This window comes from Botrytis porri (genome assembly GCF_014898465.1).
Source record: "Botrytis porri strain MUCL 3234 chromosome Unknown BPOR_012, whole genome shotgun sequence".
Classification (NCBI taxonomy): Eukaryota; Fungi; Ascomycota; class Leotiomycetes; order Helotiales; family Sclerotiniaceae; genus Botrytis; species Botrytis porri.
In genome coordinates, this window is record NW_024066086.1 from 1,400,817 (window position 1) to 1,501,954 (window position 101,138).

At 40.3% G+C, this 101,138-nt stretch overlaps 28 protein-coding genes across 28 annotated transcripts; 16 read left to right on the plus strand and 12 right to left on the minus strand.

Moving 5' to 3' along the window:
- The first annotated feature begins 708 nt into the window (after positions 1-708).
- Positions 709-2,209, plus strand: EAF01_008932 (uncharacterized protein). The gene is made up of 3 exons (XM_038917188.1): positions 709-1,494; positions 1,557-1,787; positions 1,835-2,209. The coding sequence occupies exons 1-3, from the start codon at positions 742-744 to the stop codon at positions 2,102-2,104; spliced, it is 1,254 nt and encodes a 417-aa protein (XP_038767582.1). The 5' UTR covers positions 709-741; the 3' UTR covers positions 2,105-2,209.
- A 1,494-nt stretch (positions 2,210-3,703) lies between these two features.
- EAF01_008933 (uncharacterized protein) lies at positions 3,704-4,867 on the minus strand (the record flags this gene model as incomplete). Its single annotated transcript, XM_038917189.1, has 1 exon — positions 3,704-4,867. The coding sequence occupies one exon, from the start codon at positions 4,865-4,867 to the stop codon at positions 3,704-3,706; it is 1,164 nt and encodes a 387-aa protein (XP_038767583.1).
- Positions 4,868-6,126: 1,259 nt separating this feature from the next.
- EAF01_008934 (uncharacterized protein) lies at positions 6,127-7,677 on the plus strand (the record flags this gene model as incomplete). The annotated part of the gene is made up of 4 exons (XM_038917190.1): positions 6,127-6,238; positions 6,429-6,507; positions 6,564-7,193; positions 7,248-7,677. The coding sequence occupies 4 exons, from the start codon at positions 6,127-6,129 to the stop codon at positions 7,675-7,677; spliced, it is 1,251 nt and encodes a 416-aa protein (XP_038767584.1).
- A 706-nt stretch (positions 7,678-8,383) lies between these two features.
- On the plus strand, positions 8,384-9,346 carry EAF01_008935 (uncharacterized protein; the record flags this gene model as incomplete). Its single annotated transcript, XM_038917191.1, has 3 exons — positions 8,384-8,578; positions 8,661-8,980; positions 9,094-9,346. 3 exons carry the CDS (start codon positions 8,384-8,386, stop codon positions 9,344-9,346), a joined length of 768 nt encoding a protein of 255 aa, XP_038767585.1.
- Positions 9,347-10,476: 1,130 nt separating this feature from the next.
- Positions 10,477-11,259, plus strand: EAF01_008936 (uncharacterized protein; the record flags this gene model as incomplete). The annotated part of the gene is made up of 4 exons (XM_038917192.1): positions 10,477-10,580; positions 10,746-10,847; positions 10,905-11,016; positions 11,077-11,259. 4 exons carry the CDS (start codon positions 10,477-10,479, stop codon positions 11,257-11,259), a joined length of 501 nt encoding a protein of 166 aa, XP_038767586.1.
- A 745-nt stretch (positions 11,260-12,004) lies between these two features.
- EAF01_008937 (uncharacterized protein) lies at positions 12,005-12,735 on the plus strand (the record flags this gene model as incomplete). Its single annotated transcript, XM_038917193.1, has 4 exons — positions 12,005-12,065; positions 12,303-12,408; positions 12,466-12,568; positions 12,637-12,735. The coding sequence occupies 4 exons, from the start codon at positions 12,005-12,007 to the stop codon at positions 12,733-12,735; spliced, it is 369 nt and encodes a 122-aa protein (XP_038767587.1).
- A 4,849-nt stretch (positions 12,736-17,584) lies between these two features.
- Positions 17,585-19,111, minus strand: EAF01_008938 (uncharacterized protein; the record flags this gene model as incomplete). The annotated part of the gene is made up of 4 exons (XM_038917194.1): positions 17,585-17,958; positions 18,008-18,552; positions 18,612-18,766; positions 18,872-19,111. 4 exons carry the CDS (start codon positions 19,109-19,111, stop codon positions 17,585-17,587), a joined length of 1,314 nt encoding a protein of 437 aa, XP_038767588.1.
- A 4,663-nt stretch (positions 19,112-23,774) lies between these two features.
- On the plus strand, positions 23,775-24,665 carry EAF01_008939 (uncharacterized protein; the record flags this gene model as incomplete). The annotated part of the gene is made up of 1 exon (XM_038917195.1): positions 23,775-24,665. One exon carries the CDS (start codon positions 23,775-23,777, stop codon positions 24,663-24,665), a length of 891 nt encoding a protein of 296 aa, XP_038767589.1.
- A 2,197-nt stretch (positions 24,666-26,862) lies between these two features.
- On the minus strand, positions 26,863-28,506 carry EAF01_008940 (uncharacterized protein; the record flags this gene model as incomplete). The annotated part of the gene is made up of 1 exon (XM_038917196.1): positions 26,863-28,506. The coding sequence occupies one exon, from the start codon at positions 28,504-28,506 to the stop codon at positions 26,863-26,865; it is 1,644 nt and encodes a 547-aa protein (XP_038767590.1).
- Positions 28,507-29,617: 1,111 nt separating this feature from the next.
- On the minus strand, positions 29,618-31,035 carry EAF01_008941 (uncharacterized protein; the record flags this gene model as incomplete). Its single annotated transcript, XM_038917197.1, has 2 exons — positions 29,618-30,193; positions 30,244-31,035. 2 exons carry the CDS (start codon positions 31,033-31,035, stop codon positions 29,618-29,620), a joined length of 1,368 nt encoding a protein of 455 aa, XP_038767591.1.
- A 1,803-nt stretch (positions 31,036-32,838) lies between these two features.
- EAF01_008942 (uncharacterized protein) lies at positions 32,839-35,275 on the minus strand (the record flags this gene model as incomplete). Its single annotated transcript, XM_038917198.1, has 2 exons — positions 32,839-32,998; positions 33,054-35,275. The coding sequence occupies 2 exons, from the start codon at positions 35,273-35,275 to the stop codon at positions 32,839-32,841; spliced, it is 2,382 nt and encodes a 793-aa protein (XP_038767592.1).
- A 986-nt stretch (positions 35,276-36,261) lies between these two features.
- EAF01_008943 (uncharacterized protein) lies at positions 36,262-37,466 on the plus strand (the record flags this gene model as incomplete). Its single annotated transcript, XM_038917199.1, has 2 exons — positions 36,262-36,577; positions 36,700-37,466. The coding sequence occupies 2 exons, from the start codon at positions 36,262-36,264 to the stop codon at positions 37,464-37,466; spliced, it is 1,083 nt and encodes a 360-aa protein (XP_038767593.1).
- Positions 37,467-38,202: 736 nt separating this feature from the next.
- On the plus strand, positions 38,203-39,716 carry EAF01_008944 (uncharacterized protein). Its single transcript, XM_038917200.1, has 3 exons — positions 38,203-38,455; positions 38,569-39,035; positions 39,095-39,716. The coding sequence occupies exons 1-3, from the start codon at positions 38,381-38,383 to the stop codon at positions 39,423-39,425; spliced, it is 873 nt and encodes a 290-aa protein (XP_038767594.1). The 5' UTR covers positions 38,203-38,380; the 3' UTR covers positions 39,426-39,716.
- A 2,558-nt stretch (positions 39,717-42,274) lies between these two features.
- EAF01_008945 (uncharacterized protein) lies at positions 42,275-44,362 on the minus strand (the record flags this gene model as incomplete). Its single annotated transcript, XM_038917201.1, has 5 exons — positions 42,275-42,499; positions 42,553-43,023; positions 43,073-43,964; positions 44,017-44,098; positions 44,236-44,362. 5 exons carry the CDS (start codon positions 44,360-44,362, stop codon positions 42,275-42,277), a joined length of 1,797 nt encoding a protein of 598 aa, XP_038767595.1.
- Positions 44,363-49,440: 5,078 nt separating this feature from the next.
- Positions 49,441-51,954, plus strand: EAF01_008946 (uncharacterized protein). Its single transcript, XM_038917202.1, has 2 exons — positions 49,441-50,223; positions 50,298-51,954. Exons 1-2 carry the CDS (start codon positions 49,964-49,966, stop codon positions 51,079-51,081), a joined length of 1,044 nt encoding a protein of 347 aa, XP_038767596.1. The 5' UTR covers positions 49,441-49,963; the 3' UTR covers positions 51,082-51,954.
- Positions 51,955-56,843: 4,889 nt separating this feature from the next.
- On the minus strand, positions 56,844-57,152 carry EAF01_008947 (uncharacterized protein; the record flags this gene model as incomplete). The annotated part of the gene is made up of 1 exon (XM_038917203.1): positions 56,844-57,152. One exon carries the CDS (start codon positions 57,150-57,152, stop codon positions 56,844-56,846), a length of 309 nt encoding a protein of 102 aa, XP_038767597.1.
- Positions 57,153-57,546: 394 nt separating this feature from the next.
- Positions 57,547-59,307, plus strand: EAF01_008948 (uncharacterized protein). Its single transcript, XM_038917204.1, has 2 exons — positions 57,547-58,708; positions 58,793-59,307. The coding sequence occupies exons 1-2, from the start codon at positions 57,786-57,788 to the stop codon at positions 59,163-59,165; spliced, it is 1,296 nt and encodes a 431-aa protein (XP_038767598.1). The 5' UTR covers positions 57,547-57,785; the 3' UTR covers positions 59,166-59,307.
- A 164-nt stretch (positions 59,308-59,471) lies between these two features.
- EAF01_008949 (uncharacterized protein) lies at positions 59,472-62,209 on the minus strand. Its single transcript, XM_038917205.1, has 7 exons — positions 61,875-62,209; positions 61,513-61,725; positions 61,393-61,461; positions 60,993-61,336; positions 60,784-60,889; positions 60,506-60,731; positions 59,472-60,451 (listed from the first exon to the last, which is right to left on the minus strand). The coding sequence occupies exons 1-7, from the start codon at positions 62,032-62,034 to the stop codon at positions 59,986-59,988; spliced, it is 1,584 nt and encodes a 527-aa protein (XP_038767599.1). The 5' UTR covers positions 62,035-62,209; the 3' UTR covers positions 59,472-59,985.
- Positions 62,210-62,521: 312 nt separating this feature from the next.
- Positions 62,522-63,037, plus strand: EAF01_008950 (uncharacterized protein; the record flags this gene model as incomplete). The annotated part of the gene is made up of 3 exons (XM_038917206.1): positions 62,522-62,714; positions 62,767-62,823; positions 62,886-63,037. 3 exons carry the CDS (start codon positions 62,522-62,524, stop codon positions 63,035-63,037), a joined length of 402 nt encoding a protein of 133 aa, XP_038767600.1.
- Positions 63,038-63,504: 467 nt separating this feature from the next.
- EAF01_008951 (uncharacterized protein) lies at positions 63,505-66,515 on the plus strand (the record flags this gene model as incomplete). The annotated part of the gene is made up of 9 exons (XM_038917207.1): positions 63,505-63,704; positions 63,751-63,795; positions 63,847-64,138; positions 64,203-64,330; positions 64,384-64,763; positions 64,812-65,035; positions 65,082-65,356; positions 65,407-65,873; positions 65,932-66,515. The coding sequence occupies 9 exons, from the start codon at positions 63,505-63,507 to the stop codon at positions 66,513-66,515; spliced, it is 2,595 nt and encodes an 864-aa protein (XP_038767601.1).
- Positions 66,516-66,825: 310 nt separating this feature from the next.
- On the minus strand, positions 66,826-67,637 carry EAF01_008952 (uncharacterized protein; the record flags this gene model as incomplete). The annotated part of the gene is made up of 2 exons (XM_038917208.1): positions 66,826-67,261; positions 67,345-67,637. 2 exons carry the CDS (start codon positions 67,635-67,637, stop codon positions 66,826-66,828), a joined length of 729 nt encoding a protein of 242 aa, XP_038767602.1.
- Positions 67,638-68,038: 401 nt separating this feature from the next.
- EAF01_008953 (uncharacterized protein) lies at positions 68,039-70,423 on the plus strand (the record flags this gene model as incomplete). Its single annotated transcript, XM_038917209.1, has 1 exon — positions 68,039-70,423. One exon carries the CDS (start codon positions 68,039-68,041, stop codon positions 70,421-70,423), a length of 2,385 nt encoding a protein of 794 aa, XP_038767603.1.
- Positions 70,424-73,192: 2,769 nt separating this feature from the next.
- Positions 73,193-74,791, plus strand: EAF01_008954 (uncharacterized protein; the record flags this gene model as incomplete). Its single annotated transcript, XM_038917210.1, has 1 exon — positions 73,193-74,791. One exon carries the CDS (start codon positions 73,193-73,195, stop codon positions 74,789-74,791), a length of 1,599 nt encoding a protein of 532 aa, XP_038767604.1.
- A 3,820-nt stretch (positions 74,792-78,611) lies between these two features.
- EAF01_008955 (uncharacterized protein) lies at positions 78,612-82,754 on the plus strand (the record flags this gene model as incomplete). The annotated part of the gene is made up of 3 exons (XM_038917211.1): positions 78,612-80,973; positions 81,028-82,192; positions 82,298-82,754. 3 exons carry the CDS (start codon positions 78,612-78,614, stop codon positions 82,752-82,754), a joined length of 3,984 nt encoding a protein of 1,327 aa, XP_038767605.1.
- A 1,189-nt stretch (positions 82,755-83,943) lies between these two features.
- On the minus strand, positions 83,944-85,446 carry EAF01_008956 (uncharacterized protein; the record flags this gene model as incomplete). The annotated part of the gene is made up of 7 exons (XM_038917212.1): positions 83,944-83,947; positions 84,105-84,244; positions 84,302-84,446; positions 84,496-85,046; positions 85,136-85,246; positions 85,343-85,374; positions 85,431-85,446. 7 exons carry the CDS (start codon positions 85,444-85,446, stop codon positions 83,944-83,946), a joined length of 999 nt encoding a protein of 332 aa, XP_038767606.1.
- Positions 85,447-86,891: 1,445 nt separating this feature from the next.
- On the minus strand, positions 86,892-87,782 carry EAF01_008957 (uncharacterized protein; the record flags this gene model as incomplete). Its single annotated transcript, XM_038917213.1, has 5 exons — positions 86,892-87,066; positions 87,145-87,260; positions 87,347-87,370; positions 87,448-87,542; positions 87,740-87,782. The coding sequence occupies 5 exons, from the start codon at positions 87,780-87,782 to the stop codon at positions 86,892-86,894; spliced, it is 453 nt and encodes a 150-aa protein (XP_038767607.1).
- Positions 87,783-88,400: 618 nt separating this feature from the next.
- Positions 88,401-88,860, plus strand: EAF01_008958 (uncharacterized protein; the record flags this gene model as incomplete). The annotated part of the gene is made up of 2 exons (XM_038917214.1): positions 88,401-88,452; positions 88,514-88,860. The coding sequence occupies 2 exons, from the start codon at positions 88,401-88,403 to the stop codon at positions 88,858-88,860; spliced, it is 399 nt and encodes a 132-aa protein (XP_038767608.1).
- Positions 88,861-91,222: 2,362 nt separating this feature from the next.
- Positions 91,223-91,987, minus strand: EAF01_008959 (uncharacterized protein; the record flags this gene model as incomplete). The annotated part of the gene is made up of 3 exons (XM_038917215.1): positions 91,223-91,363; positions 91,436-91,525; positions 91,604-91,987. 3 exons carry the CDS (start codon positions 91,985-91,987, stop codon positions 91,223-91,225), a joined length of 615 nt encoding a protein of 204 aa, XP_038767609.1.
- Between the last annotated feature and the right edge of the window lie 9,151 nt (positions 91,988-101,138).

The window sequence follows — 101,138 nt, forward strand, 5'->3', positions numbered from 1 at the left end:
GCTCGAGATTGTTGACCAAGGCTCCCTCGGAAGGGTGATACAACTCGGTAGCAGTGGAGATGACCTTTGTACCAAAATCCACAAACTGAACCATAGTCGCCGCGAGACTAAGGGCTGAGAGTGGATCAAGCATCTTGCCAGGGGAATTACAGTTCTATTGGAATAGAGTGATTGAGAATGGCAAGACACCATTGATGCTCGATTAGTATTGTTTTATCATGCAATAGTGTGGCGACACAGCGAGCCGACCACTGCCTCAACAATGATCTCAATGAATGTAAGTTGCCGCAGTCGTCAGACCTTGGCAATTTATTTGCCTCGCCATCGAGATCATTTTGGGAACTGTCATCCAAGTGAAGTCAGTGTGGAATATTGAATTTTACACATTGATCAAGGCAAAATCCAAACACGAGGGCGTTGTAATGAAAGAAGTCAAATTGCACAGTTGCACGGCATCTGATTAAACGGCAGGCTATGCCATATACAGAAAGATAGTCATATAACACCATACATCAATGAACAAGAGAACTTCTACGTTCTAAGGTGTCTTGTTATGTGTCCGAGAACTGGCAATGGTTGTGATTGAAGAGCCTCGGAACAACGGAGGCTCGTGCACATGAACAGTAGCCTTGCAGCAAGGCTGAATATCCCACATTCCACGTGGACGGGAGGATTATCGGCATACAAAGATAATCTGCTGAACAAGAGCTCCATGAATTTCAACATTTTCCAATATGAATTATGTCTACAACGCGCTTGACCTTTCTATATCCCACACTGTTTCGAGGAATTCGAGCTAGCGAACCCATTGCTCCTAGAGTACGAATACAATCCAGACGCGCAAACCGAACACACCGACCAAGACAATTTGGCACAACCCAGAACAGGAGGGATGTCTTTGTGCAGAGACATGGAAAAGCTGTAGAGCCTTTTTTGAAGGAGGGAGAGAACGAAAGCAATGTAAAGGTTTTTGTGCCGGAGAAGAAAGTCGAGGTCGAGGAAGAGGAAGAAGAGGGTCCCAATCTTGCAAAAGTGGGAAAAGAGTCAGAGAAAGCAAACAAACCCAAAGAGTATCAAGAGAAAGCAGAAAAGGGTCCTTCTTCTGCAGCGCCACTATCAGAAGAGACGCAGGCTGCCTCGATAATAGCTGGTGACACTGGAGCTACATCGAGATCTAAAATCACTCAAGGTCCGGATCCATTAACGCCCCGTCAACAAGCTGCTGCAAATACCGGTAAAATGGCGCCGCTGGAAACGGTATTACATATGCCACCACCCGAGTCTGCAGAAGCTCAAAACTCATCAAAACCACCGCATCTTCAAACTCCACCTTATGTTCATCATTTTGATACATATGCTTTGGTGCAGCAGGTTCAGGAAGGGGGTTTTACAAAGGAGCAGAGTATCACTTCTATGAAGGCAGTGAGGGAATTGCTAGCCATCAACTTGGATGTTGCCAAAGATGGCCTGGTTAGCAAGAGCGACGTAGAAAATGTTAGTAATATTACTTCTGCTAGACTCTACTCTTGCACAATTGCTAACAATCAGTTCCACAGGAAATCTACCTCTTCCGTGCAGCTTGTTCCGAGTTGAAATCCGAAATACAGAACAACCGCAAAGCGAGCGAGGAGAAAATGCGCAGGGAGCGGACATTACTCCAACACGAAGTTGATATCCTCAATCAAAAGCTCACTCAAGAGTTGCTCACACTCAGAGATGATTTAAAAGGAATGTTCGACGATCGCAAAATGACTGTGCGACAAGAACAGCGAACAATGGAAACTGGAGTGTGTAATTCTTCATTTTCTCCTTGAAATTTCTGACAGCAACATAGATCCAAGAACTAAATTACAAAATAACCGTCATGCTCAATAGTGACGCCAAATCTGAGATAGAAGGTCTCCGATGGGTACTGACTCGAAGATCAGTCATGGGAATATTGTTCATGGCATTTATGGTGTTGACAAGCTTGAGATATGCAAGTTATAAAGCACATGAGCATGAGGAGAGAAGGAAAAAGGAAGCAGACATGCATGCGAAACATGAAGAACACATTCAGGATTTACCTTCGCAAGGAGCGGCCGAGATTTTGGCTGCCAATTAGCGAGCTTTTGTTGAATTGAGCGGAATACAAGATACCTCATACGTTGCTAGGCTTTTTTTTAGAATTGATGTATACAATACAATACCACATGCAAATATACCATTTTTTCGTTTTACTACATGGCCACAATCATAACAATACAGCACTGGACAATCTCCAGATAGTCACTGTGAAAAACAGAGATGAAAAAGTAATATGTTCAAGTCCAGTCATCTCATCACAGAATGAGGAGTGTACTTACAAATCGAGGGACTCCCTCGCATTTTGTATTCCAGTGAGCCTGATCGGGTGCGACTTGAGATGGATCGTAGTCAATATTGACGAAGTTGGAGATTCACCAGTGGTGTCGAGCTGCAAAGCTCGACATTGCCAACAGGACGCAGCCTGCTGGAAGTAGACATGTTTGTTGTAGATTGTACACGGAACACTACGATGTTTCGTGGTTGGAAAGTTGGAAATTGGTGTACTATTGTACAACCGTCGTTTACTTACTCTGCTGAAATCTATGGCTATTGCCGCGCGGTCGTTGATGGAAATATTCGAATCACCATTCGTGTATGTGTGTAAGATCGGCTCGTGTTGGTGTTGGATCGGGGTAGTAGCTGTTGCTCCTGCCCAAGGTGTAGATTGTTGCTAACTGTCGCCGAATATGGGTAACCTATCGTTGGATGGGATGTGTGAGGTGGATCTTGCTTTGGATTTGTTAGTTGGAATTTCGAAGTCGATTGTTGAGAAGTGGTGATGAGACGACTGGACTATGAGGACATGTTTTTGGATGGGAGGGAGAGACTTTCTAGAGATATAAAGGTAAGATGGTAAGTGGGGAGAGTAAAAGTGAAAGGGATTTGAAGATAAAGAGGAAGCGATGTTGTATCCTTTGGTTGAGTTTCATTCTTCACATCCTCTCCACACAAGCTTTAGCTTCCACTTCGGTTAAAGGTTGTATTGCCCCACTTCTCCTTGCATCTTGTCTTAGTAAAGCTGTTTTCTTGAAGACAAATCAAGTACGAATATTCTTACTGCGTTGCTTGAGTTGGAATATATGCTATGGCTAATATGCCTGATTCCCACTTATTGTTGAATGCTATTTGTTGTATTCCATCATAAGTACATTATAAATGATACCCCTTGCTCAATACTCCCCTTTCTCTTTTGAGTTCCTTCCTATCATCAAATTAAACCACCTTCGTCGACTGCCCAGCACCAAGATCATTGATATGTAAGATCTTACAGTGTTTCATGGACCATCAAAATGGTATGCTTCACCTCAAATATTCGCTGATTGTGGTATCTCTCCATGCATTACTCTTATCCACCTGTTGCTCATACGTATCGACCTCCTCATGGCATAGGATTTAGCCACGAATTTTGTATGGCGGGATCTAGCTCAACGATCAGGTCAGCATCGAACTACAATCAGTGCTCCTTAGCTAGACTTGAAGTTCTGTCAGGAGAATGAAATGGTAATGGGATCACGCACGTGAGAAAGGTCGTATGATTGAGGTACTTCCCGATCTGAGAAGTTTCCAACAAGATTACTACCGCAATCGCAAAGATCAAATTTATCGCCACTCTGGGCCTCTGGTAGGATATATACTCTCATCTTCTAGTTCGACTTGAATCACGAAAATGTTGCTCAAGTGTGTCAAAGGCTGAGCTTGATGTTCTCCAAGACCCAGAGCTCGACTCTTCCCGTCTCAGATGTTTTAGTGTATCGTCTTCAAAGTAAGTCGGTTTCGGGACCGGATGAGAGACGATTCTAGTGGCAGGGATTGGAACATATGACCAGCGTGGTATCTGAGGTTTGCACGGTTCTGTTCTGATTTCTCGAAAAGATTTTTTTGATTGCTGATACACTGGTCTCGATTCTAAAGGGCGATATGTGAAATCTGGGTGGTGTGTCTGTGGATTTTGACGGGATTCTAGAGTCTCGACATTCCGGTAATGATTAGTGTTCTTAATGCTTTGGTAAGGAGAAGGACCCCTAGAGTAACGGTCTCTTGAGTGATCTTTGCCATCGTAAGAATGAGTCATTGGTTGCTGGTTATGGTCTGTTTTGTTTTTTAAGATACCCTTTAAAGGTGTCGGCATTTGGATCCGTTCATTGTGGTACTTCTTGGACCCTGGTGACGTTCGATTGATAGTTGAAAAGCTATGGTGAGGCTCGTTCTGATATTCCGGTGATCTCGATGCAACTCTGGGTCTGTTGTAAAAATGGTACTCGTTGATGACATTTCGTTCCACCGCTTCCTGCCGCGTTTCACGTCTGGAGTTTCGATCATCATGGTAGCTAAACCCGCGATGTCCTTCAGAAGCTTGATATGTTTCTGACCCCTGGTTCCGACTTCGGGGTCTTCCTCCAATGAATAGCTCTCCTAGTTTTAATGCCGTGGCATCTGAATCCGCTTTCATGTCAAGGCTATACGAACGGCGCCGGGTAACTATACGGGCAACCGGAGTACTGGTGACATTTCCAGGAAATCGTTTGATAAGCTCACGCTCCAACCATTCTGTCTCTGAAGCATCTGCGATATCGTAATCATCCAAGATGTTTTTGATTGCGGGGACTGAATCACACCATTTCGCTGCAGTTCCATCCAATAGAACATGTATTGCCCATAAATAGACTTTGATTGGAATAGTACCACAGTTGCTAGAAGCGATTTCAAGCTTAATCCTCTCGAGCCATCTTGAAGCTGATTGGCCTTCGCCATGAAACTTTCCTGCCTGTTGAAATTTGGGCAAACGATATGAGAAACTCATAGCTGAAGGAAATGTGCTGAAGTGTGAAGAGATTGCAAAACTATATCATTAGAATACTTGGGTTTTAACCAGGAGAAAGAAAAGTTATTGGGTAGATTTTGAGCATATGAGGTCGATGCATAAAGACTTCAGATGTTGTTTGATTTGACTGTGACACAAAAAATCATATCGTCAGCGATTGTGTCTGTGATCTTGAGCCTCATGAAAAGCGTCGCCGAGTAGAGAAAACTCTTCTCTTTGATTCGGGTCACGATAAACGTGTCAGAAATTTAAACAAACTCTTAGCGCTTCCGGAAAAGATAAAGTCTGGCTTATTTTCGGATACTCAATCGGTTAATCCGAGCTGCTAAAAAGTATAAAAGATAGAAACGTCGCAATTGACGTTTTTCCTCCGTGTTATTGCTTTCCTTGGTCCCTATAAGAGGAAAAAAGTGCGTCTACATTAGTACCTTTAAGCGCTCAACTTCGAGAAATAACTAACGAATGGTAATTTTCAGTGCCAAATACCATCATATTGATAAGTAAAGGAATCTTAGTATGTAGCCATCCGAATAGGTGCAGTGCCTTCATCCCAATCACGCCACTAAGCGATGAACTGGGGTTGAAAACCTTAAATGATAGGTAATCGATTTCAATTGCTTCAAGAAGAATGAGATTTTGGAGTAGGCAATTTATGAGACAGATTTCATTGGTCCTTGAGCATAAGCGAGTGTGACCCAAGGAAGCGCTCACGATGCAAGCCTGGACGTGGAGCTGACTGCATGGAGCATGAACCGACACATGAAGAAACAAACGTCGGTGAAACGGTCACTTGATGCGAAACCCCGTTTTCAAAGGCGACTCCCAATTCTCCCAGGTACTATGCAAAAGCTAATGATATATAAGGATATAAGAGCAAGAACAAAAAGCGTAGGTCTAAATGTTTAAGTAATCACGTGATTACACAGAAGCGGCAGCTAAGACACTAGGCTCGATGGAGTACTTTGTATTCCAAACAAGCAAACGCAGGATGCGGCTGACGTGCATTCTCGTATTGGAAGTTTGGATCTCAAGATTCAAACCTCCAAATATCTTGTTCCATATGTTTGTCGGTAGTCGAGATTGATTTGAAAAAAACATCGCCTGACGCTAGCCCGTTACAATACAAGTAGACTTGTATGCCAATTGAATGCGGACTTTGACTTTGTCTTGCCTTGGAGATCACGAAAAGGCGAAGATTTTGGAATCAAATGTGGCGGATTAGACACTCGAGCTCCAGAATGGCTGATGAATCCCAAGATGCATCCTTCACGTCTTTTTGGCACCGATCTGTTGATAAAATCTCATCTCAGAAGGTCAAATTTATGCCAAATATCACGAGACTTAAGACTTGTGAGTTGATTTAACATTATTTTCGTTCTATAAGTTTACTTCTCCCTCTTGCCTATGTTCACCTCAAACCTTGAAGCGGCTCGTTTCACTTGGGAAATTGCGCGCTCAATGAAACTACACACTCAGCATGAGCTTTTTAAAAAAAACTACCTCATCACTATTATTTCTACGAAACTAACTGAGATGACAGCCAAGGACGAGAATAGCGAAATAAAATCCGGCACATCTCAAAAACAACATAGACGAGCTCAAGTCCGACGAGCTCAAATGTTAATTTGCCCCTAGTAGAATTTATTCTCGCTTCTATTGCTAATTCCTTTCCTAGAGAACATCGACAGCGAAAACAGAACTACGTCAAGCATCTTGAGGAAGATGCGATACGTCTTCGCGGGATGATTGCCACAACAAAAGACGAAAGTTCGGCCCTGGTGAAAGAAAACAAAGCAATAGAATCGACTTTATTAGCTTCAGGTATTAAGAATCTTTCGAGTCTGAAATCACAAGACCCAGGTTCACCTGCAAACAAGCCGATCAATATGCCTCTCCAACAAGGATATGATTCACTTCGTGGCCTTACCACCCCTGATTCAACGCAAGGGACAAAACCTACCATTAGAACAGTCGACTACGAGTCAGAAAATAGTAGACTTTCATGCTATATCAGTGATGTGCTCACTCAGGACAGTGATCCACTCACCAACTACTTCTCCGACAATCATGATGTACCATATCCGAGTACTTCATCTAGTTCTCATATCAATATTCGATTCGACGAGTTTCTAAATGCATCTTGCCTTCATCTTAGCGCGTCATCCGACAGTTCTGCTAAAAAACATGGGGCAATTGATCTTTCCAAACCCCTACCACCACTTCCTGGTCAAGTGTCGATACCTGCAAATGTAGTATGGAAACCATCACCTGACATGTCGCTTATAGCGATCAATTTCATTCTTGCGTTAGTTATTCTCTCTATTTCATGAAACAGTCATGTATTAATATTACCATATAGTCTCGAACACCCATGTCGTACCCACTTTCACCATTTTCCAGAGACACCTCTCCCTTTCGATCCCGCCGGGGATCCATCCGGTCACGAGCTCATGGCCTCAACACATATCTTCGCTCAGGCACCACCTAAAGCATTTAGTGGATCTACTTCCGATATATCCTGGTCTTCTTCTTCTGTTTCTCTAGCTCAACTATATGCCATGTCGCAGTCTCTGCCTGTTTCAGACTTTGAGATTACTCCTGTTCAGGCATGGTTTATGATAGCCGAGAAATATCATAATGATATTGAGAAAGTAGTTGGACCGAGAAATATGAATAGTTTGAAGAGAGGACTGGGTGGTTTATCACGATGTTACCAGTTTGGGGCTGTAATGGATGTTGGCAGCTTCTGGGAGGTAGTGGATGACGTTATGAGACAAAATGGGAGTTGATGATCTGGGTAGGGTGTTAAGTCAGTGGCGGTATTGTATTGCATTGGGAAAATGGCGAAATGCTTCTTCCAAAAAATTACTTTCCGATCTATTATGGGATATGCAGTAAATAGTTATTCACGAGAAGAAAATAGCTTGGGATGAAAGTTGAAACAACGGATATTCAGTGGATGGTACCGGTCTAATTGCAAAGGGCTCGAAGACGTCGAATTAGTGACCTACGATTATTGCATTGTGTTTTGGCCATTTTCTCAATTTCTCAAAATCTCGTCAGACCAAGGCAATTGCAACCATTCTGGCCAAAAAAGATACATCACTTCAAATTCGGCATTTTCATTTGATATCCCAATTTCAGAACTGAAACCATGCTATTCGCATTCAGGAGCGACTATTTTCCTCACCGAGCGCACTAATCCCGAGCAAAAACCAGCTGCAAGCAAATTCCCCAAAGTCACGATGCACAATATTCCTCATTCTTTATTCCGAAAACATCGCCACTCGCCTGTTCCTAGCGAACCACCCTAAGCCACCCCTTTCATTCTTTATCCCCATGTCTCACTTGCACCCATCGAGCCACATTCTTCTATTCTTCAAAAAGGGCTTCCATTCCCGAACTTCCCCCTCCACTTGTCTTATCAGGAAAGGTATCAGCATCTTCATTCCCAACCCACCTTCCACGTTTTCCATCGCGAAATTCATTTTCATAATGGATAATAATCACGGTACTCATCGGCCTGGTACCGAATACCAGGATATACGAACGGGTCATGTATTGAAACCTAGTAAATTTCTCAGCGCATTGAGAATCTTGCAACTTCTTCCCGCGCTTGCGATATTAGGGTTGGCGGGTTTCGTGGTGACGTTTATTGGGTATTCGGGGGCGATTTTAGATCTTTTCGTCGTATGTTCTTCCTTCGTCTGCCTATCCTCGACAGTTTTTTCCCTTTGGTAGTAAATGATAACATGTTATTCTGACAGGCCAGCGCAACAATCTTAAAATCTTCTACATCCTCCTCTCTACTCATCGTTTCACAAGCATCTACAACTACTGGGCCATCGCCTGTCTCGATATTTTCCTCGTCGTTTTCTGGCTCGCGGCTTGGATTACTTCCGCCGTACAGGTGCGTCGTTATCGTGGCCGATTCAACTACTATGGATGCGGGTATTACTTTTGTAGACGCGATCTATTGGAATTGGAAGAGCGAGATGATTTGAGTGATGGATTGGCAAAGAGAGCTAGCACTAGCTATTCTACCTTTAGAGGGGTGTATATTGCGGCTGCGGTGTTAGCTGCTGTTGAATTGTGAGCTTATCTCTTCTTATATTTCCCTCTTTCGTCTTTTCCCCGTGAGCAACTTTACCAGTAGGGACTGATGAGAGAGCGGAATTGAAAGACAATCGCTAATCTAAACCCAGCGTCCTCTTCATCATAACCTTCGCCGTTACCATGGGTAAAATCCTTTCTCATCACGACGATGGCCATCACAGTGCGGCCTCCCACAACCAAAAAACCACAGCAATGGAAATGCAAACTCCGGGTCAAACAGGCCATGTAGGACAAACAGGTCCTATGCAAACGGGTGCTGCGGGTCCAAATCCTGCGAACCCTGTTGCTCATCAGGGTGTGAATGAACCGGGGTATTCTGGAAACGCTGCTCAGAGGGTTTGAGTCGATAAGAGAGGATAAAGGCGAAGGTAAATGAGGGGATGGAATATATGAGTTGACTGAACAACAATGTGGTAAAAAGTGATATTCGTCGGGTTTTTTCTTTCGTTTGCTAGAAATTATTGTTCCGGGTCGCGCAATCCAAATCCAAGCATTGTCGTTTTCTTAACCGATTGTAACACATATATGCGTTCGAGGCAGTGAAATGACGATCGATTTAATATTCAGTTCGATGTGAGTTTTGAGGTTGGATGAAATCCGGCCCTCATGGCCCAAGTAGACGAAGAAGGTTACCTGTCGGGATACAGTACCTTTCTCTTCCGTGTATCGAGGATCTTACGACTATCGTTTCTTGTTCTTCATTCGGCTCGAGATAGTGAAGTGTATGTAGAAACGGGTTCTCGGTGGATAATGTAGAACGAAGCGATTCAGGAGAGGAAACTCAGTGTTTTGCAATGTACCTCTGCCGGTCATCTTCTTCAGTGCTATAAAGATCGATCAGAAAGGGGAACCAATGTAACATTGCGACGGAGAAAACGATTTCCGAAGATCCATTTGTTGATGTGATCTTATTTTCTGGACGACCCAGGTAAGGAATGATCGTGTATTTTCTGGTAAATATAAAAAGGCAAATGGGTTACCTACATAATTTTTGAGCGAAAAGTCTGATCAGTGACTGCAAATAGACGATTGTGACTGGTAGATATAATACCATGACTATCATTCTGATGAGTTATTCTGTGGATGTACAGAGTCCACCCAATGACGCATCTCGACGAACCAAAACACAATTTTGTAGTCGAGAAATGTCCCACTCACCCCTCACGTGTTGGGAAAATCATTGTTCGTACTGTCTGAATCTGACAGAATAAAGATCCTCGAGCGTTATAAAATCCATATGAAACTTTCGAGGATATTTTATCGTGAATGTGAACGATATCGGCTGAGCATAGGACATTACCAGCTGCTTCTCGAGGAAGTCCCGCTGATGATATCTTGCACTGTTCAAATTTGATCAAAATAGCGTTACTTTCAACAAGCATTGCCCAATCCAGCCTGTCAAGTATGATTGCTTCAAGCTGTAATCATGAGTGTGATAGTACTTTGAAAGAATATGCAAATTATCGCAGTCGATGATTGAAAGTTTGGGATCTCGAGTCATCGACCGTAAGCCGTCGAGTCACGATGAGGTCCAAAAGATCGTCATTCTCCAGCGATTTCCTAATCTCGTGATTCTGTATGTGTCAAAACTCTTGAGACTCTGACTATCATTCTTCTGGAATGACTGAAACTGGAATTCATGACCGAAAAAATATGTAATGACTCGAACATGCAATGGCTGCATAACTCTTAAGTATCCTCTGTTTTTGAAGACAATTGCTACAATAACACTTCCTTTCAGCAACTCGAAAGTACAACACTGGAAACAACTTCTACCTTCGAACTTTGCATTCACGAAACCTCGGAGTAATTTCACAACGAGCAAGAGCTTCCTAGCATCAAGGTGTGTGATATCAAGTATGCCTCCGAACAGTTTCTGCGATACTAACCAGACTGCAAGACAGAACAAATCTTCGGAAACCCAAGACTTCACGATGAGTTCCAACAGTGAACAACCTTCTCTAAAAACAGCCATGACAACTTCATCCCAAACTACCATCACTCGACAACCTGTGAGTAGTTTCCAAAATCTATATCATGTCGTTGACATGCTAACGTGCGTCGTTATCCAGACTCCCCCACAGCAAATGGATACCCAATCCAATACTGAAGACAGCACATCTCCATGCGTGGAGGCTTGTGTAGGCACAGGTTACGTCGTTTTATGCTCCCCTTTTCAAGGTTGTGGTAGTCTTGGTGGCGCCAGTAGTTGTGGTCAAAGTTGCGGTAATTGTGATTGCAACGGCGATTGCTAATCGTCGACGATGGAAATGAGTTTGGGCACAAGTATTTGATACTTAGACAAACTCTTAGATACACTGTACCAATAGCAATATAACTCATCGTTGTTTTCAAAATACAGCTTATCTTCTGCTGAGTGTTGTAGAAAAGTTCTTTGATAAATGTGATAGAGTTCGAAACAAAAATCGTCAAATCTCAGCGCCCCTCTCAATGGCATTCCAAGCCTTGTCCGAGCTATCGCAAGGTGGCATGGGGAGGAGTCTCAAACTCAATCTCTTCCGAATTTATTCCACATTCGGGATCCCGAATGGTTCCAATCCCTCTCTAGGAAACCTGGACTGATAAGTCTCGAGATGACTACTCGACACTCACAACTAGGATTTGCGCTATTTAATAAAGGATTGGACCGTTACACTGTGTAGCACTACTCCACAATTAAGACGGCAGAATATACGAACAGGATCAACGCAACGTTAAGGAGTAACGATTGAGCGAAAAGCTGTAGATCCACAACTTGTTGCTAGTAAGCTGTGGCGTAGTAATCAATGTACGAAGCTTATGAAAAGCACAAAGAGTCTAGATCTGACACTCAGATAAATGAAAAACTGCGCAAGCTACTCGGTATCGCCAGCCTCATTTGCAGGGGATAAAAGTTTGGTGAAACAAGCAGGACGAAATGATTGCTGACTCGTAGGTTGTGAGACTTACATGTGCGTGATGAACTGTACTTTTGTACACCAGAAGCGCGCGGAGCATACCATGCAGGTACCAAAGAAGGAGGAGGTACATGATAGTACGATACCACATAATTATGAGGCGAGTAAGATTTGATTTGCTTGCAGATATACGTGGCTGTGTTGGGTATTTGCTATTCACCGTTTGTTCATCAGGTTATGGTTGGTCGACACCCGGTTTCTTCAACCCTGTCCTGGTCTGCCAACAAAAGATCTTGAAGAGGTCTCCACTATGCACCTAAACCCTACAACGTCATAGAAGCCAATGATAGCTGCACGGCCCTTGATAGCACATGTTTGCTGCATCTGAGGGAATTCAAAAGGCTCGAAAATCCCCCATCTATCTCCTCCTCATTTAGACTTCAAACTTCAGACTCACACACTTTCCATCAAACAAATTTTCAACCCTACCCAAAACCTCTCCAAATTGTCCGTATATCTATACCCAAATCTATCAGACCTCTTTATTGACTATCAGATACTTAGACATTCTCTCAAAATGCCTTTCGAACAACCAGTCGTTGAGCAACAAATCCAATCCGAAGCTCCTATGAGCTCCGAGAACATTGGTATCGAGATGCAACAACCAGTATGATACCCTTCTCACAACACATACGTACTACTGTAATCTGCAACATATTAATCTCTTTCCTGCAGAAACCAGTTCCTACCATGGGTACCGAGACCAACCTCCGTGGTGGTGAGTCCGCTGGCTGTGAATGCTGTGGGTGCGGATGTGGTGAACAATGCTGTTAGAGAACGGAGCTCGGAGTGCTGGAAACGAAATGATGATGATAAGTTAGCGATGGATAAGGATTCGACTCTGAAATACAGAGATTTGAAATTTGGGTTTATGATTTTGACGATACAATACAACACATAGTGATGAGAATAATATACTTCTCCAATCAACACACCTAACTAACGTTTTTTTTATGTTGTTTGCTTCATTCATATTGCTTCATCTTAGATTTTGATCTTTCTCTTTAGTGACACCGCCGCCAAGTTGGATTTCTCCACGTTTCTGTATCTTGGCTGCTTGCATCCTCATTCATCAAGCTTTCTCAAGGGTGGCTGCAGTGATACGACATGGTAAGTAAAATTAGCTTCATAATTGGCTCGGATAAATATGGGTTTTATATCGGGTAATGTGGGTAAGCACTAGACACATATTTAGTAACTAATTTGCGGGAATCCGAGGAAATCGTTCGATGGGTGAGAGAAGAGATAATTTATGAAAAGAAGCACAGGATCACAGGATCACAGGATCTTATTATTAGTTAAACAGGTCGTCCTTAATGAATGAATGAATGAATGCGATTCTCTTGAAACGATGACTTTTCAATCAATCGTTGCTCGATATTCAGCAGTCAAACATTTACTTCGTTTGTCGATTCACCAGACATCCATCTACATCACCGATATGCCACTAAGGTTACGGTCCCTCCCGCTAAAAGACGTCAAGTCAAGCTTTTGACAAGCCTCTAACTCTCATCGCCAATTTTCTTGGCAGGAAACGAAATGAAACTATTGATACTGTTTTTGTAAGTCATCACTTGCTGTCACAGTCAGACTGTCAGATATATGCAGCGCAGTCACAAATCACATCGCACTTTCTCTTCTACGCTCAAACAGATTTCCACAGAGTCGAGTAACCATAGGTAGGTGCTTAATTAACTTATAAGTAAGTATGCTTTCACGATGTGAGATGAATTGTTCAGAAATTCTGTTAGACTTTCACAAAAGTATCTCTTTTTTTCGCTCTCTGCAGTGTTTTACATTTCGTATTGGATCGCGAAGTCTAGTATCTTGTTCTGTACTTTTCAAACGCCACCATGCACTCACTCTCATACCTCGGCCCAATCGTCCTCCTCACGAGTGTCACCACCATCGTATCCGCTCTTCCAGAAAAAGAAATCCTCGTGCCCACTCTTCCTCGCCAATCCTCCGAAGAAGATCATCTCACCTCCGTCTGTTCTCTAAACATCACCTCAGGCACCATCTCCTCCCTGCATCGAAGTAATAACCATCCAATCCGCCTACACCCCCAACGGTACCACGCCTCTTGATTAACTCGCTCACGCACAATGATTGTGTAATGGTGGGTTCTTTAGCAGTTGACTTGGATGTCCCAATTGCGATTATGCACATGGTTGACGACGATCCCCAGCGGTCGTCAGCGCATTTAATACTGTTATTACCAGTGCGTCCAATCAACTCTGTACCGGTACACCTACCGCGAGCTTTGCCGCAATCTTCAATAGTTTGGGAGGAGGAGGAGATGTAGCAGAGGCAACGGCAACTCAATTGACGGATTTGTATCCGAGTGAGACGGCGGTGAGTCTTTATTATACTGCGAGTGGGAATCAGGGAGTAGGCGCTATTACGGGAAGTGCAACCGGAGCTACGAAGACGGGTGGTACGTCGGCGAGTGTGGCAGCTACGGGATCATCATCGGCTTCTGGGGTTTAGACTACCGCTACGAAGACTAGTGCGGGATGTGTTGGTACGACGGCAAGTGGAACTGGAACTGCGACTGGAAGTACATCTGGATCGACTCGAGGTGCTGCACCAACCGGGGTCATGGGAGGTTTCTTGGGAATGGCTGTTGGTGGGGTTGTGATGGCTACTTTGTGATTGAGGAATTGATGAGAACGGGCAAAAAAGATCAACGTCCTGTATGACTGTATGACTATTCGAATACTTAATCAATAATTAATCAATAATGCCAATGCCTTCAAGATAACGTGCAGCTCCGAGATCTTGAAAGTTATATTGTTCCCGTCGACCCCCTTCTTGTATTCCTAACCCGAGCAAAACGGCCAAATATTCAAATCTCTATTTTTGATCAGAAATTTTGGAAAGTCAAAACCATCATTGGGTTGAACGACATGGGAATTACATCCCCAATCGAAATACCAAATTCGAGACCCATTATCCAAGCCGCATACAAATGCCTGGAAGATCGTGTTCAAGATGAATATAAACAGCAGCAATTTATTGTGTGAGATCAACCTTCAAATCAAGACTTCGAAGTATTGTCAAAGAATACTTTATCGGTGTAAATTCTTCACTCACAAAGACGTAGATTTCTCTCTTCTCCAATCCATCAGTATAATGAGTTTCCCTAATTTGGTGTGCATCATATCTACTCTGCATCAATCGAGTCGAGGGAAGAATCGCATTATGCACAATATCATGCTCTCTCTCTCTATTCTTGCAATACGGATAGATGCCAAGAAACATGAGTAGGTATCAAAATTCCATATACTCTTCATCCGCTAGATACATTCCTGTATAATCGTACAAACCCCCGTTTCATCATATCCCCAGGTGCCATTTATCAATACTACAGAAACACCCCCATCAAAACAACTTATACACCCCAACCTAATAAATGTCTTTCTGGTCTCTGAAAGACCCTCTAGTATTTTACGTAAGGGTTCCCCTGTATGTAACTCTCCACGAGCCCGCATTGGATTTAGTGTTCTTGCTTAAGCTATAATAATTCACCCCAATTTTGGCTGTAGGAAATCAATCAAAAGATAGGCATTGCTGGAAAATCCTCAGATATTATGTAAGAGGGGTTGATAGATTGGAAAGATATTCGATCTTGAGATTGTACACACCCCCTTACAAAATCCCAAAAATGATAGTTTTTGAAAGAGAAGTTTACAATACAAGGTGATAGATACCCTTCCAGTATGAGAGAAAACAATTACATGATCAGTCCCACACATTCTCTTAAAGCTCACCATCCACCTTCCATTTTCCCTACAAGTTTCCGACAAGTATAAATACCAACACCACGGAAATCACTCCTCAATCTCGAGATCACACCGGCTCAGAAAAGAACCGCACATCTTTGATTCACGTGCCGTTTTCTTCTCTTGCTCCTGTTCTCCTATTTTTCAAATATCTCAATCTAAGAGACTAGACGAGTGCATTCAATAGATCTAATCCGTCGAATCAATCTATAAAACAACTGAACTAGTAAGATTTAATTGTCATGTTGTCTCTACCTAGATATCTATCTATCGCACTGAATGTTCGATCGAAACTGATGTAGTTGAATCTGAAGTAAATGATTGAGTCCCAGCGAAATATCATGCAGACTTCGAAGTTCGTAGAATGTGTGTCCACTAAATACTCCTATTTCCCGAAAGAAAAAAGGGGTATTTTGGAAGTTCGGAAGATGAGTACTAGTAAGAACAGCAACAAATCAACAACAAAATAACAAGAATAAGAAGAACAAGAAGAACAAGAAGAACAAGAAGAAGAAGAAGAAGAAGAAGAAGAAAAACAAGAACACTCACCCTCACATCCAACCAACCCTATGATCTCTCCATCAAAACCACAAAATCACTCAAACATCCCACTTATTGTCTTTCCCTAAGATTTCCACAAGTTCCCCTTCTCTTCTCTTCTCTTCTCTTCTCTTTCTTCCCCAATCTCAATACTCTAGGGTATATAATCTTCTCTCCTCGTTTTCACTCCTTCATATCCTCATACACCATAACTCCCCAACCTCTATCCTCAATACAACCATTCAACTCTATCACGCATCCCATCTCTCAAGTATCGAATCTTCTAGTCTTCCACCAGCAATCTCTTATACCACTAGGTAATGCAGAGGCAGACATCTAATCGCATAATCACACCATATCCAACCACACCACACCCATCACCCTCCCTCATAAACCCTCTCCAATAAATCCCCTTCCAGAAATCAAAACTCCAATTTATCTCCATACTCCATCCCCATCCCCATCAAACCCCCCTCCTCTCACAGCGCCGCACAAAAATATAACATGAATTACGGATAGAGTATATCACTACACATCTCCCAATATCTTTCCCCTCCATAACTCTCTTTATATTGTATCCATGCCCAATAGTGAGTGATCCTTGCTCGCTTTCCCGAGCCTGACGTAAAAGTCTATCAGCATTTCGATTTCCCTTCCTCCTTGAAAAATTCACCGCTCCTTATTCTTTCCCATCTAACCATCCATCCCCTCACTCCCCTCACTCCCCTTATAATTGCACCCATTACCCCCCTCAATAATCACACATTAATCCCTCCCGCCTCCGAATCTCCTAATCTCTCACAAAATTTACAACTAGTACTCTCATCAATCTCATTCTCCTGCTCTCCATGATATCAAACTATCAATGGCGATACCCAGATACACAATACTTAATCCGAAGAATTTATTTTCTGTGTGACTTAAAATGGCGCGAAACATTCCATTCGATATCTCCATGTTTTAGAGCAGGGCGGAAAGATGAATTCATCAATTGTACCCAATGGCTAATGTGATTGAAGAAAGATTCACCAAATCACTCCACTACATTGTAAAACTACCTCTATAATGCAAAGAGCGGACCTCAAACCTTCAATAGTCCAAAACTCCAAGGTCAAGCACAATCACATTTCACAAATCAAATCTCATCATACGACAATAGAACCAAATAATTTAACAGATAATTTATTTCATTTCATTTAGTGTCATATCACATAGTAGCAGCTTAACCGTCAAAGCCGCATACTTAAAAACCTATTTCCTTTCCCATCCCATATCAATTATACAATCATCTTCCCTACTTATGCCTTGTTGGCACCAGAAGAACCACTGTTCTTCGCTCTCTCACCATAAGCCTTGGTAGCATAATCACCACCAATAACGATCAAATCCTCTGGTCTGTAATCATGCTTACCAGACAAGTAGCTCTCGAGAATAGCCTTGGTACCATCGGCATATCTCTTTTGAGCATCCAAAGAGGTACCAGACATGTGAGGAACCATGGCGTTTCCACCACCGAATGGGTTCTTTGCGTAGCGGAGTGGGTGGTCCTTTGGTGCTGGTTGAGGGAACCAGACATCTCCTCCGTAACCGCGGAGGTGACCGGACTTGAGGGCATCGGCAACATCTTCCTTGACAACGATGGCACCACGGGCGGTGTTTACCAACCAGGATCCTATTTAAGGTTAGCTTGATATGAGTAAACGAAATTAGGAGAAACATACCCTTCTTCATCTTGGAGATCAACTCCTTGTTGAAAAGACCACGGGTCTTCTCGTGGAGAGGGCAGTTAATGGTGACAACATCACATTGAGCCAACATCTCCTCCAAATTGGTAACACGTCTGCAACCAATCTCTTGCTCAACCTCTGGCTTAAGAGGTTGGTAATCAAAGTACAACAATTCCTTGCAGTCGAATGGCTTCAATCTTCTCAAGACACGCTCACCAATTCTTCCAACAGCAACGGTACCGACGACCTTACCCTCAAGATCGAACTCGTTCTTGGCGGCAGCGGCAACATCCCATTCTCCGGCTTGGATTTGCTCGTGTGCTGGGACAAAGTTACGGACGAGAACCAAGATGGTCATAACGACGTGCTCAGCGACGGAGACGACGTTGGATCCGGTAACTTCAGCAACGGTGATACCACCGTTTGTCTTGTTGGCAGCATTGAGATCGACGTGGTCAGATCCAATACCGGCAGTGATGGCAATCTTGAGGTTCTTGGCCTTGGCGAGACGTTCGGCAGTGAGGTAACCTGGGTGGAAACTGAGAAGGAAAGCTTGTTAGAATCCGCGAATTGATATTTAGGAAGATGAGTGGCATACGGAGTGGTAATGATGATCTCTGCGTCTACCAAGTGTTTATCGAACTCAGAGTTCTCTCCCTCCTTGTCAGAGGTGGTAACAAGCTCATGTCCTTGATCCTCGAGCCATTTGCGGATACCGAGCTCGTTCTCAGTTGTGCCGAGGAGCTCTGGGACCTAATTTTAATCATGTCAATCAATTGATCCAAAGACGAGTACCCAATTGGAGTAGTTGGACGACTACCCCCAATTGAGTAGGGGGGTAAAGTAAATAAAACATACCTCTTCGGCGTGCTTCTTTCCGTCGTACAATACAAGAAGTACCTTGACCTTTTCACGATGATTACCCGTTAGCATTCTGATATTTCCAAATTTATGATTAAGCTTCTGTGAGCCAAAAGTAGTCGATCGCGTCGTCCATGTAGGTGTAGTTCTCGCAACAGCAGAAGCTGTGAAGATTGACCGAGCACAAGGAGACGGTCTTGTTGCCAAACGAGAGAGGGAACGAGTGAAAAATACCATTTTGGATTATTGTTCTATTATTTGTAGTTGGAAAAAGTATTGATGGATTGTAGAATAAAGAACAAAGAGTATATTTCTGTTGTATGGAAGTTGTGTTAGATGTATGTATATTTGGGAAAGTGCGGGGTTCGGGATGTATTAACTAACCTATGTTGGCAAACACTGTTAGTAACATGTACGTCGACCAATTGAGAATTATAGATGGGATTTGAGGCTTAAAGGATCAGAATAGACTTTGGAAGATCCCAATGGCATTGATCCGATGATCATATGAAGCTATCCATACTTCCCGTCTGATGTCGTTGATGTTGTTGTTGGGAGGAGTAGCAGCTTACCTTTGTTTTGAATGTCTGATATATAAAAAAGATGAAGATGTAGAGGAAGTATACAACCAAGAAGTCGGGAGCAGCTCTTCAATATATATAATGTTTGATACCCTCGATGCCTTCGATACCCCTCAATAAATTCGGGATATCACGACCACACTCCATAGTAAGCAGTCTTGGTATTTCCACCATTTCCCCTCTTTTTCCAACAACATTGGGTCAAACTATCCACAAATGAAAAGTGGTCGACTCGTAGGACTTCATCATATTCTCCACTTACAGCACATAAAATAACCAACGAGGTAACTGGTAAGAAGCTCATGAGACTCGGAGAAGGCAAAAGAATCATTCATCAATCGTCTTGCCGTGTTGGGCTGGTATTGTGTGGTCAAAGGGCCATTGCCAATCTGGTCCACGTTTCCGAATGGCCATGGGATGATGGCATGATGGCATAATGGTTGGATGGGTGAATCGGTATTCGGATTCTTGGGACTAGCTGGTCTAGGTGATTTCTCGTAGATTCGTAGAATATTTCAGAGGGTACGAGTAGCTCGGTAGCTTTACGGGGAGCTCTGGTTCCGCACGTCGTTTCCGGTACATGTATGGTCCACTTTACTCAAGCTAAGCTCAGGAACAGAAAGACCTTCCCATAGAAGTGGATGAGAGATGCATTACATTGCTTGCCACTACCTAGAACGTTGGGTATGTGATGATGATCATGAAGCACACGATGATCATGTTAAAGTATGGAAAGTATGGAATCTGGATATACTATGAAGCACATGGTGATCACGACAAAGTATGCAATCTACTTCGTATGGTAGGTAGTATTATGAAGCCCACGACGATCATGTAAAAAGTATGTACGATGTACGTATGCCCTATGTGGCTCAATATACTGACTGATGGATGTTTCACTAGGTAATGGTAATCTATCCCATTCTTAACCTTACCTCTTAACTCTACCCAGCTGTCTTCTCTTCCAATCCATTGTGACACAGATACAACTCCCTGTCTTCTTGCCTCTAGATCTGCTCGTAGACCCTACCTGAGCCTACATATCATGCCCACTCACTTTATATGCATATCGAGACACTGGCATAGTTGTCCCTCTATCCGCCTACCTGTCTGTCCGTTCGTCTGTCTGTTCGTCTGTCTGTCCATCTGTCTGTCCATCTGTCTGTCCTTCTGTCTGTCTGTCTGTTCGTCTGTCTGTTCGTCTGTCTGTCCATCTGTCTGTCCATCTGTCTATCCATTTGTCTATCTGTTCGTCTGTCCGTCTGTCTATCCGTCCGTTTATCTGTCTGTATATAAATGGTCATTCCCATCAATTTTCCTTCCTGCGGGCCTGCGGGGTAAAGCGTTATTGTGTTACATCACATCCCAACCAATTACCCGCCGGACATCTCTCGGCGTGGACCCCACCAGCCATTCGGTATCTTATCCAGGCCACTCGCTTGTACCATTGTACTCTCCGAACTTCCCCTTCATTCTACATACGTAACAAAAATTCGGTATCTATACATCACCACGATAACCAATATCGAAAAATCTCCGTCAAAATATGGACGTCTCTCCAAATCTAGTCTAACCGTGCCACGAGCGTGCTTCAATTCCGCGTTCAATAAATGCACCTCAGGAGTTGCGCGGGGTATAGGCCCTGAACAGATGTGCATCCGTGCCTAGTCCTGGTTCGGTGTGTGCAGTGTGCAGACTAGTAAACGTTGACTGGGTGTGGTGGCATTGCATTTGGGGTCCAATGTACTTCTTGGCAATGTTCGAGACCGATGATTTGCACGGGACCAAGAATGGGGCGGCTTCAATGGCAGGTATCCGCGGTAATTAGGGCCTTTATTCTTTCAAAACGCTCAATGGTCGAGATACGGTCTCTGTTTCTATACACCGACTTATTTCATTCATATTGTGAATGAAAATGCTTCCACAACTGCTACCAAACGTTCCGTGTGAGAGCGATCCGAGTACAGTAGCAGAGAACAGATAAACCTCCGCATTGAAAAACTCGCAACCTTCGCACCAGTTTAGGTGGCTCTCGAGATTGTTCGAGCGGCGACGGAGGTTGAAAGCCAGCCTTCAGAGAATCCTCCAATGTATCACATTGACAGAGCATTGGTCTCGCATGGGGTGTTAACTAAGAGCACGAGAAGAATGAATTGGAAAGGCTGCGTTTAAGCCCAAGAGCAGTTCCAACCCCCTCCTCTTTCCGAGCTGGCAGACTCTTCTTTGTCCACTTGTGATTCTTCCGCTCCTCTTTATTTGAACAATCCTCTGATGTAAAATTCGAACTTTCCCTGTCTTTGAGCTGGAAACGCGATTAGGATGTTTAGAGATTTTTCTTCATGACTTCGATTGAAAAATACCCGTTCAATCAATTATGACACAAAATGGGAGCGGTACAAAGGCCTCCTCCTCTTCTAGTCGAGGACGGAAGAGGAATTGTGTGGGTGTAGGGTGCGTAGTTCGCAACGCGATTATGATATTCGTGCTTCAGCTTGCACATTTGATCACTAGAATATCTTGCTTTATAACTAAGCAATCTTAACCCTTTTCATTCAGATCCATCTTATTTTATCTTATCAATTCACCAGTTTCGTATAATATCCCCTTTCCAGATCGCATGCAAATCTTTCATACTTGAATACCAACGACGTCTTTCCGTTATTTCAAGCTCCTCTACACTCCTAATATTCCCCGTTCAGTACCAACATACCAAACTCAATCATATCCAAACTATCTACATTCATAAGCACAGATCAGGACTGATGCAAATTCCCTTGATCACAGACCAGTAACAATCATTTTCGCTTACTCCGAAGAGGAATTCACTTATCATATTTTCATCAAGTCAGCACCGGCCAGCAATGTGATTATCTGGAAGGCTTTCCAGTCATTTTTTGTTCTAGTCTGAAGGAAATATATGAAGATATTGTAGACATTAACGAAGATTTGGAGCTAAGGCGCACAATATTCAAGCCCGGAATGAGTATTAAATGTTATATTGGAAGATGTTATTTTAAAGGATATTATTTTAAAAGATGTTATTTTAAAAGATATTATTCCAAAAGATGTTATTTTAGAAGATGTCATTCTGAATAGTATTTATTCACGAAATTTCAATCTGCCACGAAAGTGACTCTATGCGCGTTTTGCTGTCATTCTCCTGTTTTTTTTGTTTCGAAATGTCCTATCACAGTCACCGTCCCATGCTAAATTCTGAGCAGTTGATCCAACGATGAATGGTGTAGATTATCTTGAGGATACCTAGTAACATTCAGCATTGTTTGTTTTGAAATTGATATGACGATTCTCGATTGCTCTCTCATCTCTTCTCTTACATATGATATTGACTTGAGCTATATATAGAGAAGTTATTAATAGGATTGAATGAATGCGCGGAGTCAGATTCTTCGGGCTGGGGACTCATATTTATCTATTCTGTGAATCATGTAACTATTCACAAACATCCTTTCTTCAATCACAAATATTATTGACTTGAATATAGACAGCCTTGGAATACATTCATATCTGAATGTATTTTTAGAATGAAAACGACTCATTACTCGGTGGTCCTAATCTGAATACCTATTTCCGAGTGTATCATACCCTTGTGTAGACATTTTCGAGTCACAATACCCTCGCCTGAGACGCATTTTTGTGTACTTTTGACTCCAGTACCCTGTTCTTGTCACTATGATACCCCTCAAATGCATCTTTCGAGTCAGAATGCCCTCTATCGGGACTCATTCTCTGAGCTTTAACTCGAGCACCATATCACATTCACTTTAATGCCCCAATTTTAATGTTTTCGAGTCAGAATGCCCTCCTTCTACGGTCGCTTTGAATGTCACTAAGGGAATCGAGTAGGGAGGACTTGAATACAAAAGGGGACGATGTAGCCACTTAGGTTGCTGTTTTCTAACAACAAAACATTCTCACAATACATTGATATAACAAAATATATGCAATATCAAGAGAATTCTTTTATTTTCAACTCTAAGAACATTCACCTGATACTCAAAGCCTGGCATTCTTGGTTCTTAAGGTGATTCGATTGCACACTGCCCCTCTCTTCGTTAAACAACTCTTGCGAGGATTCTTTGGGTTTTCTCGTTACAGATACACTCCAAGTCATTTGACGACCGCTTCGTTACATCATATCTCCCTCAGCCAGAGCCACTAATATCTGGACGAATTCGACTCCTTTCAACACTCATAGCTACCTAGTCAGGCCTCAGCGTTGTGACCAGCGGAGTGGGCATTATTTCTTCCTCTTCAAGTACTCGAAAATTGATTGGTATCCACATTCGTGCCACTAAGTTATGTCTGACTCGAACCAAGAGATGCGAGACTCTTATGGACGGGTGAAAAATAATCCTTTCAGTGGAAATACATTAGATACTTTTGTCGGAGGAGCCACACCGCAGAGAAAGACTTCTTGGGAATTAAATACAGCTGAAAGCTCGAATGCGGCAATCGGAAGAGGCCGAATGGCACCCCATCTTTCAAACATCATAGGACCCATTTCAGCTGATGTACATGATCCTCAGAGCAATTTCAAACCCCCCAAAGTACCATTGGAAAATTGGCGACCAGGAGGACTGACACGACTTAATCCTCCCGTACGAGACAACGAGCCACGCGGTCCACGGTATTCATTTGGAGGGTACACAACAGATTTTATATGGAGGACCTTTATGAAGAAACACTGGTATGAAGATTTTCTTAGTATTGACGCAATTGATCTATACCTCTTCGTAAGATTGTGCTGTCACCTTGGTCTTACGGTAGAAAATCCTCCGAGTCCAGATTGTATCGCCAGTATTGTCGCCATCTTGGCAGTCCCATGTTTAGAGAGATCACTAACAATGTTTCCGCCTCGTGGACTGTCATATTTGAGTCCTTTCACTGCTACTTTGGTCCGCGACGTATTTGAATACCTCGGATGTACACGAAATCCCTATCGGCAATGGCCAGTCGATAGAACCATCGAATGGATCGATACGATACAGGGCGATGGTCAACAACAGAACGATCAACTGACGTATCTTCGGAATCCTTTACGGTTCGCTATAGAACGATATTATGATTCATTTCCACAGAGCCCACCCGGACTCGTAGCCCGAGCTAATATCCAATGGTACCCCGACATGCATACTTTTATGTATATCCCAGTGCCGGAGGTTGTTAATCTACTAGCTACTCTCGTCTAAAGCGATGCAGGATCAAGCCGCCATCATCGTCACTAATCGGGTTCCTCGAGTTCCAGGAGAAGTGGTGGACATAACGAAGGACATGGACACCACAGGAGAAGAAATCATTAGTATGAACATCTTGAATTCGACATTTTGCGCCTGTTGGAGGAGATTGTTTGTGGATCAGATAAGCCGGTTGGAAAGCAGAATTATCAAAATATATTGATTAAATTATCGACGGGCCGGACGCACTAATAATATGTACATATATATAGAGAGATCTGATGCGCTAGCCGCACGACTGAGGGGTTTACTTGGAATAGATCGCGGTATGCAATGAATGCGAGACGCGGAATGCGAGACGCTGATCACACTGGCTGGATATAAATCTAGACTACCTCGAGATAGATAGATAATATTTAAAACGTTGCTTTTTACGTTGTCTACTCTCGATTATTACATTTTGATATTTTGATATGAAATTCCATCTTCACCCTTTAGCGAGAAACTAGAACCAGAGTTCCCTGCCAATACAATGTGCAGAAGCTAGGAAATCGGACTTTGACTTCGATTAACTCTATTTCTCACAATTTACAGAAGCGAAAGATCCACAGTTACAATTTCTGAAATTTGATGGTTCCATGGGATCATATATCACCAATGATAAATCCAACGACAAAGGTTCCAGATGTCGAAACGGATAAACCTTCATAGAACCTCACTTCGGTAAACCATAAGCTAAGAAAGCTACGCTAAACTCGATACCAACGGCAAAGAACCATCTATCAATATAAACGAATAGATTCAGACGAAAAGCGGAGTTATTAAGAGCGGAGGTAAACTAATCTTATTCTAACTTTACGCGTATTTGTAGGGTTTCTTGAAGGTATTACTTTGATGTCGAGTACATGCAGACAGAAATGATGAGGATGTCTTCAGTGTAGCTGTGTTTGAGTATATTGCTGGTGAGTTTTTTAATGGTGGTGAGTATAAATAGGTGATTATTTTGATCAAATATATTCTCAACATAAATAACCATGTTTAGAGGTATGCTTATTGGAAGAATGATATCATAGAGAGCTAGGCTTGTAATATACTCTTGAATATTGCGTAGCTCTGATATCTTTCACTATCTTCTTTGCTAACGCCTCGTCTGTCGCATCGTCGTTCTCGTTTCAGTGTCGTTTTCCGGTCTGGATGTGTGATCTAATCTATCTCTTCGAGAGCTTTCCCTTCAAACATACGCATACCCATAGCAGGCGCCTCAAGTATTCTAATATAAGAGTTGGGACTGGAAAAGAAGAAGAAAGTAAAAGTAGGAATAGGAGCTGACGATGAGGGAAGACTAGAAGCTCAGGACCTGGAGCTTTTAAGAAAAGGCGCGATGCATTCTGGGATCAGATGAGAGTGTTCAGACGTTTGTTTCTCAATGTCGTATAGATTTCGCATACAGGAATCTGTAATGTGTTAGTATAAATACAAATCTAAATTTTTGGCATAATTTCCAGTCGGTGAGTGTTTTATTGGGAATGATAGGTCTATATCCACATATGATGGCATTGATCGTTTAACTAGTCATCTAAATCGAAGTTTCAAGGCCTCATGTTAATCTACTCCTCCATTTCATTTTATATCCCTTAGGTTTATACCCTACTCAAAACAACCAAATGATATAAGCATTCTTGAGATATTCCCACTCGATAGCGTATCTTACCCATCCATAGCGAAGATCGATTTCAAAGTGATGGGAGTAAGTTTAGAGTAGCTCTTGTAGCGTTTTGGCGTGTTAAATTTCGATCTTGTAGAAATGGAGATATTCCCTCAAAGGACAATGAAATTTAAGGGTTCTAGCTATCTATCTTTCACTCTATTCAAACAATGGAGAATACAGGAGATTGGATTCAATGCCTACCTCTTCCAGACCCCATACGCTTTAACAAAAGAGGATCTCTTTTTCTAATTCATATCAAGAGGCAGACATTGACCGAAGCGGTATCAAGACTAATATGCTAAGAACTTAGTATGAAAAGCAACGTTATTAAGTATTATCTATCTATCTTTAGGTGTTCTACCTATATCTTGCAGTTTTGCGACCAGCGCCTCTACCTCTTGCATCTATGTACGCCTTAATTAAGTAAATCCTCAGTCGTACGGCCGGCGCATGAGACTTTCCGGTATCTAATTATCCCTAATAGAGCGACCAGCGCATCTATGCTCAGCGTTTCTCTTTACGTACCCATTTATAGCAAGGGTTCCCTTTACTGTCCTCCGAGTATACCTGCCTGTAACCATGTTGAGATGCGGGAGCGCTCGATTGTTCACGTGGATGTTTAGAAGCCCAAATTTCAGGTTCCACAGTGACTACATTGTATCCCTCGCCCCCTCCCGCTTTGTGATACCGGTTTGCTTCATCTAATGCCAACCGTTCTGCGTCCAACCTACTCTCATCTCCCCAGCTGACTTGCTCTAATCTTTTCCGGGCGGCTTCCACTTCATCTGGATCACTCTGCAAATATTGTTGTTCATGGATGTTTTCTTGCTCTGCGGTTGTGTTGGTCCAAAAGCGAGCTTGGGCAGGTATAGGTGGGTAGGTGTAAGTCTTTGGTGTGTACCAAATGGTCCGAGGTCCAATATCCTTCTCACGGAACATGAAGTAGGGAACTCTCCATTCCCAGCAAAGCCTCTTATCCGCAATAGCAGCGGCATTGTTGTAGCCAAAATGACCCATGATAGCTTCTGGTAGGCGTGACACGAGCTTCTTAGGAGTCCAGTATGGATACCCTTGGGTAGCCTTCTTTTTCCCTGTACCTAGAGCTTTCGTAATCGTTTTATTATTGTTTTCTATCCACGCGCTTAAGATTTCGAATGCAGCACCACGCTTTCGGTTATGTCTATTCGCCATAATACAAAAAAGCGCACTGACTTGATCCTCAGTGAATCCAACCTGTGGGGGAGGTCGAAAACGACTTACATACCCAAACCTATTTGGTCTACCCGCACTATTGAGAATGGAAGTTGCAATTTTGATACATGTCGGATCATTTTTGTAGCAATCAACAGTCGAATACAGAGTCGTAACAATGTAGGTAAGTCGATAAAGATCCACATGGTCAAAGAGATAACAAGTTCGCATTTGCTGATTATCAAGCCAAACGCTAGCCCATAATGCTGCTACAGGGCCGCGCTCATTCTTGTCGAATTCGGGATTATATCCCGATTCCCACTTGATTGGATAGTCGTCTACTCCATAAGGAAGTTCTCCCTGATCTTTGAAAATGGGAATTGAAGCAGGAAATCTTGTAGTTACGTGCTGATAGTTAGCCGACGGGGTACCTGTATACGGGATTGGAGTGCCCAGGGGATTAGTTGGCAGATTGGGATAATCAGAACTGTTCGGTGTGAAAGATTTATTTTCCACTTGCGGCTTTAGGTAACCCAGACCAGCTTCTTCCCAGGGATCTTTGAACGATGTTGCATCAGGCACATTTTGATCTCTATAGTTGTATCCAGACGATGCTGATGCTTCAGTTGTTGTTTCCGCGTAAGAAAAGCTTCCAGTACCAACAGACGATCCTCGATACACAGGCGGTGATGCATCAGACTTAGGAGCCGGTCCAGCTGCAATATAATTCTGCTGCTGGTACTGCCCCTGGTAGTAAAGAGAATTATCGGCTTCCTTGTGTCTTCCTGTGTAATGCTGTACCGGTGGTACTGGCGCTGGCTGGACAATCTTCTGCTGGTGATCTCTTGCCTCAGAATTTCTGTTATTGCCTGAAGACTTATGTGAAGATGATCCAACGTTTGAAATCCTATAGACTGTCTGCCGTCCTTTTCCTTTCTCTTGGTTGCGGGAAGACATTGTTGTAGATATCGATCAGCCCTCAGATACTTGGAGTTTCAGAAGCCTCAGTCAACTGTCCACTTGAAACGACGTCTAGAAGTCTAAAGTTGTCTATCACTTTGTTGGACTTCCAGGATCTTGACTGAGGATAATGCACCGAAACCGTCATGGAGCAATGAGGGGTGTATCTATGATGATCAAGCCCGAATATCGGCGTAGGAACTGGTCAAAGAAGAGGGATGGGTGTTGTGTGTACAAGAGGGCTGTGCTTAGTTGATATTATGTTAAACAAATAGTATTTTTTTGATTCGGAAGAATTTCGTAGTACTTCAATGTGTTCTGAGGATTTGAGGTAATGTGTGAAGTCGAACCAAGAAGGTCGCATCGTTCCTTGTTATTCCTACAATCCCCCTGTAGCCCTTTCCTGGAAATTTCCCAAGATGACTGTAAAAAAAATAGCATTCTGACTCGAAAGATGCATGTGAAGAGTGACTCAGATATGGCATTGGAGTCAACAATATAGGAAATTCACTTCAGTACCTGACTTTTCCAGCTCGCATATACTCTATTGAAAGAGTTTTCCGGTTTCCGGTGTCTGATTTTTAGTTTCTCTCAAAAAGTAGACATCGAATGAAGTAATATCGAATGAAAAAAATTCAGAAAGGTTAATGGAAAAAGCAACGTTGTTCAAATATGATCTATTTATCTCCAGATATCTTATCTTTATTACCAGTAGTGCGACCAACGCGTCTACATTTGAAGCCCTTCAACGCCCCGTTCATAGAAATCCTCATTCGTGCGGCTAGCGCATCAGACTTCCCGGTGTCCGATTACATCCTTTAATGACCAGCACGTCAAGTCTTAATGTCACTCCATCAACTTCGTAAGAAAAACCCCCCAGAAATGTTACTCTTCGCAATTAGTCACAACACTAGTGATGCTTTTTGTGCGGGTTATGAGAAGAACTGGATGATGGACTTTCCCGTGTGGCACGTTTCTTGCCTTTCCCAGCACCGGCTGGTGGCTGATTGGCATTCCGTAGCTGTTGATCATATTCCTCTCTTTGTTGTCTCTCGTATTCCAGCCACTGTTGCGGTGTATACCGCGCGGATTGCTGTGACGGATAGACTTAAGTTTGAGAGCCTGAAGGCTGTGGTTGCTGATATTCTAGTGGCGGTGCCGGCTCATGTACAAAAGACTGCGATTGTTGATTTACCGGAGGCTGTGCTTGCGGCTTGTGAGCAAGTCCAGGGAAAGGCCCTAGACTATCATATGCCAAGGGCCTAGGAATTGAGCCACCGGGAACCGGTTTAGGGTCTTCGCCTGAAGGTCCTAGTAGCCTCCAATTTATATCTCCGTCATGATTCTGAAAGGCCATCAGATAATGACTCGAGTCGAAGCGAAAGTACCATTTTTGTGCGTTACATTGCTGGAATGTTAGACCAAAGTTTTCATAGATTGCCTCTGGTATACCATTCAAAACTCTCTTGGTGGTGATCAAGGACATTCCTTTCCTTTTATACCACTCTATAACTCTTATCAAAGGATCATTACGGTTTGGATTTTCTTGGTTGTTGAGAATTTGGAAGAATTGTCTCAACAACGGAACATCCACCTGCTTGTTTCGATTGCCGAGGGCTGTAAAAAAACCTGGTGGTCTATTTTGAGTCGAACGGCTAGCATTGTTGAATATTGTCACTACATTCTGTAGCATAGTTTCATCTTGGAGGTAGTATTCATGCTGACATTCCCTACCAAGGTTACGGTGAGATAGACAAGCCGAAGAAAGTCCACATAATCCCATCTTCTACAGAACCATTCCTCTTCTTGGTCAGTTGCAACACCTTGCCAGAATTCTTTCATTGGATTTTTTGCCATGGGCAAGTAGCCGTAATCAGGTTCCCCCGTCGTTGGGGTACTTACCCACCGATTGTTCGCGTAAACGGTGCCGGGAATCCAAACGTCGGGAAATCCATAAGGAATTTTACCCTCCATCAAATCCATTTGTGGGTGATTTAACTCCTCCATCATGACTGGTAGCCCCGGACTTGCGGCTTCATCAGTGGGCTGCCTGGTGCCATTAAGACGGTTTCCAGAGTACGCTGATGATCCATGTGAGAAATGGCTACCTTCAGGGGCAAATGAACCATACGTATGAGGGCTCGTAGAAGCAAGCGATTGTGTCTGGGATGTGTCAAACTGTTCTAGCTGTTGTGGAAGGTAATCTCCCTGCTGTTGCTGAGATGTTTCTCCATAGTCTATGCTTGGAGTATTGTAGGCACCAGTTGAGGGTTGTGACCAGTTAGGATCGTACTTCATTTCAGGAACTTCGCTTCGATTCCATCCAAACCCCTCACCCGCTTCCATCTGGCCTTCATACACTGAGTCCAAGGGCGTTGGTCTTCGGTCATTAATTGGCTGCTGGTATGCTCTCGCATCGGTGTTTCTTTGTGTGTTTGAAGACCTATTTGAAGGAGGTGGCTCTTGACGTGAAACCCCATACTGTGTTTGCTCCTCTTTTTCCTTTTTAATTCGATGATAAGACATGGCTAAAATACGATACGTAGATAGCAAAACTTCTCGTATAGTAGAAGTTGAAAGATTCCCAGTCTGTCCGCTGAATACGATGTCAAAGGTCTGTTAGTGTCTACGACTACGATGAGCTCCGAATATGACAACAGAGTACGCTGCCAATTCAATAGTCAATAGCGGCTGGATGTGGGCGACATTCGCTGGGTCTATGATGTACCAAAGCCGTTATGGAATGATGAAGGTTGTAACTTTGCCGATAAACACCAGTATCCGCGTAAAAGCTGGTCAGAGAAGATGACTTGGTGTGTTACGATCAAATTGTGCCTGAAATTGAAAGGGTAAAGCTGTGAAGACAAGGGGATCGTGCTTAAAGTCAATAGAGAGATAATACAAGGGGATTGTCTTTGATTCGCAAGAGCTTGGTTGTACTTCGATGTATTCTGAGGATGTCTTGTTGACTGTAAACTCGAACCAAGAGGGGTGCTACGTTCCTTATAACTCCCACGATCCCCCTGCAACTCTTCCCTAGTAAGCATGTGGATGACTATAAAATTGATATAAATATGATTGTAAATGGTATTCAAGTTAAACACGTTGGATGGTCGAATCTTCAACGAAGGCTTTCTGACACGAAATGTTGATATCGAGGTATGAATGTATATAGAAACAGGTATTCAGATCAAAACAACTAAGAAATGAGTCCTATGATTCCGAAAGCATATTTTGATGGTATGAATATATTTTGTCAAGCATATTTGATCAGTTTCGATTCTAAACGAGGACGCAAACTGATACCAAAATAAACATCTATGAGTCCTAGGCCCGAGATTTTGATTGCGCACATTCATTCCGTTCTATGAATGATCTCCCTATACAGTATTCAAATTGATGGCATACATAGATGACGAGAAAGTAGTAGAAAGTAAATCATACCAATCTAAAAATTACACAACAGTGAATCTCAAAATCCTCGCAATGACCTAAAACCAGTCATTATTGACTTGACTATACCGTATCTTGACCCAAAGTGAATAACTCAGCATCGAAAAGTGACTGTCATCGATATCCAAGTCAAAAACTAAACAAATATCTCTACAAAACGTCCTTTTCGACTCAAATTAAAAACCATAAAAGACTAAATATAAACCTCATGAAAGAACATTCGCTCGAAAAAAGAAGCGAAAATAATCATTCCTGACTCTAGGATACTGCTTTTTGATTCGAAATATCTATCTTGACATTTTGTTATACTAGGGATAGATATTCGAGTCAAATACATGTGTTCAAAGCTAAGTTTACTGGCAATAATTAGGTGATTGATGGTATATTACTCGATGAAGATATCATGAATGAAGATTTCTTCGGAATAAGCGAAAAAGGTTATTATTGATACGAATTTAGGGGATTTTTCATTGAAGCCGTTGATTATACTCGAGTAGATGTGTTGATCATTTCTATAGTAGTATATGGCTTCATTTTTGAAGATAAGCAAGATTATAAGTGGAAGTGTCCTCGAAAAAATGAAAAGGAGTCATCGGTTATTCAATTTGGGGTAGTTTCACGTGATTTGAGGGGAAGGGAATGGCGCATGCCATTGGTGGACTATGAAGAATCAAGTATGTTTGAATGGAAAAGAGTAATTATTGTTCAGCCATAAAGGGAGGTATCATATTAATCACAAAATCAAGCTTAAGCTAGAATACAATGATCGCTTCTTCAACTATACACCCCTACTATCTTCTACTTCATGAACCTCTCCTCCCTCATTTTCCTTCTGCCTCGTCTTTTGCTCCACCAACCCCTTCAAACACCACACAGCTAAGCACCACCCTTCCTATTCCTCCTCATCATTCTCTTCTTTTGAATGATTTGTGCCTTCTTTCTTTGTTTGCTGTCATCATCACCTTCCGCTGCTTCGTTCCTTGGCTTCTTTCTATCCTTTTGTTCGGATGCGTCGTCTTCTGCTTTGCGTTTACCCCTGTTTGATTGTTAATACATCATACTTGTTCATGCAAAGTAGAATGTAGACTTACTTGAGAGCGACTCTATCAAAGCTCTTTTCTTTTTCAAAATTTCCACCTTTACCAGCTCCCTTGATACCCTTTCCACCCTTCCTCATCGATTTCATTTGTGTGTCTCTACCTGCTAATTTCTTCGAGCTGACGATTTCGCCCTTGGCAATCTTATCTGTAACTTCTTTTGAGCGATTGCGAGCTTTCTCTTCGTGTTCTTTTCTTCTAGAAACTACTTGTGCGTTTTCAATGGCAAATTCTACGATCATTCTCTGTGTTTTCCCTTGGGAGTTGGTGAGTGCGTGGCCGTTCAACCATCTTAATCCCATGAGAGCCCATCTGTGACTCGAATATTCAACGAAACCATATCCTCTTGATTTTCCAGCACCGCTCTCCTCGCTAACTTTCTTGCCTTCTCTACCCTCAAAGACGACTTTAGCCTGTCGAACAATACCCTTCCCTTTGGCCTTCCTTTGCTTTTCAGCCTCACGCATCTCCTCGCCTCCTCGTGAGATTTCTTCCTTGGATAGTTGTTGACGTAGCCCTGCTTTAACATCTGTAGCAAATCCAACGACAGCTTCACGAGCTAGAGCTTTGAGAGCTTTAGAATCGATATTTCGGGGTATATTACGTATGGCTAGACGCGTGAGACTGAGATGTAAAGTTGGGTTGCCTTGGATAAGTTTCTTTCTTTGCATGGCACTATCCTCGCGCATCTTTACCTCGGAAGGTGGGAGTGTATCGTAGAGAGGGGTACCCTTTGCAACAGTACCTTCTTGAAGAAGGTAAAGCTTTCGTTTATCTTTGTCGCGGTTATCACGAAAATGCGATCCCTCCTCTGTAAGCTTCACTGCTTGATCTTTCTCAACAGCCTTGGATATCTGAAGAAGTCTCCCTTCGATGGTATAAGCACCTGTTGAATCTGCATTTTCAGGTTCTAGGAGGGAGTGCTTGATTTGTGGAGTATCACCCTTTTTAATTGCATTTGCACCAGTAGGTTGATATTTGGGACAATTTCGGAAACAAGACTCAGCATCCTCGATATTGTAGAAACAGACAAAGCCGGTGCCCTTAGGACGATCTGTTGCTTTATCCATAACCACTCGAGCATACCTAACAGGACCGAATTGTTCAAAGTGTTCCTTCAGGGTTGCGTCGAGAGTCGTAAAAGGGAGATTGCGAATGAAAAGTGTTGTTGAATTGTCTGTAATGAAAACTTTCTTTGGCTTTTCTTCTTCAATCGACTCATCGTCAGCTATATCATCAAAGTCATCGTCATTTTCAATATCGTCGTCCTCGTCGTCCTCATCGTCAATGTCGTCTTCATTCTCTTGATCGGCTTCAGGATCACTCTCGTCCTCAGACTCTAATTGATCTCCAAAATTCTTCATAAAATCTGCGACATCATCGTCTACATCGTCGTCCTCTGCCTTGTCTTTCGGCTTTTTGGGTTCATCCTTTGTTTTTTCTACATCCTCACTTATACCTGCATCCTCGTTCTTCTTCTTCTCCCAAACATCCTTTTCAACAGCCCAATCAACAGCCAATTGTCTGCCATCAATCTCACGCCCATTGATTGCAGCCAATGCCTTCTCTGCATTCTTCTTGCCCCGCATAACGATAAATCCGAACCCCGCTTCCTTTCCTTTAACCTTGGGCATTGTAGCGAACTTGACCTTTCCAAAACCCATAAATAGTTTAGCCAATTCGTCGGGGGTCTTGACGCTCCATGGCAGATTTCGAATGATAAGTTTGGGAGGGGCTTTTGATTCTGCCAATTTCTCTTGTCGGGCTTTCTTGACAGCAGCTGCTTCGGTAGCAATTGCATTTTTCTCCTTGGGCATTTTCAATCCATCGTCTCCACCTTTAGCTGGCGCATCTCTGGAACGTGGTTGAGCAATCTCAATTTTCATTTTACGACCTTGAAATGATTGACCATTGAATTCATCCAGAGCTCTCTGAGCGTCTTCCGCATCTGCAAATGTAACGAATCCATAACCCTTTGATTGTTTTGTAACGGGATCAAGTACAACTGTGGCATGCTTGAGGGGGTAATTGTCGGAAAATAGCTCAGTCAATGATGCAGTTGTAGCTGTCGCAGGCAAAGAACGAACAAACAATGAACGGCGGGCAGATGCATTCGTTTCTTTTCTAGGTTTCTTCGAGGTATGTGTTTGGGTTTCTTCGGATGCTGCCTCAATGACAACATCATCGTCGAATGGTCTCTTTCTTCCTCCAGACATAATGTTGTATTATTCAGTGTTTGTTGTTGATTTTCGATTCAAATATCAAAAATCAATACATTCATAGGGAATTTTCTCGATATCAAAAAATTATTTACTATCAGTAGCAAACCCGGCAATTTCCATTCAAGCTAATCCATATCTAGCTTAGTCCACACATGCGTGGTTCAAGCTGAAAATGGGGCTGGAACAACTCAAAATGCGTTTGATCGGTTCTGGCTAAAGAAGAGCTGGGAATCATACACAGTGTTTAATAATGGGTTTCATGATGAAATAACCAATCTTGACTCTTTTTACATTGTCGCGAAGCTTTCTTAAAAGGGTATATATGTTGGGATAATCACATTCATTGGTTTGCTTTCTTCACTTCCAATCATAAGAATAACAATGAAAGATCTTCAATAGGAAGCTGACCTCGGTTTAATTCACACGTGACTGTGGCGCTAAAACTTTCGTTCGGCCAATTCATTGACAAAGCGGCGCCTCCCAATCCTCTTGACCTCACATGAACGATCTGCCCAACTACGCAGGAAACTCAACAACATCAACGACAATAACGAAACCGACGTTGATTATACGAAAACAGTATCGCATTGATAGCACAATCTCAACGACCTACATGGAATAAGAGCACAGGTCGATTCAGCGCTGCCGTCGGCGGTGTAGGTCCGTCTCTGCGAGAATCGTTCTCGATCCACCTTCTCCTTCCCTCCCTCTTACCTTTCTTCGAGCCTCGAGAATCCGATCAAAAATAGGTTCCTTCTATCCTCGACACTCGCTCCATACTCTGTACAATTATCATTCTACATTTTTTCCTCCTCAATAAATTCGAGGCGCATTTTGATACCCTTATACATTCTTTTCGATAAGAATAAACTTTTCAGTACGGCCGAAGTCGCAACAATCAATCCTTCTACCACCACATTCACCTTTTTTCCTTTTCTACAACAACCTCGATTACTTTAATATTCAAACTTATCACCGAAATGCCTTCTGATCTTCCACAAACACCACAAAGTCCTTCCAATGCCCCAGGCTCTACCGATATTTCCTCAAAGAACGTAGTTTCTCCACGAATAAATACTTCACTTCCGACGCCAGCCCACAGCATCAACGGCAGCATGTCAACTGTCAATTCCGCCATCGAGGCATCTCAATCAATGGATCCTTCGACGAAGCGCAAGAGAGATTTTGAAGATCTTGGTGATCAAAAGCAGAAGAAAGTTCATGTCGAGAACAGCAGACCTAGTATTGACGATCTCCATCAGGATGTCGGTAAAAAGTACCTTCTCTGCAGAACTCGTAAGAATTCCTTCTTTCTAGTTGATCTAACTTGTTGGTGATTACAATCTCAAGCATATTCTTCTGCTATGACTTGTCCACCACTTTTTTGAAATATATTGTTAACATGGAATGACATACAGCTCATAAGAATCAAAACTTAAACGTACAACAAGATTTATACGATCGATTCGGTTTGAACGGAATTGCTGCCAGTCTTGCTCGTGTCACAGCAGATGGGAAGAAGAACACAGTTCGAAAAACCTACAAAGGATACATAAAATCTTTGGGTATTGCTGGACAGTTTGATGCAGTTAAAGGTCCAGAACCTAATCAGCCTGGATCACTCACTTCTTTAATTGATGCCTACGGACCTCTTGCGCCCAGGGAAGCATGGAATCAGTCTCATGTACAAGGGAAAGAAATCAGTAGAGGAGTAGAGGAACTACTACCTCAAATCAAGACGGCTTTAATCATGGCTAAAGGCCCCGTTCCAAAAGAACGTTGGAATCATTCTGTTCTTGGTGAAATCAGTTCCCAAATTGCCAACGATCCCTTAAAGGCTGTTCCTGCGAAGGCAAAGGCTCCAATGCCATTGTCGCAAGGCACCATGGGTGTGCCAAAGCAAAATAGAGGCGCGGCAGATATCGCACGTCCAAAAAGAACCGCCAAGAAGCGCTCATATGGTGATTCAAGTTTTGAAGGCTATGGCGAGGGTTACGTTGATGATGATGGTGGATATTCCACCGGCGATGGCGATGACAGAGCCGGTGGTCGAAAGCGACCAAAGAAGGTGGGTAGTGTGCTATATCCATCAAATGTGCAAGCTAACAAAGGAAAGACTCCAACATCTCACGGTTTCCAAGGACCGATGCGTCAAAGTTACGGACCTGGAATGGTTGGTGCTTGAACTTGAGAGAAATTGTCTTAACTCCAACATTGTTGATCTTAACCAAAAAAATTAGGCGTGTTTTTTTTTTGGCTCGTTGACTCATTGCTTCTGGATTCACACGCTTCTATATACTTACAACACTACTGATCATTCCCTATAAGAGGCTGAATGATCAAATTGCTCTCGGGAATGAGCTTCCAGAACATGAAGTCGGTTTAAAAGTATAGCTTACAGAACAAGCTCTAAACCTTCCGGTCTGTGTGTATGATAGAGAACGGCGGTACTTTTCTTATGAGAAGCCTTCATTTGATGATAGCGCACTTTTTGAGGACATTTCGCCTCGAAGGGCTTTTGATGACTACTGGACTGGGAACAACTGATAATAGCCAATGCATGCATGGCATGGATAGTATTGGGCATCACGTATTTACGGACCCAACCAGCAAAATAATGAAAAAATGATCAAAAATTGTTCGCTCTGGGTGATTGACTGCTGATGATGTGACGACGTTATTTTTTGTATTCTGTAGAACATGCATGGATGACATCTAATATGTCGGTCTACCTGCTGCTCATTTCGTTGGCCCATGATGATGGTGATTTATTAATAATAATAAAATCCCATTCTTCGACGTCTCACAATCTGTTAGCAAACATTAATTAGTAATTCTTACATTCAATCTATTGGACGAACACTCGAGCAAATAAACATCATCTTTTTCTTTTTTATATGACTTCATCCCAAAATTGGTCTACGTGCTGCAGCTACTGGGATTCCCAAGCAATGGCGACAATTTATACGCTAGTTGCCGAGAACACATTTCTAGAAGCTAGGACATAAATTCGTCATAATACCATCCGACCACCTTTTTTACTCTCACATTCCTTCTTTACCTTCTCTTCTATCAATTCATTCAATTGATCTGCTCATCATGGTTTCCTACAAGTTTACTACTCTTGCTCTTCTCGCACTTCGTGCTGTCAGCGTTTTTGCTGCACCAGAAAGTGTAAGTTTGATGTTTCCCAGTTAATGACAGCTGTCATATGCTTCAAATAGCTATCGAGAGCTAAAGAATACCATTGAGAACCAAAGCAAATACTAATTTATGTTCAACAATAGACTGAAGATCAACGTACAGAAGCAGCAGCAGAAGGATTCGAAACTCCCCCAACCAATCTCGCCGTCTCAGTCGTTGCCGCATTTCCTGAAGCTGAAATCTTTGGGGTTAAAATCGTCAATGGCCATCCTTCTCGGGCCCTTCTTACATTCCAAAACGATGAAGCTGAAGCTGTTCAAGTAGCTGTTATCGGAGGCTCTTTGTCTACTCTTCAGACTCTGCCAGAAGGAACTCATCCTAGTGCTGCTATTGTACGCAATTTGACCTCGACAAGATATGATGTTGAGATTCAGCCTGGTGAGACAGAGAGTTTGACATATACATTCACTACCGATTTGAATCCTCAAGATTTGAGATTGAACATTCTTGCGGTTGTGGCTAGTCAAAAGGGCGGTGTTTATCAAATTCAGGCTTATAATGAGACTGTTGCTGTTGTTGAAGCTGCTACTAGCATTTTTGATCCTCAAATGTAAGTGTTTCCTCCGCAGTACGATTTTCTAGGGATTAATTAGACTAACATCACCATAGCATCTTCCTCTATCTCTTCCTTCTGGCAGTCACCGGTGGTACTCTTTACTTCGTTTACAGAACTTGGATCGAATCTCTCTTCCCCCAAACTCGCAAAGGTGGAAAAGGTGGCGAGCGCGCCAAGCGTTCTTCTGGAGGAAGTAAGAAGGCAGTCGATGTTAAGGATCAAGTCTCTGTTATTGGTGCTGATGGACCAGCTGTTACAACTCAATCTTTGGCTCAACAAGCTTATGATGAGAGCTGGATCCCAGAACACCACATCAACCGTCCTTCTGCAAGACGTGTTAAGAGCGGTGGCTCGAGAATCAAGACAAAGGTCGTTTCTGAGTGAACACGCAAGCGAGACAAGTTGCATATATGAATGGATGAGGGATGAAATGGAATGTGGGAGGCATGGAAAACCAGGGGAGCCGGTTCTTGATCTAAGTCGAAGCGATCTTTGAATTAGGTTAATGGAGGATTTCTTTGTATGAATGAATGGAAAGCAAAATGGAATTTGTACTATACAACTTTGGTGAACGGCTGGTTAATGGCTATTTTGGGATCGGAACATAGGTACTTGTCACGATAACAATTTTAGCATGTACAAATCTGTTTGAGTATATATCTGCTATTCCTGTAAGGTTTTTCTATGCATGATGTGCAGTGATCTGAACTGAGAAAATGATTGGAAGATGGGTAAACACAGGGTATGCGCAAGATATTGAGGAGATAGTATCTCCTATCACGTTAAACAATCATCTTAAAATGGAAGAGTGAAGATGAGAATACAGAACTCACTGGAAGGAAAGACCACCAGTAGGTACATGGATTGAAGGGACACTTCCCAACTTTCGAAATTTCTAACAAATTCATTCTTCAATTGTTTGATATCAGAAGTCACCTTTTGATTCTTTTCTTTCTGATAAATGGTTAAAGTAATTTCTAAAATACACAAATGAATAAAACGTAATTGTGCAAACAGTTTCTCAACTAAATCCCCCTTTTCTCTAAGTTGAAGATCATCCATCCACCTGCTCTCCCTCCCACAGAATCATAGACAGTTAGAATGCTAATTTTATAATATAGATTCAATCTTTCATTCTTTTCATCTGATCCTCCCCTCTCTCTCCTCTCTCTACTCTTCACTTCTTCCTTTTCCCCTCTTTCAAAGTACAACACCACTGCCATGAAAGGACAGTATCTTTTTTTATACTACAGATAATTACAATACTATTGCTATGAAAGGACAGTGTCTTTTTCTCTTCAAGAAGATTAAAACAACACTGCCATGGAAGGATAGTGTCTTTTCTTATACTTCAGAAAATTATAATACCATTACCATGGAAGGACAGTGTTTTTGGGCTTTAGTAGCACTGTTATTATGGAAGGATAGTGTCTTTGGGCTTTAGTAACACCACCACCATGGAAGGACGGTGTCTTTTATTCTTCCGAATCAATAATGACGACAATGAAAATCTCGGCTCCAACAGGGAAGCAGATAGCAAGACAGTGCTTCTCTGCTCCAGCAGGGAGGCGATAGCCATTATAGCAAGAAAGTATCTTATAGCTCCAACCGAAAGGCAGATAGCAAGATAACATCTCTCCGCTCCAACAAATAGAAAGAATCCCATGTCCACATCGCATCTTTCCTCGAATCAATCATTGAACTGACTTGCCATCTCAAGTCATCGAGAGAAGACCGGAATGGTTGCATATACCCTGGAGCTGCATGTGGCCGATCTAGAGAAGGCAGGAGAGAAATTGAATGAAAGTTCGAGACGACAAGAGCTTTTTGTCCTTTTGTGCCGAAGGACTGTTATGAGTTGGATCGATCAAAGGCTATAGCCCTCATTGGAAGATACTGATTTGAATTGTAACCGAATGCTCGAGGTGGGTGAATATGGTCGCAGACTTTCTTCCGACCCGGAAGCTTGGAAGGACAGTGTCTTTTAAAGGTCTTATCGGGCCGCTAACATGCACAAAAAGGACTTGACTGGTCTTACAGAAGTGCCATAGGGCCACTATCATGCCAAATTGAAGGCGTTACAGGGATGCCATTAGGCCACCTAAGATTCTGCAAGTCAGAAATTACATGTCTCAAGAAAAGAGGATGCTAAGAAAACTAACCGCCATGCCGCGTTGTGCTCTTACTTCTCATTCTTACTACTCTTTCCCTCCATACGAGTCGCTGGGCCTATCTTCGATGAGAAATTAAACAAATAAAATAAATAAATAAATAAATAAATAAATAAATAAATAAATAAATAAATAAATAAATAAATAAATAAATAAATAAATACACAACTAAACAAATAAATAAATAAATAAATACACAACTAAACAAATAAATAAATAAAATAAACAAACAATAAATAAATAAATAAATAAAACAAATAAACAAACAATAAAAATACAAATAAACAAAACTAATACATTTCATTACTCACCTACCTACCTACCTACCTCCTACCTAATAATAACCATACAATACAAAAGCTACAATAGCCCAACTACCAGAGCTACTTCACCATCTAGCTTCTCCTTCCAACCCTAATAAGCATTCCTCAGTCCTTATCATTACATCTTTCTTGAAATGACTCAGAGAGCGTGATGAAGTAATAGATAGTTATAAGTGAGTAATTAATAGGCCTTCTGCAAACAGTATATAGCGCTGTATAGACATCAATTAGTAATTTTATACCTCTCCTCTCCCTCAGTACATCACATCCACACTTAACAAAGCACCTCAGTACAATACATCACATCACATCACATTCACAATCACAAAAACACAGAAACCATATCTCATTTTGAAAAAAAATTACATCTCATTGATCTATCATATCAAATATATTTCATTTCTCCCTCCCCTTCCCATCAAGTAATTCCTATAAGACAAACGAAACCCATGCATGCATCTCATCCCCAGCATCCAAATGAGAAACCTCCCTCGGAAATATATTGCCATTTCAATCCATCATGAACTTGCCAACATAAAACTTCTCAATGAATAAAGAGTTAATAAAATACCATATTCACCAGGTTCAACATACCACGTACGCCATTGATCGCCTCGCCTTTAGTATGACACATTACCATGTTTTTGTTTTTTCTTCTTCCCCTATCCTCTTCAATTTCTTCCGTTTTTTTCTTACTTTCATTTCAACCACAAGTCTTTCATTACATTAACAAAATCTATTAGATGTTCTTGTAACTCCAGATTCTCGCTCTCATATCACCCGAACCAGTAGCGAAAGAACCTCCTGAAGGACTTGGTGCCACTGAAATAACAGAATTCTTGTGACCTTGTAACATAAGTTGAGTGTTACCAGTTCTTGGATCCCAGAATTGAACACCTCTATCCTTTGATCCGGAAAGAACCCAAGCTCCATCTGGAGTGAGAGCGACGGAAAGAACAAAGTCCTATCAAATTTTGTTAGCATGAAGATCGAACATGAGATCGAACGATAACCCACCTTGTGTCCTTCAAATGTACGTAAACATCTTCCACCCTTTGGACCTGTATTTGGGTGACCACCTCTTGGAGCAACAAGTTCCCACATCTTGATGGTTTTATCCAAACTTCCGGAAACGAGGTCTTTTCCATTTGGTGCGAATGCAACAGAATAAACACTGTCCTTGTGACCATCTGGACCTTCAAGTCTTTCTACCAAGTAACCAGTAGCAGCATCCCAAACGCGAACACTCTTATCAAGAGAACCAGCAGCGACGTACTTAGTATCAGGTGAGATGGCGACAGTTGTAACACCATCTTCAATGCTAAGAGTCAAAATGTTTTGACTAGCTTCAATATCCCAAAGACGAACGGTACGGTCACCACTTCCGGAAGCAATGGTACGACCATCACGAGCGAAATCCAATGAATAAATATCTTGTTCATGTCCTGAGAAGGTATTTCTTATTGTTCGTGTAGCAATATCCCATACCTATTTATAGTTAGCACGTGAAATCTTTCCAAAGAGGGGAAAAACATACCCGAATCAATTTATCCTCGGCACCAGTAGCGAGATATCTTCCATCTGGACTAAAGCAAACACTTCTAATGTAAAGATCCCCAACGGAGTCTACAGAATCATCTTGAAGGACGCAAACTTTGTTTCCACTGACAACATCATAGATTTGAGCAGATCTATTGCAACCAGTTGCGACAAATTTTCCATCATGACTGAAACGAACACAACAAACCACAGATTCGTGAATAAGGGTATGCACAAGATCAACATCAAGAATCTTTGGAACATCTGGGTTGAAAATCGCGAACCAATCGGCCTCTACCTTCTTGAATTGTGGTGGTAATCGTTCAAGGTCCAATTCTGCCAAAGCGTTTCCCACATTACCAACAGGGTATTGAGGTCCACGAGCGATACCAGCTAATGGGTGACCGACTTGTGGTGATTGTCTAGGATCATTATTGTATGGCAATTGTTGTGGCATTTGAGGAGTTGCTGGGCCACCTGGACCACGGGTTTGTCGTGGGCCTCCTTTACCGGGACCTGGAGAAGCGGTTGATTGAGGGGGTTGAGCACCGTATGGACCATTTTGTGGAGGGCCTTGTGGAGGGTAACCACCTTGGAAAGGACCTTGTTGATTTGGTGGAGGACCTTGTAGGGTTGGTTGTGGTTGAGGCATCGCGTGTGGTGGAAGTGGACCTTGCGCATCTTGTTGTTGTGGTGGAGGAGCCAAACCTGGACCTCCCTGAGCTGCTTGACCAGCCATTATACCTCCAAAAAGATTACTTGGACCATGTCCGATAGCTGGTGGTGCTTGAGATGGAGCATGTTGTGGAGGACCACCCATGGCAGGTGGACGAGAAGCGCCTCCTCTGGCCTCGAGTTCGTGGCGAAGGCGTTGAATTTCATCATCATATCTTTTGAATGTTAGCGAAAATAACCATCTCTCATATGAATCCAGAACCCTACTTTTGCTTCAAAGCTAGATGTGTTTGTTCCATTTGATAGACCTTCTCTCTAACCATTTGCATCTCCTGTATTTGTTGTGCAACTAAGAAGACATGACATTAGTATCGCGCCGGGTATTAGATCATGACCACCGCAAATCGGAGATTCCAAAGAGTTTCTTCCTCATTCTGCCATTCATCATCCTCATCACCTTCTCAACCATCTTGATGTGCGACTCACTATTATGTTCATATTCCCCACTCGCTCGTTGTTGTGTATCAAATTCGGCGCGAATGCCATCCAATAATTCATTCAATCGAGCGGTCCCGGGGGCAGGACCCAAACCGCGATGATTGTACATAGACATCGTGTAGTAATCGGCCTTTGGTGCGATTGCGAAACTGTTTTGGATGATATGCCTTGAGATGGTCAGCAAACTCAAATTGGAAGCTTTGGGATTCCAGCTTTCTTTGGAGGTAACATCACGATCTCTTTCAGTGCGCTGCGCCCAGGGGAGAAAAGCAGAGATGAGAGAGAAGAAGAGATAATAGGAGATGAGATTAGTGAAATACTTACTTTTGATTGTGCGCAACAGTTTGCTTATAGTTTGAAGTTGTGATTGAAGCGTGGAAATGCGCGTTTGCAACTTTTTTTTTATTTACCTAGGTCTTACAATCTGTCGCAACACCACCTATTCCAATGTTGCCAAGTAAATACCAAATTCAAAAGCTATTACTCGCATTCGGCAATTTGAGAAGAAGAAAAAAAAAAGGTTAATGAAGAGATGAATTGATAATGATTGAATTAAGTGAGGTTATTGATTGATTCCACGTTGATGATGTTCGGATGAGAAAAGTAATATGATTGATGTTTGTTGATGTTGAAGTGGGTGAAGGTGCGGGTGCGGGTGTGGGTGTGGATGTGGATTTTACTAATTGAGGTTGGAGGTTGGAGTGAGATGTGAGATGTGAGGTGTGAGGTGTGAAGTGTGAGTGAGGTGTGGGATGGGTGTACTCGTAGTAAGGTTTGTGTGGGTGGGTGATGAATGGATGGGTGGATGGATGGATGGATAGATGGTGCTGGTGCTGGTGCTGGTGCTGGATGGATTGTATGGCATGTACGAAATAGGAAAGAAGTGGAGGTCAAAAAAGAGGGTGAATGAATCTTTTCAGTCGGTTCAAACTTCAGATTCTGTACCCGGAGTAGTGGTAGAAAAGATAGTCGAAGGGCTAGAAGAGAAGATAGATATTACTATAAGTAAGTAGGTAGATATCTAGTCTTTTACTCCGTCTTGGTACGATACTAAAAGAGGGAGAAGAAGAAGAAGAAGAAGAAAAGAGGATCAGATCAGATCAGATCAAAGCAAAGCAAAGCAAACTAGTTTTCTACTAATCCACACACGTTAGTATGAAACCACAGACAATATGGCGTTACAAATGTAGTCTTTTGGGATTTTGGAATAGAGAAGTCAAGTCAGTGTCAGCATGGAGAAAGAAATGGTCATAGCAATGACTATGGCGATGCCAGTGGTGATGGTCAAATGAAGGATGTTTAGATTTCATATGTCACTTTATCATTAGTTGGGGCTAAAGGTAAAGGAAGTCAAGCTTTTCTATTTCTTCCCTCTCTTCCCTCCCTTCTCTTCTTTTCTCCTGCTCTCACCCTCTCTCCCGTGATATATTGTAGAGATTCATCAAACACACGCATGAAAACGCTGAGAGCACCGAAATCGATGGAAAAGGCGTATGTCACGTGATCCAACTCACACACTCACAAACTCACAAACTCACCTAACCCACAGTTGCCACAATTTAAACCTTGTCTCACATTTATTATTACTGATCCTTGTTGGTTTTATAGTCTGTCATGAAATCCTAGTGAAATGTGCACCCAAGGATTATGACTAGGGGAGAAAAGCATGTAGAATGATTAATAATAATGAAGGGGGTCGAATGGTCGAATTACCTAATCGGAGCTCAAAGTTATTCTTCCCATTATCTGATACTTACCGGTCGGTATCCCTACCCACTAATAAATATTCAGTTCTTTTATCAACCAAAATGTAAGAGGTCTACAGTAAGGTTATCAACATCCAATCATACAAACTCATGATGAATAACCTCATTGGTAAACCATTGATTCCTCTGTAGTTTACAGCTGGCCGAATGCAACCATACCCTCCATCACATCACCAACAGGCGCACTGCACTATAAGTACAAACAAAGTACAGAGTAGGCTTCAATCGCTTGCATGCATGTACGGGCATTAGCTTTCACAAATGATACTCCATGAGGTATAAGACAATCCTTCAAATCCACCAGACGCCACTGTAGGTAGGTACGGGATATGCAGAGAGAAAGATGCTGCCCGTTTCGTCACAAACTTGTTCTTCAGCCACGTTCGAAAGAGAATCCGTTAAATTGACTTTGAGACTAACGACTAGGGATACTCAGGAATAGGTATCTTGTAATATTGCTACTGTCGACTGGAGTGACCACTTCATTATCAAGCTTTTTCAACAAGCGCACACTCATACTTCGTACATCACCCATACATCATTATAAGAATTCGTTACACGTAAGCTTTTCGAAGTTTAAATCAAAGGCGATCTTTCGGTGCGTATCCTGAGTGAAGAAGACCTCAACCACCCTGGATTTCAAGGCTTCCGACTATTTTGCACATCGATAGCACATTGATTGGTGTTCCCTTGACTCAACAAACCTTTCCATTTCACTCATGTTGTACCGACCATCGGGGAGATAAACATGGGTGGGAGAGACGAAAGAGATATATATATGTGTGTGTAACCTTTTGCGCGGGATAATATTTTGCGCCATAAGAGCATTCATGTTTGATGGCCCCGGGATCACTTTCTGAACCGAGAATGCCGGTTACGGGAGAGATGATGAAGGTGGGGAAAGAACATGTGAGTGGTGGCAACTTTATTACTCTGTAGAGTGGGTAAGGAATAGGGGTTCGGGCTTTGAGTTTTCAATGCCTTGATTCTAAGGGTTCGAGGAAGAATGGCAGTTCAATAGAATTGTGACGGATCGAAGTGGATATAATTAAAACTCTTTCTTTATTCGGGATAGAGTTATAGATAGCTTCTCATTCTTTTCAAGTGTTCACGAGTGATAAAAGTCAATATCAATATAATGCGTTGAAGAAATTCTGAATCTCCGGTTTCTCTATATGAATTCGACATCTGCCTCTACATGAAGCTATTCTCATATGTTCGACAAGATGGAAAGATGGAAAGATGGAAAGATGATATCGATGATTGAGTGATATGGCATTTCCTTTATCCTTCATCTAGAAGGGATCTGAAAAGGGAGGTGTATCTATCTATTATCTACTAGAATAGATACTTGCTTAAATTAAAGTATAGTTAGTGTTCATTATTATCTACTCAAACAATCAAAATATTATCATTAAAAGCCGATCAAGATTCTTCCCTTCATCCATCCTAATAACTTATATCATCCCAACTTGTCCTATCACATCTCATCCCATCATCACATTCACAAAACATCAAAATACCAGCACGAAGTACATGACTTGAGTTAAATAAGATGGATCTCCCAAATAATATAACATACCACCAAACCAAAGATAAGATTAGATCTCTTCCCCCTCTCTCTTCCATCCATTCTACTTTAACCAATACATATCTATCTACGTCCAAAAGCAGGTACCATCGCTTACACACGGAGATAAGATGCAGCAATTGACCGATGCACCAATGAGTAGATAGATGTCCGAGGTGTGAGGGTTGCACCTGAATACTTGGGAGCCTGGCAGAGGTAGATCACCCAGGAGTGTGAATGAGTGAGCTGATTTGAGGGGTTCGGAAAGGGAAGATGCCGTGATCTTCGTTTACCTTCCTAGCTCCCTAGTCCCTAGGGATTCTCGGTGGTATGGGTGGGTGATGGAATCGAAGCTTGGAAATGGGCGAGATACCTAGGTTGATATGACAGATGGATAGATCGGAAGTTGTAAGAATATATCATGATGAATCTTTTACTTGGCTGACTAGCTGACTAGCTGGTGGGAGACGGGCCCTTTGTCTAGATTTGTAGGGTATAGGAATATAACATCCGTTGATCTATCTATCTATCTAATCCTCTGTATGTACTCGCACCAGTAAATATACCAGCTACAAGGAACGCAGGATCGGTACGATGTATGAGCTGTTAATTCTGGTGATAACCTCATCTTGAAGGTGGAAAACTCGAATCGAATGATAATCCCACAACCCACAAACGAAAGATTCTCGTAAGAGATTCGACGGTTTATTTATTGGATCCGAGTCTCCGCGAGGATTGGCTGGCACAAGTAAGACGGAGTAAGAGGAATTACAAGGTCAAGGCAAGAAAACGGAGCTAATGTTATCAGATCGAATGTCTATCACGAATCGAGAATGTTGTTTGATTCGTGCGGAGTGTGATGAATTGATAGATGATAGATGATCTACGGAGTAGGTATTTGTAGATATCGGTATTTTATTGGTTTTTAGTAGGGGGTTGTTATTTTTTATATTTACTTTATTTGTCTAGAGAGAGAGAGAGAGAGAGAGAGAGAGTTCTTATTAGTCTTAATTAATACTAGAGATATTTTCTATAATAGATGAAATTCTATTAGTCTATTATAATAAAATCCTAAAATCCTCTACTTGTCGATTATTAGAAAGATTCTACTAATTACTCTAAAGTAATTAATAGTACTAACTCTAATCTGTAGTAATTCTAATATAATAAAATCTATTCTATACATTAATAATAAATCAATCATATAATATATAATATTAAATTTTAATATAAATTGTAGTTTTAATTAATCTTTTAATTAAGTATTAAGACTTTAATATTAACGTAGTTTATTAAAATGTAGATTATATTATCATATAGACTACTTTATTTTCTATATAAAATTCGTCTATGTATAATCGTATACTTTCTTTATTAGTCAATAGAATTTTCTAAAAACTTCTTATATCAAATCCAATTTTTCAATTATTTCAAAAAAAATAAAAAATAAAAATTCTAATTATTATTAAAGTTATTAAAGAAAAAGAGTTTTTATAATATAAAGTATAATAATTCTAGCTAAAATGAATTATTTAGAAAAAAAACTTAAATATTATAAATATTTTATTTTTATTATGATTTTTTATTTATTTTTTATTTTAAAAATAATGATTAATTATTAAAATATAAATATTAAGAAAACCTTAATTTTAATGTATTCTCGAAGTAGCTTACATACTAATATAGTTCACATACTAATGAACTACGTTAGTCTATTATAATAAAATTCTAAAATCCTCTAATTTACATTCTCGAGTTTTCTGAAATAATCATGTCGGATCGGATCAATTTTATATTTTATGTTTTATATTTTATATACGATGTACGGGATGTACGATAACTATCACCTAAATTCTACATAAAGAAGAAAGAAAAGAGGGTCTTCTGTTTAGAGAAAAAAAAGTTGAAATGCATCTACCCTTACAACCCATACCTACCTAGTATGGTATTCCTAGTAGATATCACAGTACATGTCCATCCCATCCTCGTTTCTCTCCCAGAACTTCCGACTGTCGCATCAACATTCAAAAATCACATTAATAAAACATACCGCCACTCTCCTTTTTCTTTCCTCTTCCCTCTTGCTCTTGAATACCTTTGATTATCTCGTGGTGTGATATTCACCAAGTCTTTCTTTTCCAAATCGATCCTTCCAACCCTTGTGTGATGACCCTACCTAGGTGATTACAACAACAAGACCAATTCACTCAACAAAAAAGTACAAGCAAAGGAAAGATAGAATCCATTTATTTGGCTTCCTTTTTCCTTGTATCTTCCACATTTTCGAAGCCCTTCAAGAAGTCAATATACTTCTCCTACTACACCAAACGATAATTGACTCTGCACAAAAAGATCTCTGCATTGCAGACATTCGGACACCATGGATATCGCTTTAGAAGTCACCGACACATACTTCTTCGATCATTTCTATTCCGCTCTCTTACCCGCCAAACCGATACTATTAAATGCCATTGGAGAACAAATTAACGGGACACTACTCGATCCAAAAACAGCTTCAACATGGCAATATCATCCTTCGAATTCTTTTCTTCAGTTTGAACCGACAGACGCGGCTTACACTAGTCAATGGGATAGAGACAATATTTTTCGACAAGCTTTCTCATTGTTCCTAATCACTTGGTATGTTTACTTACTTTCAATGCGATCAAGACGTAGAGGGAATGAAGAAAATACTAATTGATATTGAAAAATAGGATCGCAGGTGCAGCAATCTACTTCACAATCTCTACTCTCTCGTACCTATTCGTCTTCGATAAAACTACCTTTCAACATCCTAAATTCCTCAAAAATCAAATTCGCATGGAAATCTCTCAAGCATGTAATTCGATGCCCTTAATGTCCATTCTCACCACTCCTTTCTTCCTCGCAGAAGTTAGAGGCTATTCGAAATTGTACGATCTTACATCGGAAGGACCGGGTATGTGGTACAATCTGCTCCAATTCCCACTTTTCATCCTCTTCACAGATTGTTTCGTCTATTTCATTCATCGCGGTCTCCATCATCCTTCCGTATACAAGACACTTCATAAACCACATCACAAATGGATTATGCCAACTCCTTACGCTTCAATTGCATTTCATCCCGTCGATGGCTGGATGCAATCTCTTCCTTACCACATCTTTCCCTTTATCTTCCCCCTTCAAAAATTCGCATACCTCGGTCTCTTCTTCTTCGTACAGGTCTGGACGGTTTTCATTCATGATGGAGAATATGTGGCCAACAGTCCAATTTTGAATGGTGCCGCTTGTCATACGATGCATCATCTTTACTTCAATTATAATTATGGTCAATATACAACACTTTGGGATAGATTGGGAGGTAGTTATAGAAAACCAAATGAGGAACTTTTCAGAAAGGAAAGTAAGATGGGACAAAAGGAGTGGGAGAGACAGGTTGCGGAAATGGAGAAGCTGGTTTTGGAAGCGGAAGGAGAGGATGATAGAGTTTATGGTGGTGTGGAAAAGAAGATGAATTAGTTGGATTTTTGAGGATTGACAAGATATGTATACATGTCAAGTGGTCTTTTGATTGGGGTGAGGGGGAGGGCAAAGGAAGGAGATGCATTGATTGTATATATTGTATGGTATGACATGAAATGCATTTTTGATGTAGATTCATGTCGGTTTGAAATAATGGATGGATGGATGGATGGAAATGATTTGCATATGAAGGCGTTTGATTGTTATAGAGCAATATGGTAGACAAATTAATGTGGATGGTAGATGATAGGTGATGAGCGAGATGAACAAGATGAAGATTGATGGTAAAAGGGTAGGGATAAGGATATGGATCAAGTTATGTGTCTATCGTCTCTCCTGGTTACTTCACCTCACTTCATCTCTCTGTTCGTTAGATCATCAGAGTGTGTTTTAGTCTATTTCACTTTAGATGAGTTTACTCTCTACTTTATTATTAATTATATGATTTCAATTTTTCTGAGTTTGGTTTTGGTTTTGGTTTAAGGTGTGTGGTTTGAGGTGTGAGATTCGAGATTTGGTTCTAGTTCTCGTGTGTGGTGTGTAGTGTCAGGTTTTTGTATGAGGTTGGGGTTTTGGTGTGGTTCTTGCGTGAGGTTTGGTTCTGATTTCTGTGCGTGGTTCATGTATGGGTTGTAGCTCTTGTGTGTAGTGTGAGGATTTTGTATAAGGTTTTGGTTTTGATTTTTGTGTGTGGTTTAGGGTTGTATAAGGTTTAGTTTTGGTTTTTGTGTCTGGTTTATATATAGATTGTGATTCTTGTATATAGTATGAGGATTTTGTATGAGATCTTGATTTTAGTTTTTATATGTAATTTGAAGTTGTACGAGCTTTAACTTGTAAATTATAGTATATAATATAGAGTATATATGTTTATATTAGTTTAAGATGTAGTATATAGTTTATTATATGTATTAAAGTGATTATTTAAATGTAAGAGGAATAAATAAAGATTGAATGAATAAAGATAAGATGATCGAGATATATATATAGATAATAAATGTATATCTTTTAAAAGGAACGATTTAGTAGTAGTAGTATATAGATATAGATATATATTCGTTGAAAGAGATGACTTAGTAGTATATATGTATGTAGGTATTTAATATAATGAGTTGATGTTTTTTTTCTCGATATACTTGATTATCTGACTACTAGGTAGGTGTTGGGGTTTAGCTATTGGAGTTGAATGATTGATTGATATCTGGTTAGTAAGGGGAGAAGATGTTGAAGGGTTGAAGGGTTGTGAAGGAGAGAGAAGGAGGAGAGAGGAGGAGGGGGAGGAAGCGAAGAGATATAGAAAGGAAGAGGAGAATGGATAAGAAAGAGAACGATTAGTATTCAAAAAGCAAAAATAAATGAAAAGACAAAGAAAAAAAAGGAGAATAAAGATCAAATAAGAATAAAATAAGAAAATGAAAAAATAAGTTTAATAAAAAAAAGAGGGGAATTAGAATTAAGATGAGAATAGGCGAGAAAAAGAACAAGGGGGAGAAGGAGAGGTAGTAGGGGAAAAAGATATAATATGAAAAGAGGGATAATTAAAGAGGAAGAATAGATAAGAATAAGAGAGAGAAGAAGAAGAAGGGAAATGAGAGAGAAGAGAGAGAAGAGGGAAAAGGAAATATTTAAAGAATAATAGATAAGAAGAAGAATAATTAATATTTAAAAAGAATATATAAAAAATAAAAAATAAAAAAATGGAAAATAAGTTTAAAAAACAAAAAAGAGGGGAATTAGAATTAAAATGAGAATAGATAAGGAAAAGAAAAAGAAAAAAGGAAAAGAAGAAGAAGGAGAGATAGTAGGGAGAAAAGAGAGGTAGTAGAAAGAGAGAGAATAGATGAGAATAAGGGAGAGAAGAAGAGAGATGATATTCTGTATTCCTATTCTAATTTATGTATACATTTGTGAGTGTGTGTTATCTTGAGCTTTGTTTTGATTTGTTTTAGATTCTTTTATATGATTTAAACTTGTTGTATATAATGCTGTATGTGATGTATATATTTGATGTAAGATTATATATTTAATGTATATATTTGATCTATAGTATCTACATGAGTATATCTTTTCAATTGACTGAACATTTTTATATATCTGGGTGGGCATTAGATGATTAATTGATTAATTAGTTGGTTAATACCTGACTATTGAGGAGTGAGGAGAGGAGATTGCAGGTTAGAGTTTGAAGGTATGAATACTAACGATTTTGGGAAGGAGATGAGAGTTTAGAAAGAGGAAAAATAAGGAAGAGAAAAGGTTGAAGGATTAGAGATTTAGGGAGAAGAGGAAGAGAGATAGTGTAAAAATAGATTATTAGAAAAGAGAAGAAAAATAGGCGAGAATGAGGAAGAAGAAGATTGAAAGATGAAAAGGAAAAGGGAGAGAGGAAGAGAGGGAGAATAGTAACCGAGGATGGAGGGGGGGAGAAAAGGAAAGGGGAAGGGTAGAATTGAAAGAAGAGGAGAAAACTGGATAATAGACGAGAATGAGAAAAAGGAGGGAAATAGAAGAAAAAGATAACAGCAATTTTACGCGAGAATAAGAAAATAGGAGAGGAGAGGAGAGGACGAGTTTTGTCTATATTTCTATTCTGGTTTATTTATATATATATATTATTTTAAGGCTTTGTTCTGGTTTGTTTAGATTGTTTTGTGTGATTTTACTTGTTGAATATGATGTTGAATATGATGTTGAATATGATGTTGAATATGATGTTGAATACGATGTTAAATATATAATTTTTATATATATAACTTGAACTTGAACTTTAGAAGATGAGACATAATACGATGAATATAGAGTACAAAGACAAAATGAGATGATATGTAAAGTGAAATATGAATTAAAGCAATGTGATGAGATGAGATAATATATATGGTAGCGATATATTTAGATAGAATAAACTATGAAATAATGAAATACTTAGATAGAATAGAAAAGGATGTACTAGAATACTAAAATACTTATTTAAACGAGAAAGAGTAGGCTGCGCAACGAGTACCCGCGAAGTGGATAATGATCTCTGTAGATAATCTGTAGGTTATTCACTATAAGACGGATAATTCGAAATCCTGGATAAATAACCCACGAATTATCTGCAGATTATTTGTAAATATTTATATATCTATAAATAATTTGTAAAGTAAATAATCTACAAAAAATTTATAAATAAAAAATAATTTATAAATTATCATCTAATTTTTAAAGCTATTTATAACTTTATATTAATTTTTATATCAATCTATTATATAATTATTTATAGATTTATAAATTATTTACGAATAATTTATATACCTATAAATTATCTATAGATTATTTGCTTTATAGATTATCTATAGGTATCTACAAGTTATTTGTTATAAAACAGATAATTATTTATTTCTACAAATAATCTATAAAGCAAGTAGAACCTCTAATGGGTAATCTATAGGGCGGATTACCTACAGATTACCTGTGGGTATGGATAATTTCTGTGCAGCCTAAGAAAGGGTATGGGGAGGAAGATGATGATAATAATAGTTCTCATATACCTACTCATTTTAAATATCTAATTACTAAGAGAAAGAATGGGAGGAGAGATGAGAGGTAAAAATGAGCAAATAAAAAGGAACAGACAAATGCCAAGAGAGGAGAATGGAGGAAAGATATCAGGAAAGACGGGAGGATAGTAGTGTGAATGGATGATAAAATGATAAAATGATAGAAAGAGAGAGGTTCAATATTATTTGTTCTGAAGCTTCTGAATCAAATCAACATGTGTGTGTGACAGGAGTTTCATGGGTGTCTTTTGTATTGTAAATAGGGGGAGAAAGGGGGGTGGGGAGGAAAAGTAGTAAATAAGGTTTGTATGAGAGTCGTGAGATTTGTATGAGGTTTGTGAGGGTTATGGGATAAGTGGATGGATTGTGCATGGGTGGATTGAATGATCTATTGAATGGATGATGAATAATTTGAGATTGGAGGTTGATAAGTGTTTGAGTGGGTGGGTATGTAGGTAGACTGGTGATATAATATGATAATGAAGTTTGGGGGTTTGAGAGCGAGGGATGAGAGGGATGACAGGAATAAAGCTACAAGACGATAAACGTCCTTGAAAAATGAAAACGAGAAACTCATTCATCCCTACGCATTCAAAGAGCAGAATAGAAGATAAAATCTCAGAGAATGAGTTGAGAAAGGGATATATATACATATTAGTTGCCTTTGAAATTCTGAATACTCAGGGGAATGAGTTTTAGATATTGAGTGAGTGAGTGAGTAGGTAAATATATATACAGAAGAATCTGTGAGTCAAGTTGATAATTATACATATGTGTATGTGTATATCAGGGATGATAATGTGTTAATTTCAAGTATTCTATCCTAGCACGTCTATACTTTAATTACATGATCTATAATCTACAAAAAGCGGAATCCACCCACATTCTTATACCAATGGTGACCCAGAAACTCCATGACTCTCGACCCTTTGTATATTTCAGATATAGCCATATAATGTATACCCAATATCCAAAACCAAACTCCATTCCTGAGCCAGTCCAGGAGGCTGCTATTGGTAATATTCATCCCATCCCATCCTATACCCCTCTAGCAGCGCAAACTTGAATCCGTTCTCCTGACCCCAAAGTTCTAAGACAAGTGGGATAGCGACCATTGCGAATCCAGTACGCCCTAACCCATAATGTACAGATACTCAGATTATGCGACGATGCGGGTATGTTGCGGACCATATTAATCTTCCAACTTATGAACAGACCCAGCTGATTATAAATTTCCTTCCACCCTTCCCTTAACCCCCCCTCCCCCAATAACTACTCAACCCCTTCCAACTCCTGCCCCCTCATACCTATCTCTACCCCCCCCATCTCCCCCTTTCAACACCTTCGACATCCTCGACCCCCTCCAGATATCCCTCACCTCAACACCCACCCACAAACTTAATCCCAAAAGCAAAGGAGCATCAACTACAGCCGAGTTTCGCTGCATAGGTGTTTTCTTCCACCACCATACTCTCATCCTATTCCTTGGATTTGTCGATGATGAATGGGTAGCTAGACGAGCGAGATAGGATGGAGGTGGTGGACGAGGAAGAAGGGCTCGGTCGAGACGGATGAGGGTTTTGACTGTTTTGCGGAGGAGGAATGAGGGTAGCATTTTCCGCTGAAGGGAAGGCGTGGGTGAAGATGGTTAAAACGATGGATGCGGTATGTGTATATGTGTGTGGTGTGTGATATAAAGTTGAAGTGTCTAGAGTAGTAGATTGTAATTGTGTATTAATATCGATATAATTTGAAGCAGTGATCTGATTATTGTAGAAGTCGATGTAGTAGATGTAATAGTATTAGTCGAAGTGGTGTACTAATATAGTAGAAAGTCCCGGAGAATTTTCTTGCTGTGCCGACACTAAGATTTTAGGGCAAGTACGGAGAACTATTCGATTGAATTTGCAGTTTTAGTCTCTGAATTTCTGGGTGATTGATCGATCGATTCGAATTGTGGTGTTTCTTTCTCTATAATTCGTAGATTTTAGATGCTGAATGATAGGTGATAAACGGTGGTGGATAATGCTGAAGATAACAGATGATAGACGAAAAACAAGCGACAAAAGATTCCTCCCTCCCTCGATTCCTAAAATCGAAATTCCATCTGAGAAACTCGGAAATTAGATAAATCCCACCGCATCGTCAAGTTGAAAAACAATATCATCCGTCCATCTCTTATTCCTCGGTCCTATAACAAGTAACGGCATACCATTTACGTCACCCCCCATCTCCATCTCCTCCTTCACCCCCCTTTCCTCTTCTCAACACAATGTCCCTAATCTTCTCATCCGCGACAACCCCAATAATCCCTCCTACAGCCAAAGCAATAGAAATTCCCTTCCCATGAACAATCTTCTCCCCCTTTATTTTCTTAGCCCACCATTCGTATATTCTCGTTTGAGATGTAATTGTGGGGGAAGAATCCAGATGGCGGGGTTGAATGACGCGAGTTCTCGGTTGGAGAGATGGGAGAGAACGACATGGATGTGTATTGAGAGAACGAATTGGATTGTAGCGAACACGCATTTTGACGTCCGTGTGTGTGGATTTTTGGTTGCAGTGATGTGGAGTCGAATTGTATTCGATATGTATCGGTACCAGTACTCGTATTGATTCTTTTTCTTCGGTTGTGGGAATAGGAGAAGTTATCTTGCGATTTGGATTTGATGATGAAGAATGTGTGTAGTTTTCACGATTAAATGAATTATGATTAAAAGTTATAAAATATGAGTCTTCTAATAAGAGTTCTGTATAATGAACAAGAAATGAGAAAAAATCTACGCAGAAATTGATTTATACCTTTTTTTTTTTTTTCGCACCAGAAGAACGATCGAAACTCTTGAAGAACACTACCTACCACACCAACTGTCCCAACCCACACAAGCGAGAGTCCATTATATAATATCTAGTCTGAGTAGTTATTAGTGCGACACTACCCCACCACCACCCACCCATACATCTGAATCATTCAAGCTTTACGATAAATCCCAAAAGTTGAAGAGTCATTGTTTCATTTGACTCATTTTCTTATTTCTTTAAAATCATTCAATTGAAAGAATTTCAAAGTCTCAAAGTATTCACCACAATCCAATTATCTAGAATAAACTTCAAACCTCACAATTACCAGCGCATTCATTCCTTTCATCACCTCAATCAATAATGCCATCCCGTTCAGAAATCACCTATTTCGGTGCTGGTCCCGCACTCCTCCCTACCGATGTCCTCGAAACCGCAGCCGCAGCCCTCGTAGATTACAATGGTACTGGTCTCGGTCTCGCAGAGCACTCGCATCGATCTGAAATCGCCGCCAATGTATTGAATACCGCGAAGGCAGATTTGGCAAAATACTTGGAGGTGCCAGATGATTATGAAATCCTCTTCATGCAAGGAGGTGGCAGTGGTGAGTTTTCCGCAACGATATACAATTTAGTTGGAGTCTGGGTCGAGAAGAGAAAACAAAAGATTCTAAAGAGCTTGGGAATTACGTCGGATAAGGATATTCCAGAAGATGCGCTGGTAAAGGAACTTCAGAAGGCGGTGGATGAGGAGCTTAAAATAGATTATTTGGTTACGGGTTCATGGTCTCTCAAAGCTAGTCAGGAGGCTGCGAGATTGGTAGGCGCAGAACATGTCAATATTGTCGCAGATGGACGAAAGATCAATGATGGCAAATTTGGAAAGATCCCCGAGGAAAAAGATTGGAAGCTTTCGAAAAATCCAGCAATGGTATACTATTGCGACAATGAAACGGTCGATGGAGTCGAGTTCCCCGGCTTCCCAAAATCTCTAGAGCCAAATGGAGAAGAAGATGAACCTATCGTAGTAGCAGATATGTCTTCCAATATTCTCTCGCGACGAATTCCCGTCGAGAATTTCTCCGTCGTCTTTTTCGGTGCACAGAAGAACTTGGGAAGTACAGGAATCACCGTGGTAATCATTAAGAAGAATCTCCTTCCCCCTGTCGTCGCAACACCTGCTCCAACTCTCCTACGCAAACTTGGGTTGCCGATTGGCCCCATTGTTCTCTCCTACGAAACAATCGCCAAGAACAACAGTCTCTACAACACCCTAAGCATATTTGAGTAAGTTTCTCCATCTTTTTCTTCCCCCTTTCCCTCCCCACCCCACCCTCCCCTACCCAATCTCCCACTAACACCCCACCGCAGCGTCTACATCGCTGGACTCGTCCTCCAAAAACTCCTCTCTACCTACCCCGACGGCATTGCAGGCCAAGAAGCCCTCTCCAACAAAAAATCCACCCTCATCTACTCCGCCCTCGACGCCCACCCCTCCATCTACAAAGTCGTCTCCGACGTCTCCGTCCGCTCAAGAATGAACATTTGTTTCCGCGTCACCGCATCGGAAAATATCACCGATGCCGAAAAGTCTTTCCTAGCGGGTGCCACGGAGAGAGGTTTGACGGGGTTGAAAGGTCACAGAAGTGTTGGGGGTATTAGAGCTAGTAATTATAATACTATTACGCTGGAGGGAGCGGAGAAGTTGGCGGCGTGGATTCATGAATTCGCGGAGAGGAAGTGAGAGTATTCAAAGGTGGATAAGTGCGAGGTTGTTAGTTGGGGAGATATGGAAATGTTTGATATGAACACGGTCTCTATACTATATTTACAAAAGTTTTTCCATTGATAATAAAATGCCGAGTTCAAAAGTAGTAATTCTCGTCCTCTTTTCTAGATGATCGGCATATCCCTACGACACATCTATTCATTCGAACCGGCGAGTGAGTGACAGGGCCATATTACGCAGGAAGTTTTAATCTATATGTGTTCATCGAAACAAAACTTTATCCCTCACAGCAATGCATCGAATTAAATCACACCATCACTCATCATCGAAAGAGCACCGTCCTTTAAGTATATTTCATATTCCACGAGCGTCCTCGAAGATACCTATGTAGATCTGCCCTTCTTCCCCCCAATCTGCTACTCAAAGCCCAAAGCTCACGGCACGCATCTCATACATCCATTGATTCCAGGAGAAACTAGGTAGCCAGTTCGTAAACCAGCGACTAGCAATCTGCAAATTATGTGTTCTTCCCTATCTTCCCAGATCCCTCCTACCATAGAAACTCCATTCGCTGTATTTCCCATGGCTTGTCAAGCAAATCATTGGTAATCCAACCTATTCATCCCAACCAGGTGCAGACCGAAGCAATATTCCAGACAATGTCATCATAGCCTCCCAAACGCCCATCTCGTATCGTACCAACCATGTTCAAGAATTAAAAGAAATATCGTACAATGAACTAGGCAGCTAGGGAAAACAGGTTCGAAAAGAAATCTTGGATGCTAAAAAGCAAAGATATTATGAATCTACTTTTCCCTAGCTAACGCTTTTTTAGTCAAGAATCTAGGTAATTCGATCTAGGAACAGGTGCTACACCGCTTAAATAACTTGGTCCAGAGAATGACGAAGTCATTTGTCTTTTCGGTGGAGGTCTTGCAGGTGATTCTTCTTCGTCACTACTACATAGATCAATAACTTCCGAGATGGGTCTTTTACCACCTGTTGATGGGTTTAATGGATTAGATCGATTAGATGGTGCTGCCGATAAGGAGTTGCGAGTACTTTGTGCTTGATGTAAAGTGCCGTTCGAAGTACCATTTTTTGTAATTGGTGTACTGGCTTTCCTTCCAACTGGCGAGACTTCGATCAAGTCATCATCGTCATCAGAGAAATCGCTTGAAGCTACACCGGGGCGTGATGATATGGCATCGGGTCTATTATAGAGTTTCCATTGTCCTTCTGGTTCGACTGTAACTTGATCAACGGATCTTGAGGTGCTTTGTAATATATTCTTTACATATCTTTAAACTCTATCAGCAAACTTGATCCTACCCATGAAAGGATAATCAACTTACTCATCAACCACTAATGTCTCAAAAGGCGCAGAATTGTTGCATATTGGGCATAGCCAAGTTGGTCCTTGTTCTTGTAATTGAAGGTAAGAAGTAGCATCGAAGCATTGGTTATGCCTACACGATATTGATCGGATAGGCAAATCAATTCTCAAGGTTGACAATGGACACTTCAATGATAGAACTGAGGCAGTAGCTACAATATCCGCATCTCGTGATTTATTGACCACTTGTATAAAATTAGGTTTCAGAACAAAAATATTGACGGAAGGGCATCTTACTATCGTTGATCACTGATTCCCTGGTAATTTTCTTGCCAGCCTGTAATCGCTTGACCAAGTCTGGGACGGGAACTAACTTGACCAGATATAAAACCAAATAGAATTTCTGAAATTTTGTTAGCACTGCAATTTCGCGGTACAAAAGTCAATAAACAACACATTGTAAATCCTGGAGAAATACATGGTGGGATAGCGTGGTGTTTGTTCACCTCTGATGATACGAAAGCTCCATTGAGACCTGCCTTTGTAGTCAACGCATAGGTCATCTCGACGGTATTTTGATATCCAGGAACCTTCAACCTCAATTCCTTGGTGATATCAACCGGTCGAGTTGATCCAGGCTTGTTTTTCAATCCTCTCAAATTTGCCTTTACGTCTCCTCCATTCACTTTGACCTCTGATTGATGAGGAAAAGCAATATCTTGTCCTCCATTGCCTTCGCTCGCGCAGAAAATCATTACTCTCAACGTGGGGTCGTTGTGAGCTTTGGACAAGATCGGATGGTTCTGAGCTTTGACTGGTATGTTGACGGTATGGCGATGTTGATTCATGGCTATTTAATCATGATTAGCATACCTTAGATAAAAACCAGGCAAGGAGCGTATTTACCATCACACAATTTGACCTCTCCAATTTGCTCGACGATATCGTAAAATGGACTTGGTTTAAATTCAAGCTCTATGAATAATTAGACAGGGCGCACAATCCTAATATCGTGGGCTCATATACTCATTCCATAACCCATCGGCTTATATGGCTGCATAGCTGCTCTAGATGCTGGATAGTTTGTTGCACCGTTGGACATCGAATTGGCAGCTGGAGAAGCTGATCCTTGAAATGGACGTGAGTGCACTCCAGCAGCCACTATCTCTGGATGATCTATAATACGTCCTAGCCGATTGAATTTGATTTCATCTGGCGCATTCGCATAGAATCTGATTCCTATAGCGAAAGAAATAAATTGTCAGCTTCGTTCTCTCTTATGGTAAGCTGTTGTAGAATCGCAGCGCCGGCAGACCATAGTATGAGACTACGACAGTGCGGCAATTCACGATGCGATTATCAACCTCTCCAAGATGCAAACAACTTACTGTCAACAATTCTTGTCTGTAATTCTGCCTTGACACCATTTACTTTCATATCCTCAGCTAGACATATGTTCTTCAGTGTTTGGTTGAGCATTCCACCATTTTTCACCTTGCGTACATATGGTTCTGGGTCGAGGAAACTACCACCCCCCATCGAGGCCATTTCCTGTCCTTGGATGGTGCTGAACAAGCTAAACAATTAGTTTTGAGGAGTTTGGAAACTCTTAGAAATGGTGAACAGATGTGAAATTGTAAAGAGTACGATTTCGATATTCCTTACGGTATTGACGAAGGCAACAAATTGATCTTTGTTTTTGTTCTTCCGAATGCTCCTTTGCTCTTTCGCCTTTCTTGTCGTAGAATAAATTGTGAAATTCAATGTTCAACTCCGAGTCGTAATGGAAGAAGATCACGAAACTCAAGTAGGCAGGCGGTAAATAGTGAGTAGCTGGCAGAATAAATTTATTGGATTTAGATTTTGCCGCTAAGATAAAAGATTAATTGAGTGAGTGAGTGAATGGAGATCTATCAAAATCATTCATTGCGCTATTGGGAGAAGTTTACATCGATTTTTCTACACTCTACCACAACATTCAACAATACTCTACCATCTCTTGTAATACTCTCTTTTATCATACCCACACACAACAATGGCTAAGGGCGCGCGCTCAAGTTCTATCAAGGCAAACAACTCCGCCTTGAAAGCCAAAGTCTTTGGTCCGGTCGAGAATGCACGAGCAGAGAGGTTGAATGCGAAACTTATGGAATTGATTTCGCAGCCAAAGCCATCAGCGAAGACAGAAGATGTGGACATGGTAGGAAAAGAAGGGAAGGGCGAAGAGGGTATGGAGTCAACATTCCTTTTGAAGGATTTGTTCTCTAATGTTTCATTTAGCATCTGCAAAAGACACTTCGAAATCCACCGCCGCAGCTCAAGAAAGGCCATCCGAAGGTACTCTAAGACTCTAGAACCTAGCGCCTACTCGAATCTTTGACTGACACATTAAACTGCAGAAATGGAGGTAGATGCTATCAGCAAGGTTGGCTCCAAGTCAAAGAACCGTATCTCGAAGAGAAGAGTTAGCAGTCGCAAGTCCCAGATGACTTTTACTACATACAAGAACGGAAAGAAAGTAGGAGGCGGTAGAAAGCAAAAGATCTATTGAGGAGAATTGAGAGGTTGAAAGTCGAAAATCAATTATAATTTATAGGCGCAACGGACTATTTGGTTTTGGGGGGCACGGAGTTCATGGTGAGAGTTTTGTTACACCTCCTGGCAGATAAAATTGAAGAGTAGTTTGGAGGACTTCGAGACGTTAGATTGTACCAAGAATTTGAAAGTTTCAACCTTTCCACCGTCCCCAGTATACAAAAGACCCTTCCCCTCACACATGCATTGCACAAAAAATATCTGATTTATCCATGTCGACCGATAAGGATTTCTTATCCAAGACGCCAAAACGCGTTCGTCAACCTGACACCTAGCTTCTCTCAATACGAACTTCTTAAATTATTCTCTTGAATGAATTCAAATGGCAAAGAATAGTTTGAACTACAAGGTTCTCGCATTTTTAAGCTAAAATATCATTGATTGCACACAAACAATCAATGGGTCAGGACTTAAAGGCACAAGATGGCCTCAAGAATACGAAATTCTTTGCTCGTGGTAGCAAATGTTCTCATTCCAATTGCTATATTGATATTTGCTAGTGGTTTCTTTCCTTACAAGCCCTTTCTATCTGGATTGGCACAGTATGAGTCTCTGGGATATGGTGCTCCTCCGGGAGCTCCATTCGATAAGGTCATCTTTATGGTTGTTGATGCGCTGAGAAGGTAGAAGATTTGAAGCAGAGTTTGACATGAAAGCTAACCTTAACAGCGACTTTGTATTCTCAAATAACTCAGGATTCCAATTTACTCAAAGGTCGATTGCAGATCTGCAAGCTTGTTTGAACCATACTAACTCTTTCCACAGTCTTATTTCAAATGGCGCAGCTCTTCCATTCACAGCTCATGCGACATCTCCTACCATTACTATGCCAAGAATAAAAGCTATAACAACGGGTTCGATACCTTCATTCCTTGACGTAATTCTAAATTTCGCTGAATCCGATACATCCTCTTCTCTGGCGACTCAAGATACATGGCTAGCACAAATGAAAGCCAAAGGGGGAGGAAAGATGGTCATGTATGGAGATGACACTTGGTTGAAGCTATTCCCAGAAACTTTTGACAGAGCAGATGGAACTTCAAGCTTCTTTGTTTCGGTCAGTCATCCAGTGGCTGAGACTGTACATAGAATGAATGTAGCTGAATATAAATTTCTGTTAGGATTTCACTGAAGTGGACAATAATGTGACCAGACATGTTCCGGAGGAGTTAATGAAGGATGATTGGAATACTATGGTTCTCCACTACCTTGGACTAGATCATATTGGTCATAAAGCAGGTCCACGGAGGTGAGATTTTGCCATTGTGAAATTTCTACAAGAGAGACTAATTGCTTTACTAGCCCGAATATGATTCCCAAACAGCAAGAGATGGATGGTATTGTCCGATTAATCTATGAGAATATGGAAGCTCAAAACTACCTGAGCTCGACCCTCTTAGTGTTATGTGGTGACCACGGAATGAATGATGCTGGTAATCATGGTGGATCTGCTCCAGGAGAAACCTCCCCAGCTCTTGTCTTCATGTCACCAATGTTTAAGGACCTTAGGCACCAGCGTCAGAATTTTGAGGTACCCGCTCCATTTGAAGAAGAATTTCAGTATTACAAAACTGTTGAACAGTCTGATATTGCTCCTACACTTGGAGCTTTACTTGGATTTCCTGTTCCAAAAAATAATTTGGGAGCATTCATTGATGACTTCCTACTATTCTGGCCTGAAAGTATGTTCGTTTAGTTCACAGTCAAGCTCGTTCGCTAATTTTCAATAGGAAACGACCGTGTTCAGATTTTATTGAGAAATGCTAGACAGATTCTCAGCGTTGTTACTGCAACATTTCCATCATTTGAAAACGATGGGCCTTCCGAGAAGTGCCACCAACTATCAAGTAGTGTTGATGATTTGGCATGCCAATGGAGAAGCATTACGCAAGGCCTTGTTGGTCTCCAAGCTAACGAGCAAGATCACGTTGTTTGGGTCGCAGCTGTCACAAAAGTAGGTCTTACTTCATGACCACGTTCAATATCTAACAAAATTTTAGTGGTTGAAGGAAGCTCAAGATTTAATGAGTGGTACTGCTAGTAATTACGATGTCAAGAAGTTGGTTACTGGCCAAGTTATCGCTGCTTTGGCTTCAATCATGGCAGGGGTGGCGGCAGGGCCGTTCATTGTGAACAATCTCAAAGCCAGCAGTCCATTTATAGCTATCTGCTCGTTCTACGGTATTATGATGTTTGCTAGTAGTTATGTAGAAGAGGAACAGCATTTCTGGTATTGGACGACTACAGGGTGGCTGTTTCTCTTATCGATCAAGAAGTATGGCTCTCTTAATCTTGCCCCTTGATTCAAAATTAACGAATTTCTAGTATACGTCGTCAATCTCATGGACTTTGGCTATTAAATTTCAGTTCCGTAATGATTCTCGTCGCCACCAGAATTGCTAGACGCTGGAATCAAACAGGTCAGAAATTCGCTGGCGATCCTGATATCGCTCGAACATTTTTCTCTCAGCATCGATTGACTCTCTGGTCACTTGTGGGCGCTACATATCTTTGGAACCTTCAATCACTCGCCAGTAAAGGCTTTCCTCGTTTCCCACAAATTCTTGCTGGTGCTATTTCGACAATTTTGGCCACCGCAGCAATTACATTCAAACTTGCATTTACAAATGAAGATTCACCCGAACTTCTTGCAGGTATAGCAAAGACTATGGCAGACAATGATACTGGTATCCCACTTGTTCTTCGAGCAAGATTAGTTTTTATTGGTATTGCATCTTGCCTAGTATACACCGTATTATCTAGTTTTAGCCTATCAGGTAAACGCCAGAATGGTAAGTTCCTTTTCTTCAGCGCCACTACAAAGTTCTCTTGTAACTAACCAAATTCCAGTTCCCATGCGCACGATTCATGATCACATAGTCCTTCTTCTCATAACCCAAACTCGCGCAACCAACATCCCCTTGATTCTAGTCTTTGAACTTCAATACTCACTCCTCTCAACCCTTGATCTCTCCCTCATAGAGATCACAACCACCACTCTTCTCCTGCAACAAACCTCCTTCTTCGCTCTTGGAAACTCAAATGCCATTTCATCGATTGATCTCTCATCTGCCTATAATGGCGTTGATTCCTACAACGTCTTCGCAGTCGGCGTTTTGATATTCGTCTCTAATTGGGCTGGCCCTCTTTACACCACTTCAGCTGGTAATCTCCTGCTCATGAAGTTATGGAAGAAGGACGGAGTGAAACGAAAGAACGTTTGGAGTAATCATATAACCCTTTTAACGATGTTCACAACGAGTAGTTTGACGGCGACGATGATAGCCTGTACGGTATTGAGAACGCACCTTTTTATTTGGACAGTTTTTAGTCCCAAATTTTTGTATACCATGGCTTGGAGTGCAGGGATGCATTTGGGAGGTAATTTATTGGTTGGTGGAGGATTGAGGTCTTTAGGGAGGATGCTGAGTTAAGAGGAGGTAGCAGGATTGTAGGAAAAGTGTTATAGAAGAGGAGAATCTAGAGAAATTCTATTCTTTAGCGATAGGCGGGTAAGAAGGTTGAAGACTATTGTCAAAATGGAAGCAGGCCAACTTTTCGTCAATATCAAATAAATCTGTAGTAGAGCTTTGAAATGTTTGGAACGATTCTGATACTTGAGATCAGTTTTTGTTATCACGACTTGAATCCCATAAGATTTTCGAGATTCTCAACGTGAAACAAAATTGACTCGCTTGTATTATTGCCAGATAGGGGTATCAAATTCACTAATTATCCCTGGAATTAAATTAAACCAGCGAACAAATCTTCGATAGCGTCTCCACCCTTCTTTTTTCTCTTCTTCTTAGGTGGTTTCGCCGGCATCGAATCTGATGATGCTAACTTAGAAGTCTTCAGCTCCACTACTTTACCTTCCTGTTTCCTCTTCTTTGGTTTCGCTTTCTCAACGCCAGTGTCATCTTCCTCTTTTCTTTCCACTTTTTGGTTATCTTCCACCTCTGGAACTGGAACGTCTCGTACGATCTTCTCGCCCATATCTTCTTCCATCTCTGCCGCGTTCAATTGCGGCGTCTCATTTACAACTCCTGCTTGTTCTGCAATTTCCTCTGCATTTAAAACTCTCAGTGCACCGAGAACTTTATATAATCGGGCCAGACATCCCATTAACATCAATCCTAAAGTAGCATATTGATTATTGGCTACCAATTGACTAAATGCCCTATTCCTCACATTCATTAGTAATTTCCCACAACCTTCACTATCTCTACTTCTCCAATCCAACCACGAAGAAAAAGAACTTACAGATAACATCCCGGTACCACTTCCTCTTGAATAAATCTAACCAGTCTCTGTAATTCTCTCTCTTCCCTCTCTTTTCGTTCCCGAGCTTTCCCTTTCACTTTTCCACGTGATGATTCCATCACATGTTCTGGGATGATAGATAGGAGACGAGATACTTGGCGGCGGAAGATTCCAAAGGATATGTACCATTTTGAGAGACGGTGTTGATTTTTGTTGCGATGGTGTGTGAGGTGGAGGAGCTGAGTGAGTGAGAGGAGGGATGCATGATGTGGGTTTGGGGTTAATATGTTCATTTTCGAGGGAATTGAAAAGGGATGATGGCTCAAAAGTTTGTCTTTGGGTTTTGAGGATTTTCTTATTCTAGGAGACTCAAATTGCGTGGAAGCATCATCGTTGCGTATGGTTTGGAATTTGGAAATTCATGATGACAGAGGAAAAAGATCTAGGAAGGTAAGGCTTTAAACCCTGTCAGCCTTGCAGGAAGGCTGACGCACGGACTACAAGGTTACGTCGAGAACAAGTATGCAGACCAGAGCTTCATCGACAGCCCTTGACACATGCGATATGCGAAGTCTAGAACCTCGAATAATGATACGAAACAGACTATGAATTCTATGAATTCCCAATATACATGAATCCGCAATTCATGAATAACCAGATATAATACGAACTACAAAGACTGTCAAACGCCGAAATGGCAACTACGATTCCCCTCTCCACTACAACATGCTTGACCTCCTCAGAAGCATTCAAATATCCGCTTCCCCAGATTCGCCAATTCCACCGCGATCTTACTACAGAGCTTGACGAGAAAAATGCACGTCTGCGCACACTGGTTGGAGGGAGTTATAGACAATTACTTGGAACCGCCGAGCAAATCTTACAGATGCGACAGGATATCAGTGGAGTAGAGGAAAGGTTAGGCAAAGTAGGAGAAGGATGTGGGAGAAATGTGTTGGTTGGAATGGTTGGCGGATTGGGGAAATTACAGGGTGAAATGAAGAATGGGAAGAAGGGTGAGGAAATGCGGATTGTGGCTAGGATGAAGGTATTGGGTGTGTGTGGGATTGTAGTTGGGAAGCTCTTGAGGAGACCTGGAAGAATAGATGGGGATGGAGCGAGAGGGAAGGGGTTAGTTGTTGCTGCGAAAGTGTTAGTTTTGAGTCGGTTGTTGGCGAAGAGTTTGGAGAATACGGGAGATAAGCAATTTGTCGAAGAAGCGAAGAAGAAGAGGTCGGTTTTGACGAAACGATTGTTACGTGCAGTTGAGAAGACACTGGTTTCCATTAAAGATGGTGCAGATAGAGACGATTTGGTACAGGCGCTTTGCGCATACAGTCTAGCTACTAGCTCTGGCGCGAAAGACGTCTTGCGACATTTCTTAAATGTTCGTGGTGAGGCAATGGCTTTAGCGTTTGACGATGAAGAGGAGTCGAACAAACAGACCTCAGTTGTTCTACGAGCTTTGGAAATATATACGAGAACTTTACTAGATGTACAAGCTTTAGTCCCAAGGAGGCTGAGTGCAGCGTTGGTTGCGCTGAAGACGAAACCTTTACTGAAAGATAACAGTATGCGGGAATTGGAGGGATTGAGGTTAGATATTTGTGAAAGGTGGTTTGGTGATGAAATTCTTTACTTCACACCTTATGTTCGGCATGATGATTTGGAAGGGTCGTTGGCAGATGAGACACTGAAAGGTTGGGCGAAGAAAGCGTCAGAAGTGTTACTGGAAGGCTTTTCGAAGACTCTTCAAGGGGGCTTGGACTTCAAAGTGGTTGTCGAACTACGAACACAGATTTTGGAGGTGTGGATTAGGGATGGGGGAAAAGCAAAAGGATTCGATCCCTCTATACTTCTAGATGGCTTGCGAGACGTTATAAATAAACGACTTGTAGAACTATTGGAAACTAGAGTTGGTAAACTTCATCTAGTAGGGACAGAGATAGAGTCGACATTGGCAACATGGCAAGAAGGAATCACTGATCTACATCCAAGTCTTTGGGATGAAGATATGATGGCAACCGAACTCAGCAATGGTGGTAATATTTTCAAACAAGACATACTTGCTCGCACGTTCGGACGCAACGATGCTGTTTCGAGAGTTGTTAACAGTTTTCATACTTGGAGACATCTTAATGAGGAAATTGGTACTTATATTGATCAATTGAAGAAACAAAGATGGGATGATGATTTGGAAGATATGGAAGATGATGAAAGTCTCGAATCACGACAAAATCTTCTTAGCAAGGAAGATCCACAAATGCTACAAGATCATCTCGATTCAAGCTTAGAAAAATCGTTCCAGGAGTTACATACAAAGATCGCATCACTCGTGGAGCAGCATAAAGATAACAAATCCATCGGGAAAATATCGGTATATATTCTCCGCATTTTACGAGATATTAGAGCAGAGTTACCTAGTATTCCTGCACTACAAAAGTTTGGAATCTCACTTGTCCCACCACTGCACGAAAATCTTGTAGGTATGGTCTCAGAAAACCCCGTCTTAACTCTTGCAAAATCTCTCAAGAAAAAAAAGGTTGCAGGTAGAGCATTATGGGAAGGCACACCGGAACTTCCTGTTCAGCCCTCCCCAACTACGTTTAAATTTATGAGGGATTTATCAACTGCTATGGCTGATGCTGGAGCCGATCTATGGAGTCCTGTTGCTGTCAAAGTGTTGAAAACGCATCTGAACTCACAAGTTGAAGATCAATGGAGTATGGTTTTGAAAGAGGAAGAAGAGACTAGGAAGGGATCAACTGATTCTCCTACCGGAGCCCCTGAAACAAATACCGAGGAAAAAGAAAAGGATGCTCCTGCTCCTGCTCCTACTCCGGTTGGAGAAGTAGATGAAGAAAAACAAAAGGATTTACTAAAGCAATCACTATTTGATATCTTTGTCTTACAACAAGCTTTAGCATCACAATTAGATGATCAAGAGAACAAGCTTAAGAACTTAGCGGATGAGGTGGAGGCAAAGCTAGATCTCGAAGGGAGAGAAAGGAAACGTATAGTTAATGGCGCGGCGGAGTATTGGAAGAGGTGTGGTCTTTTATTTGGACTTTTAGCGTAGTTTCTAGATGGAGATATGGATAGATGATGAGAGAGTTGTAATGAATGTCATTAATGGTTGGTTTTTTTTAAGTGTTTATCCTTGTGGGTCTGAAAACTACAGCGCTGAGCTCGTACGAACTGAGTCGGTGTATGAGCATAATTCGACGATTGTGGTGAATGGAGTTGCATAAGTGCATCTTTATCTTTTCTGCTGCTGTTTAGTTCTTATGATCTTTGTTTACTCGATTGCCATTCTTTTGTGTTGCAACCACTTTGGTATTGTCGCTGCTAGTGCAGCAACGTCAACAACGGGATTGTGAATAAATGGTTCTTCGCGACTTAGAGCGCTAATCTTTCTATATTTATCCATTACACAATTTACGATTACTTGAAACTTTAACTTGTATTGTTGAAATGATATCGATTTTCCGATTCTGATCTGAGTGCCAGAACTGTCTTGGTTTGGTTTGGTTTGCTTTGTTGACGGATTCATGGCTTGGTGGGAGGGAGGCTAGGGGGGAGGCTGTATAGTATCTGTTTACTGGGACTGAGTGTTTGTTGTGGGGATTTGATACTGGTTGGTAGGAGGGGTAGGTTTGGCGGGGTTGTGTGAGCGTGAGTTTGATGGGATGGAGACTGGGGAAGACGGAGAGGGGAGGAGGGGTTTGATAGAAGGAGAATTCGGGGTGATTGGATAGTCGGTTGGATGTACGAGATCAGATGAGATGAAATTGAGGAATAGTGTATGTTTTCGTCGCAGGTATCATCTTGAGATCTCGCTTGTACTTTGTAGATTTGAAAAGTAGATGTATTATCTGGCTGCTCATTATATTATCTCGGCATTGTTCAGAAAATTTACAGGGATCGAACAGAAATTTGGATTCAAGCCGTGAAGATTGGGAAGTGGATATTGCAGATGTGTTTCTTATAAATGGACGCTCGCAAGTCTTGTTGATTGTCGAAATCTCCCTTGTCAAAAAGCTGGGTTGTTGTTATTATATGAATCTTTGACATATTTTATCGTCAGGATCACTGCCGTTAGGCTCAAAATCATTGCCACTTGCTTGGTACGAAATTTCCATCCAATGTACCATATTGACACACACACTATATGTCTATTCCTATATACAGTTGCTAGATACCTCAAAAGTTATCTTTGAGAAAGGTATCAATCCTGAATTATGAACGAACTCTGATATTTTATTTTATATGTCCGTCAGAGATACCAAGATACTTCTTTTTATATTGCGTCTTGGACTTATTCCCCCGCTTCCCTCCCTCCTCCCTGCTACAGTGTGTGGAAATTGTAAATAATTAATCATACTCATCTGGGAATTCCACAATGTTATCGGAAACCTACATACACTCTGACTTGATAGTAAATCATAGTGTGTATATATATACCTCATCAACATTCGAGCGCTCTGTAGAAACACATGCTAACTTCTCAATTGCCTGATTAGGCAGCTGATAACTTCGTACTAATGACGAGTTTTTCTTGGTTGGGTGAATGATAGATTATTATGAGTATCACTTGAAGTGTGGGTATATGATGTAGTTGTTTTGCTTTTAGAAGTGAAAAGCAGTTTGATTCTATTGTCATCCAGAAATCACATATTTAGTGTATTTTCACTGTTGAAACTTTTGCACACCGCGAGACGATAATTTTTCATCCTCCCCATCGACTCCAAAAATCATACATACACATACTCCATAGAAACACATTTTAGAGCAGAAGATTCTCTAAAGATACTAGATCAACTCCGTCGGCCCCTTGGCTCGTCATTCTCCGATTTCTTCGTTATTGGCCAGAGGATCTCAGACAGAGCCTCACTTATTACATACACTCTGTTTCGCTTCGCTCTTTTCATCCTTGACTAGGTAGGTAACTATTGGCTATCGCATTTCTTATTATCAAATAATTCCAGTACATTCATACTTCACTCCCATATGAAAAATCCCGAACTTTTCAAGATCTTTCCTGTTACTATTTGAGTAGTTGAGTTACAACTGTAGATAATTCTTTAGACTTATTGAGACTCGGGTTTAGAAAATAGCTCATGATGTGCAATAACTTTGGGGGGTGTTTGTGATGATTGCAATTTCGGTCACTATGATGTACAGATGATTTGAAGTTTGATGAGGTGTCTACGAGGTAGAAGATCTGTGGGAATAGGATTTTATTGTTTGTTATTGTTTTGAAAGTGGAATTGTTGTCAAGGTTTGGTATCACTTCTTCTTTCAATTCCGCAAGGTTTCAGCTGTTAGTATATATATTATAGAGCATACTATTTCCTAGAGCCTTCCTAAGAAGCTCCCTTAAAATTTCATAAAACTCCTGGAAGTCTTTTCAAAATCTACTTCCATGTCCGTAATGTATCACCAAAAACGCGAGAGCTATAGTGTATTAATACCTGTATTAATTGATTATAGACTCTTTACTTGGTTTCTACTCTTTTGAAAGCCTGGCATGAACTGTTTATATACCCAATTTCTCCATTCTCTTTATTCTCCATACGTGTAGGACTCGAGAACTGAGAAACAGCGCTGCTGTTGAAGATTTCAAAGACACAAATCATCTATACTAAAGACTGTAGCTATAGATAGACTGAATCGATTAAGAATTTACTATTACTATTAAGTCAACTACCCCACTTTCCGACCACCCCCTCTTTTCGACCACCTCAAAAACCACACCGCTTTGAGTAATTATAAAATTTATACTTTGAATAACTCAACAATGCTTTAATCAATTGATTTGAAATTTTGATATTATTATAATTGTGATATGAAGAATAGATATACCGAAGAAGATATCGCAGAGGCTCTTAGAGCGATTACAAATGGAGCAAGCATACGAAGAGCTAGCTTGGATTATGGTGTTCCACGTACCACACTTCACGATCGAATATATGGTGGAGTTTCGCATCAAAAAGGCGCCCAAATACTTCAAAAGTTATCTCCAATTCAGGAGAATCGACTAGCAGAATGGATATTAGTACAGGAAGCTCTTGGTACTAGCCCTACACATCGTCAAATCAGAGAGATGGCAGAGCACCTCCTTATTGTACGAGGGGAGGATCCCTCACTTGGAAAGAAATGGATACATAGCTTTTTTCGAAGGCATCCTAATATTGGAACTAAGAAGCAACATCAAATCGATTCTGCACGAGTTTCAGGTGCTACATCTGATATTATTAAGAAGTGGTTCCGGAACCTCGCAATCCCTGAAATCAAGGCTATTAAGCCGGCCAACAGATGGAATATGGATGAAGCAGGTATAATGGAGGGTCAGGGTCTTAATGGACTAGTAGTAGGAAGCACTGATCGAAGATTTATTCAAAAAAAGCAACCTGGATCTCGAATTTGGACCTCTTTTATAGAATGCATTTCAGCCAATGGAAAAAGCATTACTCCCCTTGTAATATATAAGGGAAAATCAGTTCAACAACAATGGTTTCCAACAGATTTGACTCTATTCAAGGGTTGGAACTTTACCGCTACAGAAAATGGATGGACTACAGATGCTACAGCTTTAGAATGGCTGAAAAAGATCTATATCCCTCAAACTACCCCTATTCAGCCGGAAAATTCAAGACTCCTCATTTTGGACGGACACGGAAGCCATGAAACTACAGCATTTATGTTAGAATGCTTTAATAACAACATATATCTCTTACTTCTCCCACCACATACGTCACACGTACTACAACCACTCGATTTATCTGTGTTCTCACCCCTAAAAAGTGCATATCGAATCGAACTTAATAAATTAAGTCTATTATCCGATTCCTCACCAATTGGAAAGCGCAATTTCCTTTCTTGCTATCAGAAGGCTAGAATAGAAGGTTTAACTATTCAAAATATCAAGTCTGGGTGGCAAGCTAGTGGTCTTTGGCCCAAAAATATGGCTAAACCTCTTATGAGTCGACTTTTGCTTGAAAATAGCAATAGAGAGGTTTTATCACTTAATCCTGAATCTGATGATGATCCTATTCTTCAATGGAATATATATTCATCATTTATTCAATGGAAACCCCCTCAAAAAGGAGCCGATATCAGAAAATATAGAGATATAATGATTCAAGAGAAGGAGATCGATTTGCCAACACGAAGATTACTATTTCGCAAGATTATAAAAGGATTCGATGCTAAGGATTATAAACTCTTAGAGGCAGAGAATAAGATTAGAAAGCTAGAATATCAATTAGATGAAGCATTACCTAGAAAAAGGCGAAAGGTTGTGGTATCTCCAAATTCGAAGTTCGCAGGGATTAGAGCTATAAGGCGTACACAAATTGAAGCTGGAGATCGTGAAGATGAGGTAGATGATAGCTCTAGTGCTATAGAAAGTGATTCTACAGGCGATTTCATTGAAGTTCAATAGTTATTGAGTTATTAAAGTTTTAAGTGTAGATAATATGAATTTTTTAGGTGGTCGGAAACAGGGGGTGGTCGGAAGTGGGGTAGTTGACTTACTATTACTACTATTACTACTATTACTACTATTACTACTATTACTACTATTACTACTATTACTACTATTACTACTATTACTACTATTACTACTATTACTACTATTACTACTATTACTACTATTACTACTATTACTACTATTACTACTATTACTACTATTACTACTATTACTACTATTACTACTATTACTACTATTACTACTATTATTATTACTACTACTATTACTACTATTATTACTACTATTACTATTACTATTATTACTACTACTATTACTACTATTATTACTACTATTACTATTACTATTACTATTACTATTACTATTACTACTATTACTACTATTATTACTACTATTACTATTACTATTACTATTACTATTACTATTACTACTACTACTACTACTATTACTACTATTACTATTATTATTATTACTACTACTATTACTACTATTATTACTACTATTATTACTACTATTACTATTACTATTACTATTACTACTACTACTAAGCACTGGACAATATACGTATGGGGAAGGATTTTAAGAAATCAGGTGAATTGAGAAATTATTGTCGTTTACCAGATCTCTGCATTCCTCGACAGTAAAAGCTAGTATACGTTAACACTTAACGCTAGTTGTGTTTACGATAAGAAAAGACTCATTTGATCAAGTCGTTGTTTGCTTGCCGAAAGATATGGGCTGCGTTGCATGTTCCGACTGTAGAAATACAGTTTTGATCAGAGCAACAGTAGGCAAATGCTTCGTCCTCGTACAATATCCGCACCATGATCAGAATTTCTTCCTTACATGCCGAAGGCATGCTTTGCATATGAATTAGATGTTTAGATTGCAAGCAGGTTTTCGGAAGAAGGTAATCAGTGATCACCAAGTATTGAGTCTTGATATATCACTGCTCACATAGTCTCAATCATCAGTAGACTCGGTTTGTTGTTTGGTGAATGATACAGACTGTACGAGATTTGTGTACTTGCATACCCGAGATGCTACTATGTGGTTGCAATAAGAACAACAGTCATACCAACCAGTAATATTTCATACCGATGGCTCGGCTCGTCACTGGTTTTGGCGGGGATCATGGTAAGCTTGTTGTTGGTACTATTTGGATTGTTCCCATATATAAGCCAATACAGTAGCGGTATTTCCACACCCAGAGAAAGCAGAAATGTAACTTCTTTGCTATTTCACATGAACGAAGCATTCTCTCGGATATTGGCAAATCGTATTGTAAGAAACGGATGCTTTGTTATCTTACGCTATGCATGTCGTTTACCTTGTTTGCTACCGGGCTTGCGGAACTAACAGGAACTCATCAAGTCGATGACGACAAAAGTTCGAAGATCAAGAATTGACTTTCTGCCTTGCATTTACCGATATCAGTAGCCTAGTCTGTGCCGCAGAATAAGTTCACTTGAAGCACATTCCATTATGGTGAGCGATTAGATGGTGAAGGATTTGCAAATATGACATTACGCTGTAGGAAAAATGAAAACCCGCAATAAGCCTAAGCCTCACTCTGACAGGCACACGCACATATCATGATGTAAGTGGGGTGGTAGGGCATATGAACTGCACTCGGAGTCTCGGACTCGACAATAGAACGTGGTCAAAGATGGAGGAGGCGCAGACGCAGACAGGAGGACGAGAAAACGCGATGAGCAAGTCATTCTGTGACCCACATTGACATACAGCACCTCGGATGCTAGGTACTCGTATCCACATTGAGCCGCTTCAGGTTCTACGCAACGCTACGATCGAAGGATTCCCCACCAGTAAACCACGTTTCTTGGCTTACAAGCTTCTCTTAGTTCTTACCCGGAAATGGGGCGTGGAAAATGCCAGATTGAGACACAGAGAGAAGAGGCAGAGAAACGTTATCTTTGACATTTCAAAGGGACATAGTTGGGGTCAGAAAGTAGACAATCTCGGTGCTGAAAACACAAAAGCGGTATAGTCCCGGAAAGGGGTCGAGTCATCTCACCCACCTGAGTACTGTATCTTGACCAAATTCAAATCACATGATTCTGCTTACGAAAATAGATTAACCCCTTGCAGGACCTTGTTGATGCCTCGCTCCTCATTCATCAAAACACGAACCACTGCGAGCAATGGAAGGACAAGAATAAACGTGCCAATCTTACCGACATTCATATCTGGGTGCTGACTGTGTAGAAACAATGTTATTATTGGGGATCCTCTGGGCGGGTAGGGCTATGTTCCACCACCAAGCAGAGACACAAATAAAAACGGACTGAACCTTCTGTCATCTCACTGCAAGCATGGACCTTTTCTCTACCAATTCTACAAAGTATGAGATGAGACTCATATAATGAGGCAGAGCAAGTCTAAATTCACGTAAGCTGACTCTCCACTTTCATGACTACAAAGTACCATTGTGACTTATTCAGACACAGAACGGTTGAGCGATACAGAAGAGGTCGTTGACAAGATGATTCCTAGGCATTGATATCAATTAGGATCAGATTTTCTTCACAATTGATTCTAGCCGTCATATCTCGTATTTCGCTCAACTCAAGAGACCTTGGTACATGGGATGAAAATGTGCCGCGATTGATGTGCACCAGCGGCGTTCAATCATTCCGATTGCACAATCAAATCATATCAAAAGGAAGTCAAAGTTCCTAATGTGGTGGCAATGAGGTCTATCACATTGTTAGCTGCATGCTGTAAGCCACATCGTTCTTCCCGAGATGTGATGGTGGGATGCTATCGTCAATTATTGGTACCTTCTTATCCATCTCGTCTATTATGGGAAAGGAGATGAAGAAAATAGGGAAATAGAGGGGAAAGCGATTCTGTCAGGATCAGATCCTCGAATAAGTTTCCCCAATTCTTGTCATGGCACCTTTGAAAGCAACGGCAGAATTGAGGGCTGATTGTCTCACACACGACTTCTCCTTCATCAACCAATCTCAGAAGCCCAATAACCACAAAGCAGGTCGTCTTACTGATTTGATTTTTTCAATTGCTTACATCCGCGGCTGATTGAAAAATGATTTTACATACAAATGATTTTATCATCAATAAAATGGAGTGACCGGCCCCCACACTTCAGCCGATTAACTAAAATAGGTCTGGTTTGTCTAGTCTATATTCCTTGGTATCGGGTCATGAAATTGACTGAAGTATGAAAAGATTCATAGTACATTTTCGGATCTTACGTTTTCATTGGTCAATTTCCGAGTACTTCTTCAGTAGTAGCCTGATGAATGCTTGTCGTCATGTACGCCTGGGGGAAAAGAGGTACAATACTCGGCTCAGACGAGACATGGGACCTGGTGGCTGGAATCATATCTCAATTCCACATTCCTTTCAGCTTGATGTTACTCAGCCTTAGAAACCCCCTAGTATACTAACGAAGCCGTTTCTCCATATTGCTTATATTCTTTTCTTAAATACTACTTATTTCACAAAGACTATTGTTCTCTCTTGTTCCAAAAAATTACCTTTCAATTTGTCTTTGCTAAGTTTACTCATATATATATCTTCAAACTTAGTGTTATCTGTTGAAGATTTCAGTAGATCATCTGAAACCCCTGCTGCGCGAGTGTATTGACACTTGGATCTCCAAATTTGGTAGCACTATTGATCTATCAATACTCCAATTGAGGTTTCAAGTGTGACAGATTTCCACCGGTGTACCGAGACTGGTACAAATCTCATCATGGCGACATCTGAACTCTTAGAGTTTCCCAACATGCCAAACGGTAATCAGCGGCGCAACGGGATTAACGCCAATGGGAAAGGAGACAAATCAAATGGTATAAATGGAACTACTTCAAGTAACGGTCAAAATGAACATTATCATGGAGATAGTGGACTAGGTAAATCTCTTGATGATCTTCAAAATATCAATGGTCACACACAATCAAGTGAGCATTCTTCAAGCGATGAGGAACATCGACACCTTGATAAGTCACATCGAATTGAATCTTTTGGTGCTCGTACCACAGCATCAGGGGGTCAAGCGAGACAACATTCCAAGATCCGGACATATACCGATGATCCTGGCAGCAGAGACTTTCCTCGGATATCGAAACCTGTAGAGCTTCTGAGGAATGCTTATGATGTAGTGGTGATTGGATCAGGTTATGGTGGATCAGTTGCTGCTAGTCGTATGGCAAGAGCTGGACAATCAGTATGTCTCTTAGAAAGGGGAAAGGAAAAATGGCCGGGAGAGTATCCTAGTGGCACTAAGCACGCGATGGAGGAACTTCATGTATCAGGAAATTTTGCTCCGGGAGTTTTACCAGGTGTGATGGTGGAAGAGGGAGATCCTACAGGTCTCTATCATCTCATATTTGGAAAAGGTCAAAATGCCTTCGTAGCCAATGGTTTGGGTGGAACAAGTCTTTTGAACGCCAATATATTTCTCGAAGCCGACAAAGATACTTTGGCTATGGATTGTTGGCCAAAGGAATTGCGAGAGGAAAAAGCACTAAAAGAATACTATGATCGAGCTGCATCTGTTTTACAACCTCAAAGCTATCCAGAAGACTGGCCTGCACTTCCCAAGTTGACATTGCTGGAGAAGCAGGCTAAAATTCTCGGTATGCATGAGAAGTTTTATCGCCCACCACAAACTACTCGATTCCTTGGAGGACCAAATAGTACTGGAGTTGAGATGTATCCATCTGCTTTGACGGGTATGGATTGTACTGGTGTTAATGATGGAAGTAAAAGTAGTACTTTGGTAAACTATCTCTCAGATGCATGGAACTGGGGAGCAGAAATGTTCTGTGAATGCGAAGTGAGATATGTTAAAAAACATCCAGATCCTAAACAAGAAGGTTATCTCGTATGCTTTGCGTGGCATGGAAGCAACCGTGGATCTTTCAAGACCAATATTTACGAAGACCTTCTGTGGGTACATGCAAAGAAGTGTGTTTTCCTTGGAGCCGGATCGATTGGCTCGACAGAAATTCTTCTTCGAAGTAGGAGCTTAGGAATGAGCATGAGCGACAGAGTAGGCAAATCCATGAGTGGCAATGGAGATATGTTAGCTTTTGGCTATAACACTGATGAGAACGTTAACTCAATTGGTCGTGCATCCCCCGCGGTAGATAATCCTGTTGGTCCTACTATCACAGGCATCATCGATAATCGAGAGGGCCATGCAAATGTTTTGGATGGATATGTTATCGAAGAGGGTGCGATTCCTAAAGCACTTGCTCCACTATTTCAATTTATGCTTGAGAAGCTTCCAGGTTCTGAAGCACCAGCAGATTTGACAACTCTCGAGAGATTGAGGCACACATTGTCATCTGCAGGGAGTCGTTTCCTGGGTCCATACTACAAAAAGGGTAGTATTGAGAGGACACAAACATATCTTGTTATGAGCCACGATACCAATCAAGCCATCCTTACTCTCAAAGATGATAAACCATGTCTTGAGTTTCTTGGTGTGGGTCGAAGTGATCATGTTAGGAAGATCAACAACGTCCTCAAAGAAGCCACAGAAGCTGTCGGTGGAACGTTCGTCAACAATCCATTCTATGCAGCACTAGGCCAGCAAGAAATCACCGTTCATCCTATCGGAGGTGCTTGCATGAGCTCGGATAACACCGCACAATATGGAGTTACCAATCATTTTGGAGAACTTCTCACTGGTGATGGTAGTGAGACATACCCTGGTCTCATAGTTTCCGATGCTGCTGTTATTCCCTGTGCACTAGGCGTCAATCCGTTCGCAACGATTACTGCACTGGCTGAACGCTCAGTTTCTCATGCCGCGAAGAATCTCAATCTTAGTATTGATTATGATACCAGCAATGGTGTGTTAGATTTGTTTGGCGAACCGAAGTTTGCACCCATGCAATTACAAAGTTATAGCACACAAAACTTTGAAGTCGAAGAAGCTACCAAGATGATTGATGAATCTCAAAATTTCAAGACAAGCGGGTTTGGTTTCACTGAGGTGATGGAGGGATTCGTTCACATTGGAGAGAATCTGAAGGGTGATCATCCAGAGGATTACGAGATTGCTGCCAAGACTGCTAGGGGACTTTGCGAGGCTTCAAGGTTCTTTTTGAGTGTCAAAACTTTTGATACACGTAGAAGTATGTACTCCTCCTTAGCATAATGTCATACAACTACTAACATTCCTTTAATAGTTGTTCATCGAGCGGATCATTCGGCTATGTTAACTGGCACATTCGTTTGTGCTTCATTGCCCGGTAGTCCTTTTATGGTTCAACGTGGAGACTTCCAACTCTTCAACGTCGATTATCAAGCTCCCGGTACTCGAAATCTAACATACGATTTCGATATGACCTCTACCAATGGAAAACAATTACACTTTCATGGTTTCAAAATCGTCGATTCATCAGTTGCTCTTGGGCCATTAAAATTCTGGACTGCTGCATCAACATTATACGTCACCATCACGGAGAAAGATGCAAACGAGACTGTACTAGGGAGAGGAATGATGCATATCCAGCCTAAAGATTTCCTATCGCAAATCTTCACACTCCAGGCTTTTGGTCGTAACTTTTGGTCTAGACTTCAATCCACCACAAGCTTTATGACTTACTTCGCAAAAGAATCAGCCAATCTCTTCTTCGCACCATTTACATATCTTCAATACCCATCCGTCACCTACACCGGCTACATAAACCCCACCCCCCCTAACGATACATTTCAAATAGTCGCCTCCGACAACGTGAAGACCCTTCTACACGTGTGGGAGCCCCAAAACCCCAACATCGAAACCAAAAATCTCGTTTTCATCCCCGGCGCCTCAGTCGATCATCAGATCTTCGCGCTTCCAACAATCGAGGTAAATGCCATCAACTACTTCACCCGAGCCGGCTACCGCTGCTTCGTCATCGTCCATCGCATCTGTCAGCTCGCGGTCGCAGAAAATAACTGGACCACCTTCGACGCGCGTCTCGATATCAAAGCCTCGTTCCAATTCATCCGCAAAAATCATGGCCATGATCCTATCTATACAATCGCCCATTGTATGGGCTCTGTGGCGTTTTCTTCGGGACTCCTAGATGGTACTATTCCCGCAAATTGGATCTTGGGAGTCACCTGCTCGCAAGTCTTTATGAATCCAATGTGGGCAACTTTGAATCTGGCAAAGGCGCTCGCGGGTCCCATTCCCTTTGACAAGTTATATAAATTCTTTGGCGGCAATTGGTTCAGCTGCAGTAGTACGAAGGAAGATTCATATTTTCAACAAGCGGTCAATCAGCTGTTGAGATTCTATCCGGATAAGAGGTGTGAGATTTGTAATAACGTTTCGTGTCATCGCTGTTCGTTGATTTTCGGTCGGTATGTATTTTCCCTGTCCCTCAATCACACTTTTCTTTTTCAACGATATTGAATTGAAATTGAATCTTGAGATAAAACACAACGCTAATCAAAATAACCTCCCAGTCTCTGGAACCACAACAACCTCAACGAAGCCACCCATCGTCAAATTGACCGTTTCTTTTCCGGCGTCAACATGACCTGTCTCAACCTCCTCATGAAAATGGGCACCATTGGGCACGTCACCGGCAACGCACCACTCTTCCACCCACTCACCTCATCTAAAAACATCCGTCGTCTCAAAGGTATCCCCTTCTTCCTCTTCTCCGGCTCGGACAACAAAGTCCTGAATCCGGAAAGCACGACCAAGACGCTGGAGATTCTGAGGGATGAAAATGGTGGCGGGACAGAGTTTGAAATGTATGAACGCACGGAGATTAGGGGGTATGGACATTTGGATTGTTGGATGGGCAGGGAGGCGTATAAGGACGTGTATCCGGAAGTCAGGGAGCGCGTGGATAGGGTGTGTAGGGGACGTGAGTATAGGTTTGAGGGGAGTGTGGAGGGGAAGAAGCGGATCTAGGGGGAGGGAGCTAGGGGTTAGAGGTTAGAGGTTGGATTTTGGATTTTGGATGGAGAAATATGAATGGGAAGTTGTTAAATGAAACATTATGAGAGCAACGTATGCTGTATGTAGTATTAGTATTAGAATTGGCATTGGCATTAGATTTGGGAATGGGATTAGGATTAAGACTGGCTCCGGATTTTGATATGTAGCACGAGGGATGAGGAGTTTAGGCGATGATTTTGTGGAGTTTGTGTCTAGGGATTTAGATTGGATCGGTGGTTAGCTCGGCTCAGATAGGATAGGATAGGATAGAATAGAATAGGATACGGTCTTGATGGATTCTTCTGCTCTTCTTCTTCTTCTCTTCCCCCGTTCGCTCACCTCCTTTCTCCTAAACCATCCATGATATCATGTCTTATCATTTTATACACAAATTACAATGTACAAATTACAATGCAGCGAATTCGCTTCTTGGGTATACTGTAGATGTGGAATCTCGATATAAGATTACATGGATAGAAAAATTCTCGACTATAAGTATAATTAGTTAGGTAGTGATCCCTTCAACTTCTCAACTTCTGAACTGCCATTATCAATCTTCATTTGATGTACTAATATGCACTTGAACACATGTCGTTCAGATTTTACTGTCTACAAATTTTAAACCCCAATAAACCAGATATCAAGAGCAGCCGAACGAAAATTGTAAGAAGGGGAAGAATAGGAATGAAGGAAGGAAACCTCTCGAAAACTCACTCCAACATTGCAAACAGCCTGGACTACTGAATGATCTGGACTAATTTTTTTCAATACAATCCATAGGCAAATTTCAATTTGTAAAAATCAACTTCATTTCATTTCTTGCCATCAATCCCATGGTCAACCCTATCCCATTCCCTATTCCATGAACTCATTAATTCTATGGCCCTGATCCGACATGAACCCATTAAATTCATTTGCTATTTTCTCAATCCCATCCCGTGGATCCAATATCTATTTTTGATTATTTCGTTATTTCATTTATGTCATCCTCTACTTTCCTCTCACCCCTCAATCTCTCCTTAGACCACTTCTCTATCCCACCTTCATCTTCCTCAACTACCAGTCTCGAAACACTCCCGAAGAGGAATAAGAAATGAAGTGAATCCAGGAAAAGAAAAGCCTTCAAATCCCTCTTCGAAAAATCGAAAGAACTTCTCACAATCTATCTAAGCAAGACACCAACGATCAGTCAAGGAACAAGGAAAATATTTTCTGCTAAAGGCTAGGTTTCCATCGCGATCAACTTTATTCTTTCCAAGTGCCTGATGTGGATATTAAAAGAGAAGGAAGTAGAGAGGTAAGAGATCAAAATAGGGAAACTACTTTTGTTGAGGAGGAGCATTAGCAAAGGTAACACCCTTGGAGATGTTACCCTTAAGACCATCGACGCAGGCAGCCAAAAGTTTCTTTTCGGCGTCGTTAATGTTGGAGAGAGGGTTTTGAGCTTTTTCGGCACCGTTTGTCTTAATGATAGTTAGTTTCTTAAACTCGACTTCACTGCGAGGTGGAGATAAACTTACGCCAAGCTCAACAGGAACAGAAAAGAAATCGAGACCAGTCTCCTTGGCAATAGCCTCACCACCTGGAACTCCTGGGAGGTAGACGAAAGTTGGCTCGACAATACCCTTCTCACCGTTCAAGGCCTTGAGAACCTTCTCGGCGAAACTATTATCTGGTCAGTAAACTCTGTATAGTTTTAGATTTCCAAACATACCGGAAACCAGCGTAAGCCATAGAAAGAGTAGCTGATCCAGCACCATCCTTAGCCTTGACGACTTCATCACCCCCAAATTGAACTCTGTTAACCAAAGCATCCAACTTGTCAGCTGGGATATCAACACTTGGCTTGGCTTGGCTGAAAAGTGGAACAATGGTCTCTCCAGAGTGTCCACCAATAACTGGGATGCTCAATTCTTGTGGGTTTGCCTTTCCGACAATTTCAGCGACGAAGGTCTCAGCTCTAACAACATCAAGGGTAGTGACACCGAAAAGACGTTGAGCATCAAAGACTCCCTTAGACTTGAGAACCTCGGCGGCAATTGGGACAGTAGAGTTGACTGGGTTGGAGATGATAAGGATATAGGCTTTTGGGGCAACATCGGCGATGATCTCGATAAGACCCTTGACGATACCAGCATTGATGTTGAAGAGATCATCACGGGTCATTCCTGGCTTGCGGGGAATTCCAGCTGGAATGACAATAATATCGGCGTTCTTGAATGCCAATTTGGCACCATCGTCTTTTGGCAAGTATCCGGTGATTTTCTGTGTGGATAGCACAGATTAGCACGTGTAGCATTGCTTTGCTCCTAACACTTCTAGACTCATCCCATCTCTTCAGATTGTATACGTACAGCTGGGCTCGAGATGTGCGAAAGATCAGCGGCAACACCAGGGGTGTTGACAACATCGTAAAGTGCCAACTCGGTGATGAGAGGAGAAGTCTTGAGGAGAAGAGACAATGGCTATAAGTGACACGATAACAAATCAGCAGACTTTTCAATAGATGACTCTCCTCTCTATTCCACCCAGAAGATCCAAACCAAGTGAACAAAACTCACCTGTCCGATTCCTCCGGAAGCACCAGCGACGACTATCCCTCAAATCAGTATCTTTGCCATCTCAATATCGCATAATCAAGATGCCTACCAGCTTTGAAACCCATTTTGTATATGTGTGTTTTGGTAATGAGGTAATGAGGTATTGAGGTTATTGAGGTTATTGAGGTATGTGAGTGTGAGTTGTAAGTTGTAAGTTGTAAGTTGTAAGTTGTAAGTTCTGTCCAGCCAAAGAATTATTATTAGTACTTCGCGCCAAACACTCAGCTCATACCAATACCCCGCATCGCCCATCCAACAAATTGGACCCCTCAACAACTCAAATCCACTCACCCATCCACCCATCCACTCATCCATCCAATCTTCTCTATTAATTCATCCCTCACTTCCTTTCTTATCAATCCTTTCTCAACCCTTCTTCAACACTCGCCTGAATAGAAATCTATACACACCTCGGGCAATTCAATCAATATCAAGGCTTTTGATTTTCCTTTGATTTTCTTTCAATCTCCTTTCAATCTCCTTTCAATCTTCCTTCAATTTACCCTTTCCAAAGAAGAACAGCGAACAAGTCAGTCTTTATTATTCTCAACTCTCAAGTCGGTGAAGTGGTGGAGAGCTTAAAAAGGGTCAGAACTTATTAGAAGCTCAAACAGTGTGGGTGATTTGGTTGGTTCTGCTTTGGTTGGCTGGAGGGGTAAAAAGTAGAAAGGGTGCTTGCTTATAGCGGGGCAATTCTTCCAATCCCCCTTCCTCATTGGATTGCTTTGGGGTCGCAATAGGGAACTCGGGTCTTACCTTGTTACACCTGGGCAGTCGTGCGTTTCTTGGGACTTCTTGGGACTTCTTGGGACTTCTTGGGACCTCTCGGTATGACCTACCGTGGATAGATGCTGATGAGTGATGAATAAGTGATAAATAAGTGATAAACACGTGTAAAGTAATGACGATGTATCAATTCCAATTCGAGCATCATTGATGCTTTATATAAAAGAGCTCTCTTCTCCGGTCTCTACCCTTCAGTAGGAACGTAACCTTGGGTAAGTCTGGGGAAATGCCTATCCAATTGTCTACTGACCGAGGCATTAATTAATTCCCTTCGGCTCGGAAATCTACGGACGCGTGCGTCTATCTACTGTCAAACTGCTTTCAAGAGACATGTGCATTTTCAGGGGAGAGAGCTCTACGAGTTGTTCCGGCCATCATATTCACATGTCCATATATCGCACTTGGAGCTTGGGAATGGGATGAGTACTCTTCCGTTGTGGATTGTGATGCCGATAGCTTGAGCCTTCCTTCCGCTTGTAAACATTCAATCGACTCCACCATCTAGTCTCACAATCACTTCATAACCATCACTTGATACTCCATCCAGATTTCCAAAAGCCATCATGATGCAACCGATTCATTGAAAACTAGTTTGTATGTCTGTCTCAAATGTCATAAAATAGACCACTCCACTCATTAAGAGTACCTGAGGAACCAGACTAGACCCAACCAATTGAACAATAATCAATTCCCCCTTTCCCCAACCATCTCAAATGGGTATCCTTTACTCTTCCTTCTCGGCAGCCTTGGCGGCCTTGGATCCTCTAAGCTTTGGTGCTGGGGCATCTTTCTTGGGGGTTTGGGATTCGAGGATAGCGGAGGAACGGGCGACGGCTTCAGCACGGAGGTCTGATCTGTATCCACCTTGGGCGACGGTCTTTGCGACACCAGCGAAGGTCCTATTTTTAGGAAAAGTTTCATCAGTATCAATTTTCATTCCTGGATTCGACGAGGTTCCATAATTGGATTAAACGTACTTTCTGCCGGACTTGCTGTAGGTGGTCTTGTTCAAGCTGGATGCTGGCTTTTGGCTGGCAGAGGTCTTCTTGGTGATCAAAGTAACACCCTTCTCAGATGGGACAACACCGACGGCCTATTCATAGATTTAATTAGTACCACTCATTGCATTTCGATTCCTCCATTTGCTTATGCCATCGGGGGATCGTGTTCGTATCGTACCTTGTCGTTGACGAAACCAGCATACTACAATTCAATTAGCCTTTGTTCTTATTCAAGTTTCTGCGGTCAAAATTGCTGTGATCTTCCCGATAATTCCATACCTTTCTGGAGTGCTTGTTGGTCAAGTTCAAGGGATCTCTGGAGAAGGTGCTTCCACCACCAGTTGAGCGCTTGACCAAGAAAGCGTTCTGGGATCCTAGAATTCCATAACCATCAGTAATTGTCCATCAGTATTCGATTCTCCTTCGATCTTCGTAATGTCTCGATGTTCGAAATGTACTTCAACGACCCCCTCTCGAGTCCTTTTCACTCCCCTCACGTCCTTTCAACCTTCGACCCCAAATCCCAAATTCCATCCCTCAGCATTCCAAAAATGAAAACAGGTAAACGTACTGGTAACCTCCCAGATCAAATCAGCGGAAACGTATTGAGACATCTTGACGGGTGGGTGAGTGAGAATTGAGGAAATTCTTTTGGTCGTTGGCGGTAGTCGAAATTATGTCTAAGTCTCAAGATCTTGTCGCAAAATCGTTAAAATTCACGAATCACTGAATTTGTGCGTCCAATCAGATTTCGTCTCGCTTATCCTATTTTAGTCTTTTGTCTTTCGGCCTGTTCTTGATCCTGGATGCCTTAAAGCTGACTCATTGGGCCTTAGTATATAAGGCATGAAGAAAGGTATTCATCACTTTTCCAAGCTCGAGCCAAGACTCAATCGCATGCGGAAAGGTGGCTGTGAGGTTTTGGACGGTTACAGAAATTCAATACAATCAAATTAACTATTCGGATGAGGCGGGCATCAACTGGTGAGCTGACGTCTTCTAAGGTTGTTTCTAAAAGCGAGGTTATCGCCAGATTCTTTTCTTCCTTTCTCTTAATGAATACCTATTCTACCCAAATTATTTTCCTTTCTTCTGTTACCCATCATCTAACACCTTTGCGACTACGAATACGATTGGCTGAAAAGAGACTTAGAGATCGAGGTCGAGGATTCTACAACTGTTAAACAACTGCGCATGAGATTGAAAGGGTTCCAGCGACAATAAAGGTCAAGATGGCATACATACTCTATACAACCGTCTTCATTTTCCTCGTTATCTCTACTAGTAAGTCTTACTTCCCCAGGATAAACTATTTGAGACAATCAAATTACTAACACCATTCCAGTCGCCTTTGTAACCCGCGATCGCTGGTCTCCATACATCCCCGAACATTACCTCGAGCGTCTCCCCCGATTCATGTACACACCCTATCACGCACTTCCCCATTCCTTCGAAAACGACATTGAGTCTGGTTTAACCTCTTCAAACTTCAATCTCTCTCAAAATCTCCTAGACTCGGATCCAAGGAATGGACTTTCAGATAATGGAAAAAGAGAGATTCAGTCAATCATGAAGAAAAAGAAGGTTCATTTCGATGAGGCGAGGAGACTGTGGATGCAGGAAAGTTTCAAGAGAGAAAATATTGGACCGGATGGGAAGCCGAGGGATCCAAAGTTTGTGAGCTTTTCGTGAAGAAAGAGGGAGATTAGACATAGATATACATTCTTCCATGAACAAGCTTGTTTGGCCAAACATACGATGCGAAGGACTGTCTTATCGAGGGTTTTCATTCCAATATGGTTAAATCCCAAATTCTGGAGAAGACTAGACATTAGGAGAGAGATAAAGAACGGGAGAGGACAGGTAATTGGATTGGAATACGGATCGGCGATATATACCCAGGAAGAACGAGCAGGATAAGCCGGAAAGGACTTGGACGGAGATGGGGATCTGGGAGGCACGGAAAGTATTTGATTTTTTAGCGACGGACTTGAATTGGTACTGGATGTCATCAAGCAAGTGAAAATGGCGTTTTGAGGTTTCGAATCTAGTAACATAGTTTTCCAAGAATCACTAAGTGCCAGTACAAAGGCACATTTCCTTTTCACTCCTACAATACTTTCTTTCGTTAATTTTTTCTTTTCTTGTTTCATTTGTCAATATCGATATCATTATTTATAAGAAGAAGAAGAAGAGGGTTATAATACCCACTTGTGTGTAAATTATTATAGGGGAAAGAGGTCGTTCCATCTTTTTATATGTTGTTCTATGTCCTTAACAATACAGATTTTAAAATCTGACAGCGAGTTCTTGATGAAAAGGAGTTGTTAATATTGAGCATTCGCAAGACCCAAAACACTACTTGCCTACCAAACCACCGTCCCTAAGATTTCGAAGATCAAAAGTTATAATAAGTACCAGATAGCCAACTCTGCTATCCATTCCCTTCCATATCTAATGTCCATAATCCGGCTATCAGTCAATTCCTAAGAAAGAAATCTTCCTCGTGAAATATCCCCTCCCCCCAATCTAATCAAGATCAGGAGTAAATAAAATTAGCTGCTACGAATATATACAATGAGATACGAGCTGAGTATTACGAGGAAAAGTGAAAGAAGAGAGTAGATTGAGATAAGGCTTGTTGCAGAGGGTTTTATATGTTGTCTTTTGGAATGGAAGACCTACGATTTCTTTTGTTGCATGTCTAGGAAAGACTTTTTGTTGTTTTTATAATTGACGAGTTTATGATAGGAGAGGAGTGGGTAGGTGGTGAGTAGTAGTAGTTTTTTGTTGTATATCTAGGAAGTGCGGTTGTTGTTCTTAGGGTTATTGGATATTCAGCAGTAGGCGAGTGCTAGGTAGGTAGTGAGTCATAGTGTTTGGTTGCATATCTAAGGGAAATGGGTTGTTATTTTTATTGTTATCGAAGGCTTTCCATATATTTCTAGAGAGCAAGGTAGTCTTTTGTTGCACATCTAGGAAGTGCGGTTTGTTATTCTTATGGTTATTGAGAGTGTTCGGTCCTCTACAGTACATATACCTAGTACTCTTGGTAGAGTGAAATAGTCATTTGTTGTACATCTCAGAAAGGCAGTTTGTTATTTGTCTAATCATCAAGTGCTCAATATTTCCTACGTTATTGAAAGAGTGATGAAGTGCTGGACATGTTCCTTTGTTGCACATCTGAAAATGAACGAATGTTATTTTTATAATTATGGCCAGCTTGAATGACTGACATGATTCGTGATGTGAAAATGGATGGCCAAAATCTCGGGGAAGGGGAACGAGGAAATGAAAAATGAAATCATCGAGTTATTTGGGGAACTTGGTTATAAAGGCTATCTACTCCGGGGTTGGAGAGAAACCTGATGTTTTTATATACCCTCAACCTCGCCTCCCTTTCTTGTGCATTCAGAGTGCGAGAAAGAGAAAATATCATAAGAAGATAGGATGGATGGGAAATTAAGACATGAGTGCAGGTAGCAATTGACTCTGCCTGTACTATATAGCAATGCAATATGACGTTCTGCAAGTATATGTCATTTAACGTACGTGAGTTCTCATAATTGCATCTGGCTACGAAGTGCCTCCTTTAGGGGCCGTCTCTCTTGCTAATCCTCCACAATAAAACCCCACGATCTTAATAATGTGAATGCTTCTGGGCAATCTGCAGTGTCCCTATTGCCTGGAATCGCGCCGATGTCGTCCACAGCGGGATATGTCTACTTCCATAACCCTGAAGTTTCCTAGCTTTACCACCCCTTTCCTATGACTCCTTGCTGATCATTATCTGATTCGAATCCGTACCATGCCTTGCCATCTCGCTAAATCGCAAATCGCTAAGTCGCAAATATTAGTGTACTGTGATGTACATTGTGGTATGGTATATCTTTATTTTTCTCTTCCTCTCTTGGCATTCGGCTCTGGGTAGTTGTGTATACTAGGGATTCTAAAGCCCATTACTTCTTCATATTACAGCTGGCCGATCTGTTGTGTGGTTCTGACAGCAACAGCAGAGTTTATTGTAATTCTTCCAATAATCCAAGTATAATCATCATTTCCCCGTGGTAGTATTAACAATACTCTTAATCTGGAATGTAGCACCCGGCAATTCAGTTGTTTCCGCTTGAACAGTAGCATTTATACCCATTGAAGCGAGAGCTCCACGAATTATGCCGCAGGGGAAGTATAGGAACTGAATGATTAAGTGTTAGCTCATTGCCTTGTGGATTTCGGGGGCATGTGTGAAGAAGCAAGGGATACTAACAGGTTGAGCGCGTATAACTGCATTTCCGCCTGGCTCTGTACTCATGCGCGCAAAGGGCCGGAATGAATGGTCTGTCAGGACGTAGACTCCCTGTTCCTCCAAATCAGTATCAATTCACCTGTGCCAACCAAACCATCATCCGTAGCACCCAGAAAAGAGAGAAAATACCCTATGGTTCGTTTTCAGATTATCAATCTGTTTCCTAAAAACCAACATCCACAAATCCTTACACAGAAACTTGATAACATCCAATGTATCTGTAAAGCGAGGTCGATCTTTACTAAATCGCTCCACGAGACCCAATCCAACACGATATCCGAGACTTTCGAGACGGAAAAATACTCGTTCGCGTTCTTCTTCTTCTTCCATTTTTGGAGGCGCCGATGGATTGGGAGAGGAAGATGAGGGTGAAGAAGGCGCATCTAGTGCGTGTACAGTACGGTAGGCCAAAGGAACGAGTTCGATAAGGAGGAGGTCCAGACAAGAGGCATTGAGGAAGGTGGCCGTGGGATCGGAGGCATTATAGGGCGGAAGAGGCGATTCGAAGGACATTTTTATGAACTGTTAATAGTAGGCCAAGGTACAAGTGATTCGGTGTGACTTGTTTTGGTTTGCGCAAGGAGGATGGAGAGTTGAGTAGATGTGGTGATTGCAAGGATTGTGTGAGAATAAGGTAAATTGTAAAAAAACACTTTGGGGTCGAAAACTTGCGAGAATCAGTGTATGTTCGGTAATCGTAAATGTAGAGAGAGTATGAGTGACGAGGTGGTGAGGTTGCAGAGGATTGCTATGTGATTGAGTAGCTTACTGAAGGGGATGATGCTTTTGCTGTGATTCGGCTAGAACATCGGTAAGGTTACGGTTCGCAAAATAATATTTCCGCGCCGCAATTTCAGAATTTTGGACGAACATCATATAAATCATACCAGTGAACTTCTCAACGATTATTCTTCAATTCTATCTTGTGAGATATGAATAGTTCGAAGTTCACTCAGACGCTACAAGATGTGGAATCTGACAACCTATCTATCGATGTCCAAGTAGCAACACCAACTGACAGCTGTGGTCAGATATCCCATATGCAGACTTTTTAGTGAAGGGAGAAAGTTCTACCCACCCCAAGAAAATGTCTTGCCTGAGATTCTAGCTACGTCGTACGAAATGTACTTGATACACGTATCACTGCAATAGGTATAATTATACTTAGCCGGTCAGATTGATCCTGACTCAATTTAGCAGCGCAAGTTGACTGCGTATGGTCCAGTCTCACATCAATATTATTCATCAACCTCTCTTATGTAACTGGTATAAATACGAAGATCTTCAAGTCGCAATTCCAATGGTTCAGAAGCTGGCCTTCTCAAGATCAACGACCCAGTGAAACTCTTGAAAACAAATTGGGGATTTGATAGGCTGCGCACAAATTATCTGTACCCGTGGATTATCTGCAGATAATCTGTTCTATAAGTTATTCGTTAGAGGTTCTATTTGTTCTATAGATTATTTGTTAAGGCTTTAAAATTACTTATTTTATATAGATAATCTATAGATTATCTACAAATAATCTATTTACTTATAAATAGATGGATTATTTATGAATATATAGATTATTTGTAAATAATTTACAAATTATTTATAAATAATTCGTGAATATATAGATTCTTTGTTTTTTTCGTTTAAAATATAAAGCTATTCCTAGATTATTTTTTAGTTCAAAAGTGATCTAAGCTTAAATTTATATTAATTTTTATATTAATTATAAAATTATATTAATATTATAAAAGATTATAAATAGTTATATAATATACGAATAGATGATTATCTATAGGTAATTTGTACCCATCCTACAGGTTACTCATTCAGATTTTTGAATTATCCACTCTGCGATGGATAATCCGTGAGTGTTACGGAAGCTGCCTCTAAAGTCATATAAAAATATCTAAAGATCTTTCAAAATGATTTAGATTAAACTTCAAATAGGAATTCAATAAGATTGTAATTAATTATAATTCTTATAATTATAATAATGAAATTAATAATTATTCTCTTAAGTATAAAGCTTTACATTATAATGAAATCCTATTCCTTATATAGATCTTTGTTCTTTAATATTGATTTAAAGTTTCTTAAAATCCTGGCTCCTAAGAACCTTCTTAAAACCCTAGCTCTTGAGAACTCCATTATGTGACACTGGTTATATGGCATTCTACTATCCATTGTAACAGTGGATTACCCATCGAGGCCATTATCCGCCCTGCGGGTACCCGTTGCGCAGCCTAGGAGTTGAACTTATTGTCAAATCTCTGGAAGAGGTCCACCGTTTTCTAAATAGGGAATATAACAATAAAGAAACAGGCCTCAAGGCGTGAAGAAGATGTTCAAAAAGGATGTGATTCTGAGGATGATCGGATTGCAGGAGAAACTGAAGAATTTGGTAGTGAAGATCAAGTGGTACAAGAATCACGAACACGATTCAGAGGTGATCAACAGGTCCGAAACGAAAAGCCCGAGTCCTCAAGAGGTTGGGATCATACTAGGAAGATAAGAGAGCTTGGTAGTCAAGAGATTGATTGTTGTGGGATAGAGTACATACGATCGGAATTGATATTAAGCGATGTGTGAAATCAAGTCGATTTCGTAATTTCAATCAATTTCTTTGTAACATGAATGGAGCGATATCAACCTCGAAGCTCCAAAAGTAAACTCAATCTCTGCTTGTAGGATTCCAAATGCGAAGTTATCGACCGTACAGTTTATTGGTCTCCTATAGTTCCACTACACGCAGATTGACTTATCCGAGCATTCAAGTAGATACGGATGTATCTGCTCGAGAATGTTTAATGGAGTGGCGCATATCATCAATTTAAATCTTCAACACTTCTTTACTGTGCCTTAAGGGACATCATGTCATAAAGTATAGTGCCCTGTAATTTTGGAGCGCGAATAGACCCCAACCCCGGTTGTATGTGATTGATCAGCAAATATCAAATGTACCCGAGAAGTATCCGTCCACCTGATATCAACGAGAGATATAAGTCTTCGATTGAAGGCCTCTATTCTCCGACTCAGATTGACTCAATATATTATATATTACACCTTAGTCACTTACACAATGGGGGTTTCCAAGGACGCTACTAGGATTGCAACAGAAGCGTTGGTTCTCGAGGTATATATACCTCCCCTATTTGTGGCTTCCTCCGGCTACTTAAAATCGTTAACGAACTTAACAGTTTCATGCAACAGCCGATTCCCTGACTACTGATGGTCTCGAGAAGTTCTATAATAAGAATGCTATACTAAGATTTGGGAATGAAGAGGAAGTGAAAGGATTGGATGGAATCAGAAAAGTATTATCACTCTTTATTATACAGGTTACAAACTGCATCTTGATCATCAATCTCACTAAAAGTGCATATAGTTCTTCGAGGGTGTCTTTCCTCTGCTTGAAAGCATGAAACATGAGCTTGTCGATGTTGGTATGTAATCTCGTTTCAAGTAATAGTAATTAACTTGTAGTATTTAATGTGTGCCAAATCGAATCGGAAACAAAATCTACCAATCTGTTTTCATTACTTATGTGGTTAAGAATGATCCAGAAGAGAGGCAAATTAGGATACTAGTCTTGGGAAAAATGTTTCTCATAGAGAATGGAGAGGAGAAGGGAAAGATGTCGAGGTTTGAGGTATTTGGAAATCCCTCGGAAGTGTTCGCGAGGATAGAAGAAATTCGTAAAATGGAGTGAAGCGATTGAGAGAAATGTGTTGCATTTTAACATCAGACAAGATTCATCTTTGCATCGCACCACCATAATAGTCAAGGAAGGAACGTCTATGACGATGTGGGCGGGGCTACATATTATTTCATGATAAGATCCACTAAATCTTCTATTGCTCATGATATTAGTATTTTTGATTCGTTAGCTTTCCCATAACTAGATAACATCTACCACCAAGGCTATCATATAATTTCTCTTTCTCGTATTTCCCCTTACTTCATCTCCACGGCACATCTACCACCTTTCACAAAATCTTGCAAATAACCTCACCTCATTTTCTTTATTTCTTCTGGGCCATAAACTTCCGATTCTCTTAAAGGTTTCACCATGATTAGCATTTCCAAGCCTTTTAACACACATGAGATATAGATAGTGCACAATCGCATTCGGCACACTTGAAACAAGCAAGTCTTTATTTTTTGCGCCATATTCTAACAAATGTTCAAAATATCTGCGAACTTATTAGTGGACCGCCGTCTCTCCAGAAGATTTCCTACCCATTGGCAGATATCGATATTCTCTAGCAGTTTACATCTAGATTTCAAAAACTTCTGACACTAGACACTTCCTCAAGAACTTAAGAGCATCATGGCCACCCCTTTGGGAGAGTCATACGAACGTTTCTCTGTTCGTCTAACACATTCCGATAATAAGAAATCGCAACACTTGGATGAGTATATGGAAGTTGGCAAGAGAGACCCAGAAACAGGACAACTTACGCAGTTCATCTTTTCAAAAGAAGAAAACTTTGGTCTGGAAATCATCCTGAAAGAAGGCTTCAATCATGGATATTATGATGGCGTTATAGTGAAGCTGTCAGATGTTCATTTTGGGGATGTTATTTGGCAGAAGAAATACCCAAAGTCCAATGTGAAGGAGCCGAGTAAACAAGATTAGAAAATTCTGATTGCTTTTATTAACTAAGTCGACCACCCTACTTTCGAGCCACCCCTGTTTTGAGCCACCTTTTTACACCAAAAATCGCTTTTTTGGCCTATTTTTATCTCTATTAATATATAATCTAATTTAATAAAAATTTAAATATAACGTAACTTATAGTGAACCGGGTCATATGGGGAACCGGGTTACAAAATTCAATTCTCTTTATATGATTTTGTTCTATAAGCTATATATTTATTCAATTTTAATTCTAAATTACTTGAACTATTTTCTAACTTTTCTTTTTCAATCTTTTTTTTAATTCTTTAATTGAATGTTTATATGATCATTCTTATAGCTTTTTCTTCTTAGATTTTTTCTTTACTTTATATATCATTTTTAATATTTTCTTATTATTAAAGATAAATTGACCTTGTAATTTGATTCTTTTATTTTTAATTCTTTTCTTTTAAGTTTCAATTACCTTTTGAATATTAGCAAATTATTTCCAAAATAGGACTATCTCAGCATTTTGAGATTCTATAAGTCTAATCATTTTTTTAGTATATTGACGAATTAGTAATATAAGAGAATCATTATTTACTAGAGCTTTATTAAAAATCTGATTTGCTTGCCTTAATTCTGTCCCATTTGGAGAAGAGCTCCTAAGTATAGATAAGTCTAGATCTTAATTGGAGGTTTTCATTTGTAGAGTAGAAGGTTGCTAGAAGGAGTTAAATAATAATGAATTGAGTACTTTTTGTAGGGCAAAAGGTATTAAATTAGCTCCTCTTTAGCCAACTTTAATATTAGAAGAATTCAATGCTTTTTTCCTAATATTTTGAAAGAGTTCTATTCATTCAGCTTTTTGGATTTGCTTTATACTAGCTCGAGAATATCGATTAATTTTTAAAGTATGATATTGTTTTATTAGCTTATATACTACAATATCAAATAATTGAAGCAAATGAAAGTAATGAAAAGGTAATATAAATAAATCGATATTTTTCTCTATATAAAAAGCAATAAAGCTGCTTGTAATATAATTTGAATGGTTATTTATGATTAAAAGTCGAGATCGGTTATCTAATACTTTTTTGAATTCTAATTCGAAAACCCTTTTTAATCATTCTAATTCATAATTATTTGAGGTCTATTTATTCGTATTAATAAAGAACTACTAGCTTTAAAGTGTATCCTTTGGAATCTATACAGAATTCGTATTTTGAGCCTTGAAAATGACCATAGGTAATAGAGTCTTTCCAATTATATTAATATATTCAAATATAGTTATTCATTCTTACTTACTAACTATAACTTTCTAATTCGATTTCTGAGTAGAATTGACTATAATATATATACTTTAAGTACTTTCAATTCCAAATCTGGTTTCGTTTATATTATATATATCATCTAATTTATACTTTCGTTTAATGAAACATATATAAAATGCATCAAATTAAACCTGAATATTCTCTGATATTACCTTTTTAGTCTAATTAGATTCTAATTAATATGAGTAGCATATTTTAAGTTCTGGATATTGTTTTTGGAATCTATAGATTCATTCGTAGCCTATAAATAGAATTTCTATCGAGATAGGAATTCGAAATGACGCAACCTAAACATATCGAAGACGAATTTCGTTGACTATTTCTTTTATTAATATAAATATAATAAGGAATTTAGTAATAATAAGTTATAAAATTTATTATACAAGAGTATTTTCTTTTATGTTTGAAAGAATTTGAGCTATTTCATAGGATTGAATATGTAATTTCCTTCCAGCAATTCTAACTATAAGAATTAACTTAGAAACTTCAAAATACTCTATAGTCTTTCTAATTGATTTAAATTCCTTTAATTGAAATATAATAATAATATTCTGTATCTTTTCTTCAATTTGAGAAGATATAAAAGGTGATTCGATATATATAGCAAAATTTGTTGAGGTTTGAAGTCAATAATGAGCTAAATATGACCCGGTTCCTCATATGATCTGATTCACTATAAGTTACGTTATATAATTTAAGTTATTTTAGGTTTATGTTACGGGAGCTGCCTCTAGGGTCACGTGGAAGTGTCTAGAGATCTCTTGAGGTGGTTTAGACTAAACTTCAAGTAGGAATTCAATAAGGTTGTAATTGATTGTAATTCTTGTAACTATAGTAATAAAACTAATAATTATTCTTTTAAACACGAAGCTCTACATTATAATGAAATTCCATTCCTTATATAGATCTTCGTTTTCTGATATTAATTTGAAGTTTCTTGGAGTTCTAGCTCCCAAGGACCTCCTTGAAGCCCTGGCTCCTGAGAACTCTACTATGTGACACTGGTCACATGGCATTCTGTTATCCATCGTAACAGTTTATTCTGAAATTTTTAGATTTTTAGGATTTTTTTGTATAGAAATCTAAAGCTTTAAAATATCGATTTTTTAATTTGTATAAGAATTACATATAACGTGTTTTATTAATGAATAAATTATATCAATAAGTGGATTACTTTCACCTTAATTCATTCTCTTCTTTTTCAACATATGTTTTATTAATAACATATAATAAATTCGAATACTTAAGAAGCCTATATACTCCTTATTATTAAAGCTATTTAAAAAAATAAAAAAATAAGTATTCGAAAAGCTGTAAAGATATATAATATCCCGAATATAATACTATAGTATAAAATCAATAATTCTATTCCTTGTTTCAAATATTAATCTAAATTTAATAATCTTTTAGAATTAGAAGAGAATATTATTTCTGAATATATAAGAGGATTTCTACTCAAATTAAGAAATGTAGAAAATATAACGAATCATATTCTCGAATTAAGAAATACAAAGTATATTAAGAAGCTTTAATATTATAGGAGCTGCCTTTAGGATTATGTAGAAGTATTTAGAGATCTCTCGAAATAGTTTAAACTAAACTTCAAGTAGGAATTTAATAAGATTATAATTAATTATAATTCTCATAATTATAGTAATAAAACTAATGATTGTTCTTAAGTATAAAGCTCTATATTATAATGAAACCTATTCTTTATATAGACCTTTGTACTAAAGTCAACCAATAAGTCGATTAACAAATCGATCGATAAATCAATCGGCTTTTGATTATATAACATTTATTCTGTGATTCTTATTATCCTAACTTGTCCTTTTGTTCTAAGGCTAATCCTCTGGGATATTACTAATTTTAATGAAGTCTTTTTGCTTACTATATTCTGTTTTTCCTAGGACCTATTGTCCTGGGAACTATGTTTTAGGTTTCTAGGATATTCTATGACTAATATTATATACATGCCTGAGGCTCTCCTTGAGTGTTTAATATCCCCTAGTATACTACAGCTGAATCACTGAGGCCTATAATATCATTATAGCCTATAAGTCAGTGATTCTACAGCCTGTTACTAATCCGTTGTAACATTTAAGTATATCGATTTGTAAAACATTGAATCGAATTAAAAATATATTTTAATTATATTTATAACTTTCAAAAAACTTTTTATAAAGATTTTAAGCTTATTAAAGAGTAGTTTTAATTGATTATGAATATACAAGTGAAATACAATATTTTGAATAGCGATTTCTATAATTTCAATGAAACAGGCTTTATAATAAATGTAATATATTCTAGAATAATAATAATTAGTATTGAACGAAATGATAGAAGTAAGATAATACAATTAGGTAATAGAGAATAGATTATAGTAATTATATATAGTAATAAGAAGAATAAAACTATATTCTCATTTTTAATGATTTAAGGATAAGTTTATCTTTCTAATTAATATATCGAAATCGATTTTCTTATAGATTGAGCTATTAAATCTATATCTAATAGATGAACAAATAATGAAATAGGTTTAGAATAATTGAAACATTTCGATAAGTATATTAAGAATTGAAGAAAGGGTAGGTATTGAATATTAGTATTAAATAAATATGAAAACTATAAATTAAAAGCTTTTCAAATATATTATAAAAAGAATAATATTATATATTTAAATTTACTATTGTATTCAAGTTATTTAATTCAATTATTTGATATAGATTGTTTTAGTAATCTAAAATATTTATATGGTAATCAAATTGATAGATTTATTAAGATATATATTAATTATATTTCAAAGATTGAATTCTTTATAGCTTTTAAAACTATATATAAAGAATTAATCATTTCTCAGAATATAAAATCAAGGTTTTGAGGAATAGATTTAATTCTATTTAATTCTAAAACTATATTTTCGAAATTAGATATTCGAATTTGTACACCTATTTTCTCTCTTTCAATCTAAATCAATAAATCTTTTAAACTTTTTATAATCTAATTGAAGCTCTTTCTTAATCAACATTAGTTAAATCTTGAATAATTTGTTATCAATCAAGCTCTTTTATATCTATATTCGAGATTATATTAGCTTTAGCTAAAGGTATAAAAAAATTAGCTTATAAAAATATATTTTTGAATATAGAGATTTGTATACTTTAAATAGTAAATGAGGTATTAAGTAAACATCGATATATATAAAAAACTCAATTGTATTAAAAAGGAATACTTACTGAACAAAAAGCTCTTAATATATTATCTCAATAAAAAATTGATATTCAAATTCAATATAACGAGTATTAAAAAGGAAAGAATTCTAATAAAGAAATATTTTCTAGTTAATACTATAATAAATATAAAAAAACTGAATATAATACAAGAACTTGTCAAAATAATATAATAAATCTTAGATTATTAAAATCTTTATAATTTCAATCAATTGATTTTATTATTATTAAATAATATAATTTTAAATAAATGAATTGAAATAAAAGTGATCCACTCACTAATATAACCCACTCACTAATAAAACATATTAAATTTAAAACTTTTATAAATCTTTAATAACTTTTTAATAACAATTATTAAAAGAAAACTATATATCTTTTTGAAAGTTTTGAACTTAAATCTATATAGAAATTCAAAAAAAAATTCAAAAAAATTAACAGATATAGAGATATAATATATAGTGAGTTTAAAGTAATATAAATAA

What these genes read in the sequence shown, in the direction of transcription:
- EAF01_008948 (XM_038917204.1), top strand. Translation starts at nt 57,786, where the DNA reads ATGCCATCCCGTTCAGAAATCACCTATTTCGGTGCTGGTCCCGCACTC. An exon ending in AACACCCTAAGCATATTTGA is followed by an intron (nt 58,709 to 58,792) that starts GTAAGTTTCTCC and finishes ACCCCACCGCAG; the next exon opens with CGTCTACATCGCTGGACTCG.
- EAF01_008944 (XM_038917200.1), top strand. Translation starts at nt 38,381, where the DNA reads ATGGTTTCCTACAAGTTTACTACTCTTGCTCTTCTCGCACTTCGTGCT. An exon ending in TTTTTGCTGCACCAGAAAGT is followed by an intron (nt 38,456 to 38,568) that starts GTAAGTTTGATG and finishes GTTCAACAATAG; the next exon opens with ACTGAAGATCAACGTACAGA. An exon ending in AGCATTTTTGATCCTCAAAT is followed by an intron (nt 39,036 to 39,094) that starts GTAAGTGTTTCC and finishes ACATCACCATAG; the next exon opens with CATCTTCCTCTATCTCTTCC.
- EAF01_008946 (XM_038917202.1), top strand. Translation starts at nt 49,964, where the DNA reads ATGGATATCGCTTTAGAAGTCACCGACACATACTTCTTCGATCATTTC. An exon ending in TCATTGTTCCTAATCACTTG is followed by an intron (nt 50,224 to 50,297) that starts GTATGTTTACTT and finishes ATTGAAAAATAG; the next exon opens with GATCGCAGGTGCAGCAATCT.
- EAF01_008949 (XM_038917205.1), bottom strand. Translation starts at nt 62,034, where the DNA reads ATGGCCTCGATGGGGGGTGGTAGTTTCCTCGACCCAGAACCATATGTA. An exon ending in GCCGATGGGTTATGGAATGA is followed by an intron (nt 61,462 to 61,512) that starts GTATATGAGCCC and finishes AATTATTCATAG; the next exon opens with AGCTTGAATTTAAACCAAGT. An exon ending in GGAATCAGTGATCAACGATA is followed by an intron (nt 60,732 to 60,783) that starts GTAAGATGCCCT and finishes ATTTTATACAAG; the next exon opens with TGGTCAATAAATCACGAGAT.
- EAF01_008932 (XM_038917188.1), top strand. Translation starts at nt 742, where the DNA reads ATGTCTACAACGCGCTTGACCTTTCTATATCCCACACTGTTTCGAGGA. An exon ending in GCAAGAGCGACGTAGAAAAT is followed by an intron (nt 1,495 to 1,556) that starts GTTAGTAATATT and finishes TCAGTTCCACAG; the next exon opens with GAAATCTACCTCTTCCGTGC. An exon ending in AGCGAACAATGGAAACTGGA is followed by an intron (nt 1,788 to 1,834) that starts GTGTGTAATTCT and finishes ACAGCAACATAG; the next exon opens with ATCCAAGAACTAAATTACAA.